At 37.4% G+C, this 144,179-nt stretch overlaps 1 protein-coding gene across 2 annotated transcripts; it reads left to right on the top strand.

Moving 5' to 3' along the window:
* The first annotated feature begins 34,811 nt into the window (after positions 1 to 34,811).
* MRPL1 (mitochondrial ribosomal protein L1) lies at positions 34,812 to 126,337 on the top strand. 2 transcript variants are annotated; one of them, XM_021702363.1, is made up of 9 exons: positions 34,812 to 34,941; positions 50,384 to 50,495; positions 59,811 to 60,069; positions 62,791 to 62,874; positions 64,500 to 64,571; positions 68,618 to 68,729; positions 85,328 to 85,434; positions 116,591 to 116,672; positions 126,141 to 126,337. In XM_021702363.1, exons 1-9 carry the CDS (start codon positions 34,902 to 34,904, stop codon positions 126,257 to 126,259), a joined length of 987 nt encoding a protein of 328 aa, XP_021558038.1. In that variant the 5' UTR covers positions 34,812 to 34,901; the 3' UTR covers positions 126,260 to 126,337. The 2 variants fall into 2 exon arrangements, with proteins under 2 accessions (XP_021558038.1, XP_021558039.1); XM_021702364.1 differs by lacking the exon at positions 64,500 to 64,571 and having other exon boundaries at positions 126,141 to 126,317.
* Positions 126,338 to 144,179: the final 17,842 nt, after the last annotated feature.

The following is a 144,179-nucleotide window of genomic DNA, read 5'->3' as shown; positions in this document are numbered from 1 at the left end:
GTGGACCCTGGATTAGAGTGATGACATTCCCTTCACCCACCCAGAAATGTAGCTTAATGACTTGTGAGGTAGAGACTTAATAACTGTTTGGTAAAATGTAGACTTCAGTATTGCTTTTATCCTTAAGAATTTTATGTTAGTAAATCATTAATTTGGTTTTAGAATCCATTATCTGACTGTTTTGTTTTTATTTGGATGGTAGACTTACCTTCATGATTAAGTTTTACTTTGTATATTATTAAAATTAGTTTTGATATACCATCTCCTGTGGGAAACTGTGGCCCAGAAGTACATTGTATGGCAGAGCAAATAAACTAGATGTTAAATTTTGCATCAGATATTCCACACATTAAATAATTTACATTTTGAAATTTGACATTTATGTAATCTAGAATAACTCTTTAAATGCTAAACAGGGGCACCTGGGTGGCTCAGTCGTTAAGCGTCTGCCCTCAGGTCATGATCCCAGAGTCCTGGGATCAAGCCCCACATCAGGGTCCCCACTCAGCGGGAAGCCTGCTTCTCCCTCTCCCACTCCCTCTGCTTGTGTTCCGTCTCTCGCTGTGTCTCTCTCTGTCAAATAAATAAATAAAATCTTTAAAAAAAAAAAAAGTGCTAGGGCACCGGGGTGGCTCAGTTGGTTAAGCGACTGCCTTCGGCTCAGGTCATGATCCTGGAGTCCCGGGATCGAGTCCCGCATCAGGCTCCCTGCTCAGCGGGGAGTCTGCTTCTCCCTCTGATGCTCCCCCCTCTCATGCTCTCTCTCTCTAGCTCATTCTCTCTCTCAAATAAATAAATAAAAAATCTTAAAAAAATAAAAATAAAAATAAAAAATAAAGTGCTAAACAACAGGTTTTTGGTTTGGGTTTTTTTTTTTTAACTAATACCAGCTGCTGATACACCCACACAAAACAATTTTGGCAAACTTCTACCGGTTGACCTTTAAAATAATCATTAAAGAGATTATGCTATTTTCTGCAACAGAGATAATTTTGTTATTTGTGTTCTTTCCAGAATTACACTCCACTTTTTTATTTAGTTTTTCTATATTGGTGGCCCAATCCCCCAAATAACCAGGAAAGCACAATATATCTACTATTTCAAATCATCTAATTTTTTTCCTATTTGTTTTTCATCCATAATATTATATTCTGTGCATACCTACACTGTGCTCCATATCTACATTGTATTATTTTTATATAATATTTTAAACTGAATAGACCAGCCAAACCTGGTTTTTTTTTGACTGATTTTATGAAATAGAACAGTCTTTTAGTGTGAAAAGAGCTTCTATTTCACTCTCTTGTTCTAAAATGATTCATGCTCATCATACATTTTAATTTGTGTTCTTCTTTTTTTAAGATTTTATTAATTTATTTGAGAGGGAGAGAGAGTGTGAGTAGGGGGAGGAGGAGAGGGAGGAGGACAAGTGCAGAGCCCAACGTGGAGCTCAATCCCAAGACCCTGAAATCATGACCCAAGCCAAAATCAAGAGTTGGACACTCAACTGACTGAGCCACCCAGGCGCCCCTGTGTTCTTTTTTTTTTTAATTTGTGTTCTTTTGTTAATTTTTTCAGTTTCTTCTTCAGTGTTTAGTCAGCCTAAACTTGCAAGTTAGGATTCCAACATATAATGTGATTTAAGAGAATCACTACACAAAACAATTTCCCTCATTGCTTATTACAATGCCTGAAAATTAACCATAGGGACTCAGTACTTTGAAAATAAAAACTTTTCTAAAATGCACATTGCCTTGGGCGCCTGGGTGGCTCAGTCGTTAAGCGTCTGCCTTCGGCTCAGGCCATGATCCCAGGGTCCTGGGATCGAGCCCCACATCGGGCTTTCTGCTCAGCGGGAAGCCTGCTTCTCCCTCTCCCACTCCCCCTGCTTGTGTTCCCTCTCTCGTTGTGTCTCTCTCTGTCAAATAAATAAATAAAATCTTTAAAAAAATAAAAAAATAAAATGTACATTGCCTTAAATTAGTATATTCCAAAACCTGCTATATAGAACACTACTTCCATGAAATTCTCAGGGTTTAGGGAAAGAGGAAAATCTGTGGCAAATTATGTACAGGAAATGCTACAACTGTACTTCTCTTGAAAACTCACAATACCCTTAAGCTGAACAAAAAAAAGTGAAAAGTCTGACCTAAGGAAACATGCCTAACTTCATTTAAACCAGTGCTTTCTCAAATATATTGATAACCGAACTCTATTTACTTAAGACCCGTAAATGTCCTATTGTATCAGTATTCCATGGACCATACTTGGGGAAATGCTTATAATTATAGGACCAGAAAGCTGGAATTCTTGTTATTGATAATGTATCCCTAGGCCTTATGTTTTACAGATAAAGAAACACACTTATAAAAATTAAATGACTTGGCTTAAATAATAAAGCCAAGATTAGAACCCATATTTTGTTTCCCGTGTGATTCCTGGGAACCTAAACAATACATTTCTATAATTCTCTAATTAAAATAAAGCACACAAATTATTTGATCAAAATGCTACCAAACTACAAGAGGCCTCTTCAGTTGGGTTACTGTGATTCCATAAGTTATCATAGGGGAAGGAGTGTGAGTTCTTGAGGGTTTTGTTTGTTTATAAAAATGGGATCAACCCATAGGTAATGCTTTGAAGTTTTCTTTTTTCACTTGATCCTGTATTATTTTTTTGAGTCTTTTTAATTCCAGTTAACATAGCGTTATATTAGTTTCAGGTGTACAATATAGTGATTCAACAATTCCATACATCACCCAGAGCTCAGCACAAGAAGTGTGCTCCTTAATCCCCATCACCTATTTAACCATCCCCCCACCCAACTCTCCTCTGGTAATTAAAAGTCTGTTTCTTGGTTTGTCTCTCTCTTTTTTTTCTACTTGCTCATTTGTTTTGTTTCTTAAATTCTGTATCAGTGAAATCATACGGCATTTGTTTTTTCTGACTGACTTATTTCTCTTAGCATGATACTCTCTAGCCCCATCCATGTATTGTAAATGGAAAGATTTCATTTTTTACATGGCTGAATAATATTCCATTATATTTATATGTATATATATATATATATATATATAAAATATATATGCCACATCTTCCTTATCCATTCATTAGTCAATGGACACTTGGGCTGCTTCCATAATTTGGCTATTATAAATAATGCTGCTATAAATTGGGGTGCATAAATCCCTTCAAATTAGTGTTTTTGAATTATCTGGGTAAATATCCAGTAGTGCAATTGCTGGATCACAGGGTAGTTCTATTTTTTAACTTTTTAAGGAAACTCCATACTACTTTCCACATTGTCTGCACCAGTTTGCATTCCCACCAAGAGTGCATGAGGGTTCCCCTTTTTCCACATCCTTGCCAATACATGTTGTTTCTTGTGTTGTTGATTTTAGCCATTCTGACATGTGTGAGGTGATACCTCATTGTAGTTTTGATTTGCATTTCCCGACGATGAGTGATGTTAAGCATCTTTTCATGTGTCCATTGGCCATCTGTATGTCTTTTTTGGAAATATGTTCATGTCTTCTGCCCATTCTTTAATTGGATTATTTGTTTTTTGGGTGTTGAATTGTATAAATTCTTTATATATTTTGTATACTAACCCTTTATCGGATATGTCATTTGCAAATATGACATTTTTTTCATTCTGTAGGTTGCCTTTTAGTTTTGTTGATTGTTTCCTTGAGGCTTTTTATTTTTATGAAGTCCCAATAGTTTATTTTCGCTTTTGTTTCCCTTGCCTCAAGGGACCTATCTGGAAAAAAGTTGTTACAGCTGACATCAGAGAAGTTACTGCCTTGCTCTCTTCTAGGATTTTTATGGATTCAGATCTTACATTTAGGTCTTTAATCCATTTTGAATTTATTTTTGTGTATGGTGTAAGAAAGTGGTTCAATTTCATTCTTTTGCATGTTGCTGTCCAGTTTTCCCAACACCATTTGTTGAAGAGACTGTCTTTTTCCCACTGCATATTCTTTCCTGCTTTGTCAAAGATTAATTGACCTTATAATTATAGGTTTATTTTGGGACTCTATTCTGTTCGATTGATCTGTGTCTATTTTTGTGCCACATTGTTTTGATTACTACAGCTTTATAATATAACTTGAAATCCAGATGAGGCCTCTAGCTTTGCTTTTCTTTTTCATGATTGCTTTAGCTATTCTGGGTCTTTTGTGGTGACCTCATGTTATTAATATATTTTCTTGCCATTAAATATAATCCTAGAGCATGGCTTTCAACTCCATTAGGCCCAATACTCCCTTCTAATAGCAAATATTTTATAATGCCTTCCTTATTATCCTGAGATGAAATGTGTAGGTAATATATTCAATGAACATAAATAAGTTTTATTTTTTGAACAAGTTTTTATTTCTTTTTTAAAGATTTTATTTATTTATTTGACAGAGAGAGACACAGTGAGAGAGGGAACAAAAGCAGAGGGAGTGGGAGAGGGAGAAGCAGGCTCCCTGCTGAGCCGGGAGCCCGATGCAGGGCTCGACCCCAGGACCCTGGGATCATGACCTGAGCTGAAGGCAGATGCTTAACCGACTGAGCCATCCAGGCGCCCCTTGAACTCAAGTTTTTAAAAGCAATACAATGCATTAGCTGTAAAATATAGGATAATAAAAGCAAAGCAATTTATAATGAAATAATATAATGAAGTGCTCAGACATGACTTCATTAGAAGGCAGAATGAAGAAGTTAGATGCTTGTACCTATATGTAGCTTTAATTCGAATGTCATGGCCAAAAAAGCAGACTGATATTCATATGTGTTGATTTGTCATAGGAGTAACACTGTTGAGTGACAGGATTTTCCCAAAATGATGAACTGTCCTTGGTAAAATTCCAAGCAGAACAACATTCATTTTTTCCCTCTATTTACATAATAGCTGCTTTCCTAGAAAATTCATATTAACAGTGGGGAAAAAAATCTTTTTATATTTTGGGGCACCTGGGTGGCTCAGATGGTTAAGCATCTGCTTTCGGCTCAGGTCATGGTCCCAGGGTTCTGGGATCGAGCCCCGCATCCGGCTCCCTGCTCCGCAGGGAACCTGCTTGTGTTCCCTCTCACTGTGTCTCTCTCTGTCGAATAAATAAAGAAAATCTTTTTTTTTTAAAAAAAATCTTTTTATATTTTAAGTAAAATGGAGTTCAGTTCTAGGTTTACATCATTATACACAGGGTTTTGGTTTGGGGTTTTTTTTGTCTTTTTTACCTGCACTAATGTCTAAAAGGGACATTGAAAATCATGTAGGTGGGCTCCTGGGTGGCTTAGTCGGGTAAGCCTCTGCCTTCTGCTTGGGTCATGATCCCAGGGTCCTGGTCCCAAGTCTGGCTCCCTGCCGGGCGGGGAATCTGCTTCTCCCTCTCCCTCTGCCCCACCCCCCTGCTCGTGCTCTCTCTCAAATAAATAAATAAAATCTTAAAAAAAAAAGGAATAGTTGGGACGCCTGGGTGGCACAGTCGGTTAAGTGGCTGCCTTTGGCTCAGGTCATGATCCCGGGGTCCTGGGCTTGAGCCCCGCATCAGGCTCCCTGCTCAGTGGGGAGCCTGCTTCTCCCCCTGCTTGTGCTTTCTCTCTGACAAATAAATACATTAAATATTTAAAAATAAATAAATAAATAAATAAAATTTTAAGAAAAGAAAAAATCGTGTAGGATGCATGGGCAGCACCTTTCTATGTGGAAGAGTTTCCTGAGAATTCTAGGACATACAGTATCTTCAGCCCCTGTCCACTAATCCCAAGTATTATTCCCCACTGCCACTCCCATGATTATGTTGTCCAAAAACCTTTCATACAAACTCTCAAAATGCCCATATCCATGGACACACCAATTAAGAACTACAGTTGTAGAATGTATTTTAAAAGATTGCTTAGCATTCCATTGAAATAATATGACACTAGTGGATTACCAACTATTCACCAAATTCAAGGACACAGTCTCCTTAAATCACCAAATAATCGTAATACCACTTACTGAGAGTTTACAACGTCCCAGACATTTTATTTGCATTTGCTTGTTTAACCTTTTTCACCACCATATAAAGGTAAGTAATAGTATTATTTTCCCCCATTCTACAGATAAGAAACCTGAGGCTCAAAGATGTCAAATAACCTTCTTCAAGGGAGCCAGGATCCAAATACAGGTCTTTTTAATGTTTAGGTCCATATGCTTAGCTAGAACAACATATTGCCAGATATAGTTTTTTTTTTGTTGTTGTTGTTTTTATTTGACACAGAGAGAGAGAGCACAAGCAGGGGGAGTGGCAGCCAGAGAGAGAGGGAGAAGCAGGCTCCCCACCAAGCAGGGCGCCCGACTCAGGCCTCGATTCCAGAACCCTGGTATCATGACCCGAGCTGAAGGCAGATGCTTAACCGACTAAGCTACCCAGGCACCCCACCAGATACAGTTTTTATTACTTCTTAGAGCAGCCATTCTCTTTCTGTTCAGTGCTTTTCTTACCTTCTGATGCAGCTTCCCTTCATAATCGCCTTTCCTTTTTGATCTTTTTTTTTTAAAGATTTAATTTATTTATTTATTTGAGAGAGAGAGAGAGAAACAGCATGAGAGGGGAGAGGGTCAGAGGGAGAAGCAGGCTCCCCACCGAGCCGGGAGCTCGATGTGGGATTCGATCCCAGGACTCCGGGACCATGACCTGAGCCGAAGGCAGTCGCTTATCCAACTGAGCCACCCAGGCACCCTCCTTTTTGATCTTTCTAGAACAGTTCTTTTCTGGAAATATGAGCCTGTTTGCCACTCCCTCCTCCCTGGGCCTTTTAAAGTGAAGATCTGGGGGCGCCTGGATGGCTCAGTCTTTAAGCGTCTGCCTTCGGCTCAGGTAATGATCCCAGGGTGCTGGGATGGAGTCCTGCATCAGGCTCCCTGCTCAGCGGGAAGCCTGCTTCTCCCTCTCCCACTACCCCCCTGCTTGTGTTCCCTCTCTTGCTCTGTCTCTCTCTGTCAAATAAATAAATAAAAATTTTTTTTTTTTAAAGATTTTATTTATTTATTTGACAGAGAGAGACACAGCGAGAGAGGGAGCACAAGCAGGGGGAGTGGGAGAGGGAGAAGCAGGCTCCCCGAGGAGCAGGGAGCCCGATGCGGGACTCGATCCCAGGACCCTGGGATCATGACCCGAGCTGAAGGCAGTCGCTTAACCAACTGAGCCACCCAGGCACCCAATAAATAAAATTTTTTAAAAATTAAAAATAAAATAAAGTGAAGATCTGTGTTGGATTTGGATCTGCTACAATTGGTTCTAATTAATGTCCCTACCCCCAGGTAGTCTCTGAATGAATGACTCAATATAACTGAGCAAATTTAATTTTTAAAGGAGCTTGAGAATTTTTAACCTGAACCAACATGTCCAGGGAGTATCCTATTACATGTTCATTGCCTCTTTTTCCTCCCTAGCCATTCACTTTTTAAACTGCTGGATGGTAGCTTTAATCCCACTATTGTCATCTGAAAACATTATTTCAGTGGTTATGAATAACCTCCTCATTAGTGGAGTGATTTTTTTCCTCCATTACTAGAATGGAAGTAATCTGGGGGCGCCTGGGTGGCTCAGATGGTTAAGCGTCTGCCTTCGGCTCAGGTCGTGATTCCGGGGTCCTGGGATCGAGCCCCACATCGGGCTCCTGGCTCAGCAGGGAGCCTGCTTCTCCTTCTCCCTCTGCCTCTCTCCCTGCTCATGCTCTCTCTCTCTCTGTATCTCTGTGTCTCAAATGAATAAATAAAATATTAAAAAAAAAAGAATGGAAGTAATCTGAGGACAGAGAATGTATGTCATTTTGTTTCCCCTACGATACATTGTAATGCTTGTACATAGTAAATTCACAGTAAATATCCATTGAGTTACTACAGGAAACTGAGTTCAATCTGATTTAGCACAATAATTGCAAGCTAAACATGAACAGACTTCTTCACATAGATCCTTTGTGTTTTGTTTTCCACACCTATAAAATGAGCCAAATTCACAGGGTTGTTGGGAAGATACAATGAGATATTTATGGGTGTTGCTAGAACTATATTAGTGCATAGAAGACATTTGAAGAATAGCTTTTCTTCCTGTCTTTTCCTCACAGCCTTTTCCCCTTCACAGAGTGCTTTGAGCCAAAGTAATGAAGGTTCACATTTTGAACCTTGTATGTACAGGCTTTTTTCCTTTCTGTGTGATCTGCATATGGAACTTGGTGGGATATCAGAATCAATCAACAAACTCAGTTTTTATATTATTCTTATTTTAATAAACACAGAGCCCATTTTCCTAATTACAGATGAAAGAGGAAACTACAGTTTAGTATCCTCATGATGCAGAACTAACTTTCCCACCTGTACTATGACTGTATGTATGTATCTCTTGAGAGAATGTTCGGCTTATCGTGTTGTGATGCAGTCTCAGCAACCACGTTGATACTTGCCAAGGAAAGGGGCTGCTCCTCAGACAGGAGCATTTTTCTGAGTGGGTGGGCCAAAAATGATATGAAGTAAGATTTGATCTTCAAAGGTCAAAGAATCAGAATGTTTGGAAGTGTATTTTTTTTTTAATATTTTATTTATTTATTGAGAGAGAGAGCCCTCGCAAGTAAAGGGGGAGAGAGAGGGACAAGCGGACTCCACGTTGAGCGCAGAGTCCGACTTGGGGCTCGAGCCCAGGACCCTGAGATCATGACCTGAGCCGAAACCGAGAGTCAGATATCCAACTGAGCCACTCAGGCGCCCCTGGAAGTGTATTTTTGAGTGATTCCTATTAAAGATGGCTCCCATGATCCACCATGTGGTAACAAAAGGAGAACCAAGAAGGAAGGACACAGATAAGACCTGTTTTGTTTTGTTTTGTTTTGTTTTAAAGATTTATTTATTTATTTATTTGACAGAGAGAGAGACAGCGAGAGCAGGAACACAAGCAGGGGGAGTGGGAGAGGGAGAAGCAGGCTTCCCGCCGAGCAGGGAGCCCGATGTGGGGACTCGATCCCAGGACCCTGGGATCATGACCTGAGCCGAAGGCAGATGCTTAACGACTGAGCCACCCAGGCGCCCCTGTTTTGTTTTTTAATTGTCTTTTTTTCCCCCCTCTAGGGTAGCACATGAGCTTTGGAGGCATGGTATAACCTCAATCCAGATTATCCAAATTCATACTAGTATTTAGTTATTGTTTAGGTTACCTTTTGTTATCCCTCAATGTTTAATAAACTTTTTTTAGTTTTGTTTTGTTTTGTTTTTTTTTTACATAATCTCTACCCCCAATGTGGGGCTCAAATTTACATTCCTGAGATTAAGAGTCGCATGCTCTACCTCCGGAGCCAGCCAGGCACCCCTCTTTAATAAATTAAATGCATTATAGGAAACCCGGAGAGGGTCGTTTGCCCACGCCTGGGCCAGAGTGCCAAAAGCAGGATCTGCACCCCCTCCCCAGTATGATTATCTCAATGACAATCAGTTTAACGATCCCCATGCCAAAGGAAGGCCAGAGGAAAAAGTCATGGCCACATGGTCCAACTATCTCCTGATCATCTGGAAATTCTTCTAATGTTAAACTTGGAAGATCTGGGTTATATTTTTGTAAAGAAAAACAGAATCCTAACACATGATTCACTGCTTTATCGTCAGAGCCTTCCTAGTACATGGTGCTTACTGAGAATTTGTAGAATGAATAATTGAGCCAATATATACTTGATGAGCTTTGTCTTACTTTGTGACTATTACTGTGTTTCCTAACCAGCATCTAACATACAATACAGGTAACTTTTATTCAGGTTCAACTCAGTACCTACTTAGTACCTCCTATGAAGAAGGAACTTAGCTAGTTGCTCCAGGAGACACAACTATGAATAAGACATGGCATCTTGCCTTAAGGAACTAAAGATCTAGTGGCTGAGATAGACACAGACATAAATAACTATTTCTTTTATGTGTATCTTCAGGGATATCTGAAGTTCCCTAGCTCATTACCTTTCTCTCTTTTTTGTAAGCATTTTTCAATTTCTCTCTCCTGTAAGAATACTTGTGCTTTTGTGCTTCATCTTCCTTGCCTGATTTACTACCTGACACCATTCTTAGATTCTGTCATATCAACAATTCTTATTGTTCTAATAGCTCTTTACTCTCTCTTTTCAGTAAGTTTTAAATACATCCTTCTTGACTGGGGAAAAGACTTCCCTGAAGGCTTTTCTTTGATTATCTCTCAAGTTAGGTTGCTTTTCATTTCTTAAAAAGTTTTTCTGTACTTTACGTTGGCCATTCTTAACTTTTTTTTTTTTTAAGATTTTATTTATTTATTTGACAGAGAAAGACACAGCGAGAGAGGGAACACAAACGGGGAGTGGGAGAGGGAGAAGCAGACTCCCCGCCGAGCAGGGAGCCCGATGCGGGACTCGATCCAGGGACTCCAGGATCATGACCTGAGCCGAAGGCAGCCGCTCAACCAACTGAGCCACCCAGGCGCCCCATTCTTAACTTTTAATAGAATAGCCCTCTTTATATTTTCCCCAGAAGATATTAGGTAAATGTTTTATTAGTAAAGTGAAAAATCTGTGCCTAAGGTGTTTTTTCCCTTTAACTCATAATATATTACAGAAGCTGGTTGAAATTCTTAATGGTGGACATAGGCACAATATTATTTCATTATAATAAAAGACAATAAGCATAGTTACCTGAAATCTGAGGTGTGCAGCAAAGGTCCAATAAATAGAGGTAAGACATTCTAAACCTCTCCAGTTTTCTCCAGTTTGGTAAGGAAAATGAGATATTACTTTGCATTTTTTAACAAATATTTTATTACTGTGTTTCTGATTTTGCATAGCACCTTAAAATTTACAAAACTTTTTAATGTACAATCAGCTCATTTGATCTTTACAACAGTATTGTTTTGAAGAAATCAGAGTTATATCATCATAACTGTCATTTTTAGCAGATAAGATAATTCAGAGATGCCAGATGACATCTCCATGCATGTGGCAAATCTAGATCTCAAATTCAGCCATTCTTACCTTTAGGACCTGATTCTTCTGCCTATAATAATAATGCTATACATTATTTCATCAGGTCATTTACATTTAAATTTAAATGTGGTTTTACTCTCTCTTGAAGTTTCTGAACCACAACCTCTATTCTATAAATATTTTTCACTAAACCCTTGTGTAGAAAATTAGTATAGATTATTTATATGTTTAACAGGTAGGACTAGACTTTTCACTATGTGGAATGTGGACCTTAGTAACTACTAATGGAGATAGTGCTATTTGAAGCATAGGGGCTGGAGAAACCCAGGAGATGAACTCCATGGACCTAAATAATTGCATAATTGCATTAGACCCAAAGACCGCTTTCCAATGAGCCCTATTTAAGACTGCATAAAGTGAAAACACTGACCCAATTGTCTATGTCAATGAATTAGCTCCAAATATCAAAAATATTGGAGAGTTAAGGGGATATTATATTATTAAATGAATATAAAAAAGATCTGACTTTTTGTTCAAATGAAATTCTGTAGCATTAGATATTTGTCTCAGTGAAACAGCATGGGGCAGCTTGACAATTTCTTAAAGTCAAGGTAAATGAATAGAAATCATCAGAGAGTTTTTGAATAGAAAGGTTAGATGGAAATGACAAACTAAAAATGAAGTAAAAATATAAGACTTAATAATATTACTTCCAAAAGTCTTCACTAGTCTTACGTATGTTTAAATCGTATAAAACTAAGTCTCAAAAGTCTCATGCACTTAACTGCCTGCCATACTGAAAGGCAAACTGCAAATCAGCCAATGGTAAACAAATTTTCTTAAAGCCTTTTCTTTCCCATGCCTCTCACATAACACCAGACCCCAACTGACAAAAAAAATTTCCTTCCAAAAGTTTAGTTTTAAAATAGTGGTCTAAAGGCACCTGGCTGGCTCAGTCAGTAGGGCAAGCAACTCTTGGTCTCAGGGTTGTGAGTTTGAGCCCCACACTGGGTGCAGAGATTACTTAAAAATAAAATAAAATAAAATAGTGGTCTAACAGCCTATTTTTGCATCCTGGGTATTCATGAGTTGGATGTTTGTCACTCAAGTAGTATGACAACCAAAATCAGGTAAGAAAATTCAGTAAGGTCCTTTAAGATATAGGTTAAAATCTCTATCAGCTGTATTTTTATCATATTTTTCTATCGTATTCCTAAGATTATACATTTGTGGACTAAGATTTAGCATAAAGCAAAGAGAGCCTTAGAACAGAAATATGTCAGCATCAATGTAATCCTTATAATTGAGAATAGAACTTGATTTAAGATACTTAGTAGATGTAACAGTCTCTTCATGTACTCCTAGAATTTAGTGCTGGGTTTTGTTCTGGCTGTTGGAAAGTCTTTTTATCTAAAACATCTTATGAGCAGTTTACGTGGGGCACATAGAATGTTTTACTCAGGAGACTAAATTGTTAATCTTGCCTTTGATGTTTCTTGTACATTGCTCTATTTTTCTGTTCTCAGTCGCAATTTCATGTAAGTCATAAAGGATTGGTAAGCACCTAATCATGCTATATTTTGTATACTTATCTTAAAATATTACCCTTTTTTTTCAAATTTTGTTTTATTTTCTTGGGAAGCTTACATCTCCTGGAAACTTCTTTCCCTGCTATATCCCTCTAACCTAGATACAGACCCAGGTCCTGAGTTGACTGTGCTTAACAGCCAGCTGTGTAATTTTGGAAAAATCTCTTCACCTCTTTGACCTCAGTTTTCTGAGAAATTTGGCCTTAAGTTCCTCTCAGTTACTCCTTCTTCTTCTTCTTCCTCTTCTTTTTTCTTAAGATTTTATTTATTTGAGAGAAAGAGAGAGTGTGTGCAGAAAGGGAGAGAAAGGGAAAGAATCCCAAGCAGGCTCTGCACCAAGGGCAGAGCCTGACATGGGGATCAATCCCACCACCCTGAGATCATGATCTGAGCCAAAACCAAGAGTTGGGCGCCTAACCGACTGAGCCACCCAGACACCCCTCAGGGTATTCCTTCATAAATATTCTTTGACATAAAGCAAGTGTTCAGAAACACTCATTGAAGGAATAAATATTAGCCTGGTTTTCACATGTGTGTTTGGCCAGACTTATGAAGGTCTTACAGATATCAATAGAATGAGAGGACTGGGGGGCGCCTGGGTGGCTCAGTTGGTTAGGCGACTGCCTTCGGCTCAGGTCATGATCTCAGGGTCCTGGGATCGAGCCCCGCATCGGGCTCCCTGCTTGGCGGGAAGCCTGCTTCTCCCTCTCCCACTCCCCCTGCTTGTGTTCCCTCTCTCGCTGTCTCTCTCTCTGTCAAATAAATAAATAAAATCTTTAAAAAAAAAAAAAAGAATGAGAGGACTGGCTGGGAAAGGGGACGTGTTATAGTCCTCCCTGCTGGAAGTATCCAATCATTAAGGACCAGCTAAAATCCTGTGAAGAGTGATGACCAAATTTTGATACTGTGATTATTTTGAAGTTTTCAGCTCTTACTTTTATGGTCATCCAAGGACTAGGAAGGGGCTGAAGATATAAATTCTCTGTACCTTGCTACTCATACACCAGTGTGGCAAGGAAGCACAATAGACCACTCATCAACTAGGAGAAGCATACAACACTGGAAATATACTATTGGCAATCTTTGGGTAACTTAAGATTCTCTTGGGTTCTCATCAATTGTAGGAGAGGTTTGACTGTCAAATTTTCCAGTACTTTGGGAATTTCTACTTTCTTGGGTCATCTATTGTAATTTGGTATACAGAAAAACAAAGTCTGGATGAATAAACATGTTAATAGTGGTGAGTCCTGGGGAATGGGATTGCTGGGGAGAGACTTCCATATTTTTTATATTTGTTGGATTTATATTACTTTTGTTATTAAAAAAAGAATTTTAATGTGCTATATTAACAATCTTAAACTGAAAATAGGCTTGTCATCCAGACATTTCAGGCAATGGGTATCATTCTCAGCCTGAAAAGAATTATTCTCTAATTTCTGGAGTAGATTTTACCACTATGGCTTAAGTTTGTAGATATTTGGAAGAAAATTGTTTTCATTTGCTTCCTTCTCTTCACAAGTATTTGATTATTTTATTGTATCCAGAGATTTCTGTGTGTTTATTTTGTCAAGGGACAGACTTGATACATATATTCTTGGTACATAGCAAGTGATCAATAAATGTTTGTTGAAGGAATATATTAAATAAACCTTAATCCTATTCTATTTTGAAATCAGGAAAACTTTTAAAACAGAAGGATACCAATTTGGGCTCTGAAACAGTGTTGTTGTTGTTTTTCCTTAGTAACCTTAAAGATTTTATAATATTCTCTAAAAGTTATCTTTTTAATTTTCCTACTTATCTTCAGGGAAATCTGATCTAACAAATAAATTGATTGTGAAAAAAATCTGACTTAACAAATTAAGTCGTATATGATATCTCGGTTTCTAAAGAAATGATTAAATAAAGCATTTTATGTTGGCAAAGCACTTGTGTATTATTTAATTAGCTGTTCCTCACAGCTACTCCTCTGGTGCTATTATCTGAGTTCAAAGGGAGTGATTAAATGAATGGATGGATGAATGAATAAATGCTTTGCTTAAGATCCTGAAGGTAAGGAGCGGCAAAGACAAGTTGGTGTTCATTGGCCCCTCCCTTGACTGTCCCAGAGCCCCGTTGTCTCCCTGGAACAAAGAGGTAGAACTGCAGAGCTTTCTCCCATGGCAGTAATAGTGGGTCATTTGTTAATGCTTGGCCGGAAAAGATGAAAGACTAAGCCAGATAAGAAATGTCTGCTTGCTACAGGTATGGTTTAGCATCTTGGTTTATAACTTATCTATGGTAAATATCATGATCACTATTAGCTAGGCTTTGCACCTTTTCTTTCTTTCTTTTTTTTTTTTTTTGGCTTTGCACTCTTTAAATGCACAAACTCACATTTCTTCTCCAGTGCCAAAATATAATTTCCTTCTGTTCCATGCCTAGGAAGAGAGAAACAGAGGAGAGAGAGAGAGAGAGAATATGAACAAAGTTTAAATGGATCTGAATTACTGAGGTTTCTTTGCTGTATTTTATTGAATTTCACATTTTCAAATTGATGAAATGGTTCTTACTGAAAAAAGTATTGGTATTGATAGGTATACTTTGAGGGAAGAGAGGGAAAATTATATTTTTGGCAGTAGGTGAGCTTTTACTAAATCTATTTTCCTTTCCTTACTACATTTTATTGAGTTGTTTTCCTAGAGCTTTTTTGGAATTAACCGAGTTGCCCCAGGAGGAAACTTGTTTGCATGCAGAAGTGAGGATTTTTTTCCTCATTTCATTTAATGTTCACATGAATTTTTATTTAATTTCTTTGGCTTTGGATATTCACCTCTCTTCATCATCTGTGTTCTGAATAGCATTTTCCCTTCACCTATTGTTCATGTGAATGAGGCCTTCACAGTTGCATTTACAAACTGTTCTGGAAATTAAAAGTTTTTCTTTGTGGCATGCGACTCTCAGAACACAATCTACCCTTGCCATGTGCCAGTAAATGCCTAGACCTTTCCGAAGCTAAGCAACAGTGCAGGTAGTTGGGAGACATCAATGTTGAACTAAAGCTTTTGACTAATAGGCACAAAATCCCTTTTGTTGCATAGTTGTGTTTCGAATATGAATTCTCTGAGTGATTTCTGGGTGCTGTACTTTTTTCAATTCCAATCTCTGGTTCTTAGCTTTACCTGCCTCTTTGAAGTATTGACCAGCATTATGTCGCAGGATAATCACTGACAAATGTACATTATTATTGTGCTGGCTTTAATTCCCTACTAAAATTTAAATATATTTGAGGTATTATTAATATCCATTTACAATGTCCTTTTCATTCTTAATATGGAACAAATCCTGCTGGATAACATTATACAAACAGCAATTTGATTTCCTGAAAGTAAACCTAAGTAATGAAAATTCCTACCCCTCAGGCTTATGCATTATTTTAAATGTCAAAATCTGCCTAGAAATATCAACTGTATTCCCCTCCCAGGTAGTTAGCTACAACCAGAAAGGAAGAAAGAATTGAAATACTTTTAAATGTTGTTACAGCATTAAATAAGTTTGTCTTGAGTTTCTAATATAAAATGTCTAATAGAAGTCCCTCTGTTTGGAAGATGCAGCCCAATTCCAGACTTTTTTTTGGGAAAAGATCATTTAGAAATAATTGCTTTTAGTCCTTTTGCATTATTAAGTTCTATTTTTCTCATTTTTTAAGGAATGTGGCAGGTATCCCTACCTTTTATCGGTGCCAAAGGAGCTTTGTGATGAAGTTATTACTGTTTCTCCCTTGTCTTTATTAAAAGCCTTCAATCCCCAAGGACTCAGTGACAAGTCAAGCTCCTTAGCGTAGCAGGCAAGGCTGCTTTTTCTACCAGGTGTCTCACCCATCTTTCCTAACTTACAAACATCCTACACCACTTGCTTTCTGAGAACCCTTTCTGACGGTCCCTGCTTTTGTCAATGCCAAACCCCTTCCAGAATCCACTATGCCTTGGATTTTCGTTAGAACTTCTATTACAAAGTCAGCTGTGAAGGCTTCTCAAATACCAACGTCCCTCCCAGTTAGTGATTCCCCCAGGGCAGCGGGTTTCCTAGGTGTGGTATCCTTTAGGCCATCTCAAAGTCACCTCATCACCCTGGAAACTTGTTAGAAATGGAAGTTCTCCGGTGCACTTTAGACCTAGTGAATTAGAAAGTCTAGGGGTGGGACCTATTGTGTTTTAACAAGCCCTTCTCTGGATTCTGTCCCACAGCCCTATGGCATTAATTCAAGTATCTCCAGACTCTCACTCGTTTTCATAGCAGGTGCTCAAGAAGACTTTGATAAAAAACAATCCTTCTAAACAAGCAAATAAAAACAAAAGTAGTTGCCTAAAATGGGTTAACTAAAATAAATTAGCCTGAAGCCGATTTTTCCAAATGTTATTAATGATCAGGGCTCTTAATGAACAATTTACCTAAAGTTCAATCTCCTTTGAGTGTTTTTTACATCCTTATCAGTTTCCGCACCTACACATTCTTTGAGCCACTAATGATTTCTCAAGTTTCATTTGAAACCTGAGATCTACCCCACCTGGGCTAAGTTATTCTCTCTTATGTGTTCCCAAAGTGAGTTAGCTGCACGTTTCTCTCACAACATTATGAATTTCTCATGAGTAGAACTCTTGCTTTTCTTGTTATGTCTTATATAATGCCTTGTATATAGTAGACATCTGAGGAATGGTTGTTGGCTTCAATGATAGCACACAGTAGAAGAGCAGATAGTATAGACTGGAGCCATGCCTTGTGCTCAGATGGCACTTCTTCACTAGCCATGTGACTGGGCAAGTTTTTTAAAAACCACTCTATGCCTCAATCTCTTTATCTATAAAATGGGCGTAATATATAATAGTACTCATGTCATAGGGTTGTCGTAGAACAAAAGTTTATATATCTGACGTGCTTAGAACATTGCCAGCATATAGTAAGCATTATATACGAGTTAAATAAGGAAAATGATTTTTTTTTTAAAGATTTTATTTATTTATTTGACAGAGACACAGCGAGAGAGGGAACACAAGCAGGGGGAGTGGGAGAGGGAGAAGCAGGCTTCCCGCGGAGCAGGGATCCCGACTTGGGGCTCGATCCCAGGACCCCGGTATCATGACCCGAGCCAAAGGCAGACGCCCAACGACTGAGCCACCCAGGCGACCTTGGATATCTTTTTTTTTTTTTAATTTTATTATTTTTTTTTAAGATTTTATTTATTTATTTGAGAGAGAGAGAATGAGAGACAGAGAGCATGAGAGGGAGGAGGGTCAGAGGGAGAAGCAGACTCCCCGCTGAGCAGGGAGCCCGATGCGGGACTCGATCCAGGGACTCCAGGATCATGACCTGAGCCGAAGGCAGTCGCTTAACCAACTGAGCCACCCAGGTGCCCTTGGATATGTCTTTTATCAGATACGTGGCCTGCAAATATTTTCTCCCAGTCTGTGGCTTGTCTTCTCATTCTATTAATATATCTTTCACAGAGCAAAATCTTAAAATTTTAATAAAGTCTAATTTGTCAGTTTTTTCTCTCATGGATTGTGCCTTTGGTGTTTTATCTAACAAGTTTCGGCCAAAACCAAGGTCACCTAGAGTTTCTCCTATGCTTCTAGAAGTTTTATAGTTTTGTGGATCACATTTCGGTCTATGTTCCATTTTGAGTAATTCATGTAAGGTGTAAACTATGTGTTAAGGTTCATTTCTTCTGCATTTAGATGTTCAATTGTCCAGCATCATTTGTTGAAAAGACTATTCTCTTCTTTTTAATGTCAAATGCTATTCTTTCTCTCATGAGAAAACACTCTATTTTTATAGTGTGTTTTGCAACAAATTTCTAGACCCAAGATGGAGCTTGCTTCTACATGGGATGCTGTGTCAGCAAACTGAAACTGGGATCACTTTTGTGTCCTGTAAATGCTCTCCTTGGCCAGGAACATAGCATATCAGTCAGTCGATCCACAAATGCCAAGCCAACTTGGGCCTTCTCACCCCAAACAAGGTTGACTATTTGGCCCCAGCCAATCAGATATTTTGTTTTTCATTTCCTTGTTCTTTATTCCTTATCCTATAAAAGCTTCCCATCTTCCACCCCATTTTACAGTTCTCCAAAAGAATACTTCAGGAAGTGCTTTTTTTTTTTGCATAACCTAAATTGTTTTCTTTAATAACTTTTTAACATGTGACTCAATGTTTCACTTCTTTGAATAGAAGCCTTTTATTTAGTTCATTTGGAATGTATGGCTGGTTAGTGAATCATAAAGATTTTTTAAAATTTAAAATGTATAGAACTCATTTGTTTGCTGAACTTGTCTTTGAATATGGATCTGCTGATTGTTCTAAATTGTCTTTCTTTTTCCATAAAACACACGTAAAATATATCACCTATGATAGCCAGTGTTTTCAGCTAAATTCTTAGGTTTAAAAGTGGGTTCCACCATGGAATTATCTACAGCATCTTACCTGGCCTGCCTGGGCTTTAATTTCCTCATCTGTAAAATGAGAGTAATAATAGCACTTATAAGAGAATAAGTTAATATATGTTAATCACTGATAACATTTGTCTCACACATAGTAAGTATGCTATAGGTATTTGCATTAAAGTGGAACAAGAACTTGTGGCACAATCTGAATGAAGAATCCTAGATTTTTGGTCTTTTTTCTTTGCCTTGTTACCTCAAATTTGGCAGCAATGGTTTTTAGTGGCTTTTAGCAGCTTTATCAAAATTCCAAAGCACTCAGATACATTTTCATATTAAAAAAAACGTTTCTTGGGGCGCCTGGGTGGCTCAGATGGTTAAGCGTCTGCCTTTGGCTCAGGTCATGATCCTGGAGTCCTGGGATCGAGTCCCACATCGGGCTCCTGGCTCAGCGGGGAGCCTGCTTCTCCCTCTGACCCTCTCCCCTCTCATGCTGTTTCTCTCTCGCTCGCTCTCTAAAAAATAAATAAAATCTTTAAAAAAAAAAAACGTTTCTTGTACACACATTTCATCAACAAACATAGCAGATTTGGGAAAACAATGAACTCAGGTATAAAACTGCACTAGTGGGATAATTAGTGAGCAGACTACAGAAGAGACTGGAAGAGAACTTGGCTGACTGACTCTATTTTGACCTCAGACTTTCTACTTGGGTTCTTCTTTCCAGCTGGTCTCCTGGCTCAGGCAGAAAAGCCTGACAGCAAGAGGACAAAGCATCTCCTGATGGGAATTAAAACTACCCCTCAAGCAATAAAAACTGCCCAGAGCCAGCAAGACCAGACACGTGATTGACTCCAAGACAATGATCTATTTGACCTTCGTTGCCTTCCTGCACGTACCCACCCACCTTTGTCCCACATATTCCTATATAAACCTGGAAGTATTTTCAGTACTTTGGAGTTTTTGAGACGCTAGGTTAGTCCGCTGTCTTCTTGGTGTTGGCCTCACTGAACTAAATTCCTTTCTTGTTTCACCATCACTCATTTTTCTGCCTTTGGATTTTGTCAGTGGTGAGTGGACCAACCTGGTCTGTTTGGGATCCCGGGAACCAGGTGCTCTTCCACCCCTGTGCCCTGGCTACAAGATTACTAGCCAGGTTTTCAGGGTGCAGTGGAAATTAGTCAATTTGTTTACAAAGACACTGGACGGGTTCAATTAATTTGGTTAACTGATTATGTGGCAGTTGGTTAATAGGATGTACAAATGCAACAAGACCATCTTTTCTTTATTGGTATTTTTAAGCCAGCAGTGACTAGACCGTGGCAAAGTTTAAATGGGCTCTGTGGAGCAAATTAGGACTTTAAAAATAGGTATAAAGTTTTCTTGACAATGGAGATTACATTTTGAGCATCACAACTTCAGTACAACTATAGAGAGCAAAATGGAGTCTCTCATGTCAAGCAGGGGACTGTGTCAAGCAATGATGCAAGCAGTTAAGGTACTGCTGCTAGGAGATACCACCGGGACCAGCGTCAGCTGACACCCCAGAACCGATAACGAGCAGAACCAGAGGAGATCTGCGGGGACCCAAAACTGATTATATCCCTTTAAAAAGGGAAAGATTTTGGCAGCAAACTCTCAGACTCTTCAGACCTACCCCTCTATGTCTGACCTCTTAAAAAAAGGCAACTGGTACCGAAGGCTCTGCCCGATGGGTCTCTGAACAGAACCGAGATCCTTCATTGCTTGAACATAGGAAGCCGTAAGTGCTGAGAGCTGACCAGGACCAGACCGAGGCCTTATGTCAACGGCGTGCTCATAGACTTCACGTTTGACTTGTTAACTTCCTACACCCTTCTGTTATCTTGTTTGTTGTGGGGCTTGTCTTCTATCCTGCTTTGTGTGCTGTGTTGGAAGCCAAGTTTAACCACATGGTGAAATGTCCTTGAGTTTGGAATCCTGAATCTGCTTTATAATTGTGATTTAACTTTGCTTTATGAGTGAATAAAGCTGACATTGTGGAAAGACACAACTCATGTGTGCGCATTCATAGCGTGCGCATGGCAACAACAAACCTAATAAAGTGTTCCATTATATTTCCACACGTAATGCAAGAAGTCAAGTTTAAGTAATGGGTTGAGACTATAGTGGACAGACTTCAAAGAATAATTCTGGCCTGGGGATTAAAAAATACCTCAACTAGCACTGATGCAGGCTGGCTGGGTCCAAGGACCCAGACGGGGCAGGGGACTCACAGGTCCAGCCAAGAGGGTTTTTGGCTTCTGGCAGGATAGAAATCAAACGCAAATTGGGGGGCGCCTGGGTGGCTCAGTTGTTAAGCGTCTGCCTTCGGCTCGGGTGGTGATCCCGGGGTCCTGGGATCGAGCCCCACGCCGGGCTCCCTGCTCCGCGAGAAGCCTGCTTCTCCCTCTCCCACTTCCCCTGCTTGTGTTCCCTCTCTAGCTGTCTCTCTCTGTGTCAAATAAATAAATAAAATCTTTGGGGCGCCTGGGTGGCTCAGTCGTTAAGCGCCTGCCTTCGGCTCAGGTCATGATTCCGGGGTCCTGGGATCGAGCCCCACATCGGGCTCCCTGCTCTGCGGGAAGCCTGCTTCTCCCTCTCCCCCTCCCCCTGCTTGTGTTCCCTCTCTCGCTGTGTCTCTCCCTGTCAAATAAATAAATAAAATCTTTAAAAAAACCCCCGCAAATTGGAAGGAAGTGAGAGCAGAATTTATTGAAGACAGAGAGAGCAGATAGAGACAGAGCGTCTGGGAGACTCGGAAAGGAAAGAAGACTCTTTGCTTGGGTCTGGGGTTTTTATTGTGGATTGTGCTCTGGTGTATAGGTCTTCTCACACATCCAGGAACTGGTTAAAACAAAACCGAATGCTCAGTTGTCCTCCATAAATCACTCATGCCCTGGAGCCAGGGGTCTCCATGCCCTGGAATCAGTGGTCTTGGAAAATGTACATGCAGAGCTTGCCAGTCACTCCTTAGATGATATCTGTTGTGCTGGAAGACTCCAAAGAAATCACTAACTCCTTGACCCTTACAAGGAGAACATACATTATCTGTATGATAAGGGATATGTGGGGCGGGGTGTAGGTCCTAACGAGAATAGAAGCAGGAAAAGGGGCAAAAAGCAGTCCTTTGAGGGGTTCCCTTGGTTTCCCTGTCTCATCACTATACCATATCTGCAGCATATAAAACTGATTCAAAGTGGAAAAAACTCACCCAGGATTCAAATGGAAAAAACATTTAATAATTCATCCACTTAAGTGTAGTTGAGTGAGCTCAGACTAATTCACTAGAAGCGTTTATCTTGGGGCACCTGGGTGGCTCTGTTCGTTAAACCTGACATTAAAAAAAACCCACAAAACAAAAAGCCTGACTTTAGTTCAGGTCATGATCTTGGGGTCCTGAGATCAAGCCCCACATTGAGCCCCATGAGCCCCACACGGAGTCCCACATTGGGCGCCGCGCTCAGCAGGGAGTCTGCTTCTCTCTCTCCCTCTACCCGTCCCCGCCACCCCACCCCCCACTCATTCATGTACACCCATGTTCTCTCTCTCACAAATAAATAAAATCTTAAAAAAAAATAAAAGCTAGTTTACCTAAACCACTTTGACTAAGAGTAGTGTCCAAAAGTATATAAAATAGAAAAAGCATCAGGATACAAAATATCCACCCATTTAACAAAAAGTGCAAATTGTAGAAATAATTATCAACTATAATAAGGTTCAGATGGAAAGACCCTTAAGTAAATCACTTAAAATATGGAAGGCAAAAGGACTTTCTCTAAAAATTTAGTCAGACCCTTACAAGTGGTAATTTTGCAGCTTTGGCCTGGTATTTTGCTAATGGAACTACCATTAAGAGGTTTATTCTTCAGCAATAGGCCTATTTCTTATTCTGATAGACATCAGAGCGGGACATTTGAAAAGGAATGGGATTAGAGCATGCAGACTCAAATGTCTTCAGGGTCTTGGCCACTTTGTGAGAGGCAACAATGCTGATTGTGGTGCAAATGGAGCTTGATGTGCTGGCTCAAAAGTGCAATCCCTGCTCAGCTCCAGTGGGTCATGGCCATGTAGAAATGCGGGCCCAGTATGGCTTGGTCTGCTGATTATTTTCAAAAGAAGACAGAAATGTAAAATGTTAGTTTAATTAATGGTCAGTATAATTTAAAAAATATTTGTGGACCAATAGTGTATTAACAAAGCATATTGTCTCTGAGAATTCATATTTCTCCTTAGGAGATGTGTATGCATGTCTGTGTGTGAGTGTATGAATGATCTAATAGCTTTCTGCTTAGACAGTTGAAAGAAGAATGTGACATTTTGGCAACTCACACTAAAGGGAAAAGTTAGAGAGGATCATACTCTAGTGGCTAAGCCCTCCTACTGTTCTATGGGCCCTGGAGCGTTCTAAATAACATAAAGAACTGTCTTGGAGTCTCCAGGGCATTATTCTAGACCAAACAACTCCAAATATTGGATGTGTATTGTGTTGGAAGGGTTGTAAGTCATGGGAGAAAGACCATCTCTTATGTACAGAAGGGGTTTCAGCAGACTGGTGTAGCATTGCAGTTTGGAAATAAGATGAAGGTGGTGTTCTTACCATAAAACATAAACCTCAGGGCAGAGTTACGAACAAAAGTCAACCCTAAGACAACCTGCTATGACATTTACCTGTGTTTCCTTTGAACTGTGGAAATCGCGATTGTTAGCATATCGTTAAAAATTTTTCGCCAACACATGTAATTCTCTTTATTTACCCCACCAGTTCAGTTAAAAGTCTGATCTAACAATACAATGACCAGGTGTCTGTATTAGTCAGGGGACTGGCAGGAAACAGATGGCAAATTCAGAGTTTAACCAAGGAGAGTTTAAAAGGGGGACTATTTACATAGGTGTGGCCAGGGTTAAGGGCACTGACAAGGGATGTTGAAATAAACATAGATGAGAAAGGGAGGGACCTACTGCTATGCCAGGCCTGAAGGAACAAGGGGAAACATGGTGTGATTAGAAATGAGGTGAGAGGGGCACCTGGGTGGCTCAGTCGTTACGCATCTGCCTTCGGCTCAGGTCATGATCCCAGGGTCCTGGGATCGAGCCCCGCATTGGGCTCCCAGCTCGGCGGGAAGCCTGCTTCTCCCTCTCCCCCCTGCTTGTGTTCCCTCTCTCGCTGTCTCTCTCTCTGTCAAATAAATAAAATCTAAAAAAAAAAAAAAAAAGGAAAAGAAAAAGAAATGAGGTGAGAGCTAGAGCTACGGAAGGAAAGCTGCCTGGAAGAACTGAGGGCCATCCACAAAACACAGCCATCTCCAGGACCACAGCCAAATGGAGGGAGCCGGGCAATACCTTGGCTTCCCCTTCGTACTGTACTCTGTCTCCTCCTGGAGCTCCCTACCGCCAAACCCAGTGAGCAGCCAGAGGCAAGGGAGCCCAGGTGGTACTGCTTAAAAGGGTCAGTCTCTAAGGGTACACCTGGCAGGATGGACAAAAATGCAGAACAAATGTGGCTGGTGGCAAACAGAGTATAATCAGTATAATATTCTGTTAAGATAAGAGATTACCAGTAATTTCCCAGATTATAGAAAGGAGGGGAAAAAATCTGTTAGGAAAAATGAGTAAAGCGAATGAAATATTTTTGTAGCAGGTGGATTTGTGCCAACATGGTAAGGACAGTTTCGTAAAACTAAGTAGTTTCTTTTAATCTACTAAATTATTTGAAAGAGGTAACATAAATGACAAAGGAGGGTTAGCCAGTGAATATAGTTTATTCAGATTTTGCAATGAATTGTGATAATGCCTTCTTATAGACGATGAAAGATACTTAATTCTCATGGAATAAGGGATAAGGTAAATAGTCATAGGTAACTTGGTATGATTTAGCAAATCAGTAAGAAACAAAACAAACGAACAAAGACAAAAAGAAAAACCCACACTCTTTTTTTTTTTAACATTTTATTTATTTATTTGACAGAGAGAGAGAGTACAAGCACGGGGAGCAGCAGGGAGAGGGAGAAGCAAACTTCCCACTGAGTAGAAACCCCCAGGCAGGGGCTCAATCCCAGGACCCTGGGATCATGAGCTGAGCCGAAGACAGACGCTTAGCCGACTGAGCCACCCAGATGCCCCAAAACCACAGCCTCTTTTTTTAAAAGATTTTATTTTATTTATTCATTTGACAGAGAGACAGCGAGAGAGGGAACACAAGCAGGGGGAGTGGGAGAGGGAGAAGCAGGCTTCCCGCCGAGCTGGGAGCCCGATGCGGGGCTCGATCCCGGGACCCTGGGATCATGACCTGAGCCGAAGGCAGAAGCTTAATGACTGAGCCACCCAGGCGCCCCAAGACCACAGACTCTTAACTATAGAGAATAAACTGATGGTTGCCATAGAGTGGGTGGGGGGCTGGGTGAAGTAGGGGATTAAGAGTACACTTCTCATGATGAGCACTGAGTAATGTACAGAATTGTTGAATCCCTGTACTGTACATCTGCAACAAATGTAACACTGTATGTTAACTATACTGGAATTAAAATAATAATAATAATAAAGATTTAGCAAATTAGACAAGGATTTCATATTACAATGGACTCTCAACAAGGATTCGAACTGCCTGGTTTCACTTATAGGCAATTTTTTTAATATAAATACAGTATAGTACTGTAAATGTATTTTCTCTTCCATATGATTTTCTTAGTGACATTTTCTTTTCTCTAGCTTACGTTATTGTAAGTATACAGTATATGATACATATAACTACAAAATATGTGCTAATCGACTGCTTATGTTATCCATAAGGCTTCTAGTCAACAGTAGACTATTAATAGTTAAGTTTTTGGGGAGTGAAGAATTATTCATGGGTTTTTGACTCTGCAGGGGGTTGGCACCCCTAACCCCCATATTGTTCAAGGGTCCACTGTAGTTCAACTAACAGTAAGTTAAGATATAGGGTACATGTGCCATATTTCAGTGTGTAACCTGGAATTTGATATATTATAAAAAGGTGCAAGGGAAAAAAACCTGCTAACCTTGGCCAAAGAAAATCTAGGAAAATCAAACATTGGATGAGACCTAACAAGCTTCATAAGCGGGCAATATTATTGTAAAAAATAATCATAGTTGCTTGTCTTATTCTGAGATGGCTCTCTACATGCAGCTGGTGTCTTCCAGGCCAAGGGTGAGCTAGAGCCTGGGTATTTCTCTGCCTTTAGGACTCCACTAATAATGACTGGCTCTACACTTCACCCTGCAGTGCTCCTGAACTCCGGATGGATGCACTGGTTGTTGCAAGGAAGTGTCACATCGAGTGGTTCCAAACACATTTGCTACTGCATTGTGTCAATCCTCTTTGTCCTCTTCTGCTGGTTTTGGCTCCTTTCTGTGTGTAAGAAAGGTGCCAGAGCCAGCACAGCTATTGCTGTCCCAAGTGTGTCAGACTGCAGCATGGTACATTCGAGAATTCTTCTCATGTCCTCTTTGTTACCTGGTTCCCGTAAACAACAAGGCCTGTGCTCACAGGTCCCTAAGTGGTTTCAGTGAAATGTCTCTTTTACACATTCTTTTTTTGCCTCCCTGCCCATGGTGTAACACTCATGCTTGTAAGTCCCTGGGCAGAAGCAGGGGCAGAAGCAGGGCCCTGAGGCACACACTCAGGCTTGCCTTCTCTCCCACACTGGTGCTGTGTCCTTCAAATGCTCTCACCTCCCTTACAAGGAACAGCTCCTCAGAGCCAAGCAAAGACACCCTGCAGCTCTTCTGTCCATCAAAGGGCATCTGAATCTCGAGACGCACACAGCTTGAGCTAAGAGGAGCCCTCCTATGACACAGCCCCTACTTCCTGAATCTATTCTGTGTGCTGTAAGAGTGGTGAGTTGTGGTAACACTGCAGAAATCCCCACCCACTGTCAACCGCGGAAGGCTCCAGGCCTCTTCCGATAGTGAGACATAGGGAACCGGAGCATCTTACTCTCTGTGAGTTTCTGTAGCCCTCCTTCTGGAGAGAGTTCAGAAGAGCAATGCATTCTTGTGTCTTCTTGAAGAATTACAGGTTTTGTATTAGTTTTGGTGGCATCAACTATTTTAGAACCTAGATTATTACAGTTGAAAATAAATGTTATTTAGAAACCCATCTATCCTTATTTCTAATCCCAGCCATTACTGTTTTCCTTTGACCTTTGGAGAAATTCATTAATTTTTCTAAATACAATGTACTTTTCCTGATGGATAAGGATGCTCATTATTCCCTTTCCTTGGGCCCCTGTGTATCTCTTTGACCTGTGCTTGTTTTCTTGGGTTAGAGCTCTGCCATCTCTCCTAGAGGAGCCGGAAGCATCTTATATTGTCCATTAAAAATTAACCCTTAACAATTATTCATAGTTGTTTAGCATAAATTAACAAGATGTCATTGACACTAAGGAAGTGCAATGGAGAATCACATGCCACAAAAATGCTGTCATCCCTATTTTCAGATGGAAAGACTAAGGCACTGAGCGGGGACATAACTTGCTAGCGCTGGCCATGCCAGGAAAGCCTGACCTGAACCTCCGGCTTCTGGATTATTAAAGGTTCCTCCACTCTGAGTCTCTTTTCTCCCCGTCACTCTCCCACCGTTCCCTCCAACACCACTGCTATTCTACCTCTACCACTTGCTAACTAAGGGAAGAAGACAGATGCTCACCCACTTGCAACAACAGAAAAGTTGTTAGACAGAATAAGATGATTTAGATAAAGACGAGATGCTACTATACATGGGTGAATATTGGAGTATTTAGACTCAATATTTTTCAGATAAATTGACTAAGAAATAATTCCCAAGATTCCCGAAAAACCTTGGGCTCCTTTCCTGAAGCAGTAAAGAGGAAATGTCTGGCGATAGAGAAAGAGCTTGTTAACCCATAAGACTGGGGCTTGAACTCAGCCTCAGTTCGACCTTATACAAAAGAAAGAGAGGACCTGAAAAAAGTGCAACAACAAAATGTCAAGTTCACTTCTAAGTCTACAAAACAATAAAGCCGCACAGTACAAAAGGGAGGAAGAGAGTCACATCCTTTCAGTTACTTACAGCCTCCTCTTGTGGGTTGGGCACACTCTTCTATGAAAATAAAACATTTTCCTGAGAATTGCTTTGTTGGTATTGTTACTTTTCTCAGAGCTATAAAATGTTTAAAATATGCATTTCCAGGGGCACCTGGCTGGCTCAGTTGGTAGAGCATGTAACTCTTGATCTCAGGGTCATGGGTTCGAGCTCCATGTTGGGTGTAGAGATCACTGAAGAAATAAATAAATAAACTTGAAAAAAATTTTTTAAAAAGTTGGGTAAGAGAGGGCTCTTAAAAAACAAATTAAAAAAGGAAAAATGCATTTCCATATTTAGATAAATATTTCAAGCAAGTTTTACCACTGCATACATTGAAGATAAAAATTAACTCTAATTAGTGTTTTGTTGGTGCTTGTGACTTACATGCTTGGCTTTGAAGATCAAAAAATAATACATATGTGCTTACATATTATTTACTTTCTCCCACACACTCTGATATTATCGGGCCATTTTCTAATTTAAAACTTCGGCATCAAAAATACTGAGTCATGGGTGTATGTGTGTTTAAACACCAGAGTCTCAGGGCAGTGAAGCCGGAGGAAGGTGCAGTGGTCAAATATACTGAGCTGATACTAGGCTCTAACATTAGCTGTGTGGCCTTCGGCAAGTCACTAACTTCTTGGAGCCTCCGTTTCTTTATCTATAAAATAGGAATTAAGCAAGATAACGATATGTATGGTGCTTAGCACAGTGTCCAGCTTGAAGTATGTGTGTGATACATGTATAATAGTGGTTATGAATGCAGTCTCTGGAGCCAGGAATCCTGGGTTGAAATCTCAACTCAAGTACTTATTAATTGGGCAAGTTTCTTAACCTCCCAGTGCCTCTGTTCCTTCATTTGTAAAATGAGAATAATTATAGTGCCTATCGTATAGAGTTGTTGTGAAGATTTAAACACTTAAAATATGTAAACCTTTCCAAAAAGCGCCGGGCACACAGTGCGTGTTCAATAAGTGTTAGCTATTAATATTATTCTAAAATTGTGCTAATGTGGTAGCCACATGTGGCTCTTGAGCATCTGAAATAGACTTAGTCCTCATTGTGATATGCTCTACGTGTAAAATACATATAGAAATTCAAAGACGGTATAAAAAAGAATGTAAAATGTCTCAATATTTTTTATATTACACATTGAATTGATATTATGAATATATTGAGTTAAATTGTTAAAATGAATTTTGTGTCTAATTTTTTAATGTGGCTACTAGAACACTTATAAGTATGTATGTGACTTGCATTATATTTGTATTGAACAGAGGTATTCTAAAACATAGAAATCTTAAAGCAAGAAATTCATCAAAAAGAAACTTATTTTTTGGTTTAGCTCAAATCTGGGTTACTTGTGGTATGCTTTTAGTCACAAATAAAGAAGTACTGAAGAGAAGCAAAGGAATTACAATGCACTAAGTGAAGCCATTAGAAGTTGCTGCAATTTAGGTTGTGTTAATTTTTCCAGGAGAGATGCTCCTTTCTCCTCTGGAGTGTTTTATTCAATTTTGGGATTACATTTTAAGAGAGACACAGGCAATCTAGAGTATATTCTTGGTAAGCCTCCTAGGAAAATGAGAAGTTTTCATCACCGTGCCGTGGAAGAGAGGAACTGTGGGTGGGTAAGAACATGAACATACTCAGCTAAGTGAGAAGACCTGAGAAGCATGACCGAATACCAGGAATGTAGATTTGCCACGTGGAAATGGAATTGGAAATGGGATTGACCCAAAGGGTTCGATTGGGTCCAAGTTAGAGGGAAGATGATTTCAGCTTTAATATAGGGAGCAGCTTTACCAATTAGAGTTGTCCAAAAATGGAGTGAACTACCTTATAGAATATTCAAGAATTTGCCAACATAAATTTAAGCAGAGAATTATAGATAGGGTTAATACATCCTCAGAAGCTTTTCAAACTCTGAGATTCCATGATTAAGGCTTTGCCACTAATTCTGGTAGAGAGCTGCCAATTCATGCATCATGACCAGAATAACTAGAGTTCCATGATTTTAATTAGTTTTCTAGTTTAGTTTTTTTTGTTGTTGTTGTTAGATACAGAAGTTAATTTGTTTTGGTAAGATACAGAAGTTCACTGGTACTAGCTCAAGCAAACAGGAGTTATTGTGGGGTTATATATATGGTAGATAAGGATCTCACAAGAACGCAGGGAGAGGGATAATGATACAGCAGACTTGACGGAAACTGTAACAGGAACTGAGGCTGCATCTGCTATCTTCCTCTCAGAGGCTGGCTGATCTCTTCTTCATGATAACTTTGCTTTCCTCCGCATCCTCGTTCTAGTCTATTATTGAAACTGACTGGCTTCATGTAACTCTGTTCATGCACCATTTCTGCTCACTACTAATTTCAGAGGGTCTTTCAAAGCTTCTCTGGACTTGAATCTACTCATGACCTTACAACTTGGGTTCTCCCACCTAAATGTTTTGGTCTTTCATTTTCCCCAATTCCAGTCTTATGAGAAAAAGGATTGGCCTAGCTTTTTTTTTTTTTCAAGCCAGATTACTGGCTACAGTATGGATGGACTTTCCTTGGGTGAGATGGCTTCAACTGGTCCAGACAGCTGGGGTTGGGGAATTTTATTTATGTGGGAGGGGGAAGTTTCTGCCAGAAACAGATGTGGGTGGCGCAGGGAGTTATTGCTATTTCTAGTATCACTACTGAAAGATGGAGGTCATGGAGTTTATACTCAGAAATTTAGGAATCCACTTCAGTTTATTCTGTGTATTTTTTTTAATTTTTTTTTTTTTTAGATTTTATTTTTTTTATTTTTCGACAGAGAGAGAGAGAGAATGCAAGCAGGGGGGAGTGGGAGAAGCAGGCTTCCCGCTGAACAGGGAGCCCAATGTGGGACTCGATCCCAGGACCCTGGGATCATGACCTGAGCCGAAGGCAGACGCTTAACGACTGAGACACCCAGGCGCCCTTATTCTGTGTATTAAGAAGAGAGACCCTATTCAAAAGATTCTGGTTTGAGACTAATGATAGAAATATGAATTTTATTCTAAGATGTGATCTAGGAACTTGTTACTCAAAGTGTGTTTCATGGACTAGCAGCATCAACATTGCTTAGGAGCTTGTTAGAAATTAGAAACTCAGGCTCCACCCGAGACCTACTAAATTAGAATCTACATTTTATTTATTTTTTTTATTTTTTATTTTTTTATTTTTTAAAGATTTTATTTATTTATTTGAGAGAGAGAGAATGAGAGAGAGAAAGCACATGAGAGGGGGGAGGGTCAGAGGGAGAAGCAGACTCCCCGCGGAGGAGGGACCCCGATATGGGACTCGATCCCGGGACTCCAGGATCATGACCTGAGCCGAAGGCAGTGGCTTAACCAACTGAGCCACCCAGGCGCCCTAGAATCTACATTTTAATAAGATTCCCAAGTGATTTGTATTCACATTGAGGTTTGAGAAGTGTGGCTCTCGAATAAGTTGGTCTGGTTTAGGTCTTTTAAGTTACCAAAGGCTTTTACTAGGAAACTTCCTGTAGTGTGCTATAGCCATGTGAGAACCAAGTGCTACATTGTCAGAATTTTGTGAATAGGTTGATTTTATGTAGAGCCGGTTGTTAAACATTTACCAGCATTCCACTGGACAGTTCTAAATCTCCTAATTCAATCTGGAATTAAAATAGTCTCCTAGAGGTTGTGGGACAGAGTAACTTCCATATTGGGATGGGTGTGGAGCAAGACAAAACAAATAATTCCTCACCAAATTTTCCACCTTATGACTAATAAATCATTATTCTAGATAGATGTTTCTGTATAAAAAGAAATAATCTGAGTTTGCAGTAAGCACAAGGAGGGAAGGCAATCTCAGATTTGGTGATACTTGAAATATGGATAGACAAACAGGCAGAGACCAGAAAATTTCCCAGCTGGCAGCTGGACAGTTTTGGAGCTGAAACCTAGGTATGGAATAGCAGTTTCTGTATAGAGGAGACGTAAGGGTGGGAAGATTCTGGTCCTAGAGACATACCACATATGGGAATTAATGCTTTTATTGCCTATATTATACTGAGTATAAAATTGTTAAACAAAACAACTCCAAGTTAATGATAGGTGTGGATGCCAATGTTTCATGGTATTACATAGGGAGTGGTTTTTAAAGTGTGGTCTCTGGACAACTACACCAGTTCTCAGCATCACCTGAGAACCTATTATAAATACAAATTCATGGGCCACACCCAGGCCTACTGGATCAGAAACTCTGGGGGATAGAGCTCAGCAATCTGTTTTAACAAGGCTTCTGGGTGATTCTGATGCATACCATTGAAGTAGGAAATGTCACTGAGTTCCTTATTTTTGTCCAATAAGAGAATCCATTTTCAACTTGAACCTAAAATGGGAAGTGACTCTTCTTCCAAAGGAGTTTCCAGAGCAACTGAAAAATGGTTGAAGAAAGCAGACAGCACAGATCAAGGGAACTACAGGGTTAGGCAGATATTAAGAAGCTTTTCCCAGGGAAGTTAGCCAAACAGGCAGACATCTGGCATGTTGCCAAGACTCCTGGAGAGTATAAACCTTCCTAGAAATCTACTGGGAAAAGTTGTGTTTAAAGTGAACTTTAAGGAAGTGCATAAACACAGCCTAAAGACTTTCTGCAAATACTAATAAAAGTTCTGATATAAAGAATGTGACATCCTAGCCCATGTATCATACATGTATCAGCATATATTATATTAAGAAATAAGCAGATAATGGAAAAAAGGTACTAGGACAGCTTATTCATTTTGCTTCTCTGGTTAAGTGCTCTCACTGGTTCCTCACTAATGACAGCTTGTAACATTTAACGAGTGCTTACTCTGTGCCAGGTACTGTAGTAAGTACCTCAATAAATTATCTCATGAGCCCTGTATCCCAGATAAGGAAACCGAGGCCCAAAGAAGTATAGTACCTTGCCCCAGGTCACATAGCTGGTAAGTGATGATACTGAGATGCAAACCCAGAAAGTTTGGGTCCAGAGTGCCATTGCTTAACCAAAAGCTCTACTGCCCCTCTTTAGTGAGAACTTCATTACATATTAAATATTTAGAGGCTTGAGTTCCTATTTCAGAGTATGAATTTTTTGTAGTTTTTAATAAGTATCAAACTAAATAACCTCTTTACATATTGGTATATACAGATAACTGGACTCTGGACCCCATCTGACTAATGCCATCAAGTTCTGGTGGTCAAAGTGGGCAATCAGAGAAATCGCACCTCTTTAAGAAGGACGCTGCTTTAATAAGCTACTACTATAAGCATACTACATGTTACTCTGAGTCCCAATATTAGGTGTTTAAACTATGTCATTATAACAGGAGACATAAAGAAGTACACAGATGGGGGCCAAATGACCCTGGGTACAGAAAAGGGGAGTTGTAGATGCTCAGGAAAAGCACCTTTAATCACCTTTTTTGTCTGGAAATGGATTTGGTGAACTTGCCCCAATTCTTGAATTTACCTTCAAATGAAATTAGTTTTTAAGCATCATGAGAGCAATGGCTATGTTGGTTTTGTTCGCTGCATCTATGCATAGCCAAGCACACTGCTCGACACATGGCAAACAGGCACATATTTGTGAAAAGGGAGGAGAAAAGAAGAGAAGGAGGGAGAAAAGGAAGAAAGTTGTAAAGGTAGATTCAAGTTCTTTGAATTTGTGTGTGTGTGTGTGTGTGTGTGCGCGTGCGTCTAACAGTCATAAATGGGTATGGAAACTTTGAAGTAACTGCTTAGGTGTTAATAGGATAGGGGAATAAATTAGAAATCTCATTCTTCATGTAGTTGGGTACAATATATACATATGAAATAAATCATCTGGGAAATACCTACTTTGATCCAGTCCAACTTCTCATGGGCAGCTTCATGGAAGAAGTTAATTTTGCTAGCTTGCTGTGTGTGTGTGTGTGTGTGTGTGTGTGAGAAAGAGAGAGAGAGAGAGAGAGAGAGAGAGAGAGAGAGAGAGAGAAGGGATAGAGGAATGTTGGCAGGGTGTTGAGGCTGGGAAGATAAGCAGAGGCCAGAAGGAAGCTCCAGAAGTAGTTACTGGAGGGCTTTATTTAAACTGGAAAGCGATATAATCTGCGATCAGATTTTTTTAGATTAAACTACGCTGACAACAGCTGTGACGTAATGGAAAGGATACTGATTTTTTTTTTTCCAGCTCTAATAACCTGTGCGTAGGTCTCAAGACCTGCCATTTTAAAACCAGAAGAGTTATATAAATTTTTTTCAAGTATTATTCAATTGATCCTAATGGCTCAGCTTGCCAGCAGAGAGAAAATATAGAGCTGATTAATGTTAAGATGAAGTTAAAACTACGCTGATCTCGAGTTGAGATAAAAAGAAAGTTTGTTGGGGCACCCGCCTTGGGCGGTAGTGGAAAGTTTTGTGATTTTAAAGTTTTTACAAGGCTGGAAATGGGGCGATGGAAGCTGGTCAGATTCTTCAGATTTTGTTTTTCATGCTTTCCTGGGGACTCTCTCAATATATTAAAATTATCGTCCTGAGTACAACTGAAGACTCAAAAAGGAAAGAAGAAATAAAATAGGGTAACGCCAACAGGACCATATTTTCCATGAGGGCAGATTCCTCTGAAGTTGGTTTAAGCTGTCGTACCGGAACCACGAAACAGAGGGTCCTACCACGGAAGACTGACTGTAACACCGCCACGGGGCACCGGCGTCATTCGCGGTTCCTTGGCGGCTTGAAAGCCTATTTTGGTTCCCGCCCCTTTTCCTCTTGCTCTTTCTAATCCTTCCCCCTCTGCAATTCCGGACAGGAACCCTTTTTAATTTCTTCTAAATTGAGGCGTAGGACCAATTTCGCCAACACAATCCGGAATGGTCAACATGGCGGCCGCCGTAAGGTGCCTCGGTAGAGGTAACCCAAGGAGTTATCTGGGCTTGGGGGGAAAATAGCTCTGGTATGCAGTCTTCTGTTGTAAGCCGGACTCTCCTAGGCACGGGTCTGCACTGGGGGCTCGAAAAGCTTTTCAGGGCTCTAGGTTCTCCAGAGGGTTATTACTACTTAAAAGCGACCTTATCAGATGTTTCACTCCTTTCTGGAGCGTTCCTAGGGGTGGAGAGGGAGGGGGATGTGCACTGCCCCTTCTCCAGCCACCCCTAGGGACGGAGCTGAAGACGCGGTTCTGTTTCCAATACTGGCGGTGTGGGCTGCGCGGAAGAGTTTGAAAAGCGAAGTGAGTTCTGGTATTGGAAAGGTGGTATGTTTAAGTGATCTACGTCTGTAAACTTTAACACTTTACAAAATGCTTGTTGGTGCTTTGGGAGTACATCGTTGCAGGCAATTCTAATTCTTAAACGTCCAGACGTTGTCTAATTCGCATCAACATTTATCATTTGGGGACTAATTGTGTAGTACTTCTTGTTAGCAGCTCTTTTCAGCAGTTAGTAAACTCCAATGTATTGTCTAGGAGGACAGCCCTTTTTTGGTACAATGCTTTTTTTTTTTGTACAGTGCTTTTTAATTTTTGTTTGGTGTTTTTGAATGTGCCCGGCTAGCTCAGTCGGTAGAGCATGAGACTCTTAATTTTTGTTTGGTGTTTTTGAAGCACTGATACGTATTGTTATTTAATTAAGGTAGCTCTTTAGGTGGAGGCAGTAGCCAGCATCACTCCTATTTTACGGAGGAATCAACTGATCCTGTTAAAGTATGTGGTAGCAAGTGGCAGGGGCAAAACTGAAGCTTCACTCCTAGGCCAGTGATTTTTTTTTTTTTAAACTACATCTTAGTTTTCTCTTTGAGCTTCTTACAGGAACGCCTAGTGTTAAGACAGGATTCTGTGTTTGGGATAGTTGTTTAAAAGAGTGGTGGCAAGAGATCACAGCAGACCCTCATAACTACTAAGTGAGCAAACCATAAAGTGTATCTTTACTGAAAAGAGACTTATGGTATTTTCTTCATGTATGACAAATAACATGATGTTAGACAAGTCAAGTAAACCAAAAAGAGAACTGAAGATTATCATTCTCTCCTTGCCACTGTTTTCTTCTCTTGGCTTCTAGGATTCCTGACTCTTGATTTTCTTTTTATCTCACCTGTCATTTCTCACATTTACTTTGCTAGCTCCTCCTCTCCCCAGTCTCTTACCTTGGAATGTCTTAGGAGCCAGGATCCCATCTTTCATCTTCATGTCTTTTGTATATAAATTCACTCCTCTTGTGATTTCATCCAAGTCTCCTGGCTTTGACTATTTTCTATATCGTAATGGCTCTCAAATTTATATCTGCAGTTGGGACCTCTTGTGGACTTTAGATTCTTAAACTCATCTGCCAGTTCTAGATCTCCACTTGTTCATCTCTTTAGCACTTAACACTTGTCTAAAATCAGACTCATCATAGCCTGCAGTTTTCCCCATCTCATTTCAGGGTAACTTCATCCTTTCAGTTGTCTGGGCCAAAACCTCAGAATATCCTCAACTCCCCCTCTTTTTCCCACACTTCACATTAAATGGTTGACAAATCTGATTGGTTTTACCTTCGAAATAAATCCAAAATCTAACTTCTCACTATACTATAGCAACTACCTTGCATGCCGTTACCATTCCTCACCTGGATTTCACTATTTTCAACGAGTATGAAATTGGTCCTTTAAGAACTAAGTCATGTTACTCTTGTGCTTGAAACTCTGCAAGGCCTCCCCATTTTTCTTAGTCCTTAGAATGGCCTACGGGTGTGCTGTCTTTATTGTTATCCACTATTGAGCACTTCAGATGTGGTTAATCTGAATAGAGTGTGTCAAATACACATTAGATTTTGAGGACTTAGTACCCAAAAAAGTAAAATATCTGAATTTGCTATGTTGATAACATGTTGAAATGATAATATTTTGGGGTATTAGCTATAATAAAATATGTTAATCTTTTTTTTTAAGATTATTTATTTATTTGTCAGAGAGAGAGTCAGCGAGAGCAGGAACACAAGCAGGGGAGTGAGAGAGGGAGAAGCGGGCTTCCTGCCGAGCAGGGACCCCGATGCGGGGTTCGATCCCAGGACCCTGGGATCATGACCTGAGACAAAGGCAGATCCTTAATGACTGAGCCACCCAGGCGCCCCAATATTTTCATTATTATTATTATTTTTAAAGATTTTATTTATTTATTTGAGAGAGAATGAGAGAGAGAGAACACCTGAGAGGGGATAGGGTCAGAGGACAAAGCAGACCCCCTGCCGAGCAGGAAGCCCGATGCGGGACTCGATCCAGGGACTCCAGGATCATGACCTGAGCCGAAGGCAGCTGCCCAACCAACTGAGCCACCCAGGCGCCCGATATTTTCATTTTGAAATGATCCCTCTCACCTAGTAGGTAGAAAAGAAATGGAGAAGACCAAGAGTGGAAGATCGAATAGTTTGAAATTTGTTGCAGTAATCTATGTGGTAGATGATAGTGGTGTGGACTATGATGGGTGTAGTGGGAAGGCAAAGACTGCCTGGACTATGATGGGTGAAATGGGAAGGCAAAGACTAGATGCATAAGATCTCCTAGGTAAATTGAAGATTATAGAACTCTAAGCTTTCAGTATCAGATATAAGAATAAGCTAGGAAAGGAGATGGAGTAATTTCCGTCTCATTGCCAAGGGGTGGGAGAGGTGGGAGTGACTTTTGAGAACGAGTACAGATTCAGGTAGATTCCTAAGTCCTTGAGATAATTCTGTTTTCTCTGAAGTAGCAAGTGAGGTTATCTGCTAAGAGTGAAGGGAGAAGAAATATGTTAAAGGAGTGTAATAATACAGATCGACAAAATGACCCCAGAGGGATTGAAAGTACAGATATTATGGCCTAACAGTGCTATTTAAATATAGTTGACCCTTGAACAATGTAGGGATTAGGGGTGCCCCCCCAACCCCATGCAGTTGAAAATCTGCATATAATATTTTTTTGAGTTTCTTTCTTTATTGAGTCTACCCCCAGCCAGGGGAACAGCGACAGACCATGGTAACTGTCACACATCCTCCCCCCCCACTATCCCCCCACCTTGCCATAATTTTTGACCCCTCAAAAACATAACTACTGATAGCCTAATGTTGACTGGAAGCCTTACTGATAACAGTTGATTAACACATATTTTGTATGTTATATGTATTATATACTGTATTCTTATAATAAAGTAAGGTAGAGAAAAATATTAAGAAAATCATAAGGCAGAGAAAATACATTTACAGTACTGTATTTATTGAAAAAAATCTGTGTATAGTGGACCCATGCAGTTCAAACCCATGTTGTTCAAGGATTGCTATAGTGGTATTTTTGTAATTTGGTTTTTATTAGTCTGTCACAGTTTCATAGATTTTTTTTTTTTTAAGATTTTTTATTTATTTATTTGACAGAGAGAGACATAGAGCAGGAACAGAAGCAGGGGGAGTGGGAGAGGGAGAAGCAGGCTTCCCGCCGAGCAGGGAGCCCGATGCGGGACTCGATCCCAGGACCCTGGGACTATGACCTGAGCCGAAGTTAGACGCTTAATGACTGAGCCACCCAGGCGCCCAGTTTCATAGATTTCTGTTGAAAAGTTCGATTTCTGGTTGTCGTGACTTGGGGATTTTAAATAGGGTTGATTGTTTTATAGTAGGTTGCAATTGATGTATTCGAGAAGATTATTATTTTGAGGACCTTACCAAAGTTGTTGGGTTCTTGTTTAGTACAATTAGAATTATTTTTTATTGTTTGGAAGTGTTTGCCCAGCCTTGAATGGATAATTGCTGTTCCTTCATTTACCATGTATGATTTTTTGAAGGTAGCTGGCTTCTTTGAAAATGTGGAGGATCTCTTAAATTGTTGCATACCGGCATAGCCCACTAAATTTGAGATTTATGAGGGCAGGTACTGGATCTCTTAGTCTATTTCCCTCTTCTTCCATAGCCATTAAAGCCCTTAAATTCCCAACATTAAACAGGTTTCCTACACTGCCCCAAATGTTATTCCTGTATGTTCATAGAATTCAGTTTTAGTGATTATCTTGTACTTCAACTTTCTCTTGAAAGATAGGGATGAAATGAACTTGTTAGGCATGTAGCTTTGATGGTATTTGAACTGATGATAAGGAGGAGTAGGCTAAGGGAAGATATGAAGATGGCACATCCCAGTCAAATGTAACATTAAATGCAATGGCACAGAGGCAGCAATTAACTTGAGGGATTCAAGGGTTAGAAAGTAGGATCATAGTGAGCAAGTCCTGCTATTGAGTGATAGGCAGGAGGCAGCTCACAGAAAGCCTTGTAGACCTCAGTAAGGAATTTGTACCTATTCTACATGCACAGTGCTATGCACTTGGAAACTTACTGATGAAATGAATTCACTTGATGTGTAGATAAGTATTATAATTCCCATATTACTGGTTGTTGCATGGTTTTATATAATGAATGGATTTTAAGATTAGATTTTAAGTCATATGAAAATCTAGTTGTAGAGTACTAATTTAAAAAAATTGAATTGAAGTCCGTTCAACAGAAACGACAATTTAGAAGGCCAAAAATATGGAAACTTACACTAATGTATAAGAAAAATGCAAATTAAGACAATTCTCCATACCATCTTTCATTTACTAGATTGACAAAGACCAAAATGTTTGGTAACATACTATGTTGGCATAAATGTGTGGAAATTGGGGCGCCTGGATGGCTCAGATGGCTGGGCGTCTGCCTTCGGCTCGGGTCATGATCTCCAGGTCCTGGGATCTAGCCCCACGTCAGGCTCCTAGCTCAGCGGGGAGTCTGCTTCTCCCTCTCCCTCTGCCTCTCCCCCTGCTTGTACTCTCTCTGTCTCTCTTGCTCAAATAAATAAATATATCTTTAAAAAAGATAAATGTGTGGAAATAAGCAACCTTTTCATTGCTGGTGGAACTGTATATGGCACTGTCGTTATGGAGAGCAATATTATCAAAATTACAAATGTTCATATCCTTTGACTCAGCAGATTTACTTGAAATGTTCATATCCTTTGACTCAGCAGATTTACTTGAAATTTATTCTGTAAATATAGTTGTATGTGTACAAAATGATGTTTACACCAGGTTATTTAACACAACACTGTTTATAATAGCAAAATATTATAAATGACCTAATGGTTGGTCATTGATTAAGTAAATTATACAACCACACAGTGGAGTACTTTGCAGCTGTAAGGAGATAAAGGCTTTATGAACTGATAGGAAGTTATCACTTTTTTTTTTTAAAGATTTTATTTATTCCTTTGATAGAGAGAGTGAGCGAGAACACAAGGAGGGGGAGCTGCAGAGGGAGAGGGAGAAGCAGGCCCCCCCACTGAGCAGGGAGCCCGATGCGGGACTTGATCCCAGGACCCTGGGATCATGACCTGAGCCGAAGGCAGATTCTTAACTGACTGAGCCACCCAGGCGCATCGGACATTATCACTTTAATATATACATATACATATACATACACTTTTATGAAAGGCCTACATGAAATTATGTATATACACCTCACATAAATGTGGGTATTTATATCTACATATGCGTGTGTGTGTGTATATGTGTGTGTGAAAATAGACTCTTAACTACCATTAAGTGAGAAAGCAAAGTGTATAGAATAGTGGGTAGAATGTGCTACCATTTTATTGAGGAGGGAAATAATATGTCTACAAGGATGCACAAGAAATTGCTAACATGGGGTGGGGGAATGCAGGGGGCTAGTGGTGGGAGGAAGATTTTATTTTTGAAGATTTTATTTATTTATTTGTCAGAGAGAGAGCATGTGCACAAGCAGGGGAGTGGCAGGCAGAGGGAGAAGCAGGCTCCCCAGTGAGCAAGGAGCCCGATGTGGGACTTGATCCCAGGACCCTGGGATCATGACCTGAGCCGAAGGCAGACGCTTAACTGACTGAGCCACCCGGGTGTCCCCCCCCCCATTTTTTTTAAAAAGATTTTATTTATTTATAAATAAAAACAGAGACACAGAGACAGACACAGAGAGAGAGATAGCGAGAGCAGGAATACAAGCAGGGGGAGTGGGAGAGGGAGAAGCAGGCTTCCTGCTGATCGGGGAGCCCGATGTGGGACTCGATCCCAGGACCCTGGGATCAGGACCTGAGCCGAAGGCAGACGCTTAACCAACTGAGACGCCCAGGCGTCCCGAAGACTTTATTTTTGTGTTTTCTTTTGTGATTCTTAAATAAGGACATTTTCCTTGTATTTCTGCATGCAAAAGAATATAACATATAAAGAAAAATGTAAAATTCTGAATACTATTAATCTTAAAGATATAGAACATTATCAATTCTTCAAATGCCCAAGTGCCTTTTTCTTTCATCTCCTTCTTCCCCAGTAGTAAACACTTGGCCTGAATTTCTATTTTATCCGTCCCTTGTTTTTATGTATAGTTTTAATGCACACACATACATACAAATAATATATATATCTATACAGTATTGATTAGTTATGCATGTTTTTGAACTTAAAATAATACCAAATAAATTCTTCTGCTACTTACTTTTTTTGCTCAAAATTATGTTTGTGAAATTCATCCATATAACATACAGTTTAGTCATTTTTACACTTCTCTAGCTTTCCATTATAGGAATATACCACAGTTTACCCATTCTACTATAGATAAATGTTTGGGTTCTTTTCTGCAGTTTTGCCATTACAAAGATGTTATGATGATGATGATTTATTTTAATTCCAGTATAGTTGACATACAGTGTTATATTAATGTTTCAGGTGTACAATATAGTGATCTAGCAATTCTAAATATTGCTCAATGCTCATCATGATAAGTGTACTCTTAATCCCCTTCACCTATTTCATCCATCCCCCCACCTACCTCCCCTCTGGTAGCCATCTGTTTGTTCTCTATAGTTAACAGTCTGTTTTGTTTTTTTTTTCTTTTTTTGGTTTGTCTCTTTTTTTCTTTGTTCATTTGTTTTGTTTCTTAAGTTCCACATATGGGTGAAATCATATGGTATTTGTCTTTATCTGGCTGACTTGTTTCACTTGCTGTTATAATTTTTAGATCAATTGTTGTTGCAAATGTCAAGATTTCATTCTCTTTTATGGCTGAGTAATATTTCATTGCATGTATATATACACACACACACACACACACACACAGACCCCACATCTTTTTTATCCATTGATTGATCGATGGATACTTGGGCTATTTCCAAAATTTGGCTCTTGTAAATAATGCAGCAGTAAACATAGGGGTGTATATATCTTTCCGAATTAGTGTTTTCATATTCTTTGGGTAAATACCCAGTAGTGGAATTAGTGGATCATATGGTAATTCTAATTTTAAATTTTTTTTCTATTTTTTATTTTTTGAGGAACCTCTGCACGGTCTTCAGAGTGGCTACACCAGTTTACATTCACCAGTAGTGCTCGAGGTTTCCTTTGTCTTTGTATTGTTGCCAACACTTCTTTCTTGTGTTGTTGATTTTAGCTATTCTGATAGGTGTGGGTTGCTATCTCATTATAGTTTTGATTTGCATTTCCCTGATGATGAGTGATGTTGAGCATCTTTTCATATGTCTGTTTTATGTCTTTTTTTGAAAATGTCTGTTCATGTCTTCTACCCATTTTTAATTGAATTATTATTGTTTTAGAGTTAAGTTCTTTATATATTTTGGATACTAACCCTTTATTGGATATGTCATTTGAAAATATCTTCTCCCATTCAGTAGGTCATCTTTTAGTTTTGTTGTTTCTTTTGCTGTGCAGAAGCTTTTTATTTTGATGTAGTCTCAATAGTTTGTTTTTGCTTTTGTTTCTCTTGCCTCAGGAGATATATCTAGAAAAATGTTGCTACAGCTGATGTCAGAGAATCTACTGCCTATTCTATCTGCTCAGATTTTTATGGTTTCGAGTCTCACATTTAGTGTTTTTTTTGTTTTGTTTTATTTATTTATTTTAGATAGTGTGAGCAGGGGAAGAGGCAGTGGGAGAGGGAGAGGAGAGAAAGAAACTCAAGCTGACTCCCCTCTGAGCATGGAGCCTGATGCAGGGCTCAATCCCACGACCATGAGATCATGATCTGAGCTGAAACCAACAGTTGAACATTAAACCAACTGAGCCACCCAGACACCCCTTGCGTTTAGGTTTTTAATCCATTTTGGATTTATTTTTGTGTATGGTATAAGATAGTGGTCCAGTTTCATTCTTTTGCATGTGGCTGTCCAGTTTTCCCAGCACCATTTGTTGAAGAGATTGTCTTTTTTCCATTGCATATTCTTTTTTTCCTTTCTTATTTTTTTAAGGTTTTATTTGAGAGAGAGTGCAGAGCGAGAGAGAGAGCGAGAGAGAAAGAGCACAAGCAGGAGGGAGGGGCAGAGAGAGAGGGAGAAGCAGGTTCCCCACCAAGCTGGGAGCCCCATATGGGGCTCGATCCCAGGACCCTGGGATCATGACCTGAGCCGAAGGCAGACGCTTAACTGACTGAGCCACCCAGGTGCCCCCCATTGCATATTCTTACCTCCTTTGTCAAAGACTAATTGACCATGTAATTATGGGTTTATTTCTGGGCTTTCTATTTTGTTCCATTGATCTATGTGTCAGTTTTTTGTGCCAGGACCATACTGTTTTGATTACTGTGGATTTGTAGTATATCTTGAAATCTGGGATTGTGATATCTCCAGTTTTGTTTTTCTTTTTCAAGATTGCTTTGGCTATTCAGGGTCTTTTGTGGTTCCATACAAATTTTAGGCTTATTTGTTCTAGTTATGTGAAAAATGCTGTTGATATTTCGATAGGGATTTCATTAAATCTGTAGATTGCTTTGGGTGGTATGGACATTTTATTTTATTTTATTTTTAAAGATTTTATTTATTTATTTGAGAGAGAGAGAGAGAATGAGAGAGAGAGTGCATGAGGAGGGGAGGGTCAGAGGGAGAAGCAGACTCCCCGCCGAGCAGGGAGCCTGATGTGGGACTCGATCCAGGGACTCCAGGATCATGACCTGAGCCGAAGGCAGTCGCTTAACCAACTGAGCCACCCAGGCGCCCTAGTATGGACATTTTAACAATATTTGTTCTCCCAACCCATAAGCATGGAATATCTTTCCTTTGTTTGTCTCATCTTCAATTTCTTTCTTCAGTGTTTTATTGTTTTCAGAGTACATGTCTTTCATCTCCTAGGTTAAGTTTATTCCTTTGTGTTATTTTTGGTGCAGTTGTTAATGGGATTCTTTCTTAATTTCTCTTTCTGCTATGTCCTTATTAATGTAAAGAAATGCAGTGGATTTCTGTATATTGATTTGTGTCCTGCAACCTTACTGAATTCATTTATCAGTTATAGTAGGTTTTTAGTGGAGCCTTTCCTCTTTTCTTTATATAGTATCATTTTATCTGCAAATAATGAAAGTATGACTTCTTCCTTACTGATTTGGATCCTTTTATTTCTTATTGTTGTCTGATTTCTGTGGCCACGACTTCTAGTACTATGTTGAATAAAAGTCATGAGAGTGAACATCCTTGTCTTGTTCCTGATCTTAGGGGAAAAGCTCTGTTTTTCCTCATTGAGGATCATGTTAGCTTTGGGTTTTTCATATATGGCATTTATTATGTTGAGGTATGTTCCTTCTAAACCTACTTTGTTGAGGGTTTTTATCTTGAAGGGCTGTCGTACTTTGTCAAATCCTTTTTCTGCATTTATTGAAATGATACTGTGTTTTTTATTCTTTCTTATTTATGTGATGTATCACATTGATTAATTTGAGAATATTGAACCACCCTTGCATCACAGGAATAAACCCCACTTGATTGTGGTAAATGAGTTTTTTAATGTATTATTGGATGCAGTTTACTGATATTTTGTTGAGGATTTTTGAGTCTATGTTTAGAGATACTGACCTTTAGTTCTCTTTCTTTGTAGTGTCTTTTTCTTGTTTCAGCATCAGGGTAATGCTGGCCTCATAAAATGAATTTGGAAGCTTTCCTTCCTTTTATATTTTTTGGAATAGTTTGAGAAGAATAGGTAACTCTTCTTTAAATGTTTGGTAGAATTTATTTGTGAAGCCATCTGGTCCTGGATTTTTGCTTGTTGTTTGGACTTTTGATTACTGATTCATTTTCATTGCTGGTAATCAGTCTGTTCATTTTCGGTTTCTTTCTGCAGTCTTGGTAGATTATATGTTTCTAGGAATTTACCTATTTCTTCCAGGCTGTCCAATTGGTTGGCGTATAATTTTTCATAATATTCTCTTATAATGTTTTCTATTTCTGTGGTGTCAGTTGTTATTTCTCCTCATTTCTGATTTTGTTTGAGTCTCTCTCTCGCTGTCTCTCTCTCTTTTGATGAGACTGGCTTAAGGTTTATCAATTTCATTGGTCTTTTCAAAGAACCAGTTCTTGGTTTCATTGATCTGTTCTATTGTTTGTTTGTTTGTTTTTAGTTTCATTTATTTCTGCTCTAGTTTTTATTATTTCCTCCCTTCTACTGGTTTGGGGTTTTGTTTGTCCTTTTTCTAGCTCCTTTAGGTGTGTGGTTAGGTTGTTTATTTGAGATTTTTCTTGCTTCTTGGGATAGACCTGCTATGAACTTTCCTCTTAGAACAGCTTTTGCTGCCTCCCAAAGATTTTGACCACTGTGTTTTCATTTTCATTTGCATGTATTCTTTGATTTCCTGTTTGATTTCTTGGCGACCCATTCATTGTTTAGTAGCATGTTATTTAACCTTCACGTATTTTTGTTTTTTCCAGATTATTTTCTTGTGGTTGATTTCTAGTTTCATAGTGTTGTGGTCAGAAAAGATGCATGGAATGACTTCGATGTTCTTGAATTTGTTGAGACTTGTTTTGTGACTTAATATATGATCTATTCTGTGGAATGTTCCATGTGCGCTTGGGAAGAAGGTATATTATTATGTTCTGTTCTGAATATATCTGTTAGATACATCTTGTCCAGTGTGTCATTCAAAGCTACTGTTTCTTTGTTGATTTTCTGTTTGGATGATCTATCCATTGATATAAGTGGGGTGTTAAAGTCTCCTAGTATTATTGTGTTACTATTGATTATTCCCTTTATGTTTGTTATTAGCTGCTTTATATATTGGGTGCTCCCATGTTGGGTGCATAAATATTTACAATTGTTATATCTTCTTGTTTTGTTTTTCCCCTTGTGATTATATGGTGTCCTTCTTTTTCTCTTGTTACAGTGTTTATTTTAAAGTCAGTTTTGTCCATTATAAGTATTGCTACCATGGCTTTCCTTTCACTATCATTTACATGATAAATGCTTTTCCATCCCTTCACTTTCAACCTGCATGTGTCTTTCTTTTTAATTAATTAATTATTTTAAAAGATTTTATTTATTTATTTGTCAGAGAGAGAGAGAGAGAAACAGTGAGCACAAGCAGGGTGAGGGGCAGAGGGAGAAGCAGACTCCCCACTGAGCAGGGAGCCCAATGCGGGACTCGATCCCAGGATCCCAGGATCATGACCTGAGCTGAAGGCAACTGCTTAACCAACTGAGCATTGTCCCCTGTTCATCGGAATCTGGCACTTCAGGCGTGTCTCCTGTGAGTGTTGCATGTGCCCTGTTGTTGTGGCTGAGCCATGTTTGCCTTCAGTCCAGTCATCTGTAGTGGCTCTCTTTGCCTATTGTGGGCAGGGTTTGGTCCCTGTGTTGTTAGTGGACTGGTCTGGGGACACCTTGGGCTTAAGTTGAGTCAGACCAGGCATTTGCCAGAGATGCAGTAGCACCTAACTGCAGGTGAATGTGGGGGCAGGGTGCTTGGTGCCAGCAAGGTCCAAGCTGACAGGACTGGACCTCCAGCCCTGGAGACTGAGGCAGGTTGTGTTGGAGGGGGCAGATCTACAGAAGTGCTCTGGGTTGGGATGCATGGTGTTAGCAAGGTTTACGTGGGTCTGTTGTGAGAGGAGACCTGGATCAGAGGCCTGGCTGGAGGGGGCATGTCAGCTGGAAAACGGGGGTGAGGGGCTGGGCGTGGGGATGGCGGCAGGGTCAGGGAGAGTGCACTGTTAGCAAGTCAGGTAGCAGGTGTTGGTGCTGCACTGGTTGCCAAAGGTATTAGTGTGTTTACGCTGGGGGTGAGTCATGAGAATGGTACCTGCTAGTAATTTTGTTCCTGGAGAGGTCTCCCAAAGATCCCTGCCTCTCCAGCACATGCTCTGAGATTTGTATAAACAAATCTCCCTCTTGTACACCCCAGGCATTTTTCAAACTGCTGCTCTTGTGCTGTATCTGCATGGGGGCTGTTTGTTTTGCTGTCTCTTTAAGGGTGGGGACTCAATTTCTCTTGCCCTCCTGGCTCCCTGTTTCTCACTCCTGGCTCCCTCCTGTCTCTCACTCCCGTCTCCCATAAGCCTGCTGATTTTTAAACTTCCAGATGTTAAGCCTTGCTGATTGTTAAGAACTCCTGAAATTCAGCTCCTCTGGTTTTCAAAGCCAGATGTTATGGGGATTGGTCTTCCCTGTGTGGGCTCCCTGGTGTGAGGGTCTGTTTCTCTCTCCTCTCTGTGCCCATGGTGTTCCTCCCTCCTATGGACAGTCCTGCAGGTCCATTTAGCTCCCAGCCACATCTCTGTCCTTCCTACCTTCTTCAAAGTGGCCTCTTCTCTACATTTAGTTGTGGAGTCTGTTCTGCCAGCCTTTGGGTCATTTTCTGGGTTATTTATACTGAATTGGCTGTTACCTAGTTGTGTCCCCAGGATGAGGTGAGCTTATGGTCCTCTTACTTTGCGATTTTCCCCAGAAGTCTCCTGATGTTATGATGTTGTTATTTTTGTGCATGTCTCTTAGTACACATGTGCAGGAGTTCCTCTGGGGCATATTCCCAGAAGTGGAATAACTGCATCATTGATATGTGTATGCCCACCTCATTGAATTATGCCATATTGTTTTCCAAAGTGGTATTCCAATTCATACTCTTATCTACTATGTGTAAAATTTACCCTTAACATTTTCAGCAATCCCAGACTTTTAAAAAAAAGTTACCAGTCTGATGTATGTAAAACATTGCTACTTAAATGATCACATCTAGAAACTGTTACCTGTCCACAATTTAATCAAAGCCTGCTTGCTTTACTGAAGAAGTCTTGTGAAAAAAAATATTGTCAGCTGCAGTAAATAATATACTTAGTAATGTGGTTGATTTACATGCTGATGTAATTTTAATTTACAGGCCAATTGACCACTCTTTAAATAGCAAGGTGGAATGATATTTTATTGTGGTTTAAATTAATATTTACGTGATTACTAATGAGATTGTGCATTTTCCCCTACATTCATGTATCATTTATGTTTCCTCTTAAATTAGAAACTTGTTTATCTCTTTCGTTTATTTTTTATTTTTTTTAAGATTTTATTTATTTATTTGACAAAGACACATCAAGAGAGGGAACACAAGCGGGGGGGCAGTGGGAGAGGGAGAAGCAGGCTGATGCAGGGCTTGATCCCAGGACCCTGGGGTCATGACCTGAGCCAAAGGCAGACGCTTAACGACTGAGCCACCCAGGTGCCCCTCTTTCATTTACTTTTTAATTGGGTTGATCTTACATATTCTGGATACTAATCCTTTGTTATATAGGTTGCTATTCTGTTCTTCCAGTTTTTTTTTTTTTATTTGACAGAGAGAGAGACAGCCAGAGAGGGAACACAAGCAGGGGGAGCAGGAGAGGGAGAAGCAGGCTTCCCACTGAGCAGGGAGCCTGATGTGGGGCTTGATCCCAGGACCTGGGATCATGACCTGAGCCTAAGGCAGACGCTTAACACCTGAGCCACCCAGGCGCCCCTGTTCTTCCAGTTTTTGGCTTGTCTTTCACTTTCTTTAATAAACAGATGTTCTTAACACTAATAAGTCACTTTTTGGCTAGTGCTTTTGGGTTTTGTTTGTGAAATTATTCCCTCCCGAACAGTCAAAAAGATATTTTCCTGCATAAAGTCTTTAGTTTTGCCATTCAAATGTAAATCCTTAGTCTACCTAGATTTGATGTTTGAGTGTGTGTGTGGTGTGAGATAGGGATCTAAATATACTCTTTTCCGTATGGATAATCCCTTTCCTTAACACCACTTAATTGAATTATTCGCATAGTGATTTGTAATAGCATTTGTCATATTTCCGATATCCACATGTGTATGGGTTTGTTGCTGGGCTCTCTTTGCTTTATTAGTTTGTCTTTCTCTACTTGTGCCAATAGCCAAGTGTCTTAATTACCATAGCTTCATAAGAAGTTGATACCTGGTAAGGCAATTCCCTCCACTTTGCTGTTATTCTTCAGAAGTACCATAGGCAACTCTATGAATGTATAGCATATATGTTTATTATGTAAATAAAGAAAATTTAAATTTTTATTATTGTTGTTATTTATTTATTTATTTGACAGAGAGAGACACAGTGAGAGCGGGAACACAAGCAGGGGGAGTGGGAGAGGGAGAAGCAGGCCTCCTGCTGAGCAGGGAGCCAGATGCGGGGCTCTATCCCAGGACCCCGGGATCATGACGTGAGCTGAAGGCAGATGTTTAATGACTGAGCCACCCAGGCGCCCCTAAAATTTAAATTATTAAAAAGAAATTCAGGATACATATACATATTACATAATAGTAGAGCTAACATACTCTGTTGAGCCTGAACTGGATTAAGTTAAAAATAAGTGAAGACAGGGGTGCCTGACATGCTCAGTTGGTAGAGCATGTGACTTTCAATCTTGGGGTTGTAAGTTCAAGCCCCACGTTGGGTGTAGAGATTACTTAAAAATAAAATTAAAACAAAAAAGTAAATGAAGGCAGAATTGTTCAGTTAGATGTTTGATTGGCTTTAGTTTCAAGAATTGCAGTTTCTACTCTTAGTTTTTTTGTTTTTAAGATTTATTTATTTATTTATTTGAGAGAGAAAGAGCACAAGCAGGAGGGGCAGAGGGAGGCAGGGAGAGAATCCGAAGCAGACTCCACACTGAGCACCGAGCCCAACACTGGACTTGATCCCGCGATCCTGAGATCACGACCTGAGCTGAAACCAAGAGTTGGACACTTAACTGACTGGGCCACCCAGGCACCCCTACTACTACACTTTTTAAAGATGGTTGAGACTCCGAAAATAATGACTATTTTTGTTTTGAAAAACATTGATTAAGAATGTAAAAATTAGGGCGCCTGGGTGGCTCAGTTGGTTAAGCGACTGCCTTTGGCTCAGGTCATGATCCTGGAGTCCCTGGATCGAGTCCCGCATCGGGCTCCCTGCTCGGTGGGGAGTCTGCTTCTCCCTCTCACCCTCCCCCCTCCATGTGCTCTCTCTCTCTCAAATAAATAAATAAAATCTTTAAAAAAAAAAAAGAATGTAAAAATTATGGATGTAATGGTTAATATTAATATTTTACATGTTTTTTTCCTTTCAAGTCTTGATACATCATCAAAAGCATGGTCTTTCCAAGATGGCTTATCAGACACCTCTTTATCCTTGTTCTGTATATGTTCAGGTGCCCAGCAGACATTTTGCTGCTGCTACAAAGTAAGTATTTTTTTTATTAATTTTGTTTGTTTTCATTTAAAATTTTGATTAAAAAACATTATGCTTTTGTCCCATAAAGATGTACAGGGACATACAGTTGTGAAAGTTAAACATCTCTGCTTTTTTGACCCTTTGTAGTTGTAAAGGAAAATATGACTTATAGTAATACTTAACATTTATTGAACACTGACATTCAATGGCTGATTTAGGTTCCGCAGCTACTTTATGTGGAAGCTGTTGTTAGCATGTTCTTTTTTGAGTTGAAAAGCATGGCGTTGAAAGATTATGTAACTTGCCTAGGTTCACAGAGGTAGTAATTGTTGGAGCTAGGACTTTGTGACATAATAAATATTTATATTGGTCTCTGCCTCCAGTTCCTGATACAGAGCTCCTAAAATTCCTGTAATCTTCTGAGTGATAGGGATGCTAGGAGCATCTATTATTCTAATATTTGGTCTTTTACCCAGTTTCTGATACAGAGCTCCTAAAACCCTTGTAATTTTCTGGGTGATAGGAGCATCTTTTGTTCTAACAAGGAACTCTTGGGGCTCCTAGATGGAGGCTGGTCACCAGAAAGACCAAGCCATGATTAGAAGCTTTCAGCCCCACCTGTCATCCAGAGAAGCTAGAGATTGAATTCATAATCAATCATGCCTCCATAAAAATCCCTGTATTATGAGGTTCCAAAAGTTTCTGGATTGGTGAACATATACATTTGCCCAAAGGGTGGTGTACCCAGACCCAACGGGAACAGAAACTCTTGTACTCCAGACTCTTCTGGACCTTGCCCTGTCCACCTATTCATCTGTATCCTTTATCATATCTTCTGTTATATAATAAACTGGTAAATGTTAAAAAAGTGTTTCTCTGAGTTCTGTGAGTTATTCTAGGAAATTATGAAGTCTGTGGAGGGGGTCATAGGATCCCTTGATTTATAGCCAGTTGGCCAGAAATACCAGAGGCCTTGAATTGTGATAGGCATCTGAGGTGGAGGCAGTCTTATGGAACTGAGTCCTTAACTTGTGGGATCTATTCAGGTAGATAGTATCAGAACTGTCTTCCATTGTTGGATACCTGGCTTATATCAGATAATTGGTTGGTGTGGGAAAAAAATCCACACATTTAGTGTCAGAATTGTTGTTTCTTATTTAACTGTATATCCTGTTCTACATCTTGCTTGCTTGCTTTTAACTTAACAATATATCTTGGAGATTGTTTCAGATGGAGCTGTCTAGTTATTTTTTTTATTGAGATATAATTGAAATATAACATTAGTGTCAGTTGTACAACATAATGATTCAGTATTTGTATGTTTTGGGAAATGCTCACCACGGTAAGTCTGGTTAATATCTATCACTATACAAAGCTACAATTTCTTTTCTTGTGATGAGAATTTTTGAAGACTTACTTTCTTAGTAACTTTCAGATAGACAGTACAGTTTTATTTATTTTTAATTTTTTAAATTTTTAAATTTTTTTAAAGATTTTATTTATTTGACTGAGAGATAGAGAGAGCACAAGTAGGCAGAGTGGCAGGCAGAGGGAGAGGGAGAAGCAGACTCCCCGCTGAGCAGGGAGCCCGATGTGGGACTTGATCCCAGGACCCTGGATCATGACCTGAGCCGAAGGCACATGCTTAACAACTGAGCCACCCAGGCGCCCCAACAGTACAGTATTATTAATAATAGTCACCATGCTATACATTACATCCCCATGATTATTTATTTTATAACTGGAATTTTTTACTTTTGACCACTTACTGCCTCTCTCTGGTAACCACCAATCTGTTCCCTGCATCTGTGAGATTTTTTTTTTTTTTAATATTTCATGTATAAGTGAGATCATATGGCATTTGTTATTCTCTGACTTATTTCACTTAGCATAATGCCTTTAAGGTCCATCCATGTTGTCTCAGATGGCAAGATTTCATTCTTTTTTTATGGCTGAATACTATTTCATTGTGTATATGTACCATATTTTCTTTATCCATTCATTTGTCAATGGACATTTAGGTTGTTTCCATGTTTTGGCTATTGTAAATAATGCCGTAATGAACACGCATATAATATTTCATTGTGTGAATATACAATAATTTATTTAACCACTTCCCTGTTTCCCCCTATGGCACACATTTATCTTCTCAGTCTTTTGCTATTATAAGTGAATAATCATGTACATAGACCTTGTCAAAGATTATGAATGTATTTGTAGTATAAACTCTGAGAAATAGAATTTTTGAATCAAAAGATGTGTGCATTTATAATTTTGATAGGTAATAAGTAATACTAAATTGCCTTCATAGAGATATTGCTAATTTATGGCCTTACCAGTATATTGTATTAGAATGTCTACTTTTCCATGTATAGTATAGTTAAAATTTTTGAACTTTGCCAATTTGATAGGTAATAAATAGTATCATCAAGTTTTAATTTTTTTTCATGTCTGACAATGAGAATTATTCAGTAGCTTGATGAGAAGTTGTGGTTATTTTTTTTAAGATTTTTTATTTATTTGTTTGAGAGAGAGAGTGCCCAAGCATGCATGCATGCTGGGGGGAGGGGCAGAGGGACAGGGGAGAGAGAATCCCAAGCAGACTCCTTGATGAGCACAGAGCCTGATGTGGCGCTTGATCTCATGATTCTGAGATCACAACCTGAGCTGAAACCAAGAGTTGGACGCTTAACTCACTGTGCCACCCAGGTGCCCCTGTGGTTTTAATTTTTTAATGTACTGACTTTATAATACACTAAAAAATCGTTTTTGTATGGCAAAAAAAAATTTTTTTATCAGGATCTGAGACAGGGTGGAGAGGCTTGTGCTTGCTTCTCTCTTCTCTCTTGTCATTTTGAATCTCTTCGTTGGTCCATGTATGTGCATGTACTCATGGTTTGCCAGTGGCAGATCCCTGATAAAAAAGGCCACTTTGGTCATCTCCGACTTTGGTTCTGTTTCTTTGTTGATAATAGGTTCTTTTTCTTCTTCATGTATCTCAAAATTTTTTATTGACTGCCAAACATCTTGTGTAGAACAGTTGAAGCCAAAGTACCTAGTATTTATGCCCGGGAATGCACATGCCTGTTGTCACTGTGTTGAATCAGTCCAGTCAGAAGTCAAGCTAGGTTTTGGTTTTGTTGTTGCTATGGTTACCACCAGCTTCAAATTTCTGTACTTTACCTTGTGCATAGGATGGGGCCTGGGTTGCTTGGAAGGTTTTTCTCAGTGTTCCCATTTTATGCTCTGTTTTCTGCTTTGCCAATGCAGGCAGCTGTGCCTCAGAGGGGGAGGTCTCTATACTCTTGCTCCTTCCCTAGTATAGATTGCTGTTGCTTATTAGTGCTTGCTAGTCTGGAGATGGGTGCAGGAGGGATCCTCTGTTTTCCAAACCAGACTTTATCTTAAGTGGGCCCAGTGTGGCTGGACCTTCGGGATGGGGTTTTCTTAGTATTTCTATCCCTTCTCCCCATGGTATTTATCTACTGCTGGTCTTTGCCAGAGTGTCCAGGCCCTTCCCCCCAGCTTTACTGTACTGTAGAGGATACTGTGCTCTGGACTGTTTCCTGACCTACCCCTAAGGGTAGAAGTTTTTGTTTTTTTTCTTCTTTCTTTTCCCTATACACATGGGTGATTACCTGTGCCCTACATGGTTTCAGGGTTACTTGCCTTTCTGGCAGCAGTGGCTAATCTCTGTACCTGTACTCTTTAGGGAGGCTTTCTAGTCTCCTGGCCTGCTCCCATCTTTCCCAGGAGCATTTGGTGGAGGTCTGTGGAAAGAGCCTACAAATTGAGTATGAATTCCCATTGTGTTTGAATGTCCCAGGGGCTTTATAGTAGCCCTAACATTCTTACCTGTTTGCCTTCCTCTTATACTCTGCTACAGGTGAGAGTGTCCTGAGTATGCATGTGGAGTGGTAGAAGGGAATGTGGGCTGATTCTTCTTGGATTTAAGGCTACTTGGCTGACCTGTGATCTCAGCTTTGTGATGCATTCAAGAAAAGTTGTGATTTTATCCAACTCTCTAGTTGTTAATACTCTTTCCAATTTTTATTTTTTAATTTTCATTTATTTGTATTATTGACTGGGTTTTATTCTTTTGGCTTTCACATTATAAGCATAAGCAGAACTTCTGCATTTAGTTTCATGAATAAACCAGGGTCAGAGATATTAATGAATTTATTTACATGATTATACTGAGAAATGAGTTGTCCAGATGTTTGCATTCCATTAATAATTACATGCCCTAGGCATTTTCTCTTTAGTTCTGTTTAGTTTGACAGAAGTTGTGTATCACCATGCCCCCCAACTTCCATCCCCCAATTCCTCAATGTAAAGGGTTTTTCAGGCTTGAAGGGACTTGGATCTCTGGGGTCACAGATCTTCAAAGGTCTTGAAGTGAGCTTTATTATAGCACTGAATTTTTTTGTTTGTTTGTTTTATTTGAGTATGACCATGGAATTATTTTTCCTTTCATGCTTTTGGAGTTAAGGGACAAATGAGGCAGGGGGAGAGTTATTACCTGAGTGTAATCTCTTTCTTTTTTTTAAAGATTTCATTTATTTGACAGAGAGAGACACAGCGAGAGAGGGAACACAAGCAGGAGGAGTGGGAGAGGAAGAAGCAGGCTTCCCGCGGAGCAGGTAGCCCGATGTGGGGCTCGATCCCAGAACCCTGGGATCATGACCTGAGCTGAAGGCAGACGCTTAACTGACTTAGCCACCCAGGCATCACTGAGTATAATCTATTATTACTCATTTAATCTATGTGGTTTAGGTACCCAGGTAACTGCAGCTAAATTCTCTTTGATTCAGACTGCCAGGCATTTTTCCCTCACCTTGGCAAAAACCTTTTTTAAGTATGATTTATTTTTAGTCCCCAAGAATCAAAGTATTTAAGCTCTCCTGATAGGGCCTTACATAATTGCATGAACAACAGAGGTCTTCTGGATATGATTCTAATGAATAAAGATAGACATTTTTTGGAGGGTCATGGAAAACTGGCAGTGGGTCTATTAAATTAATTAGTGACAGATTTTGTTCAGTTGTGCTTTTTTTTAATTTTGGAAGAAAGTGGTTTTTTTAGAGTCCTATTTGATCTCTGTTATAATGACATTATGCTTTTTTTTTCTTTAAAACAGTGTTCCATTTGTAACTTAAAAATATTTTTACTGAATCAGCTCAAATATTTTGTGAAACAAGGACCAAAGTATAAATAAACAAATTGCTGTATACTCAATGCACTCTATGTATCAGACTTCTATTGGGTGTTGCATATATTTATGAATTTAAAAATCATGTTTCAGTCCCTGGGAATTTGATATTAATTGCAATTTAAATGGACAGGTTCAGCCATGATAAAAAATTTTGTGGTGAAATCAGCATTTATGTAAAGTAAGTCTGTAGGTTACAGCTAGGACATTTATTTGTTTTGTTTCTTTTAGATGGAGAGTATTTTACTAAAACATGCTCTTTAGGCTCCTTCTTTTATTGGCCTCCCTATTCTTTTACTAAATATAAAATAAAAATGTGATTTCTCCAGTTTGGAAGATTTGGAATTTTGTGGAGTACTTCCAAAGTAGCTATTGAGGCATGTTGCATCCATCCACTTGGACACCTGCTTAGACTTGTCATCAGTCCAGAAGGACACCTGTGTCCCATTAAAAATGAGCATTGTCATTATCTGCTATTCTGTTGAATTGCTTATTAGCTGAGAGGATGCTGTTAGTTGTGGTAATAAGGATTCATTGAGGGCTAAAAAGTAAGAATGGAATTATACATTGGATTGGATTTTGAGTTTCTTTTTTAAAAATTTATTTTACTGTCATCTGTTTCTTTCACATAAATTTTATAGGACCTATATTAGTTTTCTGTTAACAAATTACCACAAACTTTGTTGTTTAAAACATTAGAAGTTTGTTATCTTGCAGTTCTGTAAGTCAAGTCTGTCATGGATCTCACTGGGCTAAAATCAAGGTGTCAGCAGGGCTTCCTTCCTCTCTAGAAGCTCTAGGGGAATATCTGTTTCTTCTCCATTCCCACTTTTGAGAGGCTACCGACATTCCTGGGCTTGTGGCCACCTTCCTCCATCTTCAAAGCCAGGAATGGCAGATTCCCTTTCATGCTCGAATTTCTTCTGTCTCTTTCCATCTCTTTCAAATGTAGGTGGGAAAGGGGAAAGTTTCTCTGCTTTCAAGGACTTGTGTGATTAGATTGGCCCCTGGATTATCCAGATAATCTCCCCATGTCAAAGTCTTTAGCCCTAAGCACATCTGCAAAGCCTTTTTTGCCATGTAGATATAACATTGTTGGAAAGCCATTATTCTGCCTACAACAGAACTCAAACCTTTTTCTAGAAATATTACTTAACTAATTTAAAACTCTGTGGTTAAAAGATTATAGGTGTGATTTGAAATAGTGTTGAGAAAATATATGCTATTATCTCTAGCTCTTTTTTTTTTTCCCTGTCTTCTTAGGTTCAAACTCTTATCTGCTCTCTTAACTTACCTGTTGAACATATTTTCCTAGATATTTTGTAAACACCTTGTTAGCTTTTGTTATATACCAAACCACTCAAGAATTCTTTATTATTGCCCACACATCTGTGGGTCAGCTGATCTAAGCTAGGTTTGGATGGGTGTCTCTTAGGACTTTGGCTGGGCTTGCTGCACATCTGTGAGTCTGCACGTCAGTTGTGAATTGTCCAATCTAGCCTCTAGCCTGGGGCCCTGTGGGGGCAACTCTGTTTCACAGTCTCTTATTCTCCTGCCTTTGGGGTGGCACAAGCATGTTCTTACGGAAATGGCAGAAATACAAGCATGGAAGTGGGAACATATGAAGCTTCTTATTGGCCTAGGCTTAGAGCAGAGAACTGTCACTTTTGCTTTATTATATTGGCCAAACTAGTCACATGACCAATCCAAGTGCTGGGAAATATGCTCTACCCCTTTAAATGGGAGGAACTGCAAAGTCACCAGCAAAGTGACTTGAATGAAGAGAGGGGATAAAGAATTAGGGTCAGTGATGCAACTAACCCCACACTCAAACTCTGTATTGCCCCAAACTGAACTCATCTCACAAGAAACCTGTTTTGCCTTTATTTCTGGTCTTAATGATACTATGCTATGTCTGGTCACCCAAGCCAGAAACGTAGGAAGTATTGTATAAAAATAGTCTTCTTTTTTCATCTTTATTTTTCTGCAGTATTTACTTTATAAATATCTAATCTCTCATCTTCTCCAGCCTCTTACCATCACTGCTGTCATATCTCCTTGAGAAGAAAGGAAGGGGCTAGTCTTTATATTGTCTCCAATCCGACTTCCTTCAAATCTATCTCTCATATTGTAGCCGGAATATTCTACTGGAAATACAGATGTCACTCCTGTTCTGTAGCTTCTCATTGCCTCTAGCGAAGGCCCTCTATGATCTAGATTCTCCAGCCCCATCTTCAGATGTTTCTTGCCTTCTGTTTTGCCCTGTAGTTCAGGAGTCAGCAAACTATGTCTAGTGGGCCAAAAAATCTGTTCTGCCATCTATTTTTGTATGGTTCGTGAACATAGTTCTTACATTTTTAAGTGATTGGATAAAAAAAGAAAAAACAGTATTTTGTGACACATGAAAATTATGAAATTTAAGCCATTTGTTTGTAAATAACGTTTTATTGGAACATGGCTACACTCATTCATTTTTCAGTGTCTATGGCTGCTTTCACATTACAGTGGCATAATTGAAATACTGAGGTAAGAGACTATAAAATATTTCCTGTCTGGCCCTTAGAGAAAAATTTTGTCCCCCTCTGCTCTCGTCAGAATTTATAATAGCTCTCCTTGTGTACTTGTATTCTGTTTGATGACTCAGTAATTTTATTATGTTGTTTCTTTGCCTGGCTAACTCTACTTTTTAAGATAATAGCTTTATTGAGATATAATTTACATACCATTCAATTCACCCATTTAAAGTGTACAGTTCAGTGGTTTTTAATGTATTCACACTTTTGCCACCATCACAGTGTTATTTTTAGAACATTTTTGTTAACTTGCGCTAAAACCTCATGCCTATTGGCAGTTAGGCCCCATTTTTCTAACCTCCTCTCCCAGCCTTGGACAATCACTAAATCTACTTTCAGTTTCTGTGGATTTGCCCATTCTTGATGTTTCATACAAATGGAACCATAAAATATGTGGTCTTTTGTGACTGGCTTCTTTCATTTGCATAATGTTTTTAAAGTTTATACTTATTGTAGCTTGTATCAGTACTTCATTCCTTTTCACTGCTGATTAATATTTTATTGTGGATATATCACATTTTGTATCCATTCATCTGGGTTATTGAACATTTGGGTTGTTTTTACTTTTTGACTGTTAGGAGTAATGCTGCAATGAACATTTGTGTACATGTTTTCATGTAGTCATATGTTTTCGTCTCTCTTGGGTATATACTTCAGCTAATTCTTCCTTATCCTTCAAGAATTGATGTTAGGGTCATCTTCTCTAGAACACTTCCCTAGCTTCCTAGACTGGATTAAATGTCTTCCCTGCGGCTCCGAGAACAGTGTGTCAAAGTACTTACCCATTGTATTGAAATTATCTGTTTGCATGTCTGTATCCTCTATTCCTCTAAACTTTTGGAGAGCAGCATCAATGCCTTATCCAACTTTGCATCAACTGCAAACAGTACAAAAGTTTACTTAATATTTGTTCAACTAGAAACATTGTAAAGCAGTCTATGCTTTTGAATTAAAATAAACTTAAAAAATAAAAATAAAATAAACTTTATCTTTTGTTATTTTTTGTGTTTTATGTACATTGGCTTTTTATTTTTTATTTTTTTAAAGATTTTATTTATTTATTTGAGAGAGACAGACTGAGATAGCGACAGAAATAGCCAGAGAGAGCTTGAGCGGGGAGGAGAGGGAGAAGCAGGCTCCCAGCTAAGCAGGGAGCCTGATGTAGGGCCTGATCCCAGGACCCTGAGGTCATGACCTGAGCCGAAGGCAGATGCTTAACCGACTGAGCCACCCAGGAGCCCCTACATTGGTTTTAAAAAAAAAAGTTTCTTTTTTTTTTTTTTTAAAGATTTTATTTATTTATTTGAGAGAGAGAGAGAATGAGAGAGAGAGAACACATGAGAGGGGATAGGGTCAGAGGACGAAGCAGACTCCCTGCCGAGCAGGGAGCCCGATGCGGGACTCGATCCAGGGACTCCAGGATCATGACCTGAGCCGAAGGCAGTCGCTTAACCAACTGAGCCACCCAGGCGCCCCCCCCAAAAAAGTTTCTTAGAATATGTACTGAGATAACTGATCTTGAATTTGTCTTTTTTTAAGGCCTGCAAAGAAAACAAAAAAAGGTGTGAAAGACAAAGCATCAGATGAGAAAAAAGATGAGATAGAAAAAATAAAGTCATACTCCTTTATGGAAGGCGAACCTGAGGATGATGTCTACTTAAAGCGCTTATATCCAAGACAGATATATGAGGTGGAGAAAGCTATTCAGTTACTTAAGAAATTTCAAACTCTGGACTTTACTAATCCAAAGCAAGGTGTTTATCTTGATTTGACACTGGATATGGCACTGGGGAAAAAGGTATGTAGACTCAACTAAAATAAATTTATTTGTGAACAGGAGCTGTATGAATTGCTGTTTCTTAATTTTTAAAGTTCCTTTTTTCTTATAATAATTTTTGGGAAGTCTTATGTTCTTTCTATACTATGGGATGAAAAATTTTGTTTTTATTTTCCAAATATAAAAATACGTTGAACATACTCTGCAGAGTCGATGAACATTTATCTCCTAGTTACCTGAAAATCACTGGTATAAATTTCATAAAGTAGTGTTAAAATTAATTGAGGTATTACTGTAACTTTGAAAAATGACTTAAGCTGCCTGGGTGTCATATTCCTTTTCTGTAAATGAGGGTTTGGGATTAGAGGTATGTTCCTTAGAGTCCTGCGTTGAGACTAAGTTTGCATCAGTGGGGTGCCAAGCCCCTCACTCTTGCTTCAACCAGAACTTTTCTGCTTTATTTGTTTATATGGCAGTTCCTTGGATGACTTTTGTTTATAAAACTCTAAAAGTAGTAAAAATACTGAATTAGAGTTGAGGTCCATTACAACTCTAAATCTCATTTAAGAAATCTAATTTTCTTGGAAATGGTATTTTAATTTTTATTCTGAGGATGTCTTTTTTTCGGTCAAACTAGAAGGTACAAAATTTTGAATACAGTGTAACAACTTCAACAACAACAGTGGTTGAACACTTAGGAGGAGGCTGTATAGTGTAGCGCTTAAAGAGCATGGGCCCTGGAGTCAAACTACAGCACAGGCCAGAATCCTGGTGTCACCACTTACTTGCTTTTTGACTTTGGGTTTCTGGTTTAACCTTTTCAGATCTATTTTTTCCGACCTCTTTATAAAGGGAGATAAAATGCTTAGTTTACACAGTTTTTAAGAGGATTAAATGAGGCAGTGCATGTAAAGGACTTGCTAAGTGTTTAATAATCACAATCAACATTTACAGGAAACTTTCTGTGTACCAGCCACAATGCTAAGTGCTTTGCATGCATTTTCTCATTTAATCCTATAATAACCTCAAAAGGGGAAGCTGAGACAGAGAAGCTGAAGTAACTTGTTTATGGTCACAGAATAAGAGGTGAAGTTAGGATTTGAATCAAGGTCTATCTTATTTCATAGTTCTTATTTCTTAGAAACAGTTTATACCAGCCATGCTGTAATTTTATTTTATAGCAGTTTTACTGTTAGTTCTTTTATTTTAAAAATGTTGTAGTATCCAAGATGATCACTTTCTCAGTCAGCCATTAATGTACTGTTGACCCTTGAATAACATAGTTTTGAACTGTGAGGATCCACTTACATGCAGAGTTTTTTTTTATATAAAGGCAGTATACTACTGTAAATGTATTTTCTCTTATTTTCTTACCTCTAGCTTTCTTTGTTATAAGAATACAGTATCTAATACATACAGCATACCAAATATGTGTTGGTTGACTGTTTATGTTATCGATAAGGCTTTTGGTCAATAGTAGGCTATTAGTAGTTAAGTTTTGGGGGAGTCAGAAGTTACATGCAGCTTTTCAACTGTGTGGGGGTAGTGCCCCAACACCCGAGTTCTTTAGAGGTCAACTGTGATTCATAATGAAGAGTTGTAGGACCACAAGCTTCGTTTCAGAAATGAAAGCCACTTGTAGACTATTAACATTGAAAGGGTACTGTTGTCTTCCTAAGACATTTTTTGTTTTCGATAGAGTGCTTATACAACAAGCCAGTGTTTCCCCAGTATTGTGATTACTTGCCATTGAAATATTTACTGAAACTAGTTGTGACATGTTAATGGCAAAGGAATGCCAGTCAGTAAAATTGAGTTGCATGTCTGATGTCAAGTATGCTTAAGAGTTTGTTCTTTCTTGTCTGAAAAGAAATCCTCCGGAAGTTATCTCTACTCAAAGTTTTGCTAAAAATATAACCTTTCAATCAGTCTGAATTAGGGAACAGCCTTTTTTCCCTTTCTTCTAGACTTTAAATCTGCACCAAAACTATGGGCCTAGATTTTCCATGTGAAGTCTAAGTGATATGAGCCACAGGGCTAGACAGGTCCTTGGCTAGAAAACAACAAAGAAGTTCTGAGGCCCTGTAGAATCTCCATTCATATTTGGGTGCCTTAATGCATGCCATTATATATTTTGGATTTTCCAACCGACTTCCCAAAAATCTTTGAAAGTGGTGGGCAGTCCATGTTGTTTCAAAATAGACCCACTCAGAAGAGCCTTTCAGACTTGGCATTCTGTCTTAGATTTAGCGTTAATAGTGACCTACTGAGCAGATTAGCTGGATATTTTCTGTCGTCTATTATGCATAGCTGTGCTCATGTCCTCCTTGATGGTGTTAAAAAACTACATGTTCTTTTGAATTTAATTCAAGTTAGTAAACATTTATTGATATCCATCATGTAGAAAGCATTATACTAGGTGCTGGGGAAGATATGGATATGCAAACACATCACTTAATACATGAGAGATTGTGATGAATGATGTAGAGGTAGAAGCCAAGTGCTGTGGCAGTATGGAGGTGGGGAGAGAGATGCAGATTTTCATTATGATTTCTTAGAAAAGAAATAGAGTCTCTTATGCTTTAAATTGTAATCAGTGAATAGTTCTAGATTAATTAGAGGACATGTGGTAGAATTAAAATGTTGAAAACAAAACATCAGTTTTGTTTTTTTATAGATGTGAGATATATAGAAAAGATGAATGAATTTTTCATTATTATTTTTCCATTGTTGTGTATCTAGAAAAAAGTGGAGCCATTTGCCAGTGTTCTTCGTTTTCCATACCCATTCATTTCAGAAATCAATAAAGTTGCTGTATTTACAGGGGTGAGTAACCTTTGTCAACCTTTCATATCATTTAATTTTTTGTACATATCACATTAATCAGTGCTTAGATTAACTGAATGAGTAGACTATTCACATAGTCTTATTTTCCCCATTTGAAGCAGTTAGATGACTTATTTGAGGTTATGTCATTTGAGAAAGAGCTAAACTAGAAAATTAATTTCATCATTATTAATCTACTACATTATGTTTCTCACAAGAAACTGAAGAGAAATAGAGAATTTGTCCTACTACCTCCTGCTTCCTACTCAGAGTACTCTCTTCAAATAAAAACAATAAAATTATTATTATTTTTTAAAGATTTTTATTTATTTATTTGACAGAGAGAGAGAGAGGAAGAGCACATGTGCGCACATGCAAGCACACAAGCACCCAAGCAGGGGGAGCGGAGGCAGAGGGAGAAGCAGACTCCCTGCTGAGAGGGAACCTGATGTGGGGCTCGATCCCAGGACCCTGAGATCACGACCTGAGTTGAAGGCAGATGCTTAACCGACTTTGCCACCCAGGTGCCCAGTAAAATTGTTTTAAAGCAATGGGCCCACTTAGTGCTGTGAAGACACAGAAACCACACTTAAAAATATCTAGTCTGGAAAACCAGGAAAGTCGAGGTTGTAACAAATAGAATCATATGGCTCTTTGTCAGTCTTTTTGTATTATAAACATTTGAAATGTATTTATGAATTTGTTTTGTAGAGTGTTTTGATTTTTCTGTATCTACTTCACTTTCAAGGAAGAGATTCTTTACTGTTTTTTTCCTAGAAAAGTGGAGAATATAGCTGTTGGAATGCTACAAAACTTGAGTGACTTAAGGGAGTGATATATTTTCACAGTAAAATGAAATGGCATAAAGGGAACATAGAAGATAACTAATACTGTATATATATATATATATATATTTAAAGATTTTATTTATTTATTTGACAGACACAGCGAGAGAGAGAGAGAGAGAGAGAGCGAGAGCACAAGCAGGGGAAGTGGGAGAGTGAGAAGCAGGTTCCCTGCTGAGCAGGGAGCCTTATATGGGGCTGGATCCCAGGACCCTGGGACCATGACCTGAGCTGAAGGCAGACGCTTAATGACTGAGCCACCCAGGCGCCCCTACTGTATATTTTTCTTTTGAATTTTCAAACAGCTGGCTAAATTTTTTTTTTTAGTTTTTAATTCTAGTTAGTTAACATACAGTGTTACATTAGTTTCAGGTGTACAATATAGTTTTGATTCTAGCATTCCTTAAGTAACTTTTCCTCTTTGGTTTGATAAGATGTCTCCATTTAAGTTAGCAAAACTAAATATATCTTAATCTTTTACTTTTGGAAGATGATGTATTGAAGGCAGTGAAGAATTAGATTGAGCCACTTCTTAGGTTCCTAATATGTCATTTCAATGTATTTCCTCATGTGTTAGTCAAGAAACACCTTAATCAACTACAAAGTAAACTTATTCGGTATACAGTATCTCTGATACATCTGATTGAGAAATGATGCATTTTCAGTTAAAAGTAAAAACCACAATTTTTATTTTGAACTGTGATATTATTTCTTACAAAATACTTGAAATCAGACTGAATTTGTTTAAAGATTGATATTCAAACTATTGTATTTTTATAGAATGCATCAGAGATTAAAATAGCAGAAGAAAATGGAGCTGCATTTGCAGGAGGAATTAATCTAATTCAGAAGGTACAGTGTTGTTTTCATATTCATTAGTTATAGAAATTGTTCTGTTATCTTTGCCATGCATTGATTTATTTCATGTGAAACATAACCACTATGCCTATATCTTTTGACAAATGGTTAGTAAAGCTTTGTAGAATAGGGAAAAATTTTCCTACTCTTTTGAGTCTCAAAATCAAGGTAAGAGGGGCGCCTGGGTGGCTCAGTTGGTTAAACGACTGCCTTCGGCTCAGGTCATGATCCTGGAGTCCTGGGATCGAGTCCCGCATCGGGCTCTCTGCTCAGCAGGGAGTCTGCTTCTCCCTCTGACCCTCCCCCCTCTCATGCTCTCTGTCTCTCATTCTCTCTGTCTCAAATAAATAAATAAAATCTTTAAAAAAAAAAAAAAATCAAGCTAAGAAAAAACTATCCAGACAGTCTGATATTAATTATGCTTGATTTACATCATGATTTTTTAACCCCTTGCTTCCTATGTGTTTGTGAGAGTTTTTGTGGGTAGACTGGAAAGAGCAATATGACTCTTTGTGGTTTTGAATGCAAGATTTAAAATGAAATTTAAAAGGTAGTGATATCATGAATATCACTGTTCATGTTTTGAAGATCAAATATTTGTTCTGCCTTCTTGGAGTGAAAAGTGTGATTAACTTCACAGATCACAAAGGATAATATCTGACCTCTGTAGTAATACAATACTTCTGATTACTCTTAACTTTTACTCCAACCACTTCGGAGTGGCACAGGCTCAGCATGAGGCACCAAGTGGTTATGTAGCCTGTGTTAAGAAAGTAGCAAAGAATTTGTGGAGCTGGTTTGCAATCAGAACAATGTTGTTTTGTTTTGTTTTGTTTTGTTTTTTAAGAGGGAAGAAGAGGCATGTCTGTTGAATTTTGGGCGTTATTTCTGAAAATACAAATTTCTAAAGTGTTCTAAATTTGTTTATAGAATGCCTTTTTGTTTTTATTTTTTATTTATTTATTTTTTTAAAGATTTTATTTATTTGACAGAGAGAGATAGCTAGACAGGGAACACAAGCAGGGGGAGTGGGAGAGGGAGAAGCAGGCTTCCCACGGAGCAGGGAGACCGATGCGGGGCTCGATCCCAGGACCCTGGGATCATGACCTGAGCCGAAGGCAGACGCTGAACGACTGGCCTCCCAGGCGCCCACCTTTTTGTTTTTAGAACAGGAGAAAGTGATTTGAAAATTTCTCTTTGCTCCATATCCAGATTTTGATTTGGGGGAAGTTTGCACTGGGCCCTTCCTTTGGGATGTACAAGAGTGTTTGTAGTGTGTTTTTTTCCACCCCAATAGTACTCTAAATGTGGTGGGGATTCTGGATTTTTTTTTTTTTTTTTTTTTTAAAGATTTTATTTATTTATTTGACAGAGGCAGAGATAGCGAGAGCAGGAACACAAGCAGCGGGAGTGGGAGAGGGAGAAGCAGGCTTCCCCTCGAGGAGGGAGCCCGATGTGGGACTCGATCCCAGGACCCTGGGATCATGACCTGAGCCGAAGGCAGCCGCTTAACGACTGAGCCACCCAGGCGCCCCGGGATTCTGGATTTTTAAGGAGAGTCTCCGGAATGATTTTTGGGAGTAGCACTGGTGGAAAATACGAAGAGATTATGCTTTCATGCAGACTCTGGGTCAAAGTCAGAGGGTGGTATCCAGTTGTTTCTGATGTATCATAAGCTTTAATTTAATAAAATTATTAAAATTCTTTTAATTTTTAAAAAATAAGCAATACCACAGATTCTTTGGAATTAGAGAATAGAGCTTGGTTTCTGGAGCCAGAGAACTAACTATTCTTATTAAATCAGTGTACCGCCTTCCATCTGTTTTTTTTTTTTTTTTTCTGAAAGCATAAGAGTGTCTTGTAGAACTGTCAAAACAACAATAGTTTAAATGAAGTTAAATTATAAGCAAGAAATTACTTCTCAAGAAAGAAATGGTAAGGGAGCAGAAAGTCTTCTGTAGAATTAAGTTTATTAAATAAAACATATTTGAAAAAGTAACCCAAATAAGGAAACCAAGTATATTTTGAAATTATTTGGCAAATAAGATGTTACAGTACAGAATTTCTCTTTAAGGGTGCCAGTGGTGATTGATTACTAGAGGGAAAATGCCAGTTGTATAAGGCATCACTAGCATATTCTTGCAAGTTACTCCATGGAATCTTTCAAAGCTTATCCATGTTATTTTATTTTTTTAAATTTTCTAAAGATTTGTTTTTTTACCTGAGAGAGAGACAGAGTGCGCACACAAATGGGGGGAGGGGCAGAGGGAGAGGAAGAATCCTTAAGCAGAGTCTGCCCGAGCTCAAGACCTGAGCCAAAACCAGGAGTCAGCCGCCCAACCGACTGAGCCACCCAAGTGCCCCTCATCCATGTTATTTTTAGAAGCTATTCAGATTATGAAATAATTTCAAGACACTTTTGGTAAATAGTATCATGGCTGTGATTTTTTTTTTACACATTTCTGTATTTTTTAGTTAGGTTAAATACTATTTTACTTAGCACTTATAGAAGGTAAATGTAGGGTAAATTTACTGAACTAATAGTCATTTTTTAAGTTAGGTCTTTAATAAATTCATTTTGTTTCAGAACTTCATTTTTACTTGTCTCTAAAGCATGGTTTTCATTTATATGGTTTTGTATTATTCCAAGACGTGATCTTAAGGTTAACTTTAACATAACTTTTAAACAGTTTTAAATTTAAAGGAGCGTGTCATAAAATCCGTATTGAAAGGTCTTAGAGTAGAAATTTCACACACAGTTCTTTGACGTTTCAAAATTGCCTCTGTTTTCATATTTCTATGAATAAGAGCCATTGCATATGTTTGAAATCTGGATCTGCTCTTTATAAGTACACAGACTGACTAATCTGTCCTAAGCCCTCAGTTTCTTGATCTGGGATGTGTGGTCAATATTAGTACTGGCCTCATAGGGTTATTACAAAGACTGGATGAACTAAATCATTTGACATGTTCAGCAGATTGCTTGGTACATGTGGTAAGTGCTCATTTAATGCGAGTTGTTACCATTAAGGGGACCACAGTAAGTTATTTAGGGAGTAAAGAATTTGGAAAAATAAGAATAATAACAGGAAGGTAAAATTCCAGAATCACTGCTTAATTTTGCCATGGTACAAGATTTTAGGGTTCACTGTGTAACCCCAAACCATGTCTTTGAATGACATATTGTGGTAATATTATATGCAAAAAGAATCATTGGTAAAATATTTGTTGTCCAAGCAGTATTATTCTAAAAAGTTGCTTTTTTGTAATCAACTAAATGTTTTTGTAATCATTTTGTAATCAACTAAATGTTTAAATGGAGTATATTGTAGTAGTCTAATAATTATTTCGGATGCTTGCCTGAATTAATTAAAACTATCTTTTAAAAATTAGATATTATTCTTTTTGCTATTAAAATGGAATTAGAGTATGGATAAATAAATTACAAATGAATTTGTCTTTGACCATCCCACTCCTCTTTTATTTTTAGTTATTGGAGGCAAATAGAATTTTAGTTTCAGTTCTTTGTGAAAATAATTATAGATTAGTTCTCTTGATGCTCTAAATTTAGGAAAGCAGTGTGGTTGCTAGTGATTTGGTTGCTAGTGATTTGAGTATTATTAATTTAACATATGATATATTGCAAAATTTTCAGCATTGTTTCTTCAGTTTTAATGGACATATGAATTCAACTTTGTAGGATTATATGAGCCATGTATACACATCAGTGCTATCTTCTAGTTGATTACACCTTTGCCTAACATAACCCCACAGAAGAATTAAACCCAGTAAATGGGTTTTTGTTTTGTTTTGTTTTGTTTTTAAAGGATGTGGCTATTTTTAAAAGAGAACATCAGAAAATGTTTTGGTTCTAATGGTTTTCATAATTGGTAAATGTGTTTGTAGGATCTTTGAAGGAAAGAATTGTGCTTAATGTCTGTTTTCTAAATTATAAGGGAAATTACAACATTATACTTTATTTTCAGAAGGATAAAGCTTTTCATATAATCTAAGGTTATCTTTTTTCCCCTGATTTTCAGATTTTGGATGATGAAATTCAATCAGACTTTTATGTAGCTGTTCCAGAAATAATGCCCGAGCTTAATCCATTAAAGAAAAAGCTGAAAAAAAGATTTCCAAAACTAACTCGAAGTAAGGGAGAATTCTTTTTACTATTTTTATATGCTGTCAACAACTTTCTAATATGTATGTTTAGTTATAAAACAAAACTGCTAATATATATGTAGAGTAAATAATACGTTCTGGTATTTGAATTTCATGTTGTGTAAGAACATGTGGATTTGATTTTTTTTTTCTTTTGGCATTAATATTGGTAATCTAATAATTTGAAAACCTAGTTACTTTATGATACCAGTTCTTTAAATTTAGGCCATATTCAGGTTTGAAATTAATGGCACATATTACCCATCAGGTATGTTATCATACTGTTTTATACTTATTTATCAATATAATATGTATGCTTATTTATGTCAGCATTCAACATATATATTTATATATTATATATATACACATATATATATATATACACACATATATATATGCATATATGTGTATATAAATGCTTACTGTGTACGTGACTCTGTAGATATTTCCTTAAGGAACTTTCCCCTTATGGATATTTCCCCCTTACGAAATCTAGTAGGAGATAATGTTGCTACATAAATAGCCATAGTGTTAAGTATTATATGATAAATTCACAGGATATCAAAGGTGTTTAGTAGAGGAGGATTTCACACATTGTTGGGGAAATCAGAGAAGGCATGCTGAAGGAGGTAACATTTAAACTGTAACTTGAGCGGCACCTGGCTGGCTCAGTCAGTAGAGCGTGAGACTCTTGACCTGGAGGTTGTGAGTTCAAGCCCTACGATGGGTATAGAGATTACTTAAAAATAAAAATAAAATATTTTTTTTTTAAAGATTTTATTTATTTATTTAATTGACAGAGAGAGACAGCGAGAGAGGGAACACAAGCAGGGGGAGTGGGAGAGGGAGAAGCGGGCTTCCTGCCGAGCAGGAAGCCTGATGTGGGGCTCGATCCCACGACCCTGGGATCATGACCTGAGCTGCAGGCAGTCGCTCAACCAACTGAGCCACCCAGGCACTCCTCAAAATAAAATCTTAAAAAAGAAAATAAACTGTAACTTGAAAGGGGTGCCTGGCTGGCTCAGTTGATAGAGCATGTGACTCTTGATCTCAGGGTTGTGAATTGAAGCCCCACGTTGGGTATGGAGCCCACTTAAACAAACAAACAAACAAACATAAAAACTGTACCTTGAATAATTGGATGAGTGGATTAAGGGTGGTATTATTTTATATAGAAGGAATCTATTAATGATATACATTGAAGTAAGTCAGATATTATAGGCCATGTACAAAAAATATCAGTTAATTCTCTTTGGCTTGTAGTGAATGGTACCCCTACATTGAAATGAAAGAAAATAATGGGAATCATATTGGAAGATGGATACCATATTGAGAAAGATCTTGAATAAGATCCTAAGAAGCTTGGACTTTTATTCTGTTTTTAGCAGGAATCTCTTAGAAGTTCTTATTATTTATTATTTATTTATTTTTTTAAAAAGATTTTACTTATTTATTTGAGAGAGAGAGCACAAGCAGGGGGAACGGCAGAGGGAGAGAGAAGCAGACTCCCCGCTGAGCAGGGAGCCTGACGCGGGGCTCGATCCCAGGACCCCGGGATCATGACCTGAGCCAAAGGCAGCTGCTTAACTGACTGAGCCACCCAGGTGCCCCTCTTAGAAGTTTTTAAAATAGGGAGTTCCTTAGAGCTTTAATCTAGAGAGAATTTATAAGATGTATTGGCATTAATCAAAACTAGAAGTTGGGAGACCAGTTTAAGTGCAATTGCCAGAGACTAATAAAGGTATTATTTAAACTAAAGTCTTCGTAATGAGACTGTAGTAAGGTGATAAATGTCAAAGACACTAGGTCTTTGTGCTACAGTTAGGAATCGACAGGTTGAGGGAGAGAGAGGCGGGGAGTCATATGATGCTGAGATTTTGAAGCCTAGGGATCTCCTAATAAGTTGATATTAATGGAAACAGGTAATAGATTAGGGAGGAATATTAAATTCATTTGCTGACATAGTTTGGTTTGGGTGTGCTGAATTTGGGGTAAATTTTGTAGTATAAACAGAACAAGTATTTCAAATTGTTTTAGTAGATTCGTGTTCAAATTCAAGTTGAACTAATTCATCAAACATGATAGCCACTAATACTTAACCTGAATTATAGATCATGTTCTGTACTTTAAGCAAATTCAAATGTCCTCTCCGATTCTTTTATTGTTGTAGAATTTTATTTGTTTGTTTTTGGTAACCTGCACTGAATAACACATCCTTATTAGATATGGTACGTTTTGTTAGGGATATCCATTATGGGAGTTTGGTACGTTTTGTTAGGGATATCCATTATGGGAGTATCTGTTGTCATGGAATCAGAATTATATTCTTTCCTAAGTAAAACCTGAAACTGAACATTATTTTAAAAATTTAAACCAGAATTACAGTTGAATTTGATGAAAATATTTTTCATAATTTTTTTTGTTTCTAATTAAATTCAAGCTCACTAAAACCAAACAATACTAAATATAGTCAATTAAAAGTGAAACTGAATACCAAATATATCAGTATCCTGTCATCTCCTTGCTTTACACAGTGAAATGATTTTTCATAGAAATTAACTTTGTCACCTTTGCTACTTTTCCATTCTCTAAATAATCCTTTTGGCCTCAATTTTCTTTATTCTTTAGGCTTGAGTTATTTTTATTACTGTTTTCATAATAAAACTTGAGACTATTTTTTAGCCTGAAAGGTTTTCAAGTAATTTATTTCTTTATCTCAAATAAGAAAACTGTCCCTTTGAAATGTTTATTTTTTTAATTGACTTTCCTTTATTTACACTTTCATAATGAGTCATAGCTTCCATATACCATGGTCAAGTTTCCTAGGTATGTAGTCCCCCCGCTTCCATTTGCTTTAACAAAGCATGAAAAAATAGACCTTTCTCCTTCTCTAACATTGTCTTTTCAACCCCCGCCCACCCCCGCCCACCCCCGCCCCAGGATCTGTTTAACAGCACTGGCAAAACATTTGTGTTCTTTAAACATGAAGACAAACGATTAACCTGTCAAAAATGTTAAAACAGAATACACCAGATGTGCATTAGAACAAATGAGGCTTGTATTATGCATTTTCAGAGCTTATTCCGATTTTTGTTTAGGAACATTTGATTCCCCTTATATCCAACAAAGACTTTAGGGTAAAATAGAAACTACGTTTTGAGCAAATGGATGAAATTAAAAAACAAACAAACAAGCCCCTGCAGCTGAGCTCATTAGTTTCCCATTTTGTCTTACATTTTGTTTTACTAATGGGAGTGGGTGTAACTGTCTTGGCTGGATTGAGTGTGCACATTTTGCAGCATGTTTAATGCTGCATTTTTATTCATTTTATTTTAATTGCTTACGTAACTGTAGGCAAGTTCTCTATTTTTCAGATGCACATTTGGCTTCTTTTTCTAGTATTATTTCTTCTTTATTTTTTAAAAGCATTTAAAACTTGCTTTTTAAATTTTTTGGAAGAAATTGGGCTTCATTTTTGCTTATCAACTAGCTTTTTTTCTTCCAATGTAAGTGCCCTCTGAAATTCTTTCATCTTTAATATAGATATGTTTTATTGATAAATTGGACTTTTAAACTGCTAACCTATCTTTTAGCACTTACTAAACAAAAAATATGAGTATGAAAAATATCTTGACTTAGTGGAATTAGTTTTTTATTATACATATTAACCCATGAATGGGTATTATGGCATATATGGAGAAAGTTGAATTCTTTTAAACCATGCTAAGTTATCGGCAGGTAGGTGGAAAAGGGACATGATTAGGAAATTGGACTCACTAATGTGTATTTCTCTTAACGCATAGAATTGAACATCAGTGCTCCAGTTGGAGTCTTGTCAAAAGGATGTGGTAGCAGTCTTGCCCAAAGAGTATCCATATCTACTGAGTAGGACACCGCTTTCTGTATGGAAGTTGGTGTTGTTAATCATATTTGAGGCTAGTGGATGTGAACTTACTGAAACCTAATGTGAAATATTTTTAATTCATAGATTGACATTATGTACTTAAAGAGTATTGGTTGTATTATTGAAATAATTAGAACTCTTTGGTTATATAAAGAAACATACTAAGACATAGAGAATTTTAGCACAGTAATGAATTTGAAATTTTCCAAATTTCCCCCCTCATGTATTAGTTTAAAAACTATGTGTGGGGGCGCCTGGGTGGCTCAGGTGTTAAGCGTCTGCCTTCGGCTCAGGTCATGATCCCAGGGTCCTGGGATCGAGCCCCGCATCAGGCTCCCTGCTCAGCGGGGAGCCTGCTTCTCCCTCTCCCACTCCGCCTGCTTGTGTTCCCTCTCTCGCTGTGTCTCTCTCTGTCAAATAAATAAATAAAATCTTTAAAAAAAAAAAAAAACTGTGTGAAAGACTCCAATGATTATTATGAATAATTATAATTATTAGAGATGAATTATTGATATATTACAGCTGGTTCTATTATTCTTTCCTTCATTTCCTTTACTCTAGCTATAGTGGCCTCCTTGTGCTTTCTCACACACGTTAAGTGTTCTTCCTTCTCTGATCTTTGGACTTATTGTCCCATCTGTCTGTAATGCTCGTTGCTTATTAGCTTGGTTCATTTCCTCATTCAAGTATCACCTAGACAGAGTGGCCTTCCATAACTATACTATATAAATTATTATTCCCCACGCTCCCTTATCACTGTATTTTTCATTGTTGTGATTTTTTATACTTTTTAGGACTTAACACACTTAGCATCTTACTCTGGCAACCACCATATTGTTCTCGGTGTTTATAGCTCATTTTTGCCTTTTTGTGTGTTTGTTTGTTTTGTTTTTTAGATTACATATATAAGTGAAATCATATGGTATTTTCCTTTCTCTGACTTATTTCACTTAGCATAATACCCCTGGGTCCATCCATGTTGTCACAAATGGCAAGGTCTCATACTTGTTTATGGCAGAGTAACATTCCATTGTATATATACCACACCTTTTTTATCCATTCATCTATTGATGGACATTTGGGTTGCTTCTATATCTTGGCTATTGTAAATAATGCTGCAGTAAACATAGGAGTGCATATATAAATTTTTTTGAATTAATGTTTTTATTTTCTTTGGGTAAATACCCGGCAGTGGAATGAATTACTGGATTGTATGGTATTTCTATCTTTAATTTTTTGAGGAACCTCCATACTGTTTTACACAGTGGCTGCACCAATTCACGTTCCTACCAACAGTGTACAAGGGTTCCTTTTTCACCACATCCTCACCAGCGCTTGTTATGTCCTGTGTTTTTGATACTAGCCATTCTGGCCAGGTGTAAGGTGATGTCTCATTGTGGTTTTGATTTTCATTTCCCTATGATTAGTGATGTTGAGCATCTTTTCATGTGTCTTTTGGCCCTCTGCATGTGTTTTTTATAAAAATGTCTATTCAGATCCTGTGCCCATTTTTAATTGGATTGTTTTTCTGGTGTTGACTTGTGTAAGTTCTTTATGTATTTTGGCTATTAACCCACTATCTGATATATCATTTGTACATATCTTCTCCCACTCAGTAGGTTGCCTTTTCGTTTGTTGATGATTTTCTTCACTGTGCAAAAGCTTTTTATTGTTTTAGTGTAGTCCCATTAGATTATTTTTGCTTTTGTTTCCCTTGCCTGACGAGACATATCTAGAAAAATGTTGCTAAGGTTGATGTCAGAGATTACTGCCTATGTTTTCTTCTGGAGTTTTATGGTTTTAGGTCCCACATTTAGGTCTTTAACCCATTTTGAGTTTATTTTTGTGTATGGTGTAAGAGTGGTCCAGTTTCATTCCTTTGCATGTAGCTGTCCACTTTTCCCAGCACTATTTATTGAAGAGATTGTCTTTTCTGCATTGTATATTCTTGGCCCCTTTCTCGATGATTAATTGACCATGTAAGTGTAGGTTTATTTCCTTCTTTTTTTTTTGGATCTTTAAAATCTCCTTTTTATTTATTTATTTTTCCATTTTCAAGATATGCTTTTATTTCTATGCATTTTTTTTATTATGTTAATCACCATACATTACATCATTAGTTTTTGATGTAGGGTTCCATGATTCATTGTTTGCATATAACACCCAGTACTCCATTCAGTATGTGCCCTCTTTAATACCCATCACCAGGCTAACCCATGCCCCCACCTCCCTCCCCTCTAGAACCCTCAGTTTGTTTCTCAGAGTCCATAGTCTCTCATGGTTCATCTACCCCTCCGATTTCCCCCCCTTCATTTTTCCCTTCCTACTATCTTCTTCTTTTTTTTAACATACAATGTATTATTTGTTTCAGAGGTACAGGTCTGTGATTCATCACTCTTACACAATTAACAGCACTCACCATAGCACATACCCTCCCCAATATCTATCACCCAACCACCCCATCCCTCCCACCCCCCACCACTCCAGCAACCCTCAGTTTGTTTCCTGAGATTAAGAATTCCTCATATCATATGATACATGTCTTTCTCTGATTGACTTATTTCGCTCAGCATAATACCCTCCAGTTCCATCCACATCGTTGCAAATGGCAAGATTTCATTCCTTTTGATGGCTGCATAATATTCCATTGTATATATATACCACATCTTCTTTATCCATTCATCTGTCAATGGACATCTTGGCTCTTTCCATAGTTTGGCTATTGTGGACATTGCTGCTGTAAACACTGGGGTGCACATACCCCTTTGGATTCCTACATTTGTATCTTTGGGATAAATCCCCAGTAGTGCAATTGCTGGATCGTATGGTAGCTCTATTTTCAACTTTTTGAGGAACCTCCATATTGTTTTCCAGAGTGGCTGCACCAGCTTGCATTCCCACCAACAGTGTAGGAGGGTTCCCCTTTCTCTGCATCCCCGCCAACATCTGTTGTTTTCTGACTTGTTAATTTTAGCCATTTCCCCTGCTGTCTATCTTCCTGACTATTGCCTCGTATTCACTTCTCCGCACGTCCTACCTTCCAGAAAGCGGTTCCTTGTCCGTTCAGAGAGTTGCTGCTATTATTTTCTTCTATCTCCTGTTGAGTTTGTAGGTGTTCAGAATGGTTTGATCCCTATCTAGCTGAATTCCTGGGACCAGACGAAATTTAGGTCTCCTACTCCTCCGCCATCTTGCTCCTCCCCAGTGTAGGTTTATTTCTGAGCTGTCTGTCTGTTGCATTGATCCATGTGCCTGTTTTTGTGCCAGTACCATACTTTTCTGATTACTACAGCTTTGTAGTATATCTTGAAATCTGGGATTGTGATATCTCCAGCTGTGTTCTTTTTTTTTTCAAGATTGCTTTGGGTATTCAGGGTCTTTTGTGGTTCCATACAAATTTTAGGATTCTTTGTTCTAGTTCTGTGAAAAATGTTGTTGGTATTGATAGGTATTCTATTCAATCTGTAAATTGCTTTGGGTGGTGTGGACATTTTAACATATTACTTAACTTTAACATAATATTAATTCCTTCAGTACATGAACATGAAATATCTTTCTATTTGTTTGTGTCATCTTCAGTTTCATCTGTGTTTTATAATTTTCAGTATTTCACTTCCTTGGTCAAATTTATTCCTGGGTATTTTATTCTCTTTTGGTGCAATTGTAAATGGGATTATTTTCTTAATTTCTCTTGCTGCTACTTCATTGTTAGTATATAGAAATGCAACAGATTTCTTTATATTAATTTTGTATCCTGTAAGCCTACTGAATTCATTTATTTTTTTAAAAGATTTTATTTATTTGAGAGAGAGGGAGCTAGCATAAGCAGAGGGAGGGGCAAAGGGAGAGAGAAAAGCAGACTTCCTACAGAGTGCAGAGCCCAATGAAATGAACTTTCATAGTTCATTTATTGAATAAGCATAGTTCATTTATTGAATAGCCCAATCTCCCAGGACCCTGAAGTCATGATAGCTGAAGTCAGATACTTAACCAACTGAGCCATCCAGGCAACCCTCATTTATTACTTTTAATAGTTTTTGGTGGTCTTTAGGGTTTTCTGTATAGTATTATATCATCTGCCAATAGTAACAATTTTCTTCTTCCTTACCAGTTGGGTGCCTTTTATTTATTTATTTATTTTCTTGTCTGATTGCTGTGGCTAGGACTTCCAGTAGGTGTTGAATGAAAGTGGCAAGAGTGGTCATCCTTATCCTATTCCTGATTTTTGAAGAAAAACTCCCAGTTTGTCACCATTGAGTATAGTGTTAACTGTAGATTTGTCATATTTGGCCTTTATTAGGTTGAGGTATGTTCCTTCTATATCGATGTTGAGAGTTTTTATCATGAGCGGATGTTGAAATTTGTTACTGTTTTTTCTGTATCTACTAAGATAATCAGATGATTTTCATCTTTCATTTTATATTTTTTGTTGTGGATGTGTATTTGGTTCCTCTCATTAGAGTATGAGCATTTTTTGGTTTTGTTCACTATTTTATTCCCATGGCCTAGAGTAATATGTGGCACATAGTGGAACTCAACAAATACTTGTACAATGAATGCACATTTAATGCAACATTCAGTTGATAGTAGATACAGCATTAAATTAATCAACTGAGGAATGAATTATCTACAACTTATAGATTTTTTTGGATTAGAATAATTGTATGTACAGTTATTGAGTATCTACTACGTCTCAAGCCTTGAGTGTGGTGAGTATGAACAAGACATACAAGGTCCTTACTGTCACAGAACTAACAGTTTTTGTTTTTTGCAGCAGGCAAACTGGTTTAATTTAATATTTAATCATGCTCAGATCCTCTAGTTAAACAAAAGAACAAAAACCAAAACACATAGCCCCAAAACCTTTATTTGATTTAGCTATCCTTTCTAGCTACGATCTTATCTTCTCTGTTGTTTTATACGAAGTTTTCTAAACAAGTGGTCTTCACTGGTTGGGTGTCTCCATTTCCTTTCCAAGTGTTATTCTTTCTTACATCCTTCTCTCTTGTAATTCAACTAAAATGTTGCTCTCAGTAATAATCATCAGTCTTTCTTTTACCACATTCAAAGATCTCTTCTTAGAAGTTTTTTTTTTTTGTTTCTTGAGACTTTATTTTACACTGTATGATCTTTACCTTTCTTACTAACTGTTCCTACTTTGTTTGGAAAACATACTTTGGCTGTCTTGTTTTATTCTACTTGCTTCTTCCCTGTGATATTCTTGGGTAAAGAAGAAAAGAGAATATTAGGGTGAAATACCTGATCATACAGTTTAGTACTGATTATGTTCATTATGGAAATTGATAGAATTAGAGGAAGAGAAAGGGAAAGGAAGAACGAGGAGAGAAGTAGAAGAACATAAAGGTACAGAGAAAAGAGAAAGTGAAGAAGAGAGCAGTTACATAGCAGTAAGGGCTAGCAGAGGCCTAGAAATAGCAGTGAAGATTTAACATTGGGCTATATTGAAAAGCAGAATAGAATAGTGGTTAATATAAACCCCTCAGTCTTGGGTTTATTACTTACAATGACCTTGAACCAATTTTTTAACATTTTTGTGCTGCTGTTTATTCATCTACAAAATGGGTTTCATAATAACATCTCTCTATAGTGTTTTTGTTATAGTGTATGTAAGAACTTAGCACAGGCTGGGTGATAAGTACATAATATAAATGAACTGCAATTATTATTGACTCCCTACAATTTAGGTACAAATACGTAAATTTGTACCTTAGGTACAAATACCTAAGGTAGCTACTTATTCTCTGCAATTAATTTAGGAGTATTCATTCTTTTTCATGCCTTCATATATCATTTCTACTTTCATAGTTCATTTATTGAATAAGTACATAACAATTGAGTACCTACTATGTGCCAGGCAGTGCACTTAGTACTGAGGGTTGAAAGATAAAAAGATAGTTCCCATCTTTAAGGAGATAAAAATTGAGAGGTGAGAGAGACAAGAACAAACTGCTGCACTAAAATGCAGAAAGTGTACTAGTGTACAGTATACAAAGTGCTGAGAAGAGTGAGGGACTACTTTGTAGAATCAGATTATATAAAGAAGATAGCAGTTAAGTTGAGAGGTTAAGCATGAATAAGTATTTTCTTTTCTGACATGCATGGGGAGAACATTCCAGGTAGAGGAAATGGCCTATACTAATGCACAAAAGTATGAGAAACTCAGTTGTGTTCAGGAGATTATAAATACCTTTCTATCATTTGGCACATAATATTTTATCAGATAGTGGTGGTCAGTGGGGTTAGACAGCAGCAATAGGCAGTGGGCCAGATCACCAAGGGCTTTGCGTGACATACTGTGGAGATTAGATTTTATCCTTTATGCAGTTAGGAGCCATTGAAAAGTGTTGCTCAGAATAATGGTGTAAAATTTGCATATTAGAATGACTCTATGTGGGAGCTGTTTAAGTGATAGCGTGGTAATAGAGAAATGATGAAACTCAAACAGACCAGTAGGAGGCTAATGCAGTAGTCTAAGTAAAAGATGAATAAGGACAGAATTTGAGCAGTGGCAATAAAGACAGAGAGGAGGAAAGCTGTTGTGGGATACTGAGGAGGCAGAATGAACAGGAGTTACTGATTAGATATGGGAGGTAAGGGAGAGGGAGGAATCTAGAATGATTCCCTGATTTCTGTTGTGAGTAACCCAGTGTATACTATGAAACATATAGGAGGTGAAACAGGTTTGGGCATGATCATAATATCAGGTGATGGAGGGAAGATGGAGTTAGGCTGGCACATATTTATTCTGTTTTCCTGGAAGTCAGTATTAAGATGAAGTAGGTTGTGATAAATAAATATGCACATTGTAATCTCTAGAGTAAGTAAAAAACATACATAAAGAGATGCAGGTTAAAACTAAGTAGAGGAATAGAAAATAAAAAAGATATACTAAAATATTTTTGTTTAAAAGAAAAGAAGGCAGTAAAGGAAGAACAGAGGAACATATGAGATGAGACAAATAGAAAACACATCAAAATAAAGACCTAAATCTAGCCATATCATTAGTTTTGTTAATTGGAAATGGAATGGATAAACATTCCACCCAAAAGTCAGAGATTATAAAACAAAGAAAAAAGAATCCAATTATATGGTGTTTACAGGAGACACACTTTATATTCAAACACACAAATAAGACTGAAAGCAAAATGATAGATAAAGATATACCATGAAGGGCACCTGGGTGGCTCAATCAGTTAAGCGTCTGCCTTCGGCTAAGGTCATGATCTCAGGGTCCTGGGATGGAGCCCCACATCGGCCTCCCTGCTCTGCAGGGAGCCTGTTTCTCTTTCTCCCTCTGCCTGCCACTCTCCCTACTTGAACTCTGTCTCTCTATCAAATAAATAAATAAAATCTTAAAAAAAAAAAAAGATATACCATGAAAAGAGTAAGCATTAGTGACTTGGATTGACTATATTAATATCAGACAAAATAGACTTTTGAGACAAGGACTGTTAGGAACAACTTTATGCCAATGAAATGGGCAAATTCCTTGTAAGACACAGATCACCAAAGTGTCTAGAAGATAATAGAAAATCTACATGGATCTATATCAGCTGAAGAAATTGAATTAGTGGGCGCCTGGGTGGCTTAGTCGGTTAAGCGACTGCCTTCAGCTCAGGTCATGATCCCAGGGTCCTGGGATCGAGTCCCGCATCGGGCTCTCTGCTCTGCGTGGAGCCTGCTTCTCCCTCTCCCACTCCCCCTGCTTGTGTTCCCTCTCTCGCTGTGTCTCTCTCTGTCAAATAAATAAATAAAATCTTTAAAAAGAAAAAAAGAAATTGAATTAGTAATTTACAGCTTCCCACAGTGAAAAGTTCAGGACCACATGACTTCTTACAGGTGAATTCTATCCAACATTTAAGGCAAAAATAATACCAATCCATTAAACCTCTTTTAGAAAATAATGGGGAAGGAACACTTACAAACTTATTTTATGAGCTCAGCATTACCCTGATATCAGAGATAGACAAGGACATCACAAGCAGAGAAAACAACAGACCAATATCCCTCATAAACAGAGAAGCACAAATGTTTAACAAAATATTAATTGAATCTGGCAGTATGTTTTTATGTATATATGTATGTGTGTATTAAAGGTTAGTAAACATTAACCAAGAAGATTTATTCTAGGATTACAAAGTTAGTTTGACATCTGAACATCAATATAATATATCATGTTAATAGAATAAAGGCAATAGACCTTAAGATCATCTCAGTAGATGCAGGGAAAACATTTGACAAAATCTAATAGCCATTCATGCTAAGAACTCAGAATACTAGAAATAGAAATGAACTTCCTCAGCTTGACAAAGCACATCTATGAAAAATCAGCAGCTCATATCATTCTTAGTGATGAGACCATTAAGACTGAATGCTTTCTGCCTAAAGTCAGGAACAAGGTAAAGATTTGTGTTCTCACCACTTACGTTCAGCATTGTATTAAAGGTCACTGAAATAAAGGGCATACATATGGGAAAGGAAGAAATAAAACTGTCTTCATGCCCAGAAGTTAGGATTCTAAGTGAGTGAATTCTTTTTTTTTTTTTTAAAGATTTTTTATTTATTCACTTGAGACACAGAGATACCGAGAGAGAGAGAGAACATGAGCAGGGAGAGAGGCAGAGGGAGAGGGAGAAGCAGTCTCCCCGCTGAGCCAGGAGCCTGATGTGGGGCTCGATCCCAGGACCCTGGGATCATGACCTGAGCCGAAGGCAGACGCTTAACCATCTGAGCCACCCAGGCGCCCTAAGTGAGTGAATTTAGTGAGGTTAAAGTATTTAAGATCAATACACAAAATCAACTGTATTTCTATACCAGCAATAGCCAATCAAAATGAAATTTATAAAACAGTTCCATTAATAAGAGCATAAAAAGTCAAATAAAGGAATAATAAATCAAAATAAGGAATAAATTTAACAAAAGATGCAGGACCTATTTACAGAAAACTGCTAACTGTTGCTAAAAGTATCAGGAATACCTAAGTAAATAAAGGTACATGGCATTGCTGTGGATTTGAAGGATAATATTGTTAAGAGGGATTTTTCCTACATTTTGTACAGATTTAGTACAGTCCCAATCAAGCTCCCAGAAGCTTAAAAAAAATTTTTTTTTTTTTGAAATTGACAAACTCATTCTAGTATATAAGTAGAAATACAAAGGACCTAGAATAAAAAATGTTTTTAAAAAGGAAGAACAGAATTGGAGGACCTGCATTAGCTGATTTAAGACTTTAGTCTATAGTAATCAAGACAGTGTGCTTTAGCATAAGGATGGATGTGTATAGATCGGACATTGAGAGGTAAAAAATAGACCCAAGCCTAAGGTACAACTGATTTTTGACAAAGGTACTAAGATTATATGGGAGAAAGAACAGTTTTCAGTGAATGTTTCTAAAATAACTGGATATCCCTTTCCTCCCATCAAATATAAAAATTAATTAAAAATGGATCACAGATCTAATTGTAAGGGTTAAAGCCATTAAATTCTAGAAGAAAATTTTCTGGAAGAAAATCTTTATGGCCCTAGATTTAAATCTTATGGCCCAAAGATTTCTTAGGACACAAAAAGCATGAGCCATAGAAGAACTTGCTAAAATGGACTATCAATATTAAAAACTTGGCTCATGGGAAGACGCCACTAAGAAAATGAAAAAGACAAGCCACAGTTTGGGGGAAAATATTTACTACATATTTATCTGACAAAGGACTTATTTCTAGAATATACAAAGAACTCTTATAATTCAGTAAGAAGACTATTTAAAAAGGGGGCAAAAGAACTGAACAGTTTACAAAATAAGATATACAATTGGCCATTAAGGACTAGAAATGATGCTCAACATCTTGGTCATTAGGTAAATGCAAATTAACATCGACAAACTTTGCTTATAAGACAAAGAGGTAGAAAAGGGAATATGTAAAGTCAAAGAAAGATTTTATTTGTTTTGGGATGGAATTGGCCTGAAAACTCAAATCTGCGTCATTACCCCCAATCTATCACTTTTTTTCTGGTTTCTTATTCTAACTGTACACACACTGTATATTTTTTTTCAATACTCCATCAGAACCTTCTCTTCAGTATGTTTTAATGAAAAACTATTTCTGTTTTCTTCCTAAGCCCTGGTCTTTCACACTCATTATTACAATGTCACTATGAGATCAGACTCAAAATTATGAAGTCATTTATTTGTTCATTCTTTCAGCAAAAATTTGTCCTTTTGTACTCCCACTAATTACCTACCTGCATCTAGACAGAGATATCAAGTACGTGATTGGAGATCATGAGAGAGATTGTGGCTGGAGATGTAAATTTGGCAGTTCTTGGTGGATAAATTGTTTTTAAAGCCATGTATCTGGATGAGATTGCTTAAGGTGTGATTGAGTAGAAAGAGAAGTCAAAAACTGAGCCCTGAGGTAGTTTAATCTTTGTAAGTCACCTAGGTGAGCTGAGGGTGAGGTGGCCAGCCAACAAATTGAGTGGAACAGCCAGTGAGAGCAGTGTTTCAGAGGACAAGTCAGGATATTTTAGGGAAAAAGAGAGATACACGCTGAACTGCTCTTGATAGGTCAAGTCAGAGGAACATTGAGAAATGATTAATGGATTTGTCATTGTGAAGGTCATTGGTGACCTTGACAATATTATTTTCAGTGGATGATAACCTGATTCAAGTAGATTTAAGAGAAAATGGAAGGAGAAGAGTAGAGAGAGAAAGGATAGACAGCTGTTTTGAGAACTTAAACTCTTAAGGGAAGTATTGGTCACTGGAAGACAATATGAAGTTGTAGACTTATTTTAAGATGGGAGATTTTATAGCAAGTTTGTAAGCTGATGACGATGATTTAGAAAAGCATGTCTAAGAAAATCGACGGTGTAGTAGAGAGAAGGAAGGGGTGGGATCCAGTGCACAAATGAAGAGGGTTGGCCTTTGCTGAGAGCATGGACTCTTGATTCACCATGACAGAAAGGAAGGCATTGTGGTTAACATAATTCTTGAGCTCTCACTATGTAGAAGGCACTATTCTTGAGAAACAAGCTTAAGTAGAGATATAAATGATTTAACCAGGTTCCTGTTTTTTTGTATATCACTTTTAGCATTTACTGTTTTATTATACTGTTTTTCATACTGTTTAATACCAGTTACATCAGAATTTGATACTAAAAAAAGGTAGCATTTTTTTGGTGGTAGTTCCAAATGCAAGTCCCTTTTCTCCCCATCAATTACAATTAGATTGTAAGCTCCTTGTGGATAATTGCTTTCATTTACAATGAAGTGCTCCTGAGCCATACTGAACAACTCCCCAGATGATCCTTGGCAGTAATGTATGCTGAAGATATACTGTACTCTCTATATAATGAGATCTTCATGTTGACTTATCATGGGAAGAATTATTGGAGACATATAAGAGTGGTGTGTCTTTAGCACATTCCTTATTGTCTATCTTACTCTTCAAATAATATTTTCTATGTACAAAATTGAAAAATTTTCAAGTTAACGTACGTTGTCATGAAATATTAAAAGCTTGTATTTTTGTGTATTAAATTTGAGTTAAATGTTAATGACTAAAAATTTGGAAGGTACAGTTTATTTTTGAAGTCTTCTGTGTGATCTGTTGAAAATTCTTAATTTTTACCTTGACTTCATTTTTCTCCTTTCTATATTCAGTTGTACTTCTTTTTCTACCATAATGGAGGACAAAGTGACATTAGAATCCAAAAAATTGAGTTTCAGTTCTTTTTTTTTTTTTTTTGACTTTCAATTCGTAACTCTTTTTTCATGCCAGCTTCTGTAGCCATTTATGCGGTAATGAACTGCCTCTAGACTATCAGTCACTGTGATTGTTATTTCTACTGCTAAATCTTGTGACTTCTAGTACCTTTCCCATTTTTATGGTAAGGCAGGTCAGGTGAGTTTCACATGAAAGTAGGTAAAAACTTCCTAAAAGATTTCAAGACTGTACTGTTTGCTCTTATCACAGAAAATATTATAGATTTTAATTTGTCCTTAGGTTTCTAAAGGGTGATAAGCATCATCCTTGCATATACTTATTTATTGGTGTGCAACAATATTACCACAAATTTAGTGGCTCAAAACAACACACATTTACTATCTATTGGTTTCTCTATGTTGGGAATGTCTGTACACCTAAGCTGGGTCCTCTGCTTCAGTGTCTCATAAAGCTTCAGTCAAGGCATCAGTCAGGGCTGTGGTTTCATCTGAGACTTAAATGGGGAAAGATCCACTTTTGGACTCATGTGGCTTTGGGGCAGGATTCAGTTCCTTGCAGGCTGCTAGGTTGAGGGCATCAGTTTCTTGTCTTGGGGCCCTTTCCCTATGTCAGCTTAAAACATTGCAGCCGCTTCTTCAAAACCAGTAAAGAAGAGAGTCTCCTCCAAGATGGACATTACAATTTTATGTAACGTAATCATGTACATATAAAGATCCTGTCTCTTGGTTAGAAGAAAGTTGCAGCTCCCATCCACATTCAAGAGGAGGGGGTCACAAAAGGGCATGAAACCAGGAAATGGGCATCACAGAGGCCACTCTATAAAGTCTGTCTGCTATAACTTGTTTGCTGTATCTTAATATAGGATGAATGTTTCTCTTATTCAGTAATTTTTGTTATTTATATGTAGTGATAACTGGATTTTTAATTTTTCTAACCAGATTCCATTGGCCGTGACATCCCCAAAATGCTTGAATTATTTAAAACTGGACATGAAATTAAGGTAGATGAAGAAAGGGAGAACTTTCTCCAGACCAAAATAGCAACAGTAAGTTACAATGGAAATTGTTATTAAATAACCATTTTTTTTTTTTTTTTTTGCTTGAGTGACTGATAATTTATAATATAATATGCCAGTCCTTTGAACTTGTTCTTGGCACTAACATCAGGAGTAGCAGTAAATATATAGAGAGATAATTTCTTTTTATTCTGCATATTGAACTCATAAATTTTAATGGTATTTGAGAATTCCTTCATGTGCCACTCAGTGATACTGTATTTTGTCTTATTTGATTGTTCTATGTATGTATTTTTTGCTCTCTAATATTCTAAGTTTATTGAGAGTAAGGATAGATCTTGTATATCCCCTGTGGAACATTGCATAATGCTGAGTGCATAGTAGGTATTTAATGCTACTATACTGGAATTGAGTAATTTGCTTTGTTTTTATGAATTGTTTTGATTATCCCTGCTTGTGTTTTAAAAACTGCCTACTTATAGAAGATGCTGGAAATCAACTCTCAAAGCTATTTTTTTTGGACTCTGATATAGATATGTCAGGTTTATAGGACTATGTTTTTAGATATAGTTATTTCCTAATATCTTCTTTATGCTGAGGAATCTCTAAAATACTTTTTACTGTTCAGTAACCATAGGAATAATAGTGATATTGATAATAAAATTTAAACAGTGCCTAGCAAGTGCCAGGCACTATTCTAAACACTCTTCATTTCATATATTCTCTCTCTTAATCTTCAACACTATGAGAGGACAAATTATCATCCCCATTTTATGGATGAAGGCCAGAGAGGTTAAATAATCTTTCCAAGGTCTCACAGCTAGTATGAGGCAGAATAGGTATTTGAACGTTGGCAGTCTTTTCAAGAGTCCAGGCTTTTTGCCCAAAACCGTCTTGCCTCAGGCCTGGAATTACTTGAATAGCTGTTATTCCTCTTCCCATCCTGCTCTTAGAGGAATTCTGCATTATAGCCCACAGCTAGTAGTCGAGGCTAATTGAGCTATGCCCCACTATAGATCATCAGAAGTAGAGAAAAGGTACTTAGCTAGTTTTATGGAAGGAAAACTTGCTTTAGAAAGAGGGCTAAACAGTGTAATCCAGTCAGGGATTGGGAAAGCCCTCATTGCTGTCATTACATCAGAGCTCGGCATCAATTGTGTGGCATTGTGTTCTGCTAAAATCTGATGTTGCACTTCCCTTATTTCCAAAAGGCCCTTGGCAGTGCTTCTTGTTTGTTAGGGATGATAACATTGTAATATACAAAAATGAAAAAAATGGAAATTTTAAGAAAATATTGTAAAGCTGTAGAGTCTTAGGTTTGAATACCTGTTCTGCTCCTTATGGGATGGCAGACTTTAAACAAGTTTCTTAATGTTGTGTCTCCAATTCCTGAGCTATCGAATTTACGTAGTAATATTTATTTCACAATGTGGTTTTGAAGATTAAATAAAAATTTGAAATGGTAGCAGCAATTGTTAGTGTTCTTTGTTTTTAGAGATTCATTTTATTTTATTTTATTTTATTTATTTTTTTATTTTTATTTATTTATTTTTTAAAGATTTTATTTATTTATTTGAGAGAGAGAGAATGAGAAACAGAGAGCACGAGAGGGAAGAGGGCAGAGGGAGAAACAGACCCCCTGCTGAGCAGGGAGCCCAATGTGGGACTCGATCCCGGGACTCCAGGATCATGACCTGAGCCGAAGGCAGTCGCTTAAACAACTGAGCCACCCAGGCACCCCCATTTTATTTTATTTTAGAGAGAGGGGGAGGGGCAGAGGGAGAGACTCTTCAAGAAGATTCCCTGCTGAGTGGGGATCCCAACACAGGGCTTGATCCCACAGCCTGTGATCATGACCTGAGCCAAAACCAAGTTGGATGCTCAACTGACTGAACCACCCAGGTGCCCCATTGTTACGGTTTTGGTTGGACTTTTGGGGACTATAGGACATCTTTATAAGACTATTTCTTTTCAGCTGGATCTTTTCTTTTTGTTAAGTAATATTTTCAGTAGTTAATAGTTTATATGGATCCTGACTCTGTATAAGAAACTGTGGCATCTCATTTATTCTTCTCAACAAATACCATAGTTCTTAAGTGATTACATGAGCTCCAGGTCAGACTACTTGTATCATTTAGAGGTAGAATGTTTATTCTTAATGAAAAATAAATTAATTTCTGTGTTTAAGAGAATCTTTTTGAATACTACTTAAATATTACAGTATTATATAGTATAGCAGATTAAGAGCGTGGATTTTAGATTTATACTCTCTGGATTCATATCCTAGTTCCAGATTGGAATTGTGTTCCCTTGCTCTCTGAGCCTCAGTTTTCTCCCCATTCCCCATTTCCCCTAAATGCAAAATGAAGTTAATAATGATGCATATTTTCTAGGCTAGGAAGGAGTAGTTGAAATAATGACTATAAAGCAGACTTCTACTTCTGACTAACATGGAGTAACAGGGACCTGATTTACTCTTTCACCTAAGATAATCAGCATTACCTTGATACCAAAATCAGGCAAAGAAAGATACAGTCCAGTATCATTCATGAAAAATAGATGTTAAAATTATAAACTAAATTTTAGCCAGTGGAATCCAGCAATATATATGAAAAAAGGATAACATGTCATCACCAAGTAGGGTTTATCCTAGGAATACTAAGTTAGTTTAACATTCAATGATCAATCATTAAAATTCACCATATTAACAAACTATAAATCAAAAGCTGTCTGATTATCTCAGTAGATACAGAGAAAGCATTTGACAGAATCCAACATTCATTCCTGATTAAAAAGTCTCAGCAAAGTAGGAATACAAGTTAATGTCCTCAACCTGATAAAAGGCATCTAAGAAAAACCAACAGCTAACATTATTTTTTTTAAATTTCTGATTTGAATGGAAATGCCTCTAGTGTTTTTTGTTTTTTTTTAAATTTTATTATGTTAGTCACCATTCAATACATCATTAGTTTTTGATGTAGTGATCCACGATCCATTGTTTTCGTATAACACCCAGTGCTCCATGCAATACGTGCCCCCCTAATACCCATTCCCCCACCCCCCTCCCCTCTAAAACCCTGTTTGTTTCTGAGTCCATAGTCTCTCATGGTTCATCTCTCCCTTCGGTTTCCCTCCCTTCATTTTTCCCTTCCTTCTCCTAATGTCCTCCATGCTATTCCTTATGTTCCACAAATAAGTGAAACCATACGATAATTGACTTTCTCTGCTTGACTTATTTCACTTAGCATAATCTCCTCCAGTCCCATCCATGGTGATGTAAAAGTTGGGTATTCATCCTTTCTGATGGCTAATATTCCATTGTATATATGTACCACATCTTCTTTATCCATTCATCTGTTGAAGGGCATCTTGGCTCTTTCCACAGTTTGGCTATTGCGGACATTGCTGCTATGACCATTGGGGTGCATATGGCCCTTCTTTCACTACATCTGTGTCTTTGGGGTAAATACCCAGGAGTGCAATTGCTGGGTCATAGGGTAGCTCTATTTTTAATTTTTTGAGGAACCTCCACACTGTTTTCCAAAGTGGCTGTACCAACTTGCATTCCCACCAACAGTGTAAGAGGGTTCCCCTTTCTCCACAACCTCTCCAACATTTGTTGTTTCTTTCCCTGTCCATTTTTGCCATTCTAACTGGTGTAAGGTGGTATCTCAATGTGGTTTTGATTTGGATTTCCCTGATGGCTAATGATGATGAACATTTTTTCATGTGTCTGTTAGCCATCTGTATGTCTTTTTCAGAGAAGTGTCTTTTCAGATCTTCTGCCCATTTTTTGACTTGATTATTTGTTTTTTGGGTGTTAAGTTTGAGAAGTTCTTTATAGATCTTGGATACCAGACCTTTATCTGTAGTGTCATTTGCAAGTATCTTCTCCCATTCTGTAGGTTGCCTCTTTGTTTTGTTGACTGTTTCCTTTGCTGTGCAGAAGCTTTTTATCTTGATGAAGTCCCAAAAGTTCATTTTTGCTTTTGTTTCACTAGCTTTTGGAGATGTATCTTTTTTTTTTTTTAAGATTTTATTTATTTATTTGACAGAGAGAGACACAGCGAGAGAGGGAACACAAGCAGGAGGAGTGGGAGAGGGAGAAGCAGGCTTCCCGTGGAGCAGGGAGCCCGATGCGGGGCTCGATCCCAGGACCCTGGGATCATGACCTGAGCCGAAGGCAGACGCTTAACGACTGAGCCACCCAGGCACCCCGTATCTTTTTTTTTTTTATTTTATTTTTTTTTTTAAAGATTTTATTTATTTGACAGAGAGAGACACAGCGAAAGAGGGAACACAAGCAGGGAGAGTGGGAGAGGGAGAAGCAGGCTTCCCGCAGAGCAGGGAGCCCGATGCGGGGCTCGATCCCAGGACCCCGGGATCATGACCCGAGCCGAAGGCAGCCGCTCAACTGACTGAGCCACCCAGGCGCCCCTGGAGATGTATCTTGAAAGAAGTTCCTGTGGTCCATGTCAAAGAGGTTACTGCCTATGTTCTCCTCTAGGATGTTGATGGATTCCTGTCTCACCTTGAGGTCTTTCATCCACTTTGAGTTTATCTTTGTGAATGGTGTTAGAGAATGGTCGAGTTTCATTCTTCTGCATGTGGCTGTCCAATTTTCCCAGCACCATTTATTGAAGAGACTGTCTTTTTTCCATTGCATGTTTTTTCCTGCTTTGTCAAAGATTATTTGACCATAGAGTTGAGGGTCTATATCTGGGCTCTCTATTCTGTTCCATTGGTCTGTATGTCTGTTTTTGGGCCAGGACCATGCTGTCTTGGTGATCACAGCTTTGTAATATAGCTTGAAATCGGGCAACGTGATGCCCTCAGCTTTGTTTTTCTTTTTCAACATTTCTTGGCAATTCAGGGTCTTTTCTGATTCCATACAAATTTTAGGACTGTTTGTTCCAGCACTTTGAAAAATGTCATTGGAATTTTGATCGGGATGGCATTGAAGGTATAGATTGCTGTGGGTAGCATAGACATTTTAACAATGTTTATTCTTCCGATCCATGAGCATGGAATATTTTTCCATCTTTTTGTGTCTTCTTCAATTTCTTTCATGAGTGTTCTGTGGTTCCTAGAGTATAGATCCTTTACCTCTTTGGTTAGGTTTATTCCGAGGTATCTTATGGTTTTTGGTGCTATTGTAAATGGAATCATTTCTCTAATTTCTCTTTCTACAGTTGCGTTGTTAGTGTATAAGGAAGCAACTGATTTCTGTGCATTGATTTTGTATCCTGCCACATTACTGAATTGCTGTATGAGTTCTAGTAATTTGGGGGTGGAGTCTTTTGGGTTTTCCACATAAAGTATCATGTCGTCTACGAAAAGAGAGAGTTAATTTTTTAACTTCTTCTGTGCCAGTTTGAATAGCTTTTATTTCTTTTTGTTGTCTGATTGCTGTTGCTAGGACTTCTAGTACTGTGCTGAACAATAGTGGCGAGAGTGGGCATCCTTGACGTGTTCCTGATCTTAAGGGAAAGCCTCTCAGCTTTTCCGCATTGAGGATGATACTCGCTGTGGGTTTTTCATAGATGGATTTTATGAACTTGAGGAATGTTCCCTTTATCCCTATACTCTGAAGAGTGTTAATCAGGAAAGGATGCTGTATTTTGTCAAATGCTTTTTCTGCATCAGTTGAGAGGACCCTATGGTTCTCCCTCCTCTTATTAATGTATTCCATCACACTGATTGATTTGCGAATGTTGAACCACCCTTGCATCCTGGGGATAAATCCCACTTGGTCGTGGTGGATGATCCTTTTAATGTATTGTTGGATCCTATTAGCTAGGATTTTGTTGAGGATTTTGGAATCCATATTCATCAGGGATATCAGTCTGAAATTCTCCTTTTTGATGGGGTCTTTGCCTGGTTTGGGGACTAAGGTAATAACAGCTAACATTATACTTAGAGGTAAAGACTGAATACTTTCCTTCTAAGACCAGGAACAAGTTAAGGATATACACTTTCACCACTTCTGTTCAGCATTGATCTAGGGATTCTAGGCAGTACAATCAGGCAAAAAAAAAAGGCATCCTGATTAGAAAGGAAAAAGTAAGATAGTTATTATTCACAGATGATATAATCTAGCTACTAAAACAAAGAAGTAAGTTAAGGTTGCAGGATACAAATATACAAAAATCAGTTTTGCTTCTATATAACAGCAACAATTAGAAATTAAATTTTTTTAAAAATTAAAATTTAAAAATAATAATTTATAGTAATATCAAAAATAAGAAATACCTAGAGATAAATCTGACAAAAGATGTGAAAGATCCATTCACTGAAACTTTCAAGACACAGTTGAGGGAAATTAAAGAAGATCTAATAATTGATGAGGTGACCATAATCATGGATCAGTAAATCCAGTATTGTTAAGATGTCTGTTGTCCCCAAAGTAATGTATAGATTTAGCACATTCTTGATCAAAATCCTATTTAGCCTTTTTTTTTTTTTTTGTAGAAACTGGCAAGCTGATTCTAAAATTCATATGGAAATACAAAGGTTCTAGAATAACTAAAAACTTCAACAAATAGCAGTTAGAGGTCTACCTGATTTCAAGATTTATAAAGCTACAGTATTTAAGACACTGTGGTATTGACATCAAAAAAGACAAAATGATAATGGAATAGAATAGAGTCCCAAAAACCAAAACATATGTGGACAACTGATTTAAAACATGTTGCAAAGTCATTTTTAAGGGAGAAACATTACGTCTTTTTGAGAAATGGTACCAGAACAATTGAATATCGATATATAGTAAAATAAACTTTGACCCATAACTTCATATCACATATAATTAGCTCAAAGTGTATCAAAGACCTAAACATAAAGCCTAAAATTATAAAATTTGTGGAAGAAAAAGTTGAGTTAGGGAGTGATTTTTTTTTTTTTTAGATATGAAATGAAAAGGATAGCATGATCCACAAGAGAAAATGATAAATTGCACTGTATAAAAATTAAAAGCATTTGCTCTTTAAAAGACTTTGTTAAGTCACAGACTGGGATGAAATATTTACAAATCATATAACTGATAAATCCATAATACATAAAGAGCTCTTAAAGCTCAGTAATAAAAAAACCCAGTTTTAAAAATCAGCAAAAGATTTGAACATACCTCACCAAGGTGTGACAAACACATGGCAAACAGAGGACAAATACTTTGAAAGATGCTCAACATTATTAGTTGTTACAGAAATACAAATTAAAACCACAGTGAGATATCACTACACATCTATTGGAATGATTAAAATTAAAAAAGACTGATCATAGCAAGTATTGGTAAGGATGTGGAGAGATTGGAACATTTACACTACTCTGGCAGTGTAAAATGATACAACTTCTTTGGCAAACTATTTGGCAGTTTAAGAAATTTAACATCCAGGAGTGCCTGGGTGGCTCAGTCAGTTGGGTGGCCAACTCTTGATTTTGGTTGAGGTCATAATCTCAGGGTTCTGGGATTGAGCCCCACATTGGGCTCCACACTCAGCGGGGAGTCTGCTTCAGGATTCTCTCTCTGCCCCTCCTCCCACTTGCTTGCTCACTCTCTGTCTCTAAAATAAATAGATACATCTTTAGGAAAAAAAAAGCAATTTAACATCCACCTGCTAGATATCCAGTATTCCACTTTTAGATATTTATCCAGGAGAAATGAAGACATACGTCCATACAAAGACTTATGAACAAATGCTTAGAACAGATTTATTTGTAATAGCTAAAAACTGGAAACATTCCACATGTCCACTGACAGGTGAATGTATAAACAATCTTTGTTATATCTGTGTAATAGAATATTTTTTAGTTATAAAAAAATAATTAATACATGCTTTAACATGGATGAATTTAAAAATGATTTTACTGAGTGAAAGTCAGAGGAGTACATACTGTATGATTCTATTTATATAAATTCTGGCAAATACAAACTTATATAGTATCATTAATGTATAGTGAAAGAAAGCAGACCGGTCATTGCTTTGGGCATAAGTGGATGGGGAGGGGTGGGAAGGAGGGATTACAAAGGAGCACATGGAATTTTGGGGGTGATTGACATGTTTGTTATTTTGACTGATGAGGTTTTCATGGGTATATGCATATGTCAAAACTTAATAAATTGACACTTTAGGAATGTGCAACATATCCTGTGGAATACCATTCAACAATGAGTACTATGGATGCCTGCTCTGATGTGGATGATTCACAAAAGCATTATGCTCAGTGAAAAATCAGACATAGAAACCACATATATGTGATATCATTCATATGAAAAGGCAAAACTATAAATAAGAGAAAAACTAGATGAGTGGCTGCCTTGGGCAGGGGTGGGAGCAGTAAGTGTAGGCATTAACAGTAAATGCATGAGGGATCATACTGGGGTGATGAAGATGTTTTAAAACTGATTTATGGTGATGGTTGCACAATATGATAAGCTTACTAAAAAATCAAGAAACATAAATTAGAAAATGGTAAATAATATGATATGCAAAATATACCTTAATCAAGTTAAAAATGTTCAGTGTGTCAAGTATACCCCAATATGGTTATTTAAAAAGGAATAAAAATGTATTTACAGTTGTATCTAATGTAAGTATTACATGAATTTTATTTATAATTATCAGAGATAACAAAAAAAGATTTTAAAGCAAAGTAATATATCTTTCTCAAAAGTTTGAGATTTCTGTGAGTGATGTTCTTTTTTTAAAAAAATTTATTTATTTGAGAGAGAGAACACAAGCAGGGGGGTGCAGAGGGAAAGAGAATCCCCAAGCAGACTCCCCACTAAGCGTGGATGCCCACATGGGGCTCAATCCCAGGACCCTGAGATCATGACCTGAGCTGAAACCAAGAGTTGTTCGCCCAACCGACTGAGCAACCCAGGCGCCCTGAGTGATGTTATTCTTACTATACAGTTGGAAATATTTCAGGTTTTTCAGGCTACATATAATCTCTGTAGCAAATTCTTTGTTTTATTTTTTACAACTCTTTAAAGTTGTAAAGAGTATTCTTAGCTCACGGGCTGTACAAAAATTGTCAGCAATTGGATTTGGCTCATGAACTATAGTTTTTTGACCCCTGATCTAGATACCTTCCTTCCTTCTATATACCAAACTGAGAACCCCTAATAGGTATGTGATACTGTCAGTGCTCCTTCATCTGCATACTCCTTCTAAATCCAGTCCTCATATCACACAGGTGGCAAAAACGAACAAAAAACCCAACATCTTCAATATTTCCAACTGTATAGTTTCTTTTAGTTTTAGTTTTTAAACTATACTGTATATAGTTTTCTCTTTAGAGAAAAGGTTTGCTGACCCCTGATCTAAAAAGATGTTTTTTGGAAGAGTGAAATGTATTAATTTTGTGTTTCTATTTGCCTGTAGAAGAGAGACTATCGTACTTCAGTTAAATTGTTTTGGTATCCCTTGTTACGATTCTCAAAGGGTCTGTACTCCCACATGGCTTCAAGATCCAGTTCTAGTATTGATGTAATATAAGATTGATCTTGGTTAGTTCAATCTGGCTTTCCTTCTGTATCAAAGTGATGAGTACAATCAGTTGAATGATCTTTCTTAGTTATCTGACTTGAAGTTAGTGTCTTGGTATTAGAACTCAACCACTGGGGCGCCTGGGTGGCTCAGTCGTTAGGTGTCTGCCTTCGGCTCAGGTCATGGTCCCAGGGAAGCCTGCTTCTCCCTCTCCCACTCCCCTGCTTGTGTTCCCTCTCTTGCTATGTCTCCCTCTGTCAAATAAATAAAATCTTTAAAAAAAAAAAAAAAGAACTCAACCACTAATGCCCTTGTGTATCAAACCTGTACAAATGCTCTTATAGCCAATCAGTATCTAACACTTGTCAGCAGTGTTACTTATAGGTAAATTAGTTTTGTTGCTTAATCTTTCCTACCATTTGTGTCTATAATTTACATATTCATGAGATTGGCTATGACTGTCAGATCAAATGCTCATATCACTGAAAATGCCTTTTTTTTTTTTGAGAGAGAAAAAATATTTTTCTATGTTTATTTCTTTCATTTGTGGCTAAATATTCTTTTTTTTTTTTTTTAAAGATTTTATTATTTATTTGAGACAGAGAGAATGAGAGAGAGAGAGCACATGAGAGGGGGGAGGGTCAGAGGCAGAAGCAGGCTCCCTGCCAAGCAGGGAGCCCGATGCGGGACTCGATCCAGGGACTCCAGGATCATGACCTGAGCCGAAGGCAGTCGCTTAACCAACTGAGCCACCCAGGTGCCCCTGTGGCTAAATATTCTTTATTTTTTATTTTTTTTCAAGTTTGTATTTATGAAAATGCATTTAAGTGATATGTTGAACATCATGCAAACACAACAGATTATCATTGGAATATTTTATTTTTCAGTCAACAGACTGTCAAGTGGTCACCATTTATTTTTTCTCAGCATGAAGAATATGTTGGTTGGGATAAAAGTAAATTGCTAAGTGACCAGATTTAAGGGCAAGATTTTAAAGCATAAAACTAAAAAAAAAGGTTCACAGGGGAGAAAAACACATTTAACTGGACCCTAACTTACTTTAAAATTATGGTTCTTTCCATGAAAAAGAGATGAAACTAAGGTAGATCCTCTAAAAATTTTGAGACATTAATTATGTACCTGGCTAGCCTGGCTTATATATATATTCTAAATAGCAGTTCAATTTCAGATAGTAATTTTATAATTTTAAAAGGATTTATCTGAGTTTATAATATAGAAAACAATATATAATGTCCACATAACTCTGTTGACACTTTTAAATTTTCAAATTAATATATGCACTTGGTTAAATTCAAGCAGTTTACAGAAAGGACACACTAAAGTCCCTCTCCCTGCAGTGTTTTCTCCTAGAACTTTTATTAATAGTTTTTTGTTTGGATGCCTGGCTGACTCAGTCAGAAGAGCACCTGATTCTTGATCCCAGGGTCATAAGTTCAAGCCCCATGTTGGGTCGTAGAGATTACTAAAAATAAATACACTTTTTAAAATGGATTTTTAAAAATTAATTTATTATTTTAGAGAGCATGAGCATGGGGAGGGGCAGAGGGAGAGGGAGAGATAATCTCTAGTAGACTCTCTACTGAGTGTGGAGGCCAACATGGGGCTCCATCTCAGTGAGATCATGACCTGAGCTGGAATCAAGAGCTGGAAGCCCAACTGACTGAGCCACCCAGGCGACCCTAAAATAAATACACTAAAAAAAATAGTTTTTTGTCCTAGAAACGTTAAGGCGTAACAAACACCCTTATAAAAATTCACTCACATACAGGATATGCCACACACACTGTTCCATACTTTTCTTTTTCACTTAAAATGGCATGGATGTCTTCAAAGATGCAAAGTGATCTGCTCTGTTCTTTTTAATGGTTGCATAGAGTTGTATTCCCTTGTGTACATGTACAATAATCATTTCCTGTTGATGGACATTTAGATCATGTCCAGTTTTTTCTATTACAAATAATATTTTAATGACATTCTTACAAATACATATTGCCAGTTTTTTCCAAGTATACCCAGAAGGCAAATTTCCAGAAATAGAATGTATATTGAAAATGTTATTGTAACCATCGCTAAATTGCTTTCTAAAATGTTCATATTAACTTATAATTCATCCAGTAGTGTGTTATAGTGCCTCACATAGTCACCAGAATTAGATATTATCAAATGTAATCATTTTATCAGTTTGTTAGGTCATATATTACTGGTGTGTGTGTGTGTGTGTGTGTGTGTACTTTTAATAGCTTAAAAATTCCAAGGTAAACATTACCATTGTTTTCTTTAGTTACAGTCTTCTGTTCTTCTTAAGATTCTGAGTTTCCTCATCTGTTCCCCCTCATTCTTACTCCTTTTTTCTCACATTTGTAGACCTGTTCTGATTCTCCCCCACTCTCTTTTTTTTTCTGTGTGGGCTCCTGTGACTCCCTTTACTGTGGACCCTGTCTGACTCACCTCTACCATGACTTGCTCTGTTTACTAGTGCCTACTAAATGAAACTGACAAGAGCTATGGTCATTGAAGGTGCTTGTAAAATTGAAGTGTTTACAAACACTGAGATTGCCTGGCATCTGCTAATTACTAAAAATAAGGCCTTTTCTGCCTAGTGTTTGGGACTGATTTTTCTGACCCATAATATATTAGAGATTTTCACTGCATCCTATATTAAAAATATCTTCATTTATTGATTTTTCTTAAGCTTTATTCTTGGAATAGGAAAAATTATTAGTTCATTTATAACCTAACCAAAAAAAAAGACAAAACAAAAAACAAACTAATTTAATGTGTTTTATTTAATAAATATTAAGTACTGACTCTTTGCCATAGTGTGATACAAAAAAGAAGACCTTTTTTCTTAAGAAAGACACATCTAATAGTGAGATAAATATGGAAATAAACTACAGTAAAGTGTGGTAAGTGTAATAATAGAGATACATATAAAATATGAAGAAGTTGCACAAAAGAAGCAGGGATTGATGTAATCATGGCATGGAGTAGATCAAGGGTGGCTTCTGTGAGGAGTCTGAAAATATATACCAGGTATATTAAGGGTCATTGTTCATATTTTTTTTAAAATTTTTTTTTTTTTAAGATTTTATTTATTTGCGAGAGAGAGAACGAGAGACAGAGAGCATGAGAGGGAGGAGGGTCAGAGGGAGAAGCAGACTCCCTGCTGAGCAGGGAGCCCGATGCGGGACTTGATCCTGGGACTCCAGGATCATGACCTGAGCCGAAGGCAGTCGCTTAACCAACTGAGCCACCCAGGCGCCCTCATTGTTCATATTTTAAAATAATACACAAAATGATGAGTGGACTCCTACACATCTATATTGGTTTAGCTGGTTTTTGTTTTGTTTTGTTTTTTTTTAAAGATTTTACTTATTTGACAGAGAGCGAGAGAGCACCAGCAGGGGGAACAGTAGAGGGAGAGGGAGAAGCAAGCTCCCTGCAGGGAGGCCGATGCGGGGCTCTATCCCAGGACCTTGAAATCATGACCTGAGTTGAAGTCAGACGCTTAACCATCTGAGCCACCCAGGCGCCCCTGGTTTAGCTGTTTTAAAGGGACCAAATAACAGTGACTTAACCACAGTAGAAAGTTATTTTTCTCCCAAGTTTGAGTTGGTGGGCAGTTTGGGGCTATTCTGCTCCAGAGTCATCCAGGGGTCAAGGTTCTTCCCCCCACCCCCTTTTTTTTTTTCCATCTCCTAGGGTCTTTTATTCTGTGTGGTTGAATCTTGCTGATACCATGTCTGATTTGTAGCCTGTGTGAAGGAGGCAAGAAGGAGGTGGAGAGCAAGCAGCTTTCTTTCAAGCATGTGAACCATTGACCTCATCATTTCTGCCCCCATACCATGGTTCAGAGCTTACGCACATGGCTTAGCTGAAAATCTGTGCTAGCTGAGTGGCCATGTGCCCAGAAAAACTTTATTTAAAAGAAGACTGGCTGGATTTGAGAGACAATTAAGGCTTTGGCACAGCTGAGGAGAAGCCAAGAAACCTAAAAGAATAAGAAAAGGAATTTATGTTCATTTTGTTTATTGCTGTATCCCCAATTCTTAGAATAGTACCTGACAAATAGTAGGTGCTCAGTAAGTAATTGTTGAATGAATGAATATACAAATATATGAATAACAAAAGCTGCCAATTGAAGATCAGTTAGAAATAAAGACATTTTAAATGTATATATAGTGAATCAATGTCTTGTTTTATAAAAATTTGATTTATACCCAACTTTTCAAACAGTCCTAATGGAGTAATATTAAAAGTGAAAATTTTAATGCCTGGAATTTCTCAGAATGAGAGAATTATAGAAATGTTTAGCCAGGTATATATTTTGACATTACACAAGAAAATTAAACTGTATCCAGATATTATAGCATAAACCTGCCAGAATAAAGACTTTGAAGTAATTTTCAAAGGGTGCCTATTAGTATTTTATACCACAAATACATTTTATGTTAGCTGTGAGGCTTTCAGAACATGCCTTGTTTTTTTTCTCTTTGATAGATTTCTTGTGTGATTTAAGATACTTAGCCTCCAGCCTACTTTTTCTCAGACTTCTAAGTGTAATTATAGGACAGCTGCATTGTTGATTGGCTTTCTTATTTCCCTTTATTTCTTATTTTCCTTTATTAAAAGGTGAAAGTTCTAATTTTCAATTAATATGGGATTTCCCATTTTACAGAGGCACACATAATACTTCTATATTCGTCAAATACTAAAATGTTCTTTGTCTCCTTTCACTTTTGTTAATGTTGACTGCCTCACATATTCCCAAAACAGGTGTGGTAATGTTGTAGTTGCTGAGAATGGTGGAGATTAAGGGACAGAACTTTTCATTAGGAAAAAACTACTAGAGCTGTAAAATATGGCACATAAAGACTTGTAGTAGGAAACATTTATCTGGAACAGAGGACATGCACTGTAATTTAAAAGAAAATTTGCAGTGTGCTTACTTGGTGTATTTAGCCTATCATAATATTTAATACCATAATAAATTATATGACTCTCATGGCCTGTTACATATACTCCTAAAAGAGCCTATAAAATCAGCCCCATGTTTCTGTATATATGTTTTCAACTAGCAACTAAGCTTTTTTTTTTTAACCTGGCCCCCTCAACTGAGCTAACTTTTATGTCTGAATCCAGCTTTTATTAGAATCTCATATATGTAGAAGTACTCATTGTAGTTTCCATGGGTTTTAGGCTTTGATTTTAAAATTGAAAAGTCTTTTGTGATTAACAAAGTTGGATAAAGTTTGAGGATAAAGACATAGGTTTGCATTGTAATGCACACTGGACCTTTTTTTTTTTTTTTTTTAAAGATTTTATTTATTCATTCATGAGAGACAGAGAGAGAGAGAGACAGAGGCAGAGAGAGAAGCAGGCTCCCCGCAGAGCAGGGAGCCCGATGCGGGACTCGATCCCAGGACCCCGGGATCATGACCTGAGCTGAAGGCAGACGCTTAACTGACTGAGCCACCCAGGCGCCCCCACACTGGACCTTTTAAAGGGTGTAATGTACTATGAATCTACTTAGTTTCAGATAGTTTTTTTTTGTAGTCTTGTTTCCTTTATTGTTTTGCTGTCAGCACAGCAACTTGTCAGAATTTTCCACACTTTATAAAAAGTGTTTGGTTTTTGAAAGAATGGTTAGTGAAGACCTGCTGTATTTCCAGTCAACTTTTTGTTTTAATTTTTCATTTCAAAGGAATTCTTTTCAAGTATACATGTAAATAAAGTGAGGATTTTTTAAATGACTTTTCATTAAAATATTTTCTAAAAAACCATAAAATCAGGAATCTTGATGTTTTATCTTAATTTTATCTTAGAACAATGAGGGTCCAGGGTTCATAGCACTTTAGAAAAGAAAATCTGAAGGGCAAATAAACAATATTCATTATGTTTCTGATAAGAAAGTAAAGAAATTAAATACACATTTTCTTGCTTTATAATTTTTTACCTCTAGTTAAGCTCTTATTTGTAAATATCCTCAATGTCTGCATATTTTTCTTCAGTTTTTTATTTTGAAAATTTTTAAATGAATGGAAAAGTTGAAAGACTAGTACAGTGAACACCTATATACTATATTCTCATCACATAGATTCACTAATTTTCCGCATTTGCTTAGAAAACCTAGTAAAAGTAGGGCGCCTGGGTGGCTCAGTTGGTTAAGCGACTGCCTTCGGCTCAGGTCATGATCCTGGAGTCCCTGGATCGAGTCCCGCATCGGGCTCCCTGCTCGGCAGGGAGCCTGCTTCTGCCTCTGACCCTCCCCCCTCTCATGTGCTCTCTCTCTCTCTCATTCTCTCTGTCTCAAATAAATAAATAAAATCTTTAAAAAAAAAAAAAAAGAAAAGAAAACCTAGTAAAAGTAGTTTGTTTAGAGAAAGTAATAAATATCTTTTTTTATTTTCTAAAACACAGAAAATTAAGTTGCAGACTTCATAACATTTCACCCTTACATATTTTCTCACACAGAGCCTAAGTATAGAACATTCTCCTATATATGCTTTTCAAAGTAGTTTTATTTTTTAGTATGGCTTTTAGAATTTGTTTATTGGTACCTTTTCCTATTTATAATTTATTTATTTGCTCTTTTTCTTTATCCTGTTACCCTGAGATTTTTGCTGTTGTTGGTTTTCTAATTTTCTAAGTTTTATATCAGATTTGTAAGTTTTCTTTTTGTTTGTTTGTTTCAGGTTTTTATTTAAATTCTCGTTAGTTAACATATAGGGTTGTATTGGTTTCAGGAGTAGAATTTAGTTATTTATCACTTACATATAACACCCAGTGCTCATCCCAACAAGTGCCCTCCTTAGTACCCATCACTTGTTTAGCCCTTCCCCCCACTCCCCACCTCCAGCAGCCCTCAGTTTGTTCTCTACTATAAGAGTGTCTTATGGTTTGCCTCCCTCTCTCTTTTTTCCCCCTTGCCCTTTGTTTCTTAAATTCCAAAGAGTTTAAATCTGTGATTTTGCCCTGATTATATGTCTTGATATTTAGCTTTCTTGTCATTATTTTTTAAATAATGTGTCATGGTACTTTTTAATCTTACTTGGCAGAGTATTTTAAAATTTGGAACCTTTTTAAAAAATATTAGGAACCTTTTTTGACTTGTTTATGTTTTAGTTATATTCTAGTTTGACTGCCTTATTGTTGAAGAATGCATTGTTTGTAGTTTTCTACTTTTTAAAAATTTCTGGAGTCTTTCATTATGGCCTGTGGTGTAAGATTGGTATTCTTTTTTCAAGTATACCAGTGACACTTGAAAATAACATGTATTGTGAGGCTTCCAGGTAAAGATAGTGTATTGAACATCACAGTGATAATTGATTAGAAAATGCCAAATCTAAGTCAGCAATGGAGAAAGCCAAAAGAACTAGTATAGTCTACATTTCAGGATCTTGCAAAAGGCTTGGGATCTCCCTCTAGGTACCTCTGGAACTGGTTAGTGGTATGTCTGGGGATGGGACCAAAACCCTCTAAAATAGGGAGCATTAGTTAAAACTATTGAAGATTCTTAAATACTTCACGACACTGGGTAACTGCCCTTTCCCATGCTAGCAGATGGATGGAAAGATTAAAACAGTTTCTAACCTGGGGGAGGTTGGGAGTTGAGAAAATTGAAATGGAGATTAGTGAATCTATGCATACTGATGCTGAGAAATCCTTCCGCTATCCCCTGTCTCCTTCCCCCTCCCCTGATTTGGCTTTCAGAACTCTGGCAGGAGGGGATTAGATGAGGCTTGGCTCAATAATAATAATAATAATAATAATAATAATTAATAATAAGCAGCAGTAGTAGTAAGGTTTGTTTTCAGGTTCCCCTTTCCCTTCTTTCTTCCTTCCCCTCCTTCTCTTTCCTTTTTTTTTCTTCTAATAGCTCTCTGAAGTTTTTCTTTTCTATTTTCTTCCTCCCTCTCCTTTTTGCTTTTCTTTTTTTTTACTTGTTTTCTACTCATCCTTCCCTCTTTGGCTGTCCACCTATATATTGGAAAGACAAAAATATAATTAAATTTATGGGAAAATTAGTATGAATTAGTGGGAAGTGAATACCACAGAATAGTTTTTCAGCGGCATTCAAGTTAATTAACTTTGATTAGATAGGTTATCTCATCACAAAATATTGCCTGGTAGATGCTGCCTGAGTTAATAATGCTATATCATTAACAAATCACAAATGCCTATTTAAAAATGTTTTTAATACTAAAGTTTGTTCTCTAAAGATGTTTAAATGTTTTCCTGTAATCATAGTATTCATTTGTTACATTATAAACTTTTTAAAAACATTTGATGGTCTGTGAATTATTATTAATTCCAAATTAGTGGCATCAGTAAATTTATTATGAAACATTGATTCCTCCTGTGAGTGAATGAAGTCTTACTCTTCCTATTATTTTCTTATATTACAGGACAAGATCCCACTAGTATAGTATAAAAACAAGTAAATAAAAGAGAGTGTTCTAAAGCAACTATATACTTTAAAAATATGTGTGTCATTGTTCTGTTTCAGTTTAGAAACTTTCTGTTCTTTTAATTTATTAATATGTACCCCTTCAAATCACTATGTTTGTATCCTTTGGATAATTAGAACATAAAATCTTGAATGATTTTGAATGAGGAACACTTGTAAAAACTTCACTAAATAGTATTGAAATTTTGAGGAATATCTTTAAAATATGCATTATGTAATAGACTGGCTTTGACGTGAACAGTTACCATAGCATTAAAGGAAAAGCAGCTGTAGCCCTTTTACAGTCATATAAATAACCAGATTTTGAAGACTTTTAAATGATAAAGATATCGGCAGATAAAACCTATGCTCCTTTTCTAAAAGGAAAAAAACAGGGTAAGACAGCTCAGATTTACATTTATACCAAATCATGCCAAGACCTAATTTAACTAGTGTTTCTTGTTCAGGTTTCAAAAATACTTGGATCTTTGACACAATATAAAGGCAGTGTCTTTGATGTGCTTTTTCTTCTTTTTAAAGTTGTAGACATGGTTCATTCATAGGCTTGTATCACTATGCTTTGCTTATGTAATAGTGAATTGTTTTGTGGCAAGAAATATTGTTAACCTGGCAGCTGATAAAAGCTGAAGTATATTGTAACAAAAATAAAAAAGTTCAGGGTAAGGGAATATAAACATAGTAAAATCTTGTGTTGAAATCAGAGCCTCCAGTTTTAGTGAACATGTTACAACAGGAAAAGTCAATGTGTTGAAGTTCAGTTAAACAAGATGTAGATAATATAGTATGCGGAAATTGAAGGCTTATTTTATAGCAACGAGGCCCATAAACTGTGAAAGTGGCAAGTGAAGATTATTGCTTAAATCAGTTAGATAGAAGCCATAGTTGGATAAAAAGTGGTAGCCCATTGGCTCATAGCTCACTACCACTTGCCCTCCTCCTTTTCTTGCATTCCTTCCAGTTGATAATTAACTTTTCATTTGTTGTATTATTTCTGGTGTACTACAGTGTGCTGTCTCATAGGTAAGGGAATTATAAAGAGAAGAAAATAAACTGTAGAATGTAAAAGTCAAATTCTGTACTTGTTAGTTCTCATTAAAAAAGAAGGAAGTAGATTGGAGATAGATCTTAGATCTTCAAGAGTATGGGGCTAAGAAAGAGGAGAGAGAAACAAATATTTATCCAGAACCCAATATGTGCCAGCATTCTGCTTGATGCTTTATTGTGAGAGATGTGTATTTAACTGGGATGAATAATCCTTGTAGTATGTTATGTTACATCCTTTGGATGGATAGTCATCAGTGTTATTACCAGTAGGAGTATTAGGTCAAGAATCATTTATTATTATTTCCAATTTTCTTACCTATATTGTCATGAAATTAGAAGATAATTTCCCAGAACTTTTGGGAATTGAAGGTGTGACTTTCCCCTTCTATCAGATATAAATAATAGCATAAAAAAACCCATACCATTTGAAAAAAACTGCTAACTTTTCTTTTTAATTCATTGCATTAACTCAATAATGTAGGGATCATTGATTAATAGAATAACATGATGAAAAATATGAGTGTGTCGTAACATGTAAAAGGGGAGTACACTGACTTGCTTTCCTTTCTTAATCCATTTGTTAATAAGTAGTTGTCAGTATACTGCATACACAGCTTTCTTTTGTTAACTTTACTTCAAAGACCAGTGATAAGTTTGATAGCTTTTACTGCAGTCTGTTTTTATCCAAATGCTGGGAGAGGACATTGAATGGATCTGAAAGATGATTCCTTGTGAGTGTCATCAGTGTTACTTTCAAACAAATAACATTCACTAATACAGTATATATAGTAAACAATAAAACACCAATAAGACCCTTTATGAATTATTAAATATATTAAATAGAAACACAAAATTAAGCATTTTCCAAATAGCTTTAGCATAAGCAATGATGAAAGCTGCTGTTGCCTGAGAGCACCCTCCTTCCCCCCATTTAGATTTTGGTAAACATAGGAATTTTTCTTTTTAATTTTATTTATTTGAGATAGAGCACGAGCGAGGCAGGGAGGGGCAGAGAGAGAGGGACAAGCAGACTCCTCACTGAGCAGGGAGCCCGACGCGGGGCTCAATCCCAGGACCCTGAGATCATGACCTGAGCTGAAGGCAGATGCTTAACTGACTGAGCCACCCAGGGGCCCTGAAAGTTAGGAACTTGTTAAAGTAATGTAAAGCATAACTCATACCACAACTTGTCTTTTGCATGAATTTTTATATATTTGGAGACAAATAATGTATTCTAATACAGCAGTTGGCAGACAGTGGCTCTGCGAGTCTGTTTTTGTACCACTTGTGAGCTTAGAATGATCTTTTAAAGGGTTGTGGAAAAAAAAGGGAATATGCAGCAAAAATCATATGTGGCTTTAAAAGCCTATAATATTTACCATCTGGTTCTTTGCAGAAAAAGTTTCCCGACCCTAAAATATAAATACATAACACAAAAGCCTGAAGATCTGGTTCCAGGTGATATGGTGTAATCACATGACAACCTGTCTCTCGCACTGAATGCAGCTATTATAAAACCTGGACAGAATGCATGGAGTAGCTATTTGAAGACTCTGAAAAGGGGCACCTGGGCAGCTCAGATGGTTAAACGTCTGCCTTCGGCTCAGTCATGGTCCCGGGGTCCTGGGAGCGAGCCCCGCATCGGGCTCCTGGCTTAGCAGGGAGACTGCTTCTGCCGCTCCCCCTGCTCATGATCTCTCTCTCTGTATCTCTCTGTCTCAAATGAATAAATAAAATCTTAAAAAAAAAAAATGAAGACTCTGAAAAGTAAATAGTAACAGGCAAATTACGGAAGACCAGAATTTGAAGTACCACCACTCACCACTGGTGGTGAGTTTGCCATTTTTCTCCTTGTGTTGTCACATGAACTGGTCTCACCATAGCCTGAAACTGGGAAGTGGACATTGGCACAGGCAGAGAGAGCTTCAGGAGAAGCCCTTTACTTCAGGCTTGAGAAGTAGAGATCATGGATCCTAGTGGGGACAATTGGTGCAGGAAAGGGTACAGGTATCTAAAATTTGAGAAGGGGGAACCTTCCTTTCTGACTGGAGGATCTGTGGTCCCAAGAGGGGGGGCATACTGTCTTTGCTTCTTTTCTCTGTCCTGTCAGTTGGCCCCCAATGCAGGAGCAGTTACAGAGAGTAAGTGGCAAAATAGGGTAAATAAAGCCCCAGCTTTCTGGCCAGGGTTCCAAAAGGAGGGCCTTAGGGAACCAGAAAGTACTGGGAAGATCAAGGAGGGGGGGGAACCGGGGAAAGGGACCTCATAAAAATTATTTATGAACTACTGGAGATGAAATTAATGGAGATGACAGAGGAAAGAAAGAAAGATCATAGGAATTATCCAATCTGAAAAGCAAAGACAAAAGATTGGAAAAAAAAGAAAGCCTTGGGGTCCTATGGGCCAATAACAAAGATGTAACTTTCCTCTTGTGTCCCAGAAGGAGAGGAAGCCCAATGTGGGGCTTGAACTCATGACCCTAAAGAGTCAGATGCTTAACTGACTGAGCCACCCAGGTGCCCTTAGAGTTGAAACATTTAAAGTGAAATCAGAACTTACATTCACACAAATATCTGAACACATGTTTATAGGAACTGTATTGAAAAGCATCAAAAGCTGGAAAAAAAACTCAGTTGTCCTATATATGAATGGATTAAAAAACCCCATCTGGTATATCATACAATGGAATACTACTCAGTGACAAAAAGGGTGTGAACTATTGATAGAACAACTTAAGTGAACCTCAAAAAGGTTACATTCTATAACCCAAGTGAAAGGAGTCTCAAAAGGTTATGTATTGACACCAAAGCACAGGCAACAGAAGAAATAAATGCGGCTTCATCAAAATGTAAAACTTCTGTGCATCTAAGATCACTATCAGCAGAGTAAAAAGGCAACCAACTGAATGGCAGAAAATATCTGCAAATCATATATATGGTAAGAGATTTGTATCTAGAATATATGAAGAACTCTTACGCAGTAGTCCCCCTTGTCTGTGGTTTCGCTTTCCAGTTTCAGTTCCCCACAGTCAACTGCGGTCTGGAAGTAGATGGTCCTCCTGACGCATTGTCAGGAGGTCAGTAACAGTTTAACACTATGTCACAAGGCCTGTGTCACTCACCTCACTTCATCTCACCATGTAGGCATTTTTTTTTTTAAAGATTTTATTTATTTGTTTGAGAGAGAGAGAATGAGAGACAGAGAGCATGAGAGGGAGGAGGGTCAGAGGGAGAAGCAGACTCCCTGCCGAGCAGGGAGCCCGATGCGGGACTCGATCCAGGGACTCCAGGATCATGACCTGAGCCGAAGGCAGTCGCTTAACCGACTGAGCCACCCAGGCGCCCCATGTAGGCATTTTTTAAAAAGATTTATTTATTTATTTCAGAGAGAGAGACAGCAGGCAGTGGGGAGAAGCAGAGGGAGAGGGAGAGAAAGAGACTCTCAAGCAAACTCTGCTGAGCGTGGAGCCCGGCACAGGGTTTGATCTCACAAACCTGAGCTCATGACCTGAGCCAAAATCAAGAGTCAGACACTTACCTGACTGAGCCACCCAGGTGCCCCACCATTAGGCATTTTATCATATCACAGCATCACAAGAAGGGTGAGCATAGTACAGTAAGATATTTTGAGAGACAGACCACATTCATGTAACTTTTATTGCAGTATATGATTATAATTATTTTATTATTTTTCATTTCTTACTGTGCCTAATTTATAAGTTAAACTTTATCTAGATATGTATGTATAGGAGAAAACCTAGTATAGAGGTTTGGTACTATCTGCAGTTTCAGGCATCCACTGGGGGTCTTGGAACGTTAGTGGGGGGACCACTGTAACTCAATAATAAAGTGATGAGTAATTCAAAAATGAGCAAAGGATCTCAATACACATTTCTCAAATAAGATATACAAATGGCCAATAAAGACATGAAAAGAGGCTGAGCATCATTAGCCAACAGGAAAATGCAAATTAAAACCAAGATGAGATACTGCTTCATACTTACTGGGATGGCTATTATAAGTGTTGGCGAGGATACAGAGAAATTGGGACCCTTGTGCATTGGTGGTGGGGATATAAAATGGTGCAGTTGCTGTGGGAAATGACATGACAGTTCCTCAAAAAATTAAAAATGGAATTACCATAGATCCATAGATTCTAGTTATAGATAATATACCCCAAAGAATTGAAAGCAGGAACTCAAACAGGTGTATGTACAGCCATGTTCATAGCAGCATTTTTCAAATAGCCGAAAAGTGGAAGTACCCCAGTTGTCCATGACAGATGAATGGATGAACAAAATGTATATTCAGGCGTACTTGGCGATACTGCAGGTTCAGTTCTAGACCACTGCAGTAAAGTAAATACTGCAGTCAAGTGAGTCAAATGAATTTTTTGGTTTCCTACTGCATATAAAAGTTATGTTTATACTATACAGTGGTCCTTTAAAGTGTGAAGTAGTATTATGCCTAAGAGAACAATGTGCATACCTTAATTAAAAATTATTTTATTGCTAAGAAATCCTAGCCATCATCTGAGCTTTCAGTGAGTTGTAATCTTTTTGATGATGGAGGGTCTTGCCTTGATGTTGATGGCTGCTGACTGATCAGGGCAGTGCTTGCTAAAGGTGAGGTGGCTGTGGAAATTTCTTAAAAGCAGTCAGCTGTGAAGTTCCTTGTATCGATTGACTCTATAACAAATATAATAGTGAAAAAGTTTGAAATATTGTGAGAATTACCAAAATATGACAGAGATATGAATTGAGCAAATGCTGTTGGGAAAATGGTGCCGGTAGACTTGTTCAATAGAAGGTTGCCACAAACCTTCAATTTGTGAAAAACACAGTATCTGTGAAGTACAATAAAGTGAAGCTCAAGGAAACGAGGTATGCCTGTATGTACAATGGAATATTACTCAGTCTTAAAAAGGAAGGAAATTCTGACACGTGCTATATATAACATGTGTGAACCTTGAAGACATGCTAAATGAAGTAAACCAGTTGACAAAGGATAAATACTCTTATGATTCCACTTGTTTGAGGTACCTAGAGCAGTCATTTTCATAGAGACAGACAACAGAATGGTGGTTGCCAGGGCCTGGGGGCAGGGGAGAATGGAGAACTAGTGTTGAACAGGTACAGTTTTAGACGAGGAAGATGGAAGAAGTTCTGGAGATGGATGGTGTTGAGAGTAGCACAACAATGAGAATGTACTTAATGCCACTGAACCGCATACTTCAAAACAGTTAAAATGGTAAATTTTATGCTGTGTATATTTTACCTACCACACTTTTAAAAAAATTACAAAGGAAAGAAAAAAAGGTTACATACTGTTACTCCATTTGTATGACATTTTTGGGAAGACAACGCTGTAGTGACAGCAAGTTAGGAGTGGCTATGAGAGATCAAATGAAGGTTTTTTGGTTGTTTATCATATATTATGGTGGTGGTTCCTCAAATGTATGTGTGAGTTAAAATTCATGGAACTGTACACCTAAAAAAGGCCAATGTAACTGCCTTTTAATCTTGAAAATATAATTAAAAATTATCTAAGCTGTAACAACAGAATTAGCCTGTTGCAGCTGTGGTGGTGGTGAGGGCGGGGGTTTCGCTCTTTCCTCCACTATCACTATGAATGAGTCTCATTTCAAAAAAACATGAAGAAGTAAAGTATGCCTTGTAATTTGTAGCATCATAAAGCCCTGGTTTTGTAATTTTAAATGCTAAACTGAAACTAATTTTTTTATTAACAAGTACATAATAAAATATTTGAAAAATATTAAATAGTATAAGAATATAAAATTCATTCAAAGATTGCGTTTGGTAACGTTGCTATCATACTATATATTAACTTTTGTATTCTCATTTTCCTTAAATACTGTTTCTTGAATACTTTTCCAAATTACTAAAATTCTTGCAAGATATAATTTTAATAGGTATATTGTCATGTCATGTAGATATCTCATAATATATTCAGCCTTATTCCTTTTCTTGGGCATTTGGACTGTTTCTGGTATCTCTCATCATGTATATCATTCCTGTGAACATAAGTGCATGTCTTTCATATGTACAGAAATACAGTTCTGTATATAAATGTGTAACTCTTTATTGAAAAGTCTGAATTTAGTGGGATCCAAACATGGAATGGTTTTCTCCGCTCTCTTGATTCTAGCTGTGCCACGAGTACTTTTTCCTTTCTCTGTTCCCTTCTCTGGCATGTGAGGTAGATCTCACAATTCCAGTGACTGCCAGTAATTAAAAGTGCAGTCTGATCCAGTTCCTAGGCAAAGATTTCTCTTGCCCAGTTTGGAACCAGGCTTTTATGGCCCATGTGATCTAAAGTGAGGCGGGCTTTATTAAGTTTTCACTCACACCTCCTCCCACTGTAGACATGAAGAGTGCTACAATGACTTGATTCAGTTCTGAAATACCTTGCCCCAATCGCCTTCCCAGGCTTGACTCCTCTGGGGTTAGAGGCCTGACAAAGGGAATAAGGGAGAAGAGGCACATGCCTCTGCTTACCTAACTATATTTCTTGTCCCCACATTGATTATTGCTACTTCTCTGGCTAGCCCTTTATTGGCTTGATGTCCTTCATAGCACATGTTCAGCCAGCTAGTCTCCCCTCCTGACAGGTGCCCCCTATCTCTGCAGAGTAGCTGCTTGAAGCCTTGCCTCCTCACTTGGCCTGCTTCTACTCAGGTGGATGTTGATTATAATAGGACCTTTTTGGCTCCTTTAATTGTTGGCATCTTTCTTTAGAGTATAGGGTACTACATGCCTTTTTTTGCTTTCAGTTTTAGGACCTAATCATCAGTCCTGAAGAAGCTTCCAGAAAAGCCCCATACAACATCTTCTTCCAAACACATATCTAAGCTTAGGACAGCTGTTAAAACAGTTGCTAAACATTTTTCCTCCTGTTACTTTAAATGGCAATGAAATACTTAGCCTGACAAAACATTTTTTTTTTTGCTTCATCTGCATAGTAGGTAGATACATAGTAAAAGTCTCTCAGCACCTAACAAAGCTTTCTGTTAACAGAACAAAAATCTTTTTTGATCTGGCAAAAATTAGTGGTTGTTTTTGCCCATTCACTTCCTCAAACATCCTTCAGTCTGTCTTCCACACCAGAGGTCTGCAGGCTGGCCTGTGAACCATTTCTAGCTCTTTACCTGTTTTTGTAAGGCACGTTTCATTGGAGCACAGTTGTGCTCATTCGTTCATGTATTGTCCTTCTTTCGTGCTAAAAAGGGCAGAGTTGAGTAGTTGCAACACAGACTGGCCTGCAAAGCCCAAAATACTTGCTGTCTGACCATTTATAGAGAAAGTTTGCCAGTTCCTGTTTTACCTCCTTCCTGTGGAATTCTTCCTAAAACCTAGATCAGATATACCATTTGTCTGCTGAGAAACATTAGTTTCTCACTGCTTGCAGTTCTAAATAAAATCTTTAGCTTTACATTCAAATCTTTCTGTGGTCTCCAATCACTATGTCAAGTTCAAATTCAGTATTTCTTGCTATTTTCAGTGATTCAGGCTGAAGATTGGCAGCTTACAGGCTGAATTTGGTCCCCATACTTATTGGGTCCATATAGTGGTTTTGTTTTGTTTTCTTGAATCAGCATTTAAAAACTAGATGATATCACAAAGAAATTCAGATTTCTAGTTCTTGACAAGTCAGGAATTCTGTTAACCCTGGCCCCACAGCCCTCAGTGTAACAGTCTATTAGTGCTGAGTAGCTTCCTGCCTCCCCCATATGGAGTGGTACTGTCCACTTCTGCACAGCCTGCATCACCCAGGTGTTGTAGCCATATTGCACCCAAACCTAGTCCTCCTCAATCCTGCACATTACCTGCTCTGGCCACTGTAGGCATTTGAGTTTGCAACGCTGGGCCTAGATATAGTGAGCCACGTTATGGTCACCTGTTCTACCTTGTTATCACATTATCTCATGCTACACCTTCTGCCTAGAAGATCCTCATTGTCCCTGAAAATTCTTCATCCTTTAAGACTCAGTTAATCTTTAAGACTCACATGCCCCCTTCTTTGGGTAGCCTTCTCTGTCAAAGTCAGTCACTTCTTCCTCTGTGCCTTGGTGCTACGTTGTTCATATAGTTAGAGTGGCACCTGTGATGTTGTATTTTAATTACCAGTTTGTAAGTTTCTTGAGGGCAAAGTTTGTATCTTATTCATCTTTTGTTCCTAGTTCCCAGCATGATGATGGATAGAGTGGGAGCCAAAAAAGGTTGCTGAATTATATGGTGTTACCACCTAAAAGCTTGGAAGGTAGTAAAGGATTCATTTGGTAGGGAGAAAAATTCATATTTTTCCCACCTAAATGCATCTTCTTTTCCATTAAGCATTTCACTTAGTTTCCTCTTTTTCTACCCTATGTTTATAACAAACTCATTTGTGTTTTCCAGGCAACTGATACTTCATTTTTCATAAGGGTTACCAACACTTAAAAACTGTGTCCAGGGTTAGATTTCTCTGCCTTTAGTTAGAGCTCATGCACACAGCTGCTGAGCTGCTCTTTACCAGGGGTATGTGCCCTTGGATAGGTTACAAAGTTTTCCAAGTCTCAGTTTCTAATGGTAAAAAAGGAATTGCAGTAGTTCCTATCTCAAAGGATTCTTGGGAGAAATGAATGAGAATATTTACATAATGCTTAGAATAGAGCTTGGCACAGAGTATTTACTCAATAAATAGAGCTGCTCATTCAATCAATTATTCTTATTACTTTCCTTAATGTTGTGTAGGAGGCACACAGATTATCTTCCCTTTTCTTGGTTGTGACTGTTAGGAGTCATGGTGATTAAGACCATTGGCCCATCTGCAGAAACTGTATGCCAGGCCATCCTTTATTTAATCTTAGAACGTTGCATTTGGAAGAGATTTTGGGGATCAGATGTTCTAACAGGTGCTTGCCAAAGGAGCAGTCCTCTCTCCAGTTTCCAGTTAGAGATGCTCATTCATCTATGGGCTATCAGAACATTTCAGTGACAGCAGCTGACCACTTTGGGGAGGATCATGTGATTGTTAAAAAATCATGTGAACATTGCTTGTTGTTGTCGTTTGTTTGTTTCTTAGTTTTATTCCCCTGTAAAAGGTAAATAATTAAGTCAAATCCTTTTTCTACACTGTAGTCCTTAGTCCTCCAAAATGTTTTAAGACTTAACCTTTTGTCTAGCAGTTCTCCAAGTGTGACTAGAGATTCCCCCCTCCCACCCCCCCTCTCACAACCCACAATTTGTTTCCCAGAGGCAGGAGTCCCTCATGGTTTGTCTCCCTCTCTGATTTCTTCTCATTCAGTTTTCCCTCCCTTCCCCTATGATCCTCTGCACTATTTCTTATATTCCACATCTGAGTGAAACCATATGATACTTGTCTTTCTCTGATTGACTTATTTCACTTAGCATAATACCCTCCAGTTCCGTCCACATCGTTGTAAGCGGTAGGTATTCATTTAGGGAATTATTTCTGACATAATAAAAGATGTTAAGCAGAAGGTAGGATTCAGTAAGATAGTCTTTTCTTGAAACCATATCTGCTACAGAATGAGGAATAACTATCTTGTCCTGTAGTGGGCAGTCACTTTAGCTAAACATAAATAGTATTGTAACTAGATACTCAATTAGATGTAATTGTACTGTAATTAGATACTCAAATGCACATGTATGCACATGTGCAAATATGATGCTTACCATAGTTCAGGGTCCACCAATCCCAGTTTTTTTTTTTTTCCTTTGGTGTACCAAGTCTTATGCTTTGATACTGAGAATCTAACAGATAATAAATCATCTCAAAATGGTCCATCCTTACCTTTGTAAGATTACAAATTGTTATTGCATGAGAGCACCATGAAGTGCAGAGTAACTGAGATAGAGGTAGAGAAGCAAGCAAATGTTGCTTTCCTGAGTTATCTCTAGGTTATTTTCAGACCAAATACATTTCCTATGCAAATTTTGATAAAATTCATGCATGCATACTTTTTTTGACCATAATTAACATCAGTAGCCAATTAAGTAATCACATTTTATGGTTTAGATAAACCATAAAATATATAGATTTTTCATAATTTTATATAACATCTAAAAAAAAGGTAAAATGAAGTACTACGGTTATAAATATTTTAAAATTCAACAGAGGACACAGTACTAAAGATTAGAGGTGCTAAAATTTGGACAAAAATGTAAACTGTGTTCGAAGACATTTTTATATATTTTAGAACTTAATGAAATCCTTGAAGTCATCCTAATAATGAAAGTCACAGAGGAAGTATATGTTGCGTGTGTTTAGCATCTTATTTTAGCTAACTGTAAGCAGTATAAGTCCACAAAAGTATTGTTTGATATATTAGTTCAGTGTATTATAGTATAACAGTGTAGAGCATAACTTAATTGTAAATAGGAAAAGCATATGTTGGACATCTTGCTTTTTCTTGTATCTATTACTTTCCCAAATTTAGGGTAGCTATAGGTCTTTAACAAAGGGTGAAGGAACTTCTAGGGCTGTGGTGGTTACTTCAGTTGATAATAGAAAGAAGGACAATTTGATTAATGTGGAGAATTAAGAGAGGAATGAATGGAGACACATGTTGATACCATTAGTTTTTGTTTTACTTTGTTTTGTTTTGTTTTTTAACATAGCAGGTGCTTTTCCTGCCAGTGAACTACTTGATTAAAGCTGTAAGTTCTCTGGACTTAAGAAGGTGAATTAAGCATTGCTTGATTTTTTTTTTTTTCTCTCAGAACTCCCACTTACGGATTGGCTTAAGTGAAAATTCCTCCAGTAATGTCCAAACCTTCTCATTTAGGGTTTGATCTTGTATCATGTCCAAGTGAGTGTCAAATGTTGTCTGGTGATGATGAGAATATTTTTTTTTCATGAGGAATTCTCTTCATGCTTACAGAGCACATTTCTCACAGGGGTCTCAGAGTCCCTGGAAAATAGAAACCTTGCTTGAACTTGAACTATTACCATGTGATTTTTTTTTTTTTTTTTTGCCAGTTACGCTATTACGAGTTTTACATGAATTTTTAAAAAATTGATTCGTTTGGTAAAGTGTAAAATCCTTTAAACATTGGGATGTAATATAACTGATTTTTTTTTTTTTTAAGATTTTATTTATTTGACAGAGAGAGACACAGCGAGAGAGGGAACACAAGCAGGGGGAGTGGGAGAGGGAGAAGCAGGCTTCCCGCAGAGCAGGGAGCCCGATGTGGGACTCGATCCCAGGACTCTGGGATCATGACCTGAGCTGAAGGCAGTCGCTTAACCAACTGAGCCACCCAGGCGCCCGTAATATAACTGATTTTAACTGGTATATTTTAGAAGAGTAACATGCATTGAATTTGAATGATAAACATAAGCACTTTCCAAAGTTGTGAGCTAGGTTTTATGAATAGGGCTTGTTCACTATATATTTACTTACTATAATTTTCACTGAATAGCAGGATATTTGTTATTGCATAGAGTGTTACCATAGCATCCTGAAGATGTCTCTGTATCAGATATGTGTTGTGTGAATGTGTGTGGTTAAGTAGTCTTATTTTGTACTCCTGAAAGCATGAATTTCTAAGCATTTTCTTAGTTTCCTTTAAAAGTAAATCAATAACAGAGGTGCCTGAGTGGCTCAGTCGGTTAAGTGTCTAACTTCCACTCAGGCCATGATCTCTGGGCACCATGTCAGGCTCTGCTCTCAGCATGGAGTCTGCTTGTCCCTGTTGCCCAACTCCCCTTGCTTGTGTTCTCTCTCAAATAAATAAAATCTTAAAAAATAATAATAAAAAATAAAAGTAAATCAACAAAAAACTTCAAGAAAATATCCCTAAAACCTTGGGTGTAGGGATCAGGGGATGGTGTATTCTGCCTCAGGATGTGCTTTGGGGAAAATACTTGGAAATCAAGGAATCTCAAGTAGAGCAACTTCAAAATACTTTACTAAGACATGTTCCGTAAGATAATTAAGTCTTGACCTGTAAAGACATGTGAATGTAGCATTCTAAAAGAAGAGTTACAGAAGTTTTTTTCTTTCACAGTAATGTCTCCTAATAGATTGCATTAGTTGAATATTTGAAAAACACTAAAATAAATACTTGTACAGTTACCAGAAGTTGTATTATCTTCTCACTTTCACATTATTGTTATATATCCTTTCATTTCAGCTGGATATGCTAAGTAACCAGATAGCTGCGAATCTGCAAGCAGTCATCAGTGAAGTTTGTAAGCACAGACCACTCAGTTTGGGTAAGTGATTTGCTGGGGCATACTTCCCTAGAGCTCTGGGATTCTTTAAAAATGTAAAATATTAAGAAAACAATCAAGTTAATAGCAAGTACAATATCCAATAGCAGCAATATTTTCAGGGATTAAATAAATAAAATTTAACTATCCAAAGGATTGCTAATCCCCTTATTAACAAGTTATAGTTGTTTGGAGAGGAGATCTCTTTAACGTGAATAAGGAATACATCCTGAAATCTTTGTAAATTCCATTATTTCTACCATTAAATGTAATAAACGTTGAAAGAAAGCTGTAACTGATTGCCTTAATCTTGCAATGGCGTTAAATAGAAACTAAAATCAGGGGCGCCTGGGTGGCTCAGTTGTTGAGCGTCTGCCTTCGGCTCAGGTCATGATCCCAGGGTTCTGGGATCGAGCCCTGCATCGGGCTCCCTGCTCAGCAGGGGGGGCCTGCTTCTCCCTCTCCCGCTCCCCCTGCTTGTGTTCCCTCTCTCGCTGTGTCTCTCTCTGTCAAATAAATACATAAAAGATCTTAAAAAAAAAAAAAGAAATAAAATCATTTATGAAATATTTTTTGGCTAGATCATTCACTTTATCACTGGAACTAGCAATTGTCTTTTTTAATCTTACTTATTTTTTAAAAAGAACAAAGTTTTTAATCATGTCATGAGAGTCACTTCTTATAAACAGGGTGGTTCATGGAGAGCAGTGAAACTTGATTGAGATGTGGGAGCTGTTTCGTAGGCTGGGAACACAGAGCCAGACCCTTATTGTCACATTATGTGCCAAGCATGTTGTCTCCTCAGACGAATTTCACTCCTGGCTGGTTGCAGCCCAAAAAGGGTTCATTATACTCAGTAGACTCTTCATTTATAGACTTAACATGATAGGACTCTGTCAGGTTTAGTTTTATAACCAAGTGTGTAATTAAAACATAATCCTAAGCTATTTTTTACCTTCTTTGGGAGTTAGCACACTGGTGAATAAATACCTCACTTGTTAATTCTGCTGCCATAGATATGATCGTGGTACTTAGTAATTGTATGTGTATGCATTCTTATATTCCATGGAGCACTGATTTCAGTATAGGATCTTCTGAGACTATGGCAGGAATGAAATGATGGACAGCAAATCTCTAAAAGCAGTGTGTCCTCTTTTTGCCATTTTTTAAATTGCAGTGTAGTTAACATACAATATTCTTTTAGTTTCAAGTGTACAATGTAATAATTCAACATTTGTATACATTGCAAACTGATCACCACCATAAGTCTAGTTACCGTCTGTCACCATACAAAGTTAATACAGTAACACTGACTTTATTCCCTGTGCTGTACATTATATCCCTTTGGCTTATTTATTTCATAACTGAATGTTTGTACCTCCTGATTCCCTTCACCCATTTTGTCCCCTCCCCCAAATCCCTTCCCCCCAGCACCCACCACCCTGTTCTCTGTATCTATGAGACTGAGTTTGGTTTGGTTTTGTTAGTTTGTTTTGTATTTTAGATTTTACTTAAAATGAAATCGCTGATGCTTGTCTTTCTCTCTCTGACTCATTTCACTTAGCATAGTATCCTCAAGGTCCATTACTGTCACAAATAGTAAGATTTCATTTTTTAAGATGCCTGAGTAGTATTCCATTGTGTGTGCGCGCGTGCGCGCGCATGCGCGTACGTGTGTGTGTGTGTGTATACACCACATCTTTATTCATTCATGTATGGATGGACACTTAGGTTGTTTCCATATCTTGGCTAATGTAAATATGCTGCAAGGAACACAGGGGTGCATGTATCTTTTCAAACTAGTGTGTTCATTTTCTTCCAATATATACCCAAAAGTGGAATTGCTGGATCATATTGTCATTCTCTTGGTGATTTTTTGAGGAATCCTCATTCTCTTTTCCAGTGTCTGCCCTAATTTACATTCCCACTAACAGTGCATGAGGGTTCTTTTTTTCTCCACATCCTTGCCAACCATTATTTTTGATAATAGCTACTCTGACAGGTGTGAGGTGATAACTCGTGGTTTTGATTTGCATTTCCCTGGTGATTAATGATGTTGAGCTTCTTTTCATGTGCCTGTTATCCACTTGTATGTCTTTGAGAAAATGTCTATTTAGATTCTGTGCCCAATTTTAAATTGGATTTTTTTGGTTATTGAGTTGTGTGAGTTCTTTACAAATTTTAGATATTAATCCCTTATTAGATATATGATTTGCAAATACCTTCTTCTATTCACCAGCTTGCCTTTTGATTTTGTTGATGGTTTCCTTTGCTGTTCAGAGCTTTTTAGTTTGATGTAGGCCCATTTGTTTATTTTGTTATTTTTGCCCTTTGTAGTCATCAAAAAAAACCCCTGCTAAGACCAATGTTGAGGAGCTTACCAAATGTGTTTTCTTCTAGGAGTTTTATGCTTTCAGGTCTTACTTTCAAGTCTTTAATCTATTTGAGTTAATTTTTGTATGTGGTGTGGGGTATTGGTTCAGTTTCCCTCTTTTGCATGTAGCTGTTCAGTTTTCCCAACACCATTTATTAAAGAGACTGTCCTTCCTCCATTGTATATCCTTGCCTCCTTTGTTGTGGATTAATTGACTATATATGTATGGTTTTATTTCTGGGCTCTCTATTCTGTTCCATCAATCCATATGTCTTTTTATGTCAATACCATACTGTTTTAATTACTGTAGCTTTGTAGTATAGTTTAAAATCAGGAGGCTTGATATCTCTTTCTTTGTTCTTTCTCAAGATTGCTTTGGCTAGGGCGCCTGGGTGGCTCAGTTGGTTAAGCGACTGCCTTCGGCTCAGGTCATGATCCTGGAGTCCCTGGATCGAGTCCCGCATCGGGCTCCCTGCTCGGCAGGGAGTCTGCTTCTCCCTCTGACCCTCCTCCCTCTCATGCTCTCTGTCTCTCATTCTCTCTGTCTCAAATAAATAAATAAAATCTTTAAAAAAAAAAAAAAAGATTGCTTTGGCTATTCAGGGTCTTTTGTGGTTCCATACAAATTTTGGAATTATTTGTTCTATTTCTATGAGGAATACTATTGGAATTTTGATAGGGATTGCTTTGAATTTATAGATTGCTTTGGGTAATATGTACATCCTAACAATATTAATTCTTCTAATCCATGAGCATGGAATATCTATTTCTTTGTATTATCTTCAGTTTCTTTCATCACTGTCTTGCAGTGTCCAGTATACTAATCTTTCACCTTCTTTATTAGATTTATTCCTAGGTATTTTATTCTTTTCAGTGCAATTGTAAATGGGATTGTTTTCTTAATTTCTCTTTCTGGTAATTTGTTGTTAGTGTATAGAAACAATTGATTTTTGTATATTGATTTTGTACCCTGCCACTTTACTGAATTTTTTTATTGGTTCTAATAGTTTTTTGGTGTAGTCTTCATCTTTTTTTATATATAATATCATGTCTTCTGCAGACATGGACAATTTTACATCTTCCTTTCCTATTTGGGTGCCTTTTTTTTTTTCTTTCTTGCCTAAGTTCTGTGACTAGGTATTCCAATGCTATGTTGAGTAATAGTGGGGAGAGTGGGCATCCTTGTCTCGTTCCTGATCTTAGAGGAAAAGCTTCCAGCTTTTCATCATTTAGTATGATATTAATTGTGGGTTTGTATATGACCTTTATTATGTTAAGGTGTGTATGTTCTCTCTTTAATTGCTTTGTTGAAAGTTTTTATTGCAAATGGATGTGACTTTTGTCAGATGCTTTTTCTGCATCTATTGAGGTGATCATATTTTTATTTTTCATTTTGTTAATCTGTATCACATTGATTGATGTACACATGTTGAACCATCCTTTCATCCCTGGAATAAATCCCACTTAGTTATGGTGTATAATTCTTTTAATGTATATTTGAATTTGGTTTGCTAATATTTTGTTGAGGATTTTTGCATATGTGTTCATCAGGGTTATTGACCTGTAATTTTCTTCTTTTTTTTGTGGCGTTGTTGTCTAATTTTGGTATCAGGGTAATGATACTGGCCTCATAAAATGAGTTTGGAAGCATTCTGTCCTCTTCAGTTTTCTGGGAGAGCTTAAGAAGGCTAGGTACTAAATCTTCCTTGAATGTCTGTTAGAATTCACCAGTCAAGCCATCTGGTCTTGGGTTTTTGTTTGTTGGGAAGTTTTTGATTACTGATTCATTCAGTCTCTTTGCTATTATCAGTCTGTTCAGATTTTTTGTTCTTCCTGATTCAGTCTTGGAAGTTTGTTTGTTTCTAGGTATTTGATAATTTTTGCTAGCTTGTCCAGTTTGTTGGCATGTAATTGTTCATAGTAGTCTCTTGCGATCCTTTGTATTTCTGTGGTATCAGTTAAAATACTCTTTCATTTCTGATTTTATTTATTTGAGCCACCCTTTTTTTTTCTTAGTGAGTCTAATTAATGGTTTGTCAATTTTGTTTATCTTTTCAATGAACCAGCTCTTAGTTTCATTCATCTTTTCTATTGCCCTTTTAGGTCTATTTCATTTCTTTCTTTTTTTTCCATTTATTTCCGCTCATATCTTTATTATTTCTTTCCTTCTGCTAACTTTGTTTCATTTGTTCCTCATTTTGTAGTTCCTTTAGGTTTTAAAGTTAAATTGTTTGAGATTTTTCTTGTGTTTTTGAGGTAGGCATGTGTTGCTATGAAATTCTCTCTTAAAACCACTTCTGATGCATCTCATAGATTTTTGTATGTTATATTTCTGTTTTCTTATGTCTCTAGGTATTTTAAAAATTTTCCTTTTATTTCTTTGATGACCCATTGTTGTAGCATGTTATTGAATCTCCATGTTTATGTGGTTTTTCCAGTCTTCTTCTTGTAATTGATTTCTAGTTTCATACCATTGTGGTCAGAAAAGATTCTTGATATGATTTCAGTCTTAAATTTACTGAGAGTTGGTTTTTTTATTTTTATTTTTTATTATGTTAGTCACCATACATTACATCATTAGTTTTTGACGTAGTGTTCCGTGATTCATTGTTTGTGTATAACACCCAGTGCTCCATGCAATAAGTGCCCTCCTTCATACCCATCACTGGGCTAACCCATCCCCCTACCCCCCCTCCTCTCTAGAACCCTCAGTTTGTTTCTCAGAGTCCATAGTCTCTCATGGTTGGTTCGTCTACTGAGAGTTGTTTTGTGGCCTAACCCATGATCTGTCCTGGAGAATGTTCCATGTGCACTTGACAAGAATGTGTGTTCTGTTTTGGATGGAATGTTCTGTATAAATCTATTAAGTCCATCTGGTCTAATGTGTTGTTTAAGCGTGATCTTTCCTTATAGATTATCTGTGTAGGTGATGTAACCATTGATGTAAGTGGAGCGTTAAGATCCCCTACTATTGCTGTCAATCTCTTCCTCTAGGTCTGTTAATATTTGCTTTATGTATTTTGGTTCTCCTATGTTGGGTGCATAAATATTTATACATGGTATATCTTCTTGCCAGGTTGACTCTTTTATCTTTATGTAATGCCTTTCTTTGTCTTTTATTACAATCTGTTTTAAAATCTATTTTGTTGGGTAAGTTCAGTTACACCAACTTTATTTCCATTTGCATGGAGTATCTTTTTCCATCCCTTTACTCTCAGTCCTTACTTTTTTTTTTCTTAGATTTTATTTATTTAGTTGACAGAGAGAGAGAGAGCACAGAAACAGAGGGAGAGAGAGAAGCAGGCTCTCTGCTAACAGGGAGCCTGACGCGGGGCTTGATCCCAGGATCCTGGAATCATGACCTGAGCCGAAGACAGACGCTTAACGGACTGAGCTACCCAGGCACCCCTCAGTCCTCACTTCTTTTTTTTTTATTTTTATTTTTTAAAGATTTTATTTATTTATTTGAGAGAGAGAATGAGATAGAGAGAGCATGAGAGGGGGGAGGGGCAGAGGGAGAAGCAGACTCCCCGCTGAGCAGGGAGCCCGATGCGGGACTCGATCCCAGGACTCCGGGATCATGACCTGAGCCAAAGGCAGTCACTTAACCAACTGAGCCACCCAGGCGCCCTCAGTCCTCACTTCTGAACTGAGTCTCTTGTAGGCAGGTGAGTATAGATGAGTCTTGTTTTTGTTTGTTTGTTTTTAAAGATTTTACTTATTTGTCAGAGAGAGAGAGCGCAAGCAGGGGGAGTGGCAGGCAGAGAGAGAAGCAGGCTCCCCGCTGAGCAAGGAGTCTAACGCGGAACTCGATCCCAGAACCCTGAGATCATTACCTGAGCTGAAAGCAAATGCTTAACCAACTGAGTCACCCAGGCATCCCTTGTTTTTGTTTTTAAATCCATTCAGCCACTGTCTTTTGATTGAGGATTTAGTCCATTTACATTTAAAGTAATTATTGATAGGTGTGTAGTTATTGCCATTTTGTTAATTGTTTTCTGAGTGTTTTTGTTGTTCCTCTTTGTTTCTTCTCTTTCTCTCTTTTCTTCTGGTTTGATAATTTCCTTTAGTGGTATGTTTAGGTTCCTTTCTCATTTTCTTTTTATATTTGTGGTAAGTTTTTCTCTTTGTGGTTACCATGAGGTTCACATACACCATTCTATGTATATAGCAGTCTGTTTTCAATTGGTAGCTTAAAACTTAATTGAAATTTATTCCAGAACCTACATTTTAATCGCACCCTCTGTATTTTATGGTTTTTATGTCACATTTTATACTTTTTTCATTTTATGTATCCCTTAACTAATTATTATAGTTTTAGTTAGTTTTGCCACTTTTGTCTTTTGACTTTTATGCTAGCTTTATAAGTGAGTAAATGTACTACCTTTACAACATATTTTCCAGTGAGATTTTTACTTTAGTATGTTTTCTTACTATTATTAGTACTCTTTTCTTTCAGCTTAAAGAAGTTCCTTTGACATTTCTTGTAAGGTTGGTTTAGTGATCATGAACTCCTTTAGCTTTTACTTATCTGAAAAACTCTATCTCTCCTTCTATTTTGAATGATAACCTTCTTCGTAGAGTATTCTTGGTTGTAAGTTTCTGTCCTTTAAACACCTTGAATATGTCCCATCAGTCACTTTTGGCCTTCAAAGTTTCTTCTGAAAAATTTGCTATTAGCTTTATGGGGTTTCCTTTGTATGTGTCAAGTTGTTTTTTTCCTACTGCTTTTAGGATTCTCTCTCTCTCTCTCTCTCTTTTTTTAAAGATTTTATTTATTTTACAGAGAGAGACACAGTGAGAGAGGGAACACAAGCAGGGGGAGTGGGAGAGGGAGAAGCAGGCTTCCTGCTGAGCAGGGACCCCGATGCAGGGCTTGATCCCAGGACCCTGGGATCATGACCTGAGCCGAAGGCAGACGCTTAATGACTGAGCCACCCAAGCACCCTAAGATTTTCTCTTTAACTTTTGACATTTTAACTATAACATGTCTTGGTGTAAATCTCTTTGGTTTTATCTTATTTGGAACTTTCTGACCTTCTTGGATCTGGATGTCGATTTCCTTCCTCAAGTTAGGGTTTTCAGTTATTATTTCTTTGTATAAGTTTTCTGCCCCTTTCTTTTCCTTCCAGGACCCCTGTAATGAGAATGTTATTCTGCTTGATGTTGTTCTATGTGTTCCTTAAGCTATTTTCACTATTTAAAATTCATTTTTCTTTTTGTTTCCCTGTCTGGGTGAGTCCATTGCTGTGTCTTCCAGGTTATTGATCTGTTCTTCATCCAGTCTGCTGTTGACCCCCTCCCGTGTAGTTGTCAGTTCAGTAATTTTATTCTTCAGCTCTATTCTTCAGTGATTTTTGTTTGGTACTTTCTTTTTTTTTTTGTTTGGTACTTTCACATATTTTTCTCTCTCTTTGTTGAAGTTCTCCTTGTGTTCGTTCATTCTTCTCCTGAGTAAGCATCTTTATGACAATTAGTACTTTGATCTCTTTATCAGGTAGATTATGTATCTCCATTTCATTAAGGTCTTTTTCTCAGGTTTTGCTTTGTTCTTTCATTTGGAACATATTCCTCTATCTCCTAATTTGGCCTGATTCTGTGTGTTTTTATGTATTGAAATAGCTCCCTCTCCCAGTCTTGAGGGAGTGGCCCTGTGTACAAGATTTTCTGTGGGGTTTAGAAGTAGGAGGGAGCCACACGCTCAAGGGGCATCCCCTGTATAGGCTTCACACACCTGCCAGCTGTGTGGGGGGTTTGGTGGGATGGGTGTGGGGTGCTTGTCTGTCTGTGGCACGGTAGGAATGAGGTAGCAGGGGTGGGGTCTCACCTGGCTGGCTGTGCAAAAGGTTGCGTTTTTGGGTGGGGCTGCTCACCTGGCTGGTTGTGGTTTGGCTGCAGCACAGCAAGGTAGTCGTGCATGGGGCTCTTGCCCACCAGCTGTGCTTTGGCTGTGGCACGGGGGTGCAGAGCATGCCCAGTGGCATTAGCAGATTAGAGTGGGATTGCCAGCATGGCTGTTGCAAGCACTGGCATTAGCAGGGTTGAATGAGATTGCAAAAATGGCATCCACCTGCACTTTCATCCGCAGAGAGAGTCTCAGCAGGTTCCTACTTTCCAGCAGTTGCTTTAAGATTAATAAGGGGATTTACTTCACATACGGTCTAGAGGCTTTTCAAACTGCTTCTTTTGCACCAGGTTGTGGAGTGAGTTTGTGTGTGATCCCTTTAAGAAATTCTCTGTTCTTTCCAGTTCTGTGGTTCTCCTGGATACACTCTGTTGGTTTTCAAAGCCATATATTTTGGGAGCTCATCTCTCTGGTTCAGGACACAGTGGTTGGGGTGCCTGGTGTGGGAGACAAAACCCTTGGTCCTCAGGGAAAAGTTCTGTATTTTTGAAATCCTTCCTGATTGTCAGTCACCTTGCCTGGGATGGGGTTTTTCAGAGAGTGTTGTCTCTGACTTTCCTGCCTGTCTCAGTGCAGCCCTTTTATCCTTTGTTATGGATGTGCTGCTCATCTGGTCTTCAGGACTTTTTCGAGGATTTTATTCCATATGTAGTTGTAGATTTGCTGTGTCTGTGGGAGGTGAGTTAAGGATCTTCTTATGCTGCCATCTTGAACTATCCATCTTTTTTTTGCCATTTTAAATGAAGTCCCTCAATTGTTCTTATGAAAAAGAACATTAAAGCTTTTTAATTTTTAGGGAATTTTACTGAATGTTTGGTAACACAGAAATAGCATCAGTGCTGTTTCAAATAAATATTTAGAATATTGCCATCAAATGTAAATATCATCACCTGCTCCCTTCACTTTCAGCTTTGCAGTAAAATAAATTCTAGGTGGTCATCTTCTGGAAGAGAGAAATGAATTATTACAGAATATGTAGTTTCAAGGATAAATCTCTAGTATGCTAGAGTACAGTTTGTCTTCTACTTTAGACATGAGAGGATATTCCTTATAATTCAAAATATTAGTTCAGTAATATCAGTACTTTTCAAGGAGAAAATATAACATGAGTTTTATAAGGTTTGTCGTATGTTTCTATTTGCTCATATGTTTATGGAATAAAATAAAAGTTGATTCTTGTGTTTGTTTCCAGGACCTTTCGTGGTACGAGCTTTCCTTCGTACTTCAACAAGTGAAGGTTTGTTACTAAAGATCAAGCCATTGTTGCCTAAAGAAGTAGAAACCGAAGAAAGTAACAAAGAAGATGCCTAACAATGTGATATTTTGAAATTATTTTCAGTGGATTAAGAAGCAACAAAGAAAATTATAAAACTGTATATAATTTCTACATTTGGTGTCTTGTTATTTCTCAATCCTCATACTTGACAGTGAATTTTAACACTTGGAAAATCTTACAACAACACTTTTTTTTTTTTTTTAAAGATCTTATTTATTTATTTGAGAGAGAGAGAGCACGAGCAGGGTGAGGGTCAGAGGGAGAAGCAGGTTCCCTTTTGAGCAAGGAGCTTGATGCGGGACTCCATCCTGGGACTCCAGGATCATGACCTGAGCCAAAGGCAAACACTTAACTAACTGTTTCAGTTAGTTAAGGCGCCCCACAACAACACTTTCAAAAATAAGAAAATAAAATTTTCTCTGTCTGAACTTGTATTTTAAATCCTATTAAATTGTCTTCCTTAAAATTCAGATTCTGCATGCTGGTAATTATAGCAGCAATTTCTAGCTTAGTAACTTTCCCTTGAGAGCAATACCATCTGAGGGAAAAGTAATATTCTCAATTTTCGTAAGACAGAGAATGGCAGAGTCATGAGCTATATCACAAATATGACTATTTTCTAAAGAAAAAGTGTGGCAAGTGTTCATTCTAAAAATTCTAAATGTCCTTTGTGATAGCATGAATATAGAAAATGACTAAGACATTAAAACATGTGGGTGGGAAATCTTTTTTCCTTTTAGGAATTAATTTACAATATTTATGTTTTTTGGTAATAACAATACTATATAACTTAATGGTGCTTTGCAATATACATATAGTGTATCATGTTTTCATATACTTAACCTCAGTTGAACTTGAATTCCTTTGCTTAATAGCAAGTAATAGGTTTGGTTAGTGTTTGTTGAATGAACATCCGATGATGTAGATAGAAAAACTTCATTTAATGGAGAAGAATCAGGCTAGGAAGTTGAGAGTCTTTCATCAAGTGTCAGTTTGTAAACTGTTGTTGGTGTTTAAGTATTTGCTGGTAGGTGACAAAATAGAAAGCGTAAGGATGATTTTGGCATGCAGTTACCCACTGTCCTTTCTTTGGAATGACTTCCTTTACTCAGAGACTACTTTTTTTTTTTTTTAGTAGATGTTCAAAAGCTTCTTCTTTCATGAAATAATAGCGTTGATAAATTTGTTGGTGGGTTTTAGTAACACCCACTTTGTACAGAGTATTTTGGCAGTTCCCAAACTGTTTTTGAAATAGAAGTGGTTGGAGAAGTCCAAATGACTGAGCAACCACTGTACCTCATTAAGCTTTTTCCCACAGGAAAATTAAAATTTGAGGGCTGTTTATCAAAAACAAAGATTTTATTTATTTATTTGAGAGAGAGAGTGATAGCACATGCAGGCAGCGGGAGAAGCAGACTCCCCGCTGAGCAGGGAGCCCGATGCGGGACTCAATCCCAGGACACTGAGATCATGACCTGAGCTGAAGGCAGGTGCTTAACCAACTGAGCCACCCAGGCGTCCCACCAAAAACAACTTGAACATTAACTACAAAATGGTAATAGCAGTTACCTTCTCTTGAGTGCCTACTACTATCTTATGCTTTACATGCATCCTCATTTCATCCTCATAGCAGTTCAGTGAGGGAGGGTTGGTACTCCCACTTACAGGTTAAGGAAATTGAAACCATGTACGAGCTCCCCTAAAGTAAGACTCCAACCTAGATCTGATTTTAAAGTCTGTTCTCTTAACCATTGGGGTATTTGATCTCCTTTTTATATATTCTAAGATAAACTGTTTAGCTGAACAGTTTAAAATTGTAAAAACATTGGATATTCAGTGTCTCCATATCTCTAGTTATAGAGTTATGGCAGAGCTGATGTGAAGAAAGTAGAAATAAAAGGGTTAGGAGTGATATGAGAAAAGAGTAGTGTAGGATGGGGAGAGAAAAAGATACATAATTGTTTTTCCCAGTTACTGTCTTTTGAAAGCTTACTGATTAATCATTATTTGAAGATCCTAATTTAGAGTAGAAGTTCTATTATTATATTTGTAGATCTTCTGATTAGTAGATTAAGTGTACTCTTATGATGGAAAATTTTAGAAACACTATAAATGCACAAAATAAATCTATTCATAATCCTACTACTCAGAGATAAACAGCATTAATATTTTGGTGTTCTTCATTGTTTTTCAATCGACAGAGACAGAACATACACACACATGATGCTATAAAGTAAGCATTTTTCCATATTATTTAAAATCTCATATGGAAAGCATCATTTTAATGGTTGAGCAATATTCCATCCTGTTGATGCTGTAATTTATGGAATCATTTCTTAATTGTTAGGCATTTAACTTGCTTTCAGATTCCCCTCCTCTATTATTTACAGTGCTTTGGAGAAAATCGTTGAGTATAATTTATTTTCCTCTGTATTCCTAGCAGTGACATTCCTGGGTTAAAAGGTATGATATGGCTAGAAGTCTTAATTATGTCTTAGAAAGGTGCCTTTGTGATCAGAACAAACCAGAACAAGGAAATATGGCTGGAAAACTTGCTCTGGGCAAGAACATTCCAGGGTTTTATTAACTGGCCTGTGGATAAATTATTCCCTACCCTTCCATTAAGCATTTTTCCTATTGGCTAACTAGAACTAATGTTGAGTGTTTATAAAGGTTTATTTCTGGAAAATAGAACTGTACTAGATTACCCTTAATGTAAATATTTCTCTTTTGTGTTATTATTATATTTTCTTCTTAGAGAACAGAAAGTTAAATCTTATATTTAAAGAGATTAAAAACTTAAAAATTTTAAGTGCCAGTGATACTCAAATTTTAGCCTGCATCCAAATCCCTTGGTAGGCTCACAATCACAAATTTCTGGGCTCTGCTTAGCAGTCTTGGGTGGTCCTTGAAAATTTACATTTCTAACAAATTCCCAGGTGATGATATTGCTGTTCCATGGACAACACTTGGAGAACCTTTGTTATTTACTAATGGCTCTTTTAATCCTGGCTAGATTAAAAAAAAAAAAAAGCAACTCTGGCTGTGGTACCAGCAACAACTTATTTAAAAATTCCAGGGGCACCTGGCCCGCTCAGTCAGTAGAGCATGCAACTCTTAATTTCAAGGTTGTGGGTTCAAGCCCCATGTTGGGCATGGAGCCTACTTAAAAAAAAAATTCCACAGGTAATTCTAATGCAACAGGATTGAGAATCACTGGTATATGCAATTAGCTAGGTTATAAAGAAAAGTAAAATTTTCAATTAAAAGTTACAAGTGATTTTTAAAACATAATAAAAAGATAATGCACCAAATTTAAGAGCCAGGCTAATTTATAGGTTTCTGATCTGTCTCTGTGTGTAAATAATTTAAATTCTGGGTTCTCTGTGAGAAAACAGTTCAAAATCTGGAATCTTCTGTAAGATAAGGACATCATAAAATGATCACTATACTTTCTGACAAAATTTTATTATATACTTTTTGCAGGTGGCATTTCATTTTGTTAGAAATAATGTGATATTAATATTACTAATATACATGTGAACATAAATTTAATGGTTTTTTTGTTTTTTTTTTAAGATTTTACTTATTTATTTGACACAGAGAGAGATAGCACAAGCAGGGGGAGCGGCAGTCAGAGGGAGAGGGAGAAGCAGGCTCTCTGCTGAGCAAGGAGCCCAATGTGGGGCTTGATTCCAGGACCCTGGGATTGTGACCTGAGTCGAAGGCAGCTGCTTAACCGACTGAGCCACCCAGGTGCCCCAAATTTAATGGTATTAGGATTATCTTGTGAAGGACCAGATGCTTGGCGGGATATGGGTGCCCTTACTCAAAAGTGAGTTTTTTTGTAGCTAGCAGTTAATCACAGTGTCCAGTAGGTGGCGATCATAACCTGTCATACAACTTTTAAAGAGCTTTGTGCTTATTGGTAAACACTTGTTTTTTCATTTGACTAGAAAGATAAAAAAAGTAAAATTATTATATAGACCACTTGGAGCTTTGTTTATAATGGGTCTTTTCTATTTCATTTTATTCTGTTTTGGATATACCATGGACTTTGCTTTAGTTGTCATTGTAAATAGTGCATTTAGAATTCTTTTATTCCTGTTTTAACTTTTATCATAGACTTTTTCAAAAATACAGTAAATTTTAAAAAATAATGAACACCTCTTTACTTGTCACCCAGCTTCAGCAATTACCAACATTATGCAATTGTGCTAGTTACATCTATCCCTTTCACCAGCCGCCAGTTTGTCCTTATGCCTGCTAGGGTAATTAAAAGCAAATCCCATATATCCAAAGTCAGATATTCTATCCATTAGGCTACATGGCTCTCTGAAAAATCCCATATGTCATATCTCTTAACGTATAGCATTTTAAGAATACAAGCTATAATTACAAGAAGATTTTAGGTCTCAGAACCCATTGTTTTTGTGTTCTACTCTGGCCATTGAGGGCATTTAGTTTTTATTATATTTTTCATGTAATGCTGGGCAGATATCTATATGTTTTTCATGTAATAATGGGCAAATAATCTATTTCTTTTGCTCTGAGAACTTAGTACATAGTAACATGATTAGCTATAAAAGGTTGTATATAAATATCAATACTTGAAAAAATGTGGAAGAGGTTGGTATCTTCACTTAAATTTTTATATTTTAATCAAAGTGTAAAATTAGAAATGTAACTATTATAAGGAATAGGTTGAAAAAATATTTTCATCTGAGCATATCCAAAGGAATAAGAAGTTTTACTATATTGTTTTATTAAAAAAATAGAAGCATAGGGTGCCTGGGTGGCTCAGTTGTTGGGGTCTGCCTTCGGCTCGGGTCGTGATCCCAGGGTCCTGGGATCGAGTCCCGCGTCGGGTTCCCTGCTCGGCGGGAAGCCTGCTTCTCCCTCTCCCACTCCCCCTGCTTGTGTTCCCTCTCTCGCTATCTCTGTCTCTGTCAAATAAATAAATAAAATCTTTAAAAAAAAATAATAGAAGCATATTAAATAAATTTGGCAAAGTGGAGAAAGAACACAGTGAAAAATTTAAAGAAAACAATGGCCCATAATTACTTAAATAACCACTTAACATTTTGCTGTACTTCCTTTGTTTCCTTTTCTCTATGTGGAGGTCTCCTTTTTCCCTCAAATAGCGTAGCTGTGGCCATGTTGGGTTCAGAGTAGAAGAGAGACTTCTTGGTTCTGGTGGTTTCCCACATCACCAGCTCTTCAGTCACTTCCTTTTGAAAAAAGGCAACCAAAACCAATCACTAAGTATTTGCTGAATGAAAGGTCTAACACTTTCTGTATCTCGTCAAATGTTACATAAATTTTATATTATTGTTTCCTAAATTGCTAATTGCTTTAATGAAAACTAATTTATACATTTTTTTTAAATAGAAAAAAACAGTGTTTCCCAAAGGGCAACAAGTATATACCATTTAGTGGCACAAGAAATGAATTTTAATGGTAAGTGAACCACATTTTAAATTAACAGTTAAGTATATCTTTAATGTATCATAGAAAAATATAACTAACATATAAAGACCATGATTTCATGGGTATCATGACATGGGATGACATTACAATAGGTGATTATTTGTAAAGTCCATTTAAAAACATTAAGTAAATTATGTAAACATATAAACTGCTTTCCAAAATGGCTATCTTATTTTACGTTCCCTCCAGCAGGGTATGAAGGTTCTAGTTTCTCCACATCTTTGTCAACATTTGGAATTGTCTGTCTTTTTTATTATAGCCATTTCTAGTGAGTGTGTAGTAGTCATATTTTAAGTGAGAAAATGAGTTTTTCTGCTGAGAAAGTAGGTATAAATGATAGTAGTTTTTAAATACATACCATTGCAAGATGGAGCTTGGATACTATGAAGCTCCACAAGTAGAGCTAGAACTAGTGTAGATTTTATAAAGAAGCAAATTCTGGCACAAAGTTAAGCAAAATTTCAATGCTGTGGACTCTTGAAAAGTAGTGGTGATCTTCTTATTGAGCATATTGACATCCAGCTGTATCAGTTAGCATTCTTCAATTACTGTCAATGGAAATTGACTGACTTAACCGGAGAAGGAATGTATCATAAGGATTTGGGATGATTCACAGAATCTAAGGAAAAGTCAAACAGCTGGTATTGGGAAAGGATAGGAAGCAGCTCATGGAATCTAAGTAGCAGGAAACAATGGACAGTTTCCTCAGAGAGCTACAAAATTAGCTGTTTTCTGACCTTGTCATTCCACTCAAGATTTAAGTTCTCAAGACAGAGAGTCTGCTTGGCCTAGTTTAGTTTACACACCCACTCCTTAGTCAGGAGAAGACAGAATTGATCATCTCACCTAAAGTGCATGCAGTAGGGTAAAAGAAATTCCCCAGGAGAACATTGCAGTGCTTTTACCAAAAGAAGCAGCTACTGCATGCTGGGCAGGAAGACCAATAGATGCCCACTACGTTAGGTCACTACAGCTTGGATGGATATTTAGGAAGAATTAGGAGCACTGATTGGAGGGTTAACAAATCTCTAAGGCCCATTCATTCCTATGAGTTCTGTGAAATCAATAACTATTATTTCTATGAGTTCAATATTTGTTACTCAAAGTATTTTTACACACAAAGCAAATATTCTTTGAATGCAGAAAAAAAATGTTGCCCTTTTATTTTTGGAGGGGAGAAATGTCAATTTCATTTTGTTAAACATAAACACATGAACAGATTCCCATGGTAAAAAGATTCAGTCGGACCAAAACTTCTGTGAATCCCCCAACCAACCTCCCTGGTGGCTCCATGTGAATCTTCTATACTTAACACAAATTCTGTTCCCACATCTAGACAGTCAATTGCCTGTTGGCATATGGATAAAAATTGATCGTATTATACTATATTTAATGTTTTACAATTAACCTTTTACTCAACAATATCTGGAGCATTATTCCAAGACTACTATATTTTTAAAAAGTTTTTATGCTGCTCCATCATATAAATGTACCCTGATATATATATATATATTACCAGGTGTATGTTACTAGTTCCTACTGATAGATAGGGGTTTTTTTTATACCAATATATTATTTTGATGAACATAATTGTTATGTGTGTCTTTGTAAGTATGAGCAGATACTTCTCTAAGGTAGAGTGCTAAAATAATATAGTGATTAAGAGCACAGACCCTGGAGTCAAACTATAAGGATTCAAGCTCCAACTCTGCTATATACCTGTACATTGTTGTTATTGCCCAGTAATTTTAAGGCAAGTTTTATTGACTTAAAACCTAAATTCAGAAATCTGAACACCTTGATAAATTTTCCCAAAGTGAGTATGTACCTAGCACATAGATCAAGAAATAGATAATACCAACACCCTAGAAGCCCCTTCATTCCTTCCTTGGAAACTACTATTCAAGGTGACCAGTATCATGACTTCTAAGACCACATACTTGTTTTATCAATTTTTAAATTTTATGTAAATGGAATAATAATTATCATGAGTATTTTTGGGGGGAGGTCTGGGTTCATTCAACAGTATGTTTATGAAATTCATCATATTGTGTGTAGTTTTGATTTTGCTCACATGCTAATTGCTGTAGAATATTCCATTGTGTGAATGTATCACAGTTTTTCCATTCTACTGGTGATGAATGTGTGGATTGTTTATACAGTTTGGGGTATTACAAATAATGCTGATAGGAACATTCTTGTACATTCTAGTGAAGTTTTAGAGTTACAAATAATGCTGCTTATTAATGTCTTGTCCATTTCTTTTGGTGAACATATATATGCATTTCTGTTGGATATATACCTAAGAAGTGCATTTCCTGGATCATAAGTTAGGTATATGCTCATTTATAATTGATAATGCTCAACAGTTTTTCAAAGTAGTTGTGACAATATACACTCCCAACAACATGTAAGAGTTACACCTGCTCCATATCCTTGCCAATAATTGGTTTATCTTTTTCATTTTAACCATTTTGCTGAATGGACATTATCTAGTAATATTTGAAGAATTTTTCAATTGCATTAGTAGAGGAAACAGAATTTAGGATATCACTCTCCACAGATTAAAGTTGTAATATGGTGAGCTAGAGTTTTCTGGGATTTATAAAATAATTTTTTCTTAAAAGGTGATAGAAATCAATCATTTCCTGATTCCAACAAGTTACTGGCTTCCTGGGAAGGGATTAATTTTGTTCAGATTATCCTATGTAATGAAGGGTTCTCTGTCAGACTCTAGAACCTGGGTTTGAACATTACCCCCTCTTTAAATCTGAATCCCAATATTCAATAAAATTAGGCCTCTAAAGTTTTAAAAGTATTGTTCCTGGTACATTATGCAGTTTCAAATACTACTACTCAACCTAGAATTAGGACTGCAAATTCATGGCTTACATTCTATCATCCCCCGTCTCTGACCAGGCAAATTGCAACAGATGGTGCGAATCACAGAATTCATTCCCACTGACTTCTACATGGTTTCAGATTTTTTTTTTTTCTCAGTCCAGTGCTCTACATAGTCACACTGTTGATTAGAAGTGTGGTGGAACATTAAGACACTTTTTTCATCCTATACCTCAAGGTACAAGGTAATTTGCTGAGTCTTAAAATTTTCTAAAGTGTTGCTGTGTTTGTCAGCCCTATATTAGGCTAAAAAAAAAGAGCCTCATTCTTAGAAAGCTGCAATTTAAATCTATTACTTAACCCCAGTGACTGAGGAGCAGGCTTACTTTTAGTTTAGTATTGTTTCATTTTTAAATTTTCTTTTTCCTTTCAACATTAATCAAAAAAAATTTTTTTCCATTTGGACTAGCAAAAATTCTGAGAGGGTTGCTACAGCTTCATAGGTCAAATTAAGTTTTGCCTGGAGTCACTTTCCAGACCAGGTACAGGAGGGGGGAAACCAAGGAACACGGCAGCTTCTGTATAAAAGACACTGAAATCAGATTATGGGAGGTCTGTGGCAGCTTCAGTTTGTGGGGCACAGCACCAGAGATATAGGTGCTTGGTAGAGAAGCTCTAGGAATCTGCAGGAATGTCAAAAGAGCTTTTGCTGTTTGCTAAAGAGCACATTCATAGAATGAAATGCCATAGGTCAGGCAAAAAGCTGTTACTGGGGAACTATAAATTGGACAATTCCCAGAGCTTACACATGGGGGAGATACATATGAGTTTTTGCCACCAGAGTGGCAAGACCTCATTGAAAATCTTGGGCTTTCAGTAGATACCCCAGAGTCATGCCTTAGAATGGGCTAAAAGGACTGTAAGTTAAGGCTACTCTAGACCAATACTAGCAAAGTTTAAAAACAATTTAAAAAGGATCAAGCTGATTAGCAAGTAACTGCCTGCCAAATTCAACACTTCAAATGAATAAAACAAAATCTAAGATCTTAAGAACATAGGACTGGGGCGCCTGGATGGCTCAGTCGTTAAGTGTCTGCCTTTAGCTCAGGTCATGATCACAGGGTCCTGGGATCGAGCCCCACATCAGGCTCCCTGCTTGGCGGGAAGCCTGATTCTCCCTCTCCCACTCCCTCTGCTTGTGTTCCCTCTCTCGCTGTGTCTCTCTCTGTCAAATAAATAAAATCTTAAAAAAAAAAAGAACATAGGATTTATGGTGTCTGGTACCCAATAAAAATTATGACATGCAATTAAGCAGGAAAATGCAAAGAAGAAAATCAATAGAAACTGACTTGAAATGACAGAGATTAATGTAGTAGCAGATAACACTGAACTTTAAAGTAACTATTATACATACGTTCAAGTATGTAATGGAAAACATGAACATAATGAGGAGAGAAGTGGAAGATATTTAAAAGAAGCAAAGGGAACTTTAGAGCTACAAAATTCAGTATCTGAATGGGAAATTCACCTATGGATTATCAGCTGATTAGGCACTGCAGAAGAAAAGAATAGTGAACTTGAAGATACTGCAATAGGTACTATTCAAATTGAGCTACAGGGAAAAAAAGTAGTAATAAAAAGAACACATTCTCAGTAACCTGAGAAATATTCCAAGTGATCTAACGTATGTGTAATTGGAATTCCTGAAAAGAGCAGGGGAGAGGAGCAAGAAAAAAGAATTGAAGGAACAATGGATTAATTTTTTTCAAACAAGGTGAAAACTGATTCCTACATCTAAGAAACTCAACAAATTCCATGCAGGATAATAGAAAGGAAAACTATTATAAGGCATATCATATTCAAATTGTTGAGAAGCACTGATAAAGTGAAGCTCTGAAAAGCAGAGGAAAAAAAAGAAACATTAAATACAGGTGTACCAAGATAAGAATTACTACTGATTTCTTGTCAGAAATAAGCCAAAACAAGGAATGGAATGATAACTTTAATATGCTTTTTAAAAAAGTTAATCTAGGATTCTATGTCAAGTGAAAATAACCTTTAAAAATGAGAGCAGCGTAAAGACATTTTTGGGCAGACAAAAGCAAAGAGGTTATTTCCAGCAAATCCAAATTACAAGAGATGTTAAAAGAAGTTCTTCTAGAGGAAGAAAAATGATACCAGATACAAACCTAGTTTCATACAAATGAATGAAGAATGCCAGAAATGGTAAATATGTGGGAAAATATGAAAGTTTTTTTTTCATTTTTTAAAAAGATTTGATTTATTTGAGAGAGAGAGAGCATGAGCGGGGTGAGGAGCAGGGGGAGAAGCAGAATCCCCGCTGAGCAGGGAGCCCGATGCAGAGCTTGATCCTGGTACTCCGGGATCATGGCCTGAGCTGAAGGCAGACGTTTAATTGACTGAGCCACCCAGGTCCCCCTGATTTTTTAAAATTTTTATCATTAAAAATATTACCTTTCAAAGCAAATGTAGTAACAGTGTATGGTGGGGTTTATGACAGTTTGAAGTAAAATATATGAAAGTAGTAGCATAAACATTGGCGGGTTCCATATACATGTCTTACTTCAGCTGGGTACAATTTTGCCGTGTTCATCTGGTGTTTTTTAGTGGATGAAATCATACATAAAATCAAAATTTAAGTTATATTACATTTTTTTGTACTGTGTTAGAACAAATTTGCATTGTCAAAAATAAGCATTATAGTAGAACTGACTGTACAGTTCACTGAGTTTGACAAAAGTTTATACCCATGTGACCATGATGAAAATCAAGATGCAGAACATTTCCATCACCTCAAAGAGTTTACTTAGTGCATTTTGTACTAATTCCTGCCTTAGCCTCAAGCAACAGTAGATTTGCATTCTCTCACTAGTTTTGCTTGCTCTAGACTTTCATATAAATGGATCATATGATGTGATGCATATATTTTATGTTTGGTTTCTTTTGCTTAGAATAATGTTTTGAAATTCATTCGTGTTGCTGTGAATATCAAATACATTGTTCTTTTTTTATTGCTGAAATACATTCTCCCATATAGATATGCCAAGTGTATTTATCCGTTCAACAGATGGGTATTTGTGTTGTTTCCAGTTTGGGGCTATTATGAATAAAAGACTTCTGTGACAGAATATTCATGTACAAGCTTTTTTTTTTGTGGACATTTGCTTTCATTTCCCTTGGATAAATAATGGAACTGCTAGGTCATATGGTAACTGACAACTTTCTCAAGAAACAACCATATAGGTCTACAAAGTGGTCATACCATTTTATACTCCCCCCAGCGATGTCTAAAAGTTGAAATTACTTCATATCCTCAGTTGGGTTTTTCATCTGTTTAATTTTAGCTATTCTAGTGGGTGTATAGTGGTATCATTGTGATTTCAATTTGCATTTCTCTGGTGACTAATGATGTTGAGCTTCTTTTCATGTGCTAATTAGATGCTCTCATATCTTCTTTTGTAATTAGAACAAGGTGTCTGTTCAAATGTTTTGCTCTTTAAAAATTGGATTGTCCTATTATTGAGTTATAAGAGTACTTTATATAATCTGGTTTCAAGTCCCTTGTAATGTATGTGTTGCAAATATTTTCTTGCAGTTGTGGACTGACTTTATGTCTTTCAGAGAGTGGAATTTTAAATTTAAGTTTAAAATTTTCGTATCTATTTTATTAATATTTCTTGTATGGTTAATGCTTTCTGTGTCCTAAGATATCTTTTCCCTTCTCAAGGTTGCAAAAATTTTCTTCTATATTTTGCTGTATTACATTTCTTCTATTAGGTTTATAAGTTTTTTTGGTTTTTTTTTTTAAATTTTATTTTTTAATTTGACAGAAAGAGACACAGCAAGAGAGGGAACACAAGCAGGGGGAGCGGGAGAGGGAGAAGCAGGCTCTCCACGGAGCAGGGAGCCCGATGTGGGACTCGATCCCAGGACCCTGGGACCATGACCTGAGCCGAAGGCAGACACTTAATGACTGAGCCACCCAGGCGCCCAGGTTTATAAGTTTTAACGTTCATTTTTAGGTTTCTGGTTTATTTAATTTTTTTTTAAAGATTTTATTTATTTATTTGACAGAGAGAGACACAGCCAGAGAAGGAACACAAGCAGGGGGCGTGGGAGAGGGAGAAGCAGGCTTCCCGCGGAGCAGGGAGCCCGATGCCAGGCTCGATCCCAGACCTTGGGATCACGATCTGAGGATCTGAGATGAAGGCAGACGCTCAACGACTGAGCCACCCAGGTGCCCCAGGTTTCTGGTTTATTTCAAATAGATTTTTTTGCCTGGTATAATGACTGAAGTGGATTTTTTCCACGTAGATCTAATTTTTCTAGCACCATTTGTTGAAAAGACCATCTGTTCTCCCATCTTTGACAACTTGGTCAAAATTAATCATATATGTATAGGTATATTTTTGAATACTCCATTTTGTTCCACAGACCTATTTGTCTGTATACTAATACTGCACTGTCTTGATAACTATGATTTATGATAAGTCTTAAAATCAGATAATATAAGCACTCCAACTTTATTTTTTTTTTAAGTTTGTTCTGGCTGTTTTAGGCCATTCATATTCCTATATAAATTTTAGAATCAGCTCATAGTTTCTACATAATGGGCTGTTGTATTTTGATTGAGATTTCATTGAATCTGCATTTTAACTTAGAACTGGTACGTTAACAATATTGTCTTCTAATCCATGATTAGTATCTCTCTCCGTTTATTTAAATTTTCTTTAATAGCTCTCAGCAAGAGAAAGGTTGAGGAAGTTCTTTTCTATTTCTAGTTTGCTGAGAATTTTTTGTTATTGTTGTTCATGATGTGTTAAATTTTATCAAGTGCTTTTTCCACACTTATATAGAGAACCATATGGATTTTCTTTTTTAGTTAACATGGTGAATTACATTGGTTGTTTTCAAATGTTAGACCAACTTTCTGCTTCTGAGATAAATCCCACTTGGTCATGCTGCATTATCTTTTTTATATGTTGCAATTTAGATTTGGTAAGATTTTATTAGAAACTTTTCCAGCAAGGTTCAGGAAAGATTTTGGTCTTTAATTTTTTATTTTTTAGTAATAGCTTTACTTTTAGCATCAGGGTAGTGCTGGATTCAAAATGAATTTGGAAGTACTCCCATTTTCTGAAACTTTCAGTAAGATAACTATTATGTCTTCCTCAAATAGTGAATAAATGTTAACCAGTGAATCCATCTGGAACTAGGGTATTTTTTGTGGGAACATTTTAAATGACTGATTTCATTTATTCAAATGATATAGGGCTATTCAGGGTTTTTAAAAAAATTTTCTTCTATCAGTTTTGGTTTTGTCTATTTCTTCTAAATTATCAAATTTGTTGCAATAAATGTCTTTAAAGTATATCTGCATTACCCTTTTAATATTGATAGTATCTATGGTGATGCCCCTCTTTTCTATACTGGTAATTTGTGTCTTTTTTTCTTGGTTCTTCTAAGCTAGAAGTTTATTATTTTATTGATCTTTTTAAAAAAGCAGCTTTAGATTAATTGATTTTTCTCTGTTGTTTATGCAGTTCATATTTAATTGAAAATTTTATAGCAGCTTTATTAAGGTATGTGACATACCATACAATGCACCCATTTAAAGTGTACAGTTTTTTTAGTATATTCAGAGTTGTGCAATCATTACCATCATCAATTTGAAAAAAATTTATAACCCCCAAAGGCAATTTCCTATCCATTCATTCTTCATTTTCCTAACATACATACCCCAGCCCTAGGTAACCACTAAACATTCTATCTTTAAAAAATTTGCCTATTCTGGGCATTTGATATAAATGGAATCCTATAATATATGGTCTTTTGTGACTGGCTTTTTCACTTAGCATAATGTTTTTTTTTCTTAAAGATTTTATTTATTTATTTGAGAGAGAGAGAATGAGACAGAGCACATGAGACGGGGGGGAGGGTCAGAGGGAGAAGCAGACTCCCTGCAGAGCAGGGAGCCCAATGCGGCACTCGATCCCGGGACTCCAGGATCATGACCTGAGCCGAAGGCAGTCGCTTAACCAACTGAGCCACCCAGGCGCCCAGCATAATGTTTTTAAGGTTTATCTATGCTATAGCATGTATCAGTACTTCATTTATTTTTATTGTTGATTAATATTCCATTGTATGGCTACATCACAGTTTGTTTACCCATTCATCAGTTCATGGACATTTGGATTATTTCCGTTGTTTGGATATTATGAATAATAGTACTATAAACATTTGTATACAGGTTTTTATATGGACATTTTTTAAAAATTCAATTTAATTAACATATAGTGTATTAGTTTCAGAGGTAGAATTTAGTGAGTCATCAGTTGCATACAACACCCAGTCTCATCACATCAAGTACTTTCCTTAATGCCCATCACCCAGTGTCCGCATCTCCCCACTTACCTCCCCACCAGCAACCCTCAGTTTGTTTCCTATAGTTAAGAGTCTCTTATGTTTGGACATCTGTTTTAATTTCTCCTAAATATTTACCTAGTGGACCAAATGGTTACTCTATGTTTTGTCTTGGGAGGATATACCAGACTGTTTTCCAAAATGGCTGCATCATATTTTCCTGGCACTGTGTGAGGATTCCAATTTCTCCACATCCTCACCAACACTTGTTATTATCTGGGTTTTTAAAAAATATAGCCATTTTAGTGGGTATGAATTGGTATCTCATTGTGGTTTTGATCTGCATTTCTTGGATAAAGATGTGCTTATTGGACATTTGTTTCTTCTTTGGAGACATGTATATTCAAAATTTTTGCTCATTTTTTAACTGGGTTATTTGTTTTCTTTATTGATTTGTGGGAGGTCTTTATGTGTTCCAAATACAAGTTTCTTATCAGATAAATGTTTTGCAAAATTTCTCTCCCATTCTTTGAGTTGGCTTTTCATTTTCTTGATGGTGTCCTTTGAAGCACAAAAGTTTTTACTTTTGATGATGTCTGATTTGCTTGTTTTTTTTTGTTGTTGTTGTTGTTGTTGTTGTTGTGTTTTTGGTATCTTATTTAAGAACACCCTCCCCCCTTTTCCCAAGGTCATGAAAATTAACACCTGTGTTTTCTTCTAACTGCATTAATAGTTGTAACTCTTACATTTAGGTCTTTGATCCATTTTTAGTTAAATATTCATATGGTGTGAGGTAGGGGGTTCAACTTCATTCCTTTTGTGTATGGATATTTGGTTGTTCCCCCACCATGTATTGCAAAGACTACTCTTTTCCCCTGCTAATGGTCTCGGTACCCTTGTTACAAACCAAGTGACTATAAATGTGAGGGTTTATTTCTGGACTTATTTTGGTCTTTTAAGTTTCCATACGAATTATAGAATTAGTTTGTCAATTTTTGCAAAAAGCGAGCTGGAGTTTGTGTGTGTATATGTGTGTGACATGTGGGACATTTTTAACTTATATTTTATTTTATTTTTAAATTTTTTTTTTTTTTTTTGAGAGAGAAGGAGAAAGCACGGAGGAGGGAGGGACAGAGGGAGAGAATCTTAAGCAGGCTCCACTCAGTGTGGAGATCAATCTCGAGACCCTGATCATGACCTGAGCTGAAATCAAGTCAGACATTTAACCAACTGAGCCACCCAGGTGCCCTTGACACGTGGGACATAAAAATTGAGATATGGGGTACCTGGGTGGCTCAGTTGTTAAGCATCTGCCTTCAGCTTGGTTCATGATCCCAGGGTCCTGAGATCGAGCACTGCATCGGGCTCCCTGCTCTGTGGGAGGCCTGCTTCTCCCTCTCCCACTCTGCCTGCTTGTGTTCCCTCTCTTGTGCTGCCTCTCTCTGTCAAATAAGTAAATAAAATCTTAAAAAATAATAAAATAAAAAATAAAAATTGAGGTATAATTGACATATAACATTATATTAGTTTTGGGTGTACAGTATAATGATTTGATATATGTATATATTGTGAAATGATTACCACAATAAGTATGGATAACATCCATCACCACACATAATTCATTTTTTTTCTTGTAATGGGAACTTCTAAGATCTCTCTTAGCAACTTTCAAATGTATAATATAATAATGTTAACTGTAGTCACCACGCTGTATATTACATCCCCAGAACTTATTCATCTTATAACTGGAAGTTTGTACTTTTGACCATCTCACCCATTTCAGCCACCCCACCTCTGGTAACCACTAATCTGTTCTTACTATGCATTTCTGTACGGTCGGTAGTAATGTCTACTCTGTCATTCCTGCTTTTGATGATTTGAGTCTTCTCTTTGCTTGGATAATCTAGTTTAAATTTAGTTTGTCAATTTCATTGATTTTTTTTCAAAGAACCAAGTCTTGGTTTTATTAGTTGTCTTTATTGTTTTTTATTTTCTAGTGTTTATTACCACTTTATTATGTCCTTCTTTCTGCTTGCTTTAGATTTAATTTACTCCTCTTTTTCTAGTGTCTTAAGGTAGAAGGTTAGGTTATTGATTTGATATCTTTTTTCTTTTTTAATGAAGGAACTTAAACCTATAAATTTTTCCTTAAGTGCTGCTCAAGCTGCATCCCATAAGTTTTGGTTTGTTGTATTTTTATTTTCATTCATCTCAAAGTATTTTCCAATTGCCCTTGTGGTTTCTTCTTTGACTCATTGGTTATTTAGTATGTTCTATGTGCATTTGAGAAGAATGTATATTCTGCTATTGTTGGGTAGAGTGTTCCATAAATGTCCATTATTTCTAGCTGGTTTAAAGTTGTTCAAGTGTGCTACCTTTTTATTAGGTAATATCTTTTTCTTCTTCTCCTCTTCCCCCTTGCCCTCCTTCCTCTCCTTTTCCTGTTGTCAAAGAGTCTTTGACTCTTGCTTTCCTAACCCCATTTTTCTACCTCCACTAGTCTTGTCATGTAAATCCATTTTTTCCCATAAAGGCTTAATTATTCTTTTCTCTTAAATTGTTTAGTAAAATGATTCCGCCTTTAGTATTATTTTTTTAAGGTTTCAAAAATTTACTGATAATTGGCAATAGCTGACCTTAACACTTTAACTGTCAACTAAGAGAGCATATTTACCAACAGTTGCTCTTTAATCCTAAATACAATGTACCCTTTCTTTATGTTCATTTAAAAATAAAGGGTTGATTTCAACTATTGCTCTTCTCTCAATATTGCCTATAACGTAGAAAGCAATTTTGCATTGATTAAAAGCCTAAATTAACCATTAAAAGCAGGTGGACTTACCAAGTCATTTCAATGTATTCATTGATAATTCAAAGGAATAATAAATCAGAGGCTTCATTACATGTAGTGAGTTTGGTAGAAAACAATGAGAAAGCTGATCATATAACAAATATGTGTTCCCATGGGAAAATAATATTTGAGTATAACAATGATAACCCTCAATATTTTAAAAGAATATAATTCAAAACAACGGAATCCTTTGAGTTCCTACTAAAAGTAAGTCATGGTGTAAGTTTGTTCTTAGGATAGTGCATAATTTTGAAGGCATGTTTTAAGACTTATAGCCAAGTTTTAATATTGAGGTCAACAAATATCATTGAGCATCTAGTTGTGAGAACTAAAATGACAGGAGTGAATGAATAATGCTGTCATTGTTTTTCCAAATTTTTATTTTAATA

This window comes from Neomonachus schauinslandi, chromosome 2 (assembly GCF_002201575.2).
Source record: "Neomonachus schauinslandi chromosome 2, ASM220157v2, whole genome shotgun sequence".
NCBI lineage: Eukaryota > Metazoa > Chordata > Mammalia > Carnivora > Phocidae > Neomonachus > Neomonachus schauinslandi.
Note: the sequence above shows the minus strand (reverse complement) of the source record. Positions and strands in the feature narration are given on the sequence as shown.

What these genes read in the sequence shown, in the direction of transcription:
- MRPL1 (XM_021702363.1), top strand. Translation starts at nt 34,902, where the DNA reads ATGGTCAACATGGCGGCCGCCGTAAGGTGCCTCGGTAGAG. An exon ending in AAGTTGCTGTATTTACAGGG is followed by an intron (nt 62,875 to 64,499) that starts GTGAGTAACCTT and finishes GTATTTTTATAG; the next exon opens with AATGCATCAGAGATTAAAAT. An exon ending in TCCAGACCAAAATAGCAACA is followed by an intron (nt 85,435 to 116,590) that starts GTAAGTTACAAT and finishes CTTTCATTTCAG; the next exon opens with CTGGATATGCTAAGTAACCA.